The sequence below is a fragment of the Pieris rapae genome, chromosome 11 (assembly GCF_905147795.1).
Source record: "Pieris rapae chromosome 11, ilPieRapa1.1, whole genome shotgun sequence".
NCBI lineage: Eukaryota > Metazoa > Arthropoda > Insecta > Lepidoptera > Pieridae > Pieris > Pieris rapae.
This window is the reverse complement of record NC_059519.1, coordinates 4,932,150-5,046,054: the sequence shown is the minus strand read 5'-3', so window position 1 is coordinate 5,046,054 and position 113,905 is coordinate 4,932,150. Positions and strand designations below refer to the sequence as shown.

Genomic DNA, 113,905 nt, shown 5'->3' with positions numbered 1-113,905 from the left:
TTACGCTTCTGTTTAATATTAGGTGTAAATAATGTCGTATCATAATTTACGGGAACGAACTGTAAGGTTCGTAAAAGCAAAGATAATTGTACTGCCTAATTTGTTAGAGTAGATATTTGCAATATGTAAACATGTACAAAACACCGCAGCCATTTCACTAATTAACCAACACTGTTATTTGTAATACACTAAACTAGACTAAACACAAACTAGTACAAACTCATCAACAGGATAGCGTATGAATGAACTACGCGAACTAGGGATATGAATAATAGACAAATGCAAATTTACTTTCTAATAGAAACGGTTCGAATGAATCACCAGTTATTTTTATAAAGTTAACGGCTTTATAAAATTATTAAATAAACATCGAAAAGATTTTTATATCTTTCTGCAAGAATCGCCATCTGTCATCAGTCATTAAAGAAAACCGTATATTTCCAAATACAATACTAAGATATTATACCACAAGTCTGTTCCATAGGTTTTAAGTTTATCGAGTTTATCGCACTGTCTTACAGACAAGTGGATATGATATACATTTCTAGGCCTTCACAAAATAGTGAAACAATTTCTTTACGGCATAGAAGTTATTGATTTGGAAAGTTTAATCAAATCACTGTCGAAACTTTATTTGAGGCCTATTAAATTGTCTAAACAATTGCGCAAAGGGAATTTTAAACGTACGACGCGCTTTACTCGCGTTCTAGTTTTCTATCTAAAGGAGTTTTGTTTGTCGTTATATCATAGTCCGTCTGTCTCAATATTCCACCAAATTTTATATAGGCCCCAGATTAAACAATTTGTTTTGGTTTTTGTGTATGTATAGTAAGAGCTAAAATACGCACAATACATCAGCCGTATATGATTGTGATTATATGTAGAAGATGATATATGTAGAAGTACCAGTATGTTATTAAATAAATTTGTTTATGGATAAATTTATTAGGCATATTAACCAAGCAAGTCTAAGCTAGCCCCATCACAGTAATGGTCAGCTATCAGATGATTCTAGAAGTAAATAAAATAGAAGAATAGGAATAATACTGCAAGTAGGCAATTGTGCGTTAACAGAACCTTTTCCTTTTCCAGTGTTTTCACAGAGCTTTACATGAATGTCGTCTGTAAGGGCCCTAAGTAGTAAAGATTTTTTTAAACAATAGTTCTTTAGGATTTCGAGGGAATTAATACATATTTTTTTGGATATAGTCTGCCGGTTATTTAAAACAATTTATTTACCTACCAACCGTCGCAAAATTTTAAAATCGAATATTTTGTTGTTTTTTAACGTTGTTCAAATTTGGAATCACTCCGCCACAAATACTGGTGGTTGAACTATTTAAAAATAGTAATTGGAATTGCGAACGTTCTAATCTATCCTTTCTACGAAGAGCTAGAATATTTCCGATGCAGGAAATTATGCGGAAGACGTTTGATTAAAAGCTCGACTTGAAATTATGACAGCTTTGACTACTCTAGGCAACTTGGAATATACTTGTAAGAAAAAAAAATGTTCTAGAAAGGATGGAATGGCTAGTTTAATTTACTTATACATATATTAAGAAACTATTTATACATATATTATTTGAGTGTACATAGTTACGTAAAAGCCGTATTTTTTGACGGATTCAAGATTTGTCAGACCAAATTTCGTACGTCGGAACTAATTTACTACGATACTAACATATTTGGAAAACTCTGTTTATTAAAATACAACTGCTATGAATTAAACCTCGATTCCGGAATTGACTGCAAAAAAGTCATATAAATACAAAACTCAAATGTCATATAGATAAATATAATATGTTGGTATAGTACGTTTTTATTTATTTATTAAAAACCAAAATATTTTTTTTAATTTAAAATATATATTAACTATTTTATGAACCCAGAAGCGTCGACCTTCATTACAATAATACTATTATACAGAAGAATAAAATTAACAACTAAAGATTAATAATTCGAGGAATAATAATATTGGATGAGGTGTGGGTATAAACTGGTGATATTATTATACAATCATTTATTATGAGTCTTGTATAGTTAAAATCACAAGCATTTTATGTAAATGGAATAGCTTTAATCCCACAGTAATCCTTATTAAAATCAAACAGACGTGCAAATGGGTAAATATTTTTGCAGCACTGCGCTGCATAAATAGTACGCGCTTCTGAGAGCGCTCGCCTTTGTATGATAAACATTATTTGCATATAAACTATAAGAACTCTACCCGGTTTCGTGCACGTAAAAAATAAAAAAAATGTTATGTACCTTTGTATCGATAGAAGGTGATACTACATGTAGATACACCTTTTCCGTATGAATTGTGAATTTTATCTGTCTGTTTTTGTATTTTACACGTGCTCATTATATTAAATACTGATACCTAGTTAACACTGAAAATGTTTAGAAAATGAAAAATAGCTTAATGTACAAAATTGCCAATACCTTTATTATTTTTCGGAATATCCTCCGTTCCTCTCTACACGTCGTCGCATTCGATGAACCACTGAAAAAAGCAGTGGGCCCATTCTTCCTTACAGGTCTTAAGACATCCTCGAATTTTATCCTTAGTTCTTGGGAATAAATTATAGTCGCAGGGTCAGGACTGTATGGCGAATGACTCATTATGTCGACACCTGCCATAGTCAAATATTCAACAGTCCGTTTTGCGGAGTGCACTGAAGCATTGTCGTGGTGAAGGAGGATCCTGCTTCGAGGGCGCTGCTGTCGAGTTTTACCCAAGACAACAGGCAAACATCGATTGACATACCAGTCTGCAGGAAATGTCCTACTCACAGAGTCACACGAGTCATTTGAATAGCCCAACAGACTTTAGCGCATTTTCAATGAGTATAATAATTTAAAAATATATCTCGGTGTTTCAGCCTGACTTTAGAGAAAACACAGAAAGCATTTGACTCAACTGCGTAAATAATTTCGGATAGTATAATTTAATTGTAGAATATAATTTTAATTAAATGAGTAATAAACATAACTGCACAATTTGGATTAATTAACGCAACACGTTCTTGTTATTTGTTAAATATTCTATAGCTTTCGTCATTTGATATTATATGATGATTCAATTTATTATGAAAATTTAATTAAATGTTTAATTATAAAGATAATATTATATGTTGAAGGTCTGATTGTGAGTTTCTTGTGTTCTGTGTTGTCTTCTTCATTGTGAGGTTCGAGGGCCAAAATCGGTTCGGAAAAAGCAGACATAAGAAATACAAATTAAACTAGATTTTTAAAACTCCTGAAACCTTAGCGTGCCCCAAAGTTCTGTAAGGGGAACACTTAGCCGGAAATGGCGGTGCCTTAGAAGTTTTAACTTACAAAAGAAAATACTCCAGTCATGTACTGCGGAAAATTAGGGGTTTTCGCTCACGTTACGATAACGTAAAATGTTTTCTAATGTTGTCTAATATAGAGAATATTCGATAATAAGAGAATCAAATATATTGATTGGTTTGAGTATATGTTTTATTTATAGTTATAGTTCTAAACCAATTTTGATTAATCTTTTTGTGCGTACAAGTGGATTCAAGATTTGTTTAGATTTACATCTCATCATTATGAATATATTAAGATTAATCGTTGTAAAAGACGTTATATATTTCAACAAAGTGACTCGTAAGCTAACTTTTTTATTATCTACTGCATAACTTCATTAAATTTGACTGAAAACCGCTACACACCATACAGAATTTCCTGAACACTAAAAACGAATCCAAACATCTAACAATCCAGTTCATCCCAAGAATGGAGACCACAGCATCACCAATCTTGATATTATGCTCGAACTCGTAAAGTCGGCGCTAAGGGTTGAAACTTCACCCACAGCTTTGTGCTTAGACATCAAACTCTGCAAACTATTCATTGGCACGTACGTGAAACAATAATAATGACTTTTGATATATGTTCCGTACTAGGTAATTGCGAATATTCTTATAATATAACTACTTAATACGTTGAATTTGGTGGCATATGTTTGCTGAACTGAAGCGGGAAGAAGAGTTGCAAGCCCCGCGTGCGGCTCTTCTTCTCTTCTGTTTGGACCTCTATAAATAGTGTCTAAAAGCCCCGTGGTCAGTCAGGAGTAATATTACATTTTTGCTTTATTTCGTTGAATACTAAATCTAATATTTCTGGTTGAAACCGCGGGTGAAAATAATTTATGAGTATGACCATTACCCTTATTTAAATATACGAACTGGATAAGATAACGATAAATAATGAACAGTGCTCTGTTATTATTGCAGGCTTATAGTGTTTAAATCAGCGCTGCTAGTGCTTTGCACCCTATGCAAATGCCGGATAGAATTAATTAGCTTCCTCGCTAATTCAGCCCGCTAAATGGGTTAATGTTTTGTGGTAGGCCCTTACCTATATTACTTGCAACAATATTAATATCCAATGATGAATTAAGAAATGATGTGAAAATTAGGGAGTAGAATAATTTCCTACAATTTGGTCAAGATGTTACACAATATGACATCTGTGCTTGTTTGTCAATGTGTTATTCGAATTCAAAGAACGAGTTTGATAAATACAGTTTTGTTATTAAGTTTATTTATAGATTTCCTTCAATGCCACAATAGTTTCGGTTCAGTTCGGTTGGTATTGAACGATTTAATAAAAACAGACATCTTTTCTAAATGTAAGTAGTAAAGAAAGCTTCTTTAGTACTAACATTTAATTCATTAACCACATGATTTGATGTTATGCACAGCTATATATATTATAGAAAATAGATTATCTTCTATATATATATAATGAAAATGGTCTTCGTTTGAGGCTCTTTCACGCCTAAACCACTGATCGTATCGACATGAAACTACCACTTTTCGATGCGAAATTTTTCCTAGATGGTTTATGGCTATTTATTTTTCGAATTCTAACGTTCCTTCATTTTTTTATTGCTGTTTTACTTATATGAACATTTATCCCGTTAATTGCAAGCGTTTTCTCTTGATTCTTCTGTTTCCATGGCAACGGAGTTTACTAAACGGATAATGTTCTTTTACATTCAGCTAAGATTCCAATTTCTATAGTTACTCATCACGAAATCTCGGGAACTATAGGACTTAGAAATGTGAAACTTGGTAAGAATATTAATTTCGTTATGTAGAGGTCAACTAAAAATGGATTTTAAGAAATTCATCCCCCCAAGGGGATTGCGGGGGCGTTAACAATGAACAATTCCCGTTTTTAAACTATACATTCCAAATTTGGTAGGAAGAATTTTAGTGATTAATGAAAATTTGCCTATCACCGATTGTACGTGAGTTTTCTCTGTGGTTTCTCATGTCACTGTGTTCCGCCTGGAACTTAATATAATAATATTTTTTTTTACTTTTTGAAGGTGCTGATGGTTCGCGCGGTCTGCCAGTATGGTCAGAGCTTTGATGTCGGTCAAAATTACTCGCCGTTTGAATTTCGAGTTTTCAGTTTCAACTCCGTTATGTTAACGTGTTAACGAGTATGTTTTACGTCCCGGCAAACTCAACTTACGAGCGACGAGTCGTCGAATGTGAGATGGAGGAAGATTTATACTCATTTCTCCATGAATCGTACCATTTCTATTGGACAATTTTTCCATTTATTCTTTGTTTTGTTGTTCATCAACATTTATTTTTATAATAATAATAATTTATTATATCAATAAATTTTATTTTAAGTGAATTTGACTCTTTGAAAAATATTGTAAATTTCAGAAAAAAAAATAAAAATTAACAAAAAAAGCAAAAAAAAAAGAATGAATAGTATGTTGTATAAAAAAATGGATAAAATATATTTTACATGAATACGGAACATGCAAATTTAAGTACGGTTGGTGAGTTTTCTCGGAAATTCGTACAGTATTAGTCATTTTATTCGATCACGTTTACTTTGAACGACTCAAGTTAAATAAGACATGTTTAAAATTGCTTTTCATATGTGTAATGTGGAATTTTCAAATAATTTTTGTGTATATAGGGACAAATAATGGCTGTTATAGAGTTTTGCTCGAAACTTAATATATTTTCAAATTTAGCTTGATTTTATTTATTGTTTATACATTTAATTTTCAATTACAGTTTAGCAATATTTATATAAAAAATTTGCTAATAACTACTATTTAATTATAATTTATTTTATTCACGAGCTATGCATTCTAAACCGTAGCTAAAATCAAAGTTAATCATTTTTTACCTAGGTGACATGAAAATAATCAGAAAATGAAAAACGGCTTAATGTAGAAAGTTGCTTACTTTTATTGCTTTTCGTAGTAATTTCCGTTCCTCTCCACACATGGTCGCATTTGACATTCGACAGCAGAATAATGAATTTTTAAAAAAAGAACAGAGACTGTAATTATTTACTTTTTAAATAAGGTTAGACCCTTATTACGTTAATCTTAAGTTAGGCTAGACCGTAATGTTGTACGATGTCTCAGTGAAGAGATAATATAGTAAAAAAACACAAAAAAATCCTCTGTTTGCTAAAAGTTTATATAACCTAGAGAGTTAACTAACATTAAAAGTAAAAAGTAATGTGTATTTACTGTCTTGATATGGTAATGATTATATTTTTTTTTGTAGGAAGGAATTTCCAAACTCAGTAGTTTAGATTAAATTAGTTTTTGATATAAAAATTTTCGCCTATTGCTACCTTATTTCTAAGTAACCTAACAATATACGTTAATGATTATTGTAAAAAACCTTTAAGAAGTGTATAGGAATGATACTTGTATGCTTAAATTATTATATACCCCTGCAAGAACTTTTATGAGTAAATATGTGCGGAGAGCAAGTCCTTCAACGTAAGACAAGGTAATTCAGCGGACGTTGTGACTTGGGCGGGCGGGATTGTGACGCGTAGTAGAGATTATTCCTTTTGAGAGCTTAATTAAATTACTCGTAGAGGCGCTACGAAACTGCTACATGTTGTTGCTTATTCGTATTTACATTGCTTTATTTAAAATTTTACTTAAAAAAAAAAATTAACTATAATACTAGAAAGCAAGATTCGTAAAAAGTAATATTCGGGAAATCGTAAACTTTTAGTTGATTACAATACAATAAAAGTTGGTTTAAAATGGTTGAAGCAATGAAAACCTTTTAATAATTTATTTTAGTTATTATATTTGAATTATTTAAGTATTACAAACATTAAATTTACTTACATTGAATATAAAACACTTTAACATAATTACCGAGACGGCGGGGCGCCGGCAATTCGTATGTTTCTTTATGCTTCCAATACTTAATCTTTTTATATTTTTACGTCTAAGACTAGATAGCTCCTCCCAGGGAAGAAAAACATCCCTTGTAGGGTGTTCCTAAATTAATTTATTGAAATTTAAAACTTAAATAATAAGTGAAGCGTAACTTAAGCATATTCATGTGTAAAAAGGAGGAATTTCAGTAGAAGGTATTTGTTTTTGTAAAATACATATGCAGAAATTGTCGTTTAATACATCTACATTACTTTAAAGGAAATGAATATATGATACAGACAAATATTTTTTCTTACTTTCTACAATTAGTGTTATTTATATAAGAAAGAAAAGATAAGAAAAGGAAAATTGCTCCACGTTTTAAGAGAAATGTAGTTATAATGAGACTTAAGGTACGGATAAACGTTTCAGAAATTAACACAGGAACTTGATTCTCTTTTATATCTTAGTGATTATGTTCTGTGAAATAATATTATCAAGTGTAAATTGAATTTCTACAGTCAACGGTAAGCGTAAAATTATATTAAATAACTATTAAGTACTCAGTAACGTATATAAAACTGTATCAGAAACAGTTATAATTAAAGTTTTTAAATAGATTCTAATGTTTAAATTAAAAATTCTACATGTAATATTTACGCTTTTTGGTATAAGAATCGAATAACAACATTGAAGATAAAGTTAAAAGAAGAAATCATGGCGCGAAGGAGGCCTTATAGGAAATAGTAAAAAAGAAGATTGTGAGGAAACTTAATTTATAATATTTTATAATCAATAATAACAAATAAAATCAGTAAATACTATTAAAATTAACGGTTTTGTATAGAGCTTCTTTCGAAACTCCCAGCTGAAAACCCTGCGCGTTGATTCACCAACTAGGGTCGACTAAATCTAGTCCAATTTAACTCTAAGAAGATCGGGAGCTCCCCAGTATCAACTCCTTCCACGTGACCGTATTCAACGAAGATCAATTCGAATCATTGATGACCACTCTCCAAGTTTATTTGAAGGTCATTGGTATTCTGGCTCACCATCCTTAATCTTCTTCTTCTTTAGGGAAGCCGGATGATAGCCATGCCGCTACAAGAGTGGGCATTCAGATGACTGCATAACAGTGTTCCCTACAGTAAATAAAGGTTATCTTTTAACTCATTGTGTATCTTAAAATCATTATTATAAATTATATTTATTTATCTTAGACCCTGTTTCACAATGTATGGATAAAGTACCAAATAGCTATGCAACACATAAATTATTCGAAAGATAAAAGTTCCGAATAAGATACTTCGCGTTTCATGACGAATAGCGCTATCTGACAGTCGTGAAACGCAAATATACTGTTTATCCTACAAATAAGCTTTATTTATATTAAATAGCTTATTTGGAACTTATCCGGATATTGTGAAACAGGCCTTTAATCTCATAGTTTAAAAGTATGGGACAAAGCCATTTCTTAACCCACACTTTCGTTTCGAATTAGAATAGAACTAGATGGTTAAAGAAAAAATAATTCTGGATTCAATAACTTATAATATTGTTACTTACGTTTCGTAAAATTGTTAAAAATATGAAACGAAAGATACAATTTTAATAAGATGTCAATATTATTCGTAATAAAGCGTTGTTTATGTATTATCAGCACGTACAATATAATTTTCTTGGCTCTCAATTCCATCGCAAACTAATATTGCTATATAAAAATTACTCATTCAAATATTTGCTCAATTAAGATTCCATTACATTTCGCTCAAAGTAATTTCAGGGCATTGCAGAGTAAATAATAATATTTTCCTTGTTGTTTTTTAATTTTTTTTCTGTCACAGTCCCGTGGAGAAATCTACTGAGTCCACTTTAAATGGGATGTTGATTAATGTCTGGCGTTAGAGGAAACTTTTCTGCGTTTAATATGTAAATTTAATGTGTTTTATACAACAATATTTGTTCGTTTGAATATGAGGGTAAATGACACTTGTAAATGATATAAACAGATAAAGTCTTTTGTAAAGGAAAACTTTTGTAATATAAATAAATTCGTTTCTAATTTTGCGAAGCATTTTTGGTTTTTCTATTAAGATATGTAGTATGACGAATACTCGATTTGTACTCAGATTAGTAGTTACAAAGTACTTTTTATTAATAAGACAAGAGGCAAAAGTGCTTACCTACGATCAAGGACATGCAACACCAGATGGCTTGCAAGTGTTATGCCAGCGTTAAAAGAAGTTTTGATGGATAATTCGTAAACTATTCGGAAATATCTGGACTGGCAGCTTATTTGGCGATAAGAAGAGTTTTAAAAAGTGCTCTGTCGTGGAACACCACATGTTGCAGGTGTATTTATTTAATTAAAGCTGGGCTAGTTTATACAAAATAAGTATAATTGTTTGTTCGCTGTCAAAGTTCAAATGTGGATTTATAAACGAATGTAATGAAATGACATGTAATTAACTTAAATTAGACGCGCTTGGCGTTTTTATTAATCCTTTTTGTAAGTCATGTAATGCATCACCTACCTTGGTAATGCATCGGAGTGTCGCAAGATGTAAAGGCGGATGACCATCAGATTATTTTGTGCATTTTATTGTTACAAAAAAACTTGAAGAGAGATAATTTAAAGGATATTGAGGAGGTGATATTAGTAAATGTCGTATTTTCAAATGTCGTTTCTTTGTTTCAGGTGAGATTTAAGAATAATTGTCAAACAATAATTATTGTAATGGTAAAGGCGTGAGAAAGAAAACTTTGTATTTTAACAGGAAAAATTGTGGCTCAGTTTAAAATCCTCAATAATATAATATCTTATATGAATACGTAATTTATGACGAATACATCATGTATAAGTAATAGTAGGGTAATTGTGGGACCTTGGCAAGCTGACATCAAGGACTTATATATTTCATTTTTAAATTTACGTCCCACGTGATCGTAAGAGACGTCTCAAGTATCCATATATCGTGTTGAAATCTTCAAATAACTACATTTTTATACTACTCACTGAATATTATTTTTACACTTTTTTACCCTTTTCTGTCGGTACAGGCATAAATTATATCAAATCTCATTTGTGCAGCAAAATGGTAACATGCACAAAGTGAAAAATAATATTTAACTTAACAAAATAATATGAACATTTAATAAAATAGTATTAAAGCATAACCCGAGTTATTTCAGTGTGCATAATGACACTACAGCATCTCCGAGCACTGAATCCAGTTAATGAAAACATACGTATTGAAAATAGCATAGACAATTGGCGTTTATTTTAAGCCAATATACCATAAACAACTTACCACCAAAGTCCTCTAGTCGTCAGTAGTGTCAAGAAATTGAAACATCATGAGACACGAATTTTAAGGTTTTGTAGCTTGTTACTTTTTTATTTCTGACTTTTAATAAATTTAAGAAATGTATTAAAGAAAAGCTGTGTAAAAAGGCCTACTATAAAGTTAGCGCTTATCTAGTCGATAAAAGGACCTGGGACTCGTGCTTGGCAGGCGTGCTTACTTTTAATTAATTTGCTATACATATTTATTTTAAATATTGTAGTATTATTTGATGATTTGATTTTTTTAAAGAGTAGAGTTGTTTACGCCAGCTTTTTCTCTCGGCCTACACCCTCTGTCATCTTTGCCGATGAGTACGGATGCCTACAGGTTCAAATTTAATGACGTGGAATAAGTGATAACTTTATGATGTTATGTTCCAAAATAAACGTATTTTTTATATATTTTTTTATTTTACTAAATATTTTTATAAAAATAAAAAGAAATCAAATATTAGTAAACCCTAGGCGGGTTTGAATTAGTAAGATTTTTTTTATTTTTATAGATTTTTTTAAACTTCATTAATTACTTCATAGAAGAGGGGGCAAACGGGCAGGAGGCTCACCTTTATCTCCTGCACTATACGAGTAATAATATTCTATGTTTAAAAACTTCTAACTTTTAATATTTTGATTATTAGTTTACAATGTAGAATATTGGATTTAGTTTTGTATTTTATAACGAATCAGACGGTTGTTTGACTTATGTTTATTTTCTAGTTAAGTTTGTAAACAATATCTTTTTTTAATGAAACGCTTCGTATTTAAATAAACTATATTCTCGTATATGCTCCACATTATTGCAAAGCACTGAATACCTAACGACCTGTGAAATTCTTTTTTCCACTCTAACAAGTCACCTGTGACTACAAAGAATTTAATTAGCGACGCAATTTCTATTATAATTCTCGTAATCCTCTTAGCAATACGGAATGAAGCTTTCCTTGTAATTAGTGAGATTTCTTTTTTAATTTGGTTTCTTGAGTTGACGTAATATATTTTATTCAAATACTAGCGGCGTCGACAGTCTTTGTCTTCTACATAATTTCATTATGTTAAATTAAGCTGTAACAATCAGGACCACTGATGATTTTTTTGTAAAAATATAGTATAAATCTAAAGTATTCTCAGATTCACTTGAATACACATAAAAAATATCATCAAATTCCAGCCGTTTATGAGAAGTTTAACTACAAATACACGCAAAGAAGATTTGTTTATATACGATTTGATTATATAAGACATTTTTAAATTATTATAGCATCTTTATTTCTATAATGCATATTAAACTAGTAAATCATATGATGAATTATTACATAATATGTGCAGACATTAAAAATAAAATATAACTATTAATAATCTTTAAATTGAATAATTTCAATGTATATAAATTTTAAATGATAAATAAACTTCTACGGGTAAAAGCCTTCTCCATTTTGCTCCACATCTGTCTGTCTTTTGCTTTGGTGATCAATTTTTCACCAGCATTTCTTTTAATTTCGTCAATCTGTTTTTCCTTTTGGTCTACCTCTTAATCTTTTATTTGTTGGTCCTTGTCATGTACATTTTTCCTTGTCCATGCGTACAATATGACCCATTTTAGTTTTTGAGAATATTCTAAAGCGGCTATTATTTTTGTTGTTTTCCTTATTTCTGTATTTCTTATCCGATGTTGTCTTTATATTTAGAGTCTTTCCATAATATTCTGCCAAACTTGTTTCTTATTTTTTGTGTAGTTATTGTAAATCCATAACTGACAGCCGTATGTAAGACAACGAAGTAAAGTAACACGAACGGGATATAATATGAAAGAGGAAGACGATCATATACCTATAGTATGGCATAGGGGGGACAATGGTAATAAACGACATTCAGCTTGTTAAAAATATCTCTAAGACCAGAATTAAACTATTCGACCTGGTACTGGGCCCTAGTAGAATGTAAAGGGGTTCCAAGGGCTCAAACAAATGACGGTAGTTTCGCTGATATCCAAAGTATCCATCCTTCCTCACGCGTAATGCGTGTGTGCGCGTAAAAAAACTTAGTTGCATGGAATTGGGTTAAAAAAACTTTGAATGAATTAAAAAATGATTAAGGCACATGTCGAAATTACTTAGAACTTTTGGGTACGTTAATAGGTGATTCGCTGTGCTTTAGGTATGGCTAGTTATCTTCTTAACTAAATATGTTGACGAAGAAATGCCTCTGCAATTGATGGGTTTTAATGATACAAACAACTACATACAGTATATGTAGCAACTATATACATAGTAACTAAATATTTGGACTCAAATCTTATAGCTTTTACATTTTAGTAACCGTATGCAATATCGCATCAAATAACATGCATTCAACAACTTTATATGGATAGGAATTTCTTAACGAAATCATGGCAAATTTATCTCTATGTTCATGCTACTAGGACGTAGATTGCCTTGCCATAGATATTGTAATATGTTTGAGTTTTAGATAGGTTTGTACATTGCCTAATAAAAATAGACAACGTTTCATAAGCTTCAAGCCACAACTTCATCGCTTCGGTCGACATATTTCTTTATTAAATATTATCGATTTTAATTAAGCTGTAAAATTATACATTGTTATTCGAACAACCTCCATGGCACTGGCTTACGCATATGATGTTATGATAACTTTGAGTCTATTTACTCCCCAGAACCTGATATACGTCTGGATCTTCTCACGCACTTAATGGGTTAACGTTTGTTTTAAGTTTTTTTGTTTTTTTTTTGTTAATTGTTTTTCATTTTTTGTACGCTACCCTCTATTGGTGTTTCTTTATCGTTGTCTCTCATTAGGGTTGCCTGGAAGAAATCGCTTGTAAGCGATAAGGCCGCCCTTTGCCTTATAACTTTTGTAACTGATTTTTTAATTTTTGTTATGTGTTTTTCTATAAGGCGATAAAGGATAAATAAATATAAATATAAATAGATGTATTGTATATATATTTGAGTTTTAATTATTTTAGATATAATTATTACTTTGGGTAGGTAGATGCAGAAGAATCATGTTCTTGCCCTAAGACGCATAAATGTACATATGCCTCTTTGGGAGGTTAAGTATAAACTTATCAACAGTTAATAACTTCGTTAACACCGTTTTGTTTAATTAACTTAAAGGTTGATTTAGTAAACTATTAAATCTAACTTGATTTACAATATTGCCGACATCAGACATCATATAGAACCCTTGAAATTTAATTTTAATCACATATAAACAGCATTAATTGTAAAAGTTTTCATAAAATTTGTCTTTAAAAACCTTCTTGATACGGCCATAATCTCTTATAACGGTGACCAATTAAAATTTTTGCCGGAATCTCAACGGGTCAATCAGTGTTGTTTAACTTTGTAGAATAATTGCTGTCATACAATGATACCCAACATTAATTAATATTTTTGACACGGCAAATGAAACTTTATTGCTAGACATTAAGGTATATATTAGCATAAAGTACACGACTGCTTGACGCTGCTTGTTTTAATTTCCTATGGGTTAAATTAATCTATAGGAAATTAAAACAAACTAAGGGAATGTTCAAATATTAGAAGGCCTTATTACATTTTTATGTCTTGTTAGACATTATTATTATTAGCCAACTATGTTCTTACATATCATCTCAAACATGTTAAAAATTAAGTTTTTATAACATTTCAGCAGTCTTAAGAGTTACAAGCATAATACTCGAGGTCAAAAGAAGAGAGAACTGCTTCGGATAGCATTAAACTTAGATCCGTGTTCCGTCATCAATGCAATCTATGACAATGTAAGTAAGAATACGATGCTCTCAGCTGAGCTATGTTAATTACATTTCTAAGCACTTTTCCCAAGATAATATGACGATTGTCAGCATACATACTATAAAAATGAGAAATAGGCAACGCGACAGACATGTTCAAGGTTACACATGATGACTGAGCTTCTACGATGCCTACAGCGTAGAAGCTCCGTAGCGAACGTATTTCTTTTTAACCTGTTCCTTTTTTAGTTTCAAACTTAATTGAAGTATTTATATACCCTATAAACTCATTAAAGACATTCACCATTCCTACCTGTTGATCATAGGAACTTATAATTCGTTCCTTCTCTAGTACGTCCTGGATTTGGTCCAGGTATGTAGAACAAGGCCTACCCAACCCGACTTTAACTTCCACGGTTGCCTTGTATGTTTAGGTTTTCTATATTTCTTATAAAAAATTACTTTAATTGATGATATGACCCTCCAAGACTTAATCAAAATAAGACAAATCTGAGAAGTCGTCGGTACTAATTTTCATAGTCAGTCCATGATTTAGTAGTAGTAGTTATTATAATAGTGGTGTAAATTAGCAAACAATTTGACGTATGGAAAACATATAATAAATGTCTAAAGTATTTGTCGGTGTGCATGTGTACAGCTTAATTGAATATCTTTTATTCCCTTATATATAAAACTTAAATAAATTTAACAACCATTTACAATCTACAAATCCGCAAAGCATAAAAATTGTCGGTTAACGGAAATTGACTTGGAAGAAAATTCTTTATAATACCTAAGTTTATTGCCTCCGTGAACGTACCTGAAAATAATTGAAGTACCTATCCGAGCTCTAGGCATTTTCTTGCTAAGGACTTTTCATAGTGGGATTTACGTGGCTCTTAAAATATTAACTCTTGGTTATACGTTACACATACAAGTTTATTGTCTCTAATACTCTTTCGCATGCATGTTAAAATTAAAATAATTGAATATCCTAAAAGATTTTATTTAAATTTGTAGAACGCACTTAAACTAAATATTTTTATTGTACTAACAGTTTTATCAATTTTGAAAGAAGTGGTACATTCAGATTTAATAATTATAAAAAAATAACATAGTTGCAGACAATCAGGATGAAAGAATCGTGATCTAGAACAGCAAGCACGCAACACTAGATGATCTACAGAATATTATTATAAACACATTATATAATAAAGGATTTGCTTATAAGCCATATGCCAGAAAATATAATTAATTTTCATATAACTATGTAGATAGCATGTAGCTATCACAATCAATGAACTGTTAATTCAGAATCAATGAAATTAATTATTGTATGGCCGTTATTTTATGCGTGTAAAACATATTTAAAATAATGATAGCATCTAGGAAACGAATTATCAAACAGTTTTTTAAATAAGAATACTTATCAAAATACTAATAATAAGTTAAATAAAATTCATAGAAACTTGAGATATAATCAATTCAATCAAATTACTGTCAAAACAACACTGCTAGCGTAGCTAAGATAGCGTTAAAATATAAAGACTCAAGAGCAAGTCATCTGAAAGAGAGAGGAAATTAAAACGACTCGAACAACTTTTCTCGTGTAAATGACAATTTAGTCCAATTCCCTATCGACCGAGTTTTATGAGGTTTTATTTTATAAGGATACTCAGCTAAGTAACTCTTCGGATCATTTATTTAAAGGGCATTTTCCGAAGTTAGTATATTATTTTTTATAGCAAATTATAGTGCTTCTGACATCTTCAATTTTACTGAATACTAACATTAAATCAATCAATACATTAACATTTGGACCCAGAAAGATTTTAACAATACATATTATCAAAATATTATTTTCAATATTTAATACAAAAGGCTTTATATCAGTTATAACGAAAACCTTATAATATACGAAACCGTTTTTAGAATTAAGTTATTAATTATATTAAAATATCTTGAAAACAAAACTTCTTAATTACGCAAAGTTTGTAATATTTAAAATTATATATAAAGTTCTTTCAGTGCTTTATCGGCAACTCTTGCCGTTATCTTTATCATTTCGTTACAAACAAAATTATCCTACACTTTGTTGAATAAAAATAAATCGATTTTTCTATACAAGAATAGTAATAGTATATTAGTTCATTTTTTTCTATGCACATGAAGTCACCTATATAATTAAATAAATAAAACACTTTGCCGGCTCATCCGTCATCAAAAGATTTGTAGTTAATTATATGAAAAGCAAATAGAAAACATTCCTTTCACCAATGCTCACAGAGTATACACAAATGGGCTGGCTGTTACAGGATTTCAAAGCGTGCCAGCATTCAAGCGAAAGGGTCAAAGGAGGTGATATTGAAAGTATGATATTAAAAGATTTATTCATGTGTTTTCTATGGGAAAACTGGGGTGTATTTTTCAACATCGTATTTTATATCGATCGTCAATAAGGAGAGTTTGTAGATTTTACGTATTTTTTTTGTTCATAAATTCGTTTATTTTATTACCGTTACCCAAAGTGAAAATTAGCTGTGACTTGCGAAAAAATTTTAGCGATTGCTATGGTAGTTAGCGTCAGTGACACTGAGCAATGAACCTAGGATTATTTGGTTCATCGTTCACCGATCCCGAACTAGTGAGCCGCAAATGTAAACGGTGCACTCCCCTCAACCTTGTTAGGCAACCCATGTGTATTTCAATAAACCGTTAACCCCTAAATTGATTTGAATCAAATTCATTTAACAGAAATTTGTCCTTGTATAAATTTAATAATTTTTCAAAAATGTGAATTACTTTTCCCGTGATGTGTCACTTATGAGATGTTTGTGACTTCATCGTCTTTGATGGAGTAATGTGAAGTTAGCTGCATTTCGATGGCGAATAATACGAATTTATGAATTATTTATATGCGTATAATAATGCATAGAGATTGTAATAATATTTTTCTATAAAACAATAATTATGAAAGCCACAGATGAATTAACTTTATGCATATACATATATTTTTTTCAATTTTAATGGGTCTTTGTAAACTTAATATTTACTTTAATTGTACCATAGCAGAAAAAATATCGTTACACTGAAAATCTAATTAAGAAATTTTGTATGTGTTAACCACTAAGCAATAAACGTGGTACAAATAACTATGGCTATGTAATGAAGGTGATTTTCTTCCAGATAAAATAACTCCACGGCATTATTTAACCAAGTTAACTAAATCGACCAGTTTCGCTTCGGTTTATTTGAAAACTTCACATTTAATCGCATCAATTCACTTTGAGTTTGATATTACAATCGAAACTATAACAGTTCAAGTTTATTCATTCGTTCATTTGATTATTTATGCTTAATTAATTTAAGTTATTTGTATTTAAATGAATTTAATAAATAATTAATGGTAATGAACACTTACCTAATATTGGAATATTTTCTTAACTTACCCCATGATGGCCTTAGCCTCTTCAAGTATATTTTGCCAACGCAATCTATTAAGTGCTTCTTGCGTCCAACTTCAAACCCCTATTGTTTACATAACTCGATCTCACCAACGCAACCTCAGTATACATGATTTCCTCTTATTTTACTTATTTCATTGATAGATACTTTATTTTATCTATTCAATATATAGTATACACACATATAGTTACTTCATTAGTGATCTCTTTACATAAATACTACATTATTTGGCTACACCTATTTAGATCTCAATTCGAAAACTAGATAAATTAACAACAATCGAGAATTTACACAAAATAAAAGCAGACTTGAGCAAATCTTACGTGACTCGACTTTAATTTCATATTATCGTTTAATATACCTAGGTAACACTGAAAATGTTTAGAAAATGAAAATTAGCTTCATGTAGAATTGCCATGCCAATTAATGCCAATAGTCAATTCTTTTGGATTTTATTCAATTAATTCAATTCAATTGAATTTCTAAGTAACCTGACTCTCTACACATCGTCGCATTCGATGAAACCTCTCTTCTATGGCATTTTCATACGCTTTCACTGCATCTTCAGGGCTCGTAACGCGAATTTTAATAAGCAACTAGTACATATATGTACACATATATATAATACACACGCTAAAACACAGGAGTGCTTGGCGTACTTTTTTTCTATGTACGCAATTAACACTGCCTCATACGGCAAAGGCAAACTTCGCAAGGAATCCGGTTTAAAATAATTTTGTCCAAAATTCTAACAAACAATATATCTTATTTGTATTGATTGGCCTTGCAGTAAGATAATTAAATACATAAGTTGGTAATTAATTTTTCATATACAAACGCTCGCGTCCTATAGGACTGTCTATAATAGTTATATTAGGCACAATTTGTATCGTTTGACATCTTCATAACATAGATGCTGCAGACGGACCATAGGCAGAAAACGTCAACTAAACAAAAAAAAATCAAATACGCTAAACCTGTGGGTAGTACATATAGGGTTTTAGCGCTAATGATATCCCATTATTATTTATACTTCACTAAACCACTGCGCTACGTATAGCTTATTGTTGTCAATGTACAATGGTCATGGCTTTGACGTTTCCTAATCAACGTTACAACGTCGCCCCTCGTTATATTGTGTTCGTTAATTGAGATAAGATCTTGATTTATCTTGCGCTAAAAATAAAAATGGGTCGATACCTATTATTCAAACTGTTTAAGGGCCCATTCTATTTTAAACCTACTCGTGATTTGTAACAAAGAAAACTTATACACACACACACAGATACACGTAAATGTATTGTCTAATGCTGTGATGGAAACTAGATATTAAGAACTGCATTTAAGTATTATTTTTGCTAAATCAGTAATTTGTAAAGCATGTGAGTATTCGTTTACCATACTACGTTTATGTAAAATAAAATATAGGTCTACCTATATTCGACATTCTTTTAAAATTGCAATAATCTGTGAGCAAAATAGAAAAAGTTTTTATATAAATTAAATTTGTTAAGGTAGCCTATTCAAAAAAATCAAAGATCAAAAGAGCAAAACATCCCAAATTCCATAGAATTAGAGGTAAGATATATCTGCTCCTTAATTTTTAATTACGGAATACTAAAATATTCCTGGTGAAATTATTTGCGAAGTAGGTAAATATGAAAAAAATAAACCAAACCAATAAAATAGTACCTAATTTTTAAATTCTAAAGGATGAGAAAATTTAGCTCTTAAAGATTATGTTCTCATCTCAAATAATTTTCTTCGTACTTATGGTCAGGGTTGCCAATTCTTTTAACGTGCTTATTAAACTATAAGAAAATCATCATAAAAGACTTTAGCAATATTCAACCTTCTTAGTAATGCTTTATATGTAAAAGCATTATGTTTACATTCAATGGTTTTTTTAATGTTTGTTAATTATTAATACAAAATAAGAGGTCAAATAAGCCTATGATATTCTTTTTTTTACTAAGTTCAGTATTAAGACTCATATATTTTCACTGAATTTAGTTTGAATGAAAATAGTGAGAGTGAGTGAGTTCACAACCCTACCTGTAGAAGAAAATGGCGCCAATTCACGGCACGGCAGTAGACTGTGCGGCGCCGATGCCAGAGGCCACTAGTTGAGTGCGGCAAGTTCAAGATCGGAACGTTTCAGGACATTTGAAATTCGAACTATTCTCTATATTTATTCTGTTTAATTTGGCGCGATTTTTTTGTCTGTGTTATTTGATTGATGACACTTTTTTGTGTTTTCTGAGTGAGTGTTCGGTGCATTGGCTATTTTTTCGAGCCTTATTTTGCACGTATGAATATTGGGAATAAGGTAAAATATGTTTAGATATAATTAATATGACAATACAACTTAGCGAATTATCATATTTTTCTTAAAACATTTTATTATATTTTAAACGTGCGTAGTTAATACTATTTTTTTTTGTTAGTTGCTGTAGAATAAGTTTAAAAGTCTTTAACAACCAAAGCTACTGAAGCATTCGGTGATTAATGTTCGATAGTCTGCTTTGATAATATATAAATTTGCCTCACACAATTGTAAGTTTTCTATGAAGTTTTATTATAACCAAGTTCGACCTAAATATTAATCGCTTCAATGCAAGTAATCTGTTAAAATACTCATAACTATATATAACACGGTTTAATAAAAAAAATTATTATGACAATATTTCGTTGTTAAATTTGCGTTACGCTGACTTAAAAAAAGCATAAACAATTTTCTTCTAGTAAAATTTCGTAATATCAGATACTTTCAAAAGTGTATACATATATAACCTTTTTTTGACACTACAAAGTGCTAAGTAGGACAGTATTAGCTATTCACACAAATCTCACGTTTTAAATTCAGAATTTCAGCTTAAAAATCCGAGAATCCGAACTTTATTTGCACATTTTAAATGAAAATTTGAAACTAGGTATTATACGGAACGTACCATACATTTTCTATTTTTAAGTTTAAATCTTATATGTTCTTTATTATGTAATATTTTTAGACAGTTTATTCCTTATTTACATATAATTAATTTTGTCAATTCCTTTTTCGAATTCTAATCAAGATATCTTAGATATTGTAAAATTTTATGTGTTATAAAAAATGAGAAAATATTATCGAAAATTGTATGACCGCTATTATCGATGTATCGCTCCCGAAGGATGTAATAAAAAATCAAATCATCTCGTAAAAAAAAGATTACATATCTCCTGCAAGTGTTTTAATTAATTCTAATACATGAGAATTTAAAAGGTAGCTTTTTGTTCTCATTATTTGAGATAGTAAAGTAGTTGTGAATGTTTTAGGTGTACTTATCGTTTTAAATGATTTACAAGAAAAATCTGTACTACTTACAAGGCCACACATAAAAAAAACAAACAAGGAGAGAGACCATATACCAACTATAAGGAATGTGGTCATGATAAAAAATGCTTATAATATAAAAAGTATACAAAAGTTTTCTATAAATAGTTTTGTTTATATTTAGAACTGGTTATTATTTTTTTCGTCTTAATCATAATATATATGGGCGGGTGATTATTTCTACATTTTAAATATAAGAAATTTAATTTATTTAAAATATCTCTTATAAATTGTTATTGGTAGCTTTTCAAAAATGCACACACACAAAATATATCTCTATTCAAAATTTTCTACAACTAAGCGTTTTTCAAAGCATTTTTTACCGCCTATGCGTTTCCGAACCAATTCAACTAAGGGTCTAGGCAAGAAAAGAGCGTACCACTTCTTAAAAAGCCGGGAACGTACTTGCAAACAACAAGAGTATCCAAGGGGGCGATATCACTTAACATCAGGTGTGCCTCCTTTCCTGCAAAAAAGGTACGCATAAATATATATAACTTCGTTATCACAGTACAACAATCTAGGCGAAGTAATTAAATCCTATTTTGATGTGAAACATCTATAGCCGCACGTAAAACCGATTTCTGGCGTGGCGACGCGTCGCCACACTATATGATATACAGTCTAAATGCAGTAGGAAATTTCACATTAAAAATATTTAATGAATATAATGTTTATTCAACAAATAGTCATCGTTATCTGGAAAAAAATCGTAATATTTTATTTTATCATTATGACATATTTATTTCCTATCACAGTCTGTTCTTTTCTGCATATTACTTTTACAAAATAATATCGATGTTTCACATCTGCCAGGTGTCCCGTGACGGCTCACATTTTTTTTATTACATATATTGCATCAATATTTAAAACTCTATTGCATATATTCCGAAATGTATAACTGTAACAAGAAAAAAATAATAGACGTCGAATCAAATACAATACATCAGAGCAGGTGAAGATTATGTGAATGGCTGGCAAATTGAAATTCACAGCTTTGTCGCCACAATCCATATAGAAAACTTCGCCTTTGTGCCACAAAATAGGTTATTGTGGGTCATCTTGTGAAGATTTATTTATTGGAAAGACATTTTTAATCAAAATTACAAATGTTATATCAAAACTGGTCATTTTGCTTGAGGTTTTTACATTGACTTTCAAAGCACTGGTAATATTTATTCTATACAGTTGTTTCAAGAAACAATATTAATTATAATTTTATTAAATCCACGGCACCTTTAAATTACTAACGGTAGCAAATCTATCTAGCAGCTAGAGGTAAACGTTTCTTGTTTACATAAATTTTCCATGACTTAGTTATTGATTTCAGTCGCTTTACAAATTAACTTTGAATTCAAATTTCTGTATTTGCAAATTTAATAGAAGAGTCTATGGAGTCTGAAAACTTTCTGACGCAAAGGAACCTCGCACAATATACTACTATATATACTTTTCTTTTCATAGTAATGGGAATAAATACTTTACCTAACAAAGTAATACTGATTGAAGAGCACAAAAATTTTAAATATGCCAGCTTTTAAAGCATTTTATACCTCTCTAGGTAGTAAAAACTAGAACAATGCACTTAAGTCTTTTTAATGTCGCACTTTTACAATGGAAAATTATTAGAGATGAATTTAAATTCATTGCGACGATTTAAAATACATTTTTACATAATAATTACGAGGAGAAAGAATACATTTTGAAAATGGCAATATTTACATTAACACACTCATTTCGCTGGCTCTGCGACGCAAAAAGTGTTTTGGCCTCCTAAACTTCCTACTTCCATTCCTGTCCTACCTTCCGAAAATGCTGGCTTTCCGCTGCCCTTTAAGCACTGATCATTGATCTGATGATCATCATCATATTAAACCTTTATACGATTTGGTGTGCCAGTCTCGAACTGACCGCGATTACTGTAAAGTTCAACGCGATATGAGTTATTTAGATACCCATTAGATAAAAATAAATAAATCAGTGGCACTACAACCTCTTTAGCTCTTGGCCTCAGATTTCTGAATCTGTTTCATGACCAATTTTTAAACCTAATAGGCACGTCGTCGACTTTTTGGGTCTAAGACATGTCGGTTTCCTCACCTTCACCGTTCGAGCAAATGTTAAATGAGCATATAGAAAGAAAGTCCATTGGTGCTCGGCCGGGGATCGAAGCTACGGCCTCAGGTATGCGAGTCGCACGCTGAAGCCACTAGGCCAACACTGCTCAGTACCATTAGATAAGTATAATAAGAATTACTCAAAAATTATATCGAGAAAAATAATGAGGAAACACTCAATGTAAAAGACTACTGTGAACAAATGTAATTAATAGAAAAGTGTTTTTTTTTAAGGATATTTACAGAGAGAATTCTACCAAAATGATTTGAGTGTATTTGTATTTAAATCTTTGTTATTTCATTACGAAAAACAATAAGACAATTTTAATAATATTTACGGCCTATTCGTTTAGTACAATAGAAGAGAAAATAAATGTGATTTTCCTTAACGTCTCGTTACTCATCATTTGTGTGATTTCAAAGGAAAATAATTGATGCTTAAATTGCTAAATAATATTTGATTTAAGAATTTGTTACTTTCAATAAACACAATTAAAATTAAATTATGCATTAATTATTCAGTGAGACGGAGAAGTTGATCGTGGAACAGATATAAACCTAGTTTTGTTTCATTAGTATTCTTATAATATAAAAAAAAAACAGATATTATAATATTACTAGTGTAGATATAGGTAATATTATAAGTGTAGATTTCCTGAAAGTCTAAAATTTAATGAGACATGCTTTCTTAGAATAAATGGTATTCCTACGTTATTTTTTAATCGCGAAATAACAAATTATGAATTTAATTAGTATACTTACTTTTAATCATTAGTAGGCTGTTTAAATATTACAACGGTAATTTGTTCCGTCTAGTCTAGTCATTTAAAAATGTTGATTTTTATACGGATATATGTCACAGAAAATGGCCAATAGTCGAATCGATGATGATTTATCGTGCTAGTAAATAATATCTTTTCGCTTATCTTATCATCTTAATGTAGTAATGTTTCTGTGGATGACTGAATATTAGAAATGTTTTGACATTTGACAAAACACAAAGTACGTTCGATGAAACATTTTATTCACATTGTATTAGTACAGTTGTCGAAATAATCCTGTTGCTGTTCGTTGTGGTGAAGCCACTAATTAATTAGTGAATTTGTTACTGTTGCATAATTCGTAATATGTTAATGGTCGAAGGTATTTCCGATTGAGTATAATTTATCATAAATTCTGTATTACAATTGGATACTTTGTTGTAGGTATAAATACATTAAGGTGTATTTACAAATATAATTATATGTTTAGTTTATAATGTTTTTATTATTACAGACTATTAGATAAAGATAAGATGTAAGATGCCATTGTTTCATTTATTTTTATGAATGCAAGTTGAATAATAGTAATGTTATACTAGTTTCAATGTAGTTTAGCTTTTGGAGATAAGGCCTACCAAGCAGACCTGTAGGACTAATGTAGTGGCAACACTTTAGCAATATGAAATGTGCTTGAAAACTGATTTAAGACTCCCGAGTCTTACATGTTTTTTTCTATGAGCGTTAATGTTCATATTGAACTAGACGCTAAAGGTTTAGAGAAATTTAAAACCCAATACAAATAGTTTTTCTAATATACGTCGTGAACAGTTGTGGCGGACCGCATATCGCGAGCACGTGCGACCGCAAACCGCGTACGTGCCTACTAGTGCCAATTCATAAAGCCCCTAAAATGGCCTGGGTTCCCTAAAATGAAAGACATAACTAAATTTTTACATTATTAATAGAGCATCTGGGCTAGATGAGGGCCAGCTCTTATTGGCGATTAAAGAGTGGCGGAGAGTTTATTGCCAGTTCTTCTATTCCGTTCTACGCCCTTGATTTGAGAACTGGCACTTCAATGTAAAATTAGAAGCATTTAATGTATATTTCTTTTTTTTGACGTTCATAAGTGTACATTATGTTACCTATATGAATAAATGATTTTTGAATTCTGAATTTTGAGAGGTTTGACAACATGACTTGATGACATCCAAGACTTTCATTCCTTTTCACAAAAATGTAGTTTTTGACTCTTTGGTAGACATGCCCCATCAAACCATCACAGATGCAAGATGATGACTACATTGTATCTTTCCGCCTCCTAGCAGGATTCTTCATTTATCACGATAAGATTTTATGCTAACCAATGAAAGAAAAGTTTTTATCTAACAGAATTTATGGCCAGACTATTTGTAATCTAAATTAGTCTGATTTTAAATCAGTGACTGATATGGACGTTCTGTTTACGATTTTATTCCAAAATCGAAAGGGTGCCTTAATAGGTATTTTAGGCTAACTTGGGATGTGATTCTTTGGGTCCATAAGTTTAAGATATATGTAATATTATGTATATTACATAATTAATATAATATAGATATACATATTTAATCCAACTACATCACCTAATACATAAAAATATATCTAATAACTAACCTTAAAATTTAATTATTAAAAAATATTATTAAAAGGAGTCCCTTTAGGCAAGGTTCCGAAGATACTAGCAGCGTTCCCCCCTTGAATAGCTAGACTAATTCTGTGTGCGAGGTAGCTGCCAGCTCTTCGATCTCCTGTGATGTCGACAAAAGTATATATATATATAAGTATGTATATTATATATATACTAGCGGATCCGACAGACGTTGTCCTGTCTACACGTCTTTAATTTCAAAATTTCAATTTTTAATAAGCCATTTTGATGAAAATTATTATTCAAATGTTATGACAATATCTAACGATCCAGCACATGGTCACACACGATATAACACAATGATAACAAAAGTTTTTTTAAATTTCGGGACAGACTAAAATTAAAATTCGAATATTAATTAAAATTTGACACTGCGATGGTAGCGCCGCTGTCGGATCCAATGTAAAACATTCCAAAATCAACAACAACTAATAAATTGAAAATTAATTAAAAAAACATTGTCCAGCGGACAAAATTGTGAATCTAAACCATTCCCAGATCCCCTTGAACACACACAAAAAATTTCGTCTAAATCGGTCCAGTCGTTTAGGAGGAGTTCAGTCACATACACACGCACACAAGAAATATATATATTAAGATTAAGATACTTCTACATACATTATAAACATACTATATATGATATAGACGAATTATCGTAACTGTGGTAACTCGATCAATGATTTTCCTCGCTATATCTTAGAAGGTGGTGGATACATGAAAATAATATTTATGTAGGGCAGTTGAACTCTGTACTACTGCTGACTGGTATATAATGGGCAATTATATATATTTAACAAAATCTTTCTATGGCTAATTATTGCATTAGTTATAAAGTGATGTCAAAATAGAAATGGTTAAGACAACATAAAATGAAATGTAAAATGAGATAGATGACAATAAACCATCAATGCACTCTGAATATGAAGCGATGATTGCAATAACTTACAATCGTTTGATCGATTGGATTAATGTACTGCCGATAGGAAATAATTGCCAATCGGGTCCTATTCATACAATTCAGTACTATCGAAACATTCTTTGACAATTTATATATGAATTTAAAAGTATAAAAACTACGATGGACTACTTTTTACTTTTAGATGGATGGATTACTTTTAGCAAACGCTTATTGATTGGGATGGGTAATATAATACATGGGTATACATTAAATTGTTGTACTCTTCTTTGTAACTATTACCGTCGTATCGTATAAAAATAAAATAAATAAAATAGAGAGCGCCTATAAACAGCATAGTCACCTATAGTCGATTATAAGAGAACTAGACCGAGGCACAAGCCGTAACATAGTATAGAAATCGTATGTATGTAAACACTGGTTTATTAATATTGTCTAATCAACCCTAATCTAACCCTTATGTTGAAAGTTTTTAATAACACTTTTAATTTACACTATACTCACCCATTGTTTACTATACTTGTTCATGTGCTTGTTAATTTGGAGTTCGCAATAGCCTCATAATGTCGATTTATTCTCGTGGTAAAGAAGGTTTTAATGACAGTGGTTGGCAATTTTATTTGTTGACTTGTGTGGCCTAATTTCGTGTTTTTGTTTCAAAACAATATGTTATTAAGGCAATATTTATCTTTTGCATGGCTTTATATAATTGGAAAATTATTATGGAATCGCAATTTTTGAAGTTATACTTTTATTGCCGCAAAAAGATGATGAGAGAACAAAAATATGATGCGCGCGCACACCATCACAAAAAACCGACACCCTGAAGTTAGTATAGTGAACATTTTGAAATAAAAAATGTCAATTTCTTTAAATATGCAAAAATGTTTATTTGTGAAATTTAAATAAACTTTATTTAACTAGATAATGCTTTATAATAAAATTTCAATTAAATACCTTTTTTCTATTGATAGTGTAGTTTTTTTCTACAAACGTAAAATAAGGCGAAAGAAAAAAATTTACAAAAGGGTTTTATCTTGTTTCGCCTAAGTATTACTAAACGTACACTTACGAGTTTTTTATATATAGTACTCATTTTACAAGGGCTTCCACACAAGCCACCAAGATCGATCGTATCGACGATTTTCTGTACAATTCGTCCTACTCGTAAATCGTATAGTATAATACACGAATTATATCGGAGGATGAATGTTCATGCTTATAACAAGAGCGTACAATTCCCTAAAAAGTGGCAAAATGTCCACGGGCGGTGGTTAGTTATAAATTCAAAGTGACCCACCTGCTTCGTAATACAAATAATATAGAGAAATCCCTCTTTTTTATGTCGGTTACTAAAATGTCGTTCTAATTCCATGCATGGAAGTAATTTTGTGTAATTAGTTCCCCTATTATGTAAACACGTCAACCGGGTACCGTTTAATTTAGTATGTAACATCTCCGAGAGAAAAGCTCTGAAGCAAACGTCTTTAGTACATACGGTTACGATAAAACCATAAAGAAAATCGTAAACGTATCGTATACCAGAAAAAGAGGACGTAGTACTACTGCTAGCAGCAGGAAATTTATATATGAACATAATATCTATTAAACTTTTAAGTTGAATAATTTATTTTGTCGCACGCGTTAATCTCGTTCATTTGTTTTTAATTGACGAATAAAATTATTTTGTGTTGCGGATTAATGAAAGTGAGGCGCACAGTTTACTTAGACCTTCATAAGAAAAATCTTGGAACATTGAAAACAAATGTTGCATGCAATTCAATTAATTTATTAAGTTATTAACAAGTTAACATCAATTAAATCTTAAATTAAGTCACATGGTATCTCTTTTTCTTACTTATCATTCATTTAAATTGTATACGAAGCAGTCTCCCGCGTAATTCTAAATTAGAGCTTCAAATTTTTTTTATTATTACTAACTTTACAAGAATTTCTATCTCAGATAATTATTGATACCACTGTCCTGTTCCATGTTTGAGCATCGATTTATATTATTTTTATTATTACACGTAATCAATGTTAAGCAGAATCTGTTATGTACCTGCAGTCATAACTAATTTAGGTTGTTAAGCATCTCTTGCACGTATTAATAGTTTCAGAAGTTCATCTGCCTTAGACAAACTCTCGTAAAATGTATATTGTAACATTCTCTTTTGAATATTTTATTAAGTTTTGTATGTTCCTTATTATTTTGATTTCAGAGTAGATAAGATAAGTTAAATATTATTTTATAAATGTATTATTGTATCTCGAGCGTTTTTATACTATGTTTACCTTTTAAATATACTAGTGACCCGCCCCAGCTTCGCACGGGTGCAATGCTGATGAAAAGCAGGTTTTTATTATGTATTATTATTTCCGTCGCTGGAAAGCTCCGATAATATACGCTATATATACCATATAGACATATACTATCACGGACTTTTCTGTAGACCTTTTCAATGTAGTATTGTACTACTTAGTACATTATTTTGATAAAACTCGTAGGGTTCAGCCTGCGTTTGCAATGTAAGCGGAAAAAATGTAATTATTTACGACATCACCTTAAAAACCTCAAAAATAACAGTACTTTTCCACTATTTAATGGATGTTATTATACATATAAACCTTCCCCTTGAATCACTCTATCTATTAAAAAAAACGCAAAATCCGTTGCGTAGTTTCAAAGATTTAAGCATACAAAAGGACATAGGGACAGAGAAAGCGATTTTGTTTTATACTATGTAGTGATAATTAAGCTAACAAAAATGTTTAATTATCACCTAGTAGTTAATACAAACAATGTATAAAGGAAAAGTCGTATAATGTAATGGGTACTTTGATCTACTAAGCCATCTTGACCTAACTAGGATTAATGTAACATTAGATTTACACGATATAATCTCACTGTTGTATGTGGATTACATAAGAACTAGTTGGGATGACACATTTCTTTTCTTTGTGTATAAAAAATGTTGTAAAAATATGTATGTATAGTAATTCAAAAACTAAAAATTAATTACTTAATCAATTTCGTGTATTAGTAATAGAGCAAAGAACAAACGATTTAATTTATTTTAAATTTCTAAATGAAAGGTCCACATTTCATTTTATTAACATATCAAGGTTTTTGCATTTCTGCACAGCTTATGTCTTTGTATTTAGTTTATCATATCATGTGATGTATTTGGAAGTGAGTATCTGTCTTATGTATAAAAAAGGCTTTTTATCCAATTATATATATAAAAATGAATTTTTGTTCGGTTGGCAGGACCGCTTGGGGGATATTAATATAATTTAGAAATATTTGTGCAAGTTCAGGAATGGTTTAAACGGTTGGTAACAAATAATAAGTAAAAAAAATACTTAACACGACTTTAAATACTATCTGGATATATTTAATATGTTTTGTCTTTAAAAAAAGTCAATTGGTTATTTTATATTAAGATGTCTCCTGAAATAGAAAATTTTGTCTCATATCTATAGTAAGAGATGTCTTTGGTCTGTTTTAAATACTTTGTAATATTTTGTAACAATATTATATATATACATTATGTATATTTGTGTCAAAACTTGGTGACACGAAGTTCGCCGTCATCTATTACGATAATAAAAACATTAAAATTAATATTTATCATGTCTATGAATATTTCAACTGGATCCTTTGTCTTGTTGACAGTTATACGCGTAAGTAAAATGTATTCCCTTAACACGTTGTATACTCCTGAAGCAATGAGTTTTGAAATTGAATCTTAATATCAATTTTGAAATATCGTTACGAGACCTATTTTGTATCGGAATACAAAAATTCGATTTAGAGCCGAAAAACAATATAGTAGGAAAACAAGTAAGCTTAAGAAGTATTATTTTAAATATCTATCTATTCAAATATCTCTCTATAATTCCTATCTAAATAAATAAAATAAAAATTTAAATATCTAATAATTTTGTCGCTTACTTCCTATATCCTATATACTATATCCTATTTAACTTGTAATTTTAACTTTGAACATCACTACCATCCCTTATGTCAATATAAACGCAATCACGATTTTAACGACACTTTATCAAACAATACTATCATATTATACGATTACTTTAGGTTGAGACATCATCACATCACGGCATGATACGATATTCATGAAAATGTCGAAGTAAAACAGTGGTTTCTCATGGTGTCAAGTGTTTGGTTCATTCAATCTGTTTACCTTAAAATCCAGATTCACATCAAATGTCAAATGGTATTATCAGAATGTCAAATGCTAACACTTTTAAGCATAAGTGACGACAGTCTTAAATTTTAGTTTCAATCTCATTTGAGGGCCGCTTTTGTCGCGGTTAGTGTTTATCAGAATACCAAATTGTAACATGACACCTTCAAGAGTGATTTGACGGCGTAATCCGCTGAGAGAATTTGTATAGTGAGTAACAGAATCGCAGGGCAGGTCTTGTTTCATATTCAGGAGACACAGAAGGCGGTACACTTACTCATAAATGGATATATAGTTACATAACATTTAGCATATTACTAATGTTTGCGGTTTATCACGTGCGTAAGATCATGTTTTATGTTTATTGCTTTTCAAATCAAATCAAATCAAAATATCTGTATTCATATAACATTTACACTTATGAACGTCAAGAAAAACAAATTAAATTAATTGTAAATTTACATTTACAACCAGTTCGGAAGTCAAGGGCGTAGACCGGGTAAGAATAGTCAATATTTTAATATGTAGTCTGTTTTATTGTTTTAGAAGTAAAAATTCAAATATTTTTATGTGGGCGGATCATAAAATGCTAAATGCCAATTGAAGAATATTTCAGGATTAAATTCTTAGCATAGTCTTCGTTGATCAATAACTTTTAAACAAACTGTTGTATAAAATTGTATACTATAAGGATCTAATTTATTTTAAGGTAATAATAAATCAGCGGATTTAAATTATTTTAAATAAAAAAAATAATTTACATATACTGTTTAATAACATAAACCGTATAGACCTATAAGAATGGCATCTGGTCTAGTTGATAAGAAATGATCAACGAATTAGGCGTTATTAAACATGTAACATTGATTGAAAAATTGCGCAACAAGTACTGACTGTCCTAACTATTGCTTGGATATTATTTAAATAAGTGTGACTGAGACGTGTGATGAAACAAACTGATTTTGAACAATTTAAATGCAAGAGCAATATGCCTGGGTGTTTCACAATACATCAACTTTAGATCCACCTACGCACTTAGATTCCTCTTTGATTCTCTTTGAACTTAGTCGCGTGAAATAATGGCTATGTCTTTAAGTTTTATTACTAAATAGTATTCAATTAATAATGATTAAAAAACTTGGAATTGCAAAGGCAGAAGAGCAAAAAGGGCAACTTATACTGCGTACTAAATTACTAAATAATCAGACTGTCCGCATCACTCTATGCTTACTCCCATGATATTTTCATGAATCACTACATAGTATAAAACAAAGTCGCTTTCTCTGTCCCTATGTCCCTTTGTATGCTTAAATCTTTGAAACTACGCAACGGATTTTGATGCGGTTTTTTAATAGATAGAGTGATTCAAGAGGAAGGTTTATATGTATAATAACATCCATTAAATAGTGGAAAAGTACTGTTATTTTTGAGGTTACTAATGTGATGTTGTAAATAATTACATTTTTCCGCTTACATCGCAAACGCAGGCTGAACCCTACGAGTTTTATCAAAATAATATACTAAGTATTGTACACATTGAAAAGATCTACAGAAAAGTCCGTGATGGTATATGTTTATCTCTTATGGATAACCCACATTTTTATATACAACGTTCACAGATTTTCTGTAGTGTATTTAGTATCAGCATTGCACCCGTGCGAAGCCGGGGCGGGTCGCTGGTAATGTAATAAATGTGTACTTATTTTGTAACGTGTTGGAATTTAAGACGATAATTGAGGAAATTCGATTTAAGTTTAGTTTTCTTTTGTTTTATATATATTTGTTGTGTGTTTTCCTGTTGTAAAAATATGTGTTAACTTAAATTGCTGTTAGTAATTGTGTATTCATTTTAGTTTAAACTTAATACAACTTAAGTACTTGGTAGTCTGAACTTGAAAGTGCACTTGGAATACGCTTAGGTATTTCTTCATTCAATCAAAGAACTTAGTAAACTGCTCCAACTATTCAAATCACTATTATTGAAGTATTACTTGCTTGATACTTTTGCTACTAAGACGACGAAGAAGAATGTATAATAAATAATTGATACTAATTTTATACATAGATATGGCTACTGCGTACTTAGTTAGCATATTATTTAATAGAGCAATGGTTGAAAAACTTGTAAGTTTAGTTCATGCACATTTTCCTGTGAAATACAAAAATAAAATTGGTATTCTTAGATTAGTCGGGCAAAATAAAAACACACACACACACACACACACATTTGTTTTCATGAAAGCGAGTAAAACTAACACAAAGGAATCTATATAAATAAAAATGGATCGCAAAATAAACGGCTGGACGTTCGTATTTGTTTTTTGCGCTCCATAAAAAGGGTCCTTTTTTATAGAAAAAAAAATAAAATGAAATACTTTACTTTTAATAAGAAAAGAGATGAGTTTCTATGGGGTAGCATAGCAAAACGTTTCCTATGAGTTGTATGTAACTACTAAAAAGGTAGGTCAAGTAAAAAAAGGAATGTTGGCCTAGAGAAGGCCTGGAGGAAAGAGGCTTCAGCGAGCAACTCTCATCCCTGAAGATTAGATCCCCAGCTGTGCACCAATGTAATTTCTTTCTATATGCGTATTTAACTTTCACTAGACTGGTGAAGGAAAACATCGTGAGGAAACTGGCATGCGTTAGACTCAAAAAGTCAACGGCGTGCGTCAGGCACAGGAGGCTGATCACCAACTTGACAATTGATCATTTAAAAGATTGTAGCGCTATTTAATAGTGATTTTTTTTATTACAGTAAATAAAATAATAATAAATCAGTGGCGCTACAACCTTTTTAGGTCCTGGCCTCAGATTTCGGAATCTGTTTCATGAAGATTTTTAAAATAAATAGTAGGTGATCAGCCTCCACTGCCTGACACACATCGTCGACTTTTTTTTGGTTCTAAGACATGTCGGTTTCCTCACGATGTTTTCCTTCACCGTTCGAGCAAATGTTAAATGCGCACATAGAATGTCCATTGGTGCACAGCCCGGGATCGAACCTACGACCTCAGGTATGAGAGTCGCACGCTGAAGCCACTAGGCCAACAGTGCTCATTTACAGTACATTACAGTAATAAAATCATATAAAGACGAGAGTCCCTGCAGTGATGTCCCTGGACCGGCCTATACAGCACGTTGAAGTAAAATTACTATTGAAAATTTAATAACATTTTTATCAATTAAATTAAAGTATGTTTACACCATCTAGTTTATTTAATACTTGTTGTGATAATTCAAGTGAAACTCCAAAGTAGAAGCTTTAGACATTCCCGTTTATTAAACTTTTGATTAACTTGAATCGATGAATATTTATGTTTTGATGTTATTTTCAACAAAACAAAATTTCACAATTGTATGTATATAATTGTTTTGATAAATTTATTTGGTCACTTTTATAAATATTTGTGATATGATTACTTGTTCATAAATTTGCATTCTTTATGAGACTCGTAACAAAGTTTTATTAAAAGCTAGTATCGTTTCTTCACCACAGTCTCTCTACGTTACGCCCAAGCCCAATAACCTATCTGAAGCCATTTTTCACCACCTAGAAATCTTAATCCAAATATTGAAAAAAGTGTGTCAAAACAATCGAACGATTATAATAACCATCTGTTCATACAAGCTATCCATGGCCAAAAATGGATTGTCTTGGTAGGGACTGGTTATTGGGATGCAGATTGAAGATCGATCGACTGTCACGGTCTGATGAAATTGTGGATTAATTATTGGGTTCCGGTGTTAATGTAAATATCATAAAAAATAACCAAATAACTTGTTTATTTTAACTTCAATCTCACAATAATCAAAATATCCCTAATTAGCCAAAAATCAGAACCGAATGATGGCGTACAGATCTTATTTCGGAGCGAGTACAACATCGTGCCCATAGTAGCAATGGACTCGTTCCAAATACACTGTCCACCAAAGGATTTTGGTGGATGTACTTTGATAAACTAATACTGGACAACGGTAGTATGGTACTTTTTTATTTTCCCATAAGTCTTTGATAGAAATTCTTAATAAAACTGTATCAACCTAAATCAAACATATACAGTATAACACTGGTTCTCTCGTACTCTTCGTACACACTTTACCAGAAGTCTTCAAGCCAAGTAGCACAAAACTATTCCTTAAATAAAAGGCATTTTTCTTCTTAAGATACAACAAGTTACAAATGCTAATTACTAAGTAGTTAAGATCTCGACTTGGATTCTTGCCAACATGGCTGGCTTTATGAATAATACATAAATAGGATTCAAGATAGACATCTGTGAGGTCGCGAATAAGAGATAATATCCAAATTAATATAAATAATTAATGTTTAAGTTTTTTCTATATTTTATGAATAATTAGCGTTTTTGTTACTTATGTTATTACCAGAACTTGTATAAATTCAGGCAGTTATTACACACATAATTAGGATTAATAATTATTGAAAATACACATAATTTTATAAGAATTGCCGTCTCCTAAAAATAATAGCTTACAACCCCTGACTTAACTACGATAGTTGTTAATATCTAGTTGGCTACACAAATTATATTCTAATGATGTAATGTGTTTTCGTATTTTTCCTAAGTTTGAGCTAAATTGTGCCAAAAAATCTAGCATAGCTATTATAATATAAGCCTTTATTCAGAAAGAAATTTTAACCTTAAACTATTGTCTCTAGTGAATCGGAGATATCGACAACCCATCTGTTTGCCAAGCTTTGGTAAAGGCCTCTTCCATTCCCTTTCTTTCCTAGTCCATATTTTCCTAGTTAGGGTTTTTATTTCATATTCCCACCTGCGAAACTGTCTTCCCCATTTTCTTCTATTATTTCTTGGTAACCAATATATGATCTTTTTGTTTCACTTTTCTATACCTCTTATTATATGACCAGCCCATTTCCATTTCAATCTTCGTATCCTTGCATATATAAAATTTATAATAGCTGTTCAACTTACGTATAGTTCGTCCACCAGAAAACAGTATTCCTTTAAATACGATGAAAGAAAATAATAATAAAAGGTGGTCGATTACTTATCAAATTAAATCTCTTAGAACTGACCCATTCGTATAAAAGTAAAAACAAAATTAAATTTAACAATTCAGCAAAATGTTGGATAATATGAAACCTAACATTGCAGTTAAGCCTTAATTAATAGCTTAAACTTAGCTCCAAGTTATAATTAATACTGCACATGAAGCTATTTATATTAGCAAGTTTCACAGCGGTTGAACGTATCGGAAAATCGGAAACAAATGTATGCAATTAAGAAAAGTTTTCCTTCAAATCACTACTCATTTGATGTTTAATCACAACTACTTAATATAGATTTTTGGTTTTAGATTCGGTTGTTTAAAAAGCGCTTTATTAATCTCTATTAAAAAAAATCGCAACTAAGTTTTTCAGCGCAAAACATGAAGACGGCTGGTTTTCAGTATTTTTAAATATTTATTCTGTGAACCCTGAGGTTTCTATGGAGAGAAAATTTGAGCGAAATAAAGTTCACAGGGACTGGTAGCAAATATATACACATGCATAAAATAAACAATATTTCGAAAGAGATACACTCTTTCATAATATCTTTATTACTAAGCAGGTAAATAATATTCTAAATACAAAATTGTTCGTTTTATTTTATAGTTTGGCTTAATACTTGTCACCAGTAGAATTAACTATTATTAACTATACATACTACTAATTTTAAAAAGTAGATAGATATCTTTTTGACTTAAAAATTATTCCGCCGACCGCTTCGAAACTTATTTTACAATTATTCCTGAACATAGGCTATATTTATAATCAGAAGATTAAACTATGTATGGAAATACGTAAATAAAAAAATTGTTTCATAGTGAACCCCTTAAATCTAATTCGTAGTAGCTAGGTAGTTAGAATCAGACGTAGACGTAGACTAGGTAGTTAGATTAAACATAAATATGGTTCATAACGAGCTTCTGTAATTGTTGCGAATGGAATAATTATTCCGAACGATTCCATTAAAAATTGCAAATACAGATTTTAGTTGCTTTTCAAAGCTTTTCATAATTAAAATAAAATTGCATACGTTATTCTATTTTTATTTTTTTAAATAAAATAACACTGCTTATGGCATTTTAACGATCGCTTAGGCGTTTTGGAAATTGTTAACATTCAATGTTTTAGAGACACTATTTAATAACATGTCAAAGGAATTTGAAAAAATGACGATATTTATACAACGAGTGCAAATGTGTACGTATAAAATAGTCGTTACATAGATAAATGGACGCGTTTTTTTGAAATCATTTTAATGATCTGTTGTGTTGGATCTAGACTTACTAGCACTAAGTGAAGACTTCCAGTATGTTAAATACGGAAGTAATATATAACTCTAAGGCTGGATCTTAGCTTTATTGAAATTATTTGCAAGGCAGCTCAAGGAACTAGCCACTAGATACTAATGCCAATGCCTGTGCCGTGTAAGACACGAAACCTAAATATGAACAAAAGTTAGGATCAAAGTGGCCTGCACAGAGAATTGTATGCCACAGTCTACTTGACAGGTCATAAACTAACGTAAGGATCTATACTGAAACTGCTAGGCATCAACGACGAGCTGCTACATGACAACCAGTTTCGCAGATAACAGCAGAAAACTAAAAGTGAACTTGGCGGAGAAACACAGATTAGCCAGCAGATCAGGCGACGCAAGTGGAAATGGATAGATTCCCAAGCAGGCGCTTGAGTGGAACACGAAGCGGACAAGCAGACCTGGCGTTGTATCAGATGATTCGAAGGGAGCCGGAAAGACTTGGAGCAAGGTGAAATTCGATCACGACCGATCAGCCCCCAGCACATTAAGACGAAGAACGAAAGCATATTTATTATGAGGGATATTAATGTTTTTACAATTATAATTTATTTATTAGTGTGCACAGTTATATGCATTCATTAAAATATATTACTACACACCACCACAGCCTACTGACGGTAGTAGGTCAATATATACGTAGTTTACTATACTGTTAGTAGTACGCACCTCGACGTAGAAACGGTCCACTCATGAACAAGCCGACATTGTTTTTGCTAAGCTAATTTAGATGTCCTAATGTGTTTTTGTCGGTTGAACTTTTTATACAGTTAAGCGTAGCATATGAACAGTTTTAAAAATTATGTCTTGTATAGATTTAATATCTATATCAATATTAGAACTATAAATACATACGCATTATGAACAATAAATTTAATGGATAATATCGTAATAGCCAAACCACAATTCAAACTAAAGCCGAGCTGTCTACGTTTCTGACCATAATTGGCGTTTCAACCCTAAATTCTTGTTTGCTTAAACCGTGTAAATTATAGTTTGTAAGCTTAATTCGATGTAATAAGTCAATAAAATTTCTCTGTTTTAGAATATTTATAAAATACTTAGGTGAAATATCTTTATGTTTACCTCTTAACCTACATAGTAAACTAAGCCTGATATTGTGGTAGCAGACTAAAGCATCGTGTAAGATATTATATTTCTCCTCGTATCACAATGAGAATTACTAAAGTGAATCATTAAGATGCAACGCAGATTTTATTATGAAAAACATATCGTTTAAAAAAATACCAGAGACAAAAATTATTCAATACAATTCTGGCATGATTCGCAAGAAATATAAAACATACTTTTTGTAGGTAATATATTACTGATTTTATTACCATGTTTTCCAAATTAGTATTTCGGAGAAATTCAATTACGAATGAAATTCTGTCATATTACCTATAGTCCAAATATCGGTTTGTAGGCACGTAGCGGTATTAAACAGGTTAACCTGTTAACAGGTATTTGTGCCCATGAATATTGTAAATGATAATATTACCGATGAAGCCTAGTTTATCTCGCGAGACGCGCAACACGAATGAGTACAATTTTTGTATCTAGTCAAAAAAACAGGTATTTGTTGCGTTGCGTAGCAGGGAATACGTATTAAGGTGGTATGTAAGTATTTATAAACAATGTTTGTATTTCATATAGTATGTTTAAGAAAACAACTTTCATGATTTATTCAAGTAAGTATTCCCAACAATCTAAATGTAGTATATTTTTCAATTGACTGGCGTTATAATGTGGTTTCTCACAATGCGTCGTGCAAAAAAGTGCGTCTAAGTTACTTAATTTAAACCGTTGATTATTTTTAATCTGTTACTTATTTCTTTTAATTCTTTATTTATTTCAAGTGTTTTAATAAATGCAGGTACTTTAAAACCTTCAAATCGCAATAACAGCCATAAACAGGAATGAACGATTCAATTTTTCTTTTTGTCACCAAATTCAGAACGTGTTGCTGAGTACAATACATTTTTTCGACAGTTACAATTTTTTACTTTTATCCCTACATTTTTGCGTACATAATGGATTTTACGGTATACCACGGTATTTGCATCCATCACGCGTTTATAGTATATTATATATATATATTTTCATTTATCTACATCCGAAGGTTTATAATTGGTAATCAGAATCAGAAAATTTATGTATTTTTTTGTATATTCTTCTTATTCGGTACACTATGGACAGAGCGGTTGTTCTCGTTGCGTATTAGTATTGCGGTCATCCTGCTGCACTGATATTATTATATATCACTTTAAAATTAAAAAAAAAAACCTTTTCATATCCTTAAAAATCAATTACAAATGTTGATGGTATTTACTTATGGGTAAATGTAAGTATAATAATATCTAGTTTTCGATACGAATTTTGAAGCTTTTCGCAAAATTAGGAAATGAAGGAAATAGCATACATTAAGAGCTGATAAAACATCCAATCATCCCACGTAATCCACAAGGCACCCTCAACTTTTCAATCTTCGTAAGCAAATTTGTTTCCACTGGAGCACACTTGATTAGTTTACTGAAGGCCAAGTATTCAGATGTCTAGATGTGTTTTTAAAAATATATTTTCAGCCTATGATTTCCTGTATGAGAATATAGAACTTTTCTATAGTTTTGAGAAGTATTATTTTAAAAGTAGATTTTTAAAGTAGTGTTAGTAGTAGTTATTTTAAAGAGAGTCACTCCTTTTTGTCCACTGTTAGATGAAAAAACGTCTTAAGTTGTTTCAAAACAAATTATTAAATTAGATTTGATATTGCGGTAAGTAGTTGATTCTAAGTTTGAGATACTGCTAAGGATTATATTACAGAGCTTTCATTTTACGCAAGGTAAGCCTGCAAGTCTTGATGAACAATGATGGAACGTTAACAATTGAATGAGAGAAAGAAGAAGATTTTTTTTTGATGAACCTGATGTTATGTGATAACGCCGCTCATGGATGTTTCGATGCCAGAGGGCTCGCGAGTGTGTTGCCGGTCTTTTAAGAATTGGTACTCTTTCTTCTTGAAGGACCCTAAGTTCTTAGTCCTAAGATAGATTCGAATATTAATCCAATACTCAAGCAAACCTAAACAAAAAATATCTTCATTTAGTATGAACACAATTAAATACTAAAAAAAATTTGGATATTTGACCTATGTAAACTCGAGTTTTCAACTACAGTACTAACGTCTATTAATACTAGCACCACAGTCTTATTTTCGCATTTATCCCTACGTTTGGAATTCGTGAGTGAGCTAAAATATGCATTTGTTTTTACAAGACTGGAGGCTAAACTTCGTTTCTCAGACAAAAGGGGTCGTTGAATAAACAAAAATGAAAGGAAATCTTTCTTAACCCTTTGTCCTGATCCCTTTTCCGCCGAAGACGTGGCAATGTAAACATTTGCCCTTCAATATTTCAAACGTAGAAAATGGTTATCTATTCTACAAGTTGGAATAAGAATATATTTCCTTACAATATTTAAAAAGCGAAATTTCAAATAAATTTACAACATCAGAAGAAATTTTTACATGGAGTGTTGAGAGTCTGTCTTAATTGGAAAGCTATTGCTCTGTAGAAGTTTCAGTTGTGAGTCATCAGTACTAACCGGGGTTAGGTGTTTATTACGGAGCTACGTTTGTACCCAATTGTTTCAAATATTACTTGCAAATCCAGTACATGAAACAGCTGATTAAGTTTTCCTACTACGATATAGTTTCATATTTGCACGTAGCAGGTTGGACGGCGCTATACCAACACTCGGGCACACTTTCACACTAGCTGTGATAGTATTCTAATATATATAAATATATATATATATATTTTTTAGATTTTTATTTAAAAAAAATATTTTATTTTATTAAAAAAAATTAAAAACTTAGGTTTAGGTACCCTTTACAGCGAACGAAAACCTGACATTGTTTATCCGACGCTGTGAGTGCTCACTTAATTGTTATACATAAACTATTAAATAGATACAATAGATACACTTAACAGAAAAAGTGACTAAAGCTAGGAAGTATATTTGTAGTGTGTTTTTTTATCTTACTGCTAAACTTATCAGGAGTCAGTAATATGTTCTGCATTTGCAGTGGCAGTTCATTTAAAATGCTAGGCAAGTAGTACGTATGTTCTTTGACCATACACATTATTGGAATTAGACAGGTGAAATGTTTTTTGATACAGTATTTTACGCGATATATTTGGTAGTTTTTTCTTATTAAGTTTACTTTTATTTTGGTTTTCTTCAATTAGTGTATGTAATTTAATTTTATCAAATATACGCGTGACTATAATAACTACATTAACTACGCGGGCTTACTTTACGTATACGCAGAATATTAGTAACAGTTGCAACAATTTTATTATACATCAAACAGATTACCTCCATGATATAAATCAAAGGCAATTCTGAGCACTTCATTACATGGACCACTTGGTTCAATTCAGCGCTTGATTCAGTATAGCGTTAATTTTAGTCTGATTTTGGAATTTAAGGCGTGGATACACTTATCTTCATAATATTTTCTTTCTCACACTAAGAACAATATTGTATAATTTATTTAAATTTTGAGTAATTTGTTATTATTCTTAACCGACTTCAGATACCCGCCGGCGAGGTTTATAATTGATTTTAATTGTATACAATTAAAATAAATTGTATCACATTAGTTATAAACGAGTGTGATCGTGTAATATATGTGAGAATTTAATTAATTATATTGTATTTTATGTAACATGCGTTGCGTCTATAAATATGTATGAAATGGTCAGGTAGCTTTAGTAATTTCCATACAAATTTATTTTGAGATTTTGACACGTCCTCGGAAATAGGTTTTTGTCTTAAGCCTCAGGCATTGTAATTAAAAATGGAGCTGACACCAGCGCTTTGAAAGTCAGATAAAGTAATAACTTTTTATCTTTACATCGGCCATAAATAGATAATTAAGTAGAAACAAAAGGTTTAAGTTTGTTAATTGAAAAAATATGTGTTAGCCTTCATGCAAACGTGTAATGGAAGTGTTTGTTACGTGATAGTTTATATACATATTTTAAGAATCGATTGAAATATCAGCGGTTTATTTATTTATATTGTTATAATGGATATAAATTTAATCAATTGAATATTTCAAATAACTATAGGACTCTTCTTCTCTCTATCTTCTTTCTTTAGTATATATAGCTTTCTCCGTTCCCCCTGTCTTCAAACATTCACACCTGTGTAAAACTAAGACCTTTAAGGATGTGTACTTGGTCAGTCCAATAGGCGGGGTCTCCTAAATCTACCTACCTACAAGCTGCTACTAGATATTCGTGTCTCTGCGTGCTGTGTGTATAAGAAGCCTTGCCTACGTGCTGTATGACAAGAACCTTCTCAATAAAGAGAGATGGAATTCGCAAGTCGTCACTGGTTGACACAAGTTATTCAGAGTTATCTTTATTTTTGTTTTATCCGAAATGTCAAAAATATGAAAAAGAACCTAAAGGTGTTTAGTTTATGATTGAGTTTAATGACCCTTTTAAATCTTTTTGTTAAATTATAACCGGTGTTACGACGTTTTTAGGTCAGGGCCTCAGTTTTCTGTATCTGCTTCGTGATTACTTGTTTTTTATCCGTGATACATTGGTTTTATAAACGAGTGTATTATTCAGCTGCCCACTGAGTATTTCCGAACCAATTCGGCTCAGGGAAGGACCCAAGAAAAGAGCATATGAATTCTTAAAAGGCCGGCATCGCGCTTGCGAGCCTTCTGGTAATGCGATTGTCCATGGGCCACACATATATATTACAACATCAGTATAACAACATCAGGTAAGCCTCCTGGCAAAATCTCCACTGGAGCCCTAATAAATTTGAAAAAATCCTAATACAAAACAAGGCATGACGGTAACTAGATTTAAGTGACGTTCTAGAATGGTGTGCCCTGGATTGTGTCAAGAACAGGGTCTAATTAAAACTCGTATTTAATTTCCGAAAAATATATTTTCAAATTAGTGTGTTGCCGTCCTTACTTCCTCGAGGGGTTGTTTATTTAACACAGCCTCGTGTGCTCAACTTTGGAGACTTCTGTTTTCACACCTGCCTTATCTTTGAATACAATTAACATACCCTTATTTTTATTCTATTACGATTTTATTTAAAACGTAAACAAAGCAAAATACTCGGGTGTTTATGGAGTGTTTTTTCCTTGTTAACGATATTTTATAGATAGTACAAGCCTTTAATGAGAGTGAGCTGTTGTCATTGCGAGTAAGATTTAGAGAAACAAATAACAAATCATGGTAGAACTTTTATCCTATCTTATTTATTCTCATTTGTGACGGCATGTTTAGTTGATAGTGCTAATAAAACAAACCCCATAGTGGAAAATTTTCCGATGAAAAGTCAATGTGGTAAATTAAAAAAAATACTAGAGTTTAATATATGTATAGGAAAATTCTATAAAAGCAATTCAAGGGTTCACGGTACAATAAAAGTAGGGTAGAACAGGGCATCGCAAACTAATACTGTAAACTGCAATAGGTACCATTACACGTACTATCTGCACAATAGGAGATTCTGATATTATAATAATAATTTAAATTTAAAAAATAAAAATACTAATAATATATATAAGCTATAGTGTATAAGTTGGCGTAGCACTTTATGTTTACAAGGCACAATTTCGGTAATTATATATTAAGAAGAGCAGTGTTGGCCTAGTGGCTTCAGCTTGCGACTCTCATACCTGAGATTCGATCCCCGGCTGTGCACCAATGGAGTTTCTTTCTATGTGCGTATTTACTCATTTATGTGTGCATTTGCTCGAACGGTGAAGGAAAACATCGTGAGGAAACCAACATGTCTTAGACCCAAAAGGTCGTCGACGTGTGTCAGGCACTGGAGACTGATCACCTACTTGCCTACAGACAGATTCAGAAATCTGAGGCCAAGACCTAAAGAGGTTGTAGCGCCACTGATTTATTTAATTTATTTATTTTATATATTATTAAGGTACACAAAAACGTACCTTTAAGGTTAGAAGTAGAATCTGCTCCGTAATGGTATATAAAATATAACATTCATATATAGTAATTATATTTGCTGATTGTACATAAACCGTGATTTAAAGGTTGTATACAATAATCACCGGTAGTAAAAATTTATTTGTCGTGAAGCCGTATAGACCGGAAGGCCATTTTATTTTAACTAACGCTGTATTTACGGCTTTTTATGGTCTTACGGCTTACTTTATGACCTCATTTTTCACTTCAATTCACTATCGAGGCATGCATCACTGCGTTTATTGAGAGCTTGAATTGTAGGTTAGTAAACTACTTAAAAGTAATCATGCTTATTCATAGATGCGTCCATAACATGTTTATTTATTTAGAAAGTGTGATAAGGAAACATTCCACAAGTTCAGAGGTCATATGAATGTGTTTTTAAGGCAAATAATGTAAATATAAATTGTCAAGCTAAAGTACAGCGTACACTTGCCATTTCGAGAGCAAGGGAAATCTAAAGCCAACCATCTATTCACGGGAAACACGTTCCTACATCAACTTAATGCCACTAGAAGTTTTATCTTTATACAGATTTTTAGTTTACCCAACTGTAGCAATTTTAAACAAACCTATGATCCACCAACATGTTGTTGCTCACATATACAACGTAATGCGGTGCTTTCTTATTCTTGCAAATTTATGTTCAATTTTCCGCACCTAATGCACACATTGTACGTAGATCTTGCTGGATGCCTATACGCTGTAACGGTATCGCTTTTAACAGCAGCAAAATTTACCCGATTGAGTCGATTGCAGTACTGTTATCATTTTTAATGCAAATATGTTATTCAATGTCACGCCCATAGTAGGCGTTCTCAATCATAACAGTTTTACTGAGTGTGCACCGATATCAGTGAACACAATTCTATTTTTGTACAATGATGTCTGCAGTAGATATTAAACGCGGTTATAAAGTAGGTTTCGTTTTTGCCATAGCTTTGACCAACGCTTTATTTTTTCTAATTAAGTATCAAAATTCTTTTATATAATGTATATAAATATAAATAATTGTGCAAATTTAAAACGTTATTGTAAATGTATTATTCAAACTTTAAATGAGTAACTTTAAATATTTTTAAAGTCTGGGAGATTGCATTGTAGTGGATAAGTTTCGTTTACTTTCCCTGTTAGCGAATGTTTATAATAATTTTTATTTACTTGAAATTTCATTATCTTATTATGTAATGATATATGGACACCTAAAATCTGTAAATGGCGTCATAGCCATACTTTGAATTGCTTGAAGTGTTTCCAACCGATTACCGTGATACCAGATTTTAACATATTGGCGTTCAGTGGTCAGCAAAAGAGAATCCATAAAATAAACCTTTATACCATCAAATCTTTTTTCAGTCCGCAAAAAACTGTAGATACATTTTTAAATATCCGGCCTATCAATGTATACTTATACAGTGACTAACTGTTTATATCTAACAGATATTTTTATTCTAAGCGCATGCTTAGTCCTGTAATTGTATAATAGTATTATGAATAGTATTTGTATAATACTAAAAGCGTTTTAACAGTTTAGAGTTTGTAATACAAAGTTACAACGCCGACAAAGCTTTTTATTAATTATCTTCTGACCTACCCTAGTTTTATATACCCAGTAATTCATTGGAATACTGTACCATGAGCGTTATATGTAAATGTGAATTTCTGTTATCAATTCAGGGATGGAGTCTTCTTAGCAGCGATCACTGCCCTAAACAGTTTGAATAGTGCGTGAAATCGTTTATAACTCAAATCTAGTCGCTTTAAAATACAATAACACCTTAGTAGGGAAACTGAAATTATTACAAAATACTCAAGAAAAAAAGAATGAACCGAATAAAAGTTTTGAGTTTATCATTAACACTCGTAACTTTTATTCATTTCTTTAACTTTTATATATCCCTTTGGTTAATGAAGTAAGACAAATTATTTTTCTTGTGTTAAAATCAACTTTTGTACTGATAAGCGAATATCGCATTTTACATATTTCAATTAAAATAATCATAATAATGAATAAATTCATGATGAAGTATCAAACCACCTTATTAATTTTTATATATTTTTAATAATGTGGTTTGATACTTCATATATTTTAGTAGATTTTTCATATTGTAATTTTTAAATGCTGTAAGCGCTGGCACTTTTTGTGCTGACATTGTTAAGTTTTAGTATTATCAGTTGAAATAATATCAGATACGGTGCTAGAGGTGGTGTTTTGGAGTTTTTGCTTTAAACAGAGGGTTTTGATAATTGAAACTTGCACATTCGAGTTATTTAGTCACGTAGGTGTCAGTATATATAGTTCATAAATAAATAGCGATCCGCTATGTCTACGTAAATATTTTTTATAGCCTGACAAGCGAACTTTATTGCTGAACTACGGCTGACGTCATACTAATGGTTGCGGCGTATATGCTGTTTACAAAATGAGGTATCAGTTTTTGTCGTGCCTCCGGAAAAACTATCCAAATGATGTGGTTCACGCAATTTTGCGACACAATAATATTGTTTAGACGTTATCTTCTGTCTGTGATTTAATTCTATAATCGTTCTAGCCATGCTTTGATCACGATCTTTTTTTTTATAGAACAGGGGGCAAACGGGCAGGAGGCTCACCTGATGTTAAGTGTTACTGCCGCCCATGGACACTCTCGATGCTAGATGGCTCGCGAGCGCTCTTTTCTTGAAGGACCCTAAGTGGAATTGGTTCGGAAATACTTCAGTCATCAAATTAAATATATTCCTGAGGTCATGGGTTCAGTTCGTGCAGCAATGGATTTCCGTTGAGTTCCCATCTTTATGTACCATCTGATAATATTATTAAAAGTAAAAGCTAGTCGGAATGTTAACAAATCCATATTATTTCGGGTCCGTCAAAAGTGTTATTAGCACAATATGAGAGGAAAACCAATATTGGAACGAGTTGTAATATTTGAAGGACTTAAATAAACCCATTTACTTCTACGTTACGATTTATTTCAATCGTTTTGGTTGGCAACTTAATTGGTTTCAAAACAATATGAAAATTTTGTCAGTTTTATTTATTGTAATTACTAAATCCGTGCCATTCTTTTTGTCATAGTGCTGTGTACTCACAGGCAATACTCGAGTGTTTATGTTATAATCTATTAAATGTTTTCTGAATGTAAAGATAAACGGCCTTTTCTTTTTTCCGGTGAGCCTCCTGCCCGTTTGCCCCCTGTTCTATAAAAAAAAAAAATCTCGTGTTATACTCTATTATCTATTTAGTGCAAACCTTCCTTCTAAATAGAAGAATTGGTTTGACAACGATTGAACTTGATCTTCTGAAGAAAAACTGTGAGTCTTGAATTGACAATTGACTTTCCATATTTTGTATTTATTAGGATGCATTTACATACGTCGAGGAGCAATAAAGTAAATGATATTGTTTATGATTTAAAGAAAATAGACGATATTCCAACATAAGTGTCAATAAATGTTCTCGTACTCCCCGGAGCAGTGAACATGTTGTTACATAAACAAATATGGGAGATATTTTATTATCTGAAAGGGATTTATGTTAGCAGTTAGATTCATTTTATTTGTTTGTATTGAACATTGTTATAAACTGCAAGCTTGACGTAAAATAAATAACTCCCATGACTTAGTTGATACTATAAACAGTATAACTGAATAAATTTTTTTTCTGAATACATTTGACGGGTTGTTTTTACGTTTTAATAGACAACATGACCTAATATTACTTAAAACTTTGCAGCGTTTTGGAACGCATTATAATATTCCTGATTATATAGATTATAGAGACTTATGTAGATTTATTATCATTGAAACATACCCAATACCCATACATGTCTGTTTTATTTACTGCTTGTGAAGTTCACGTCTGAGAGATGTGTTGGCCTAGTGGGTTCAGCATTCATCCCGTAGATCGTAGGTTTGACCCCGGCTGCGCACAAGCTAAGGCCCAGTCCTAAAAAGAATATGTAGAGCCACTAGTTTTTAAGTTCATGTTTCATGGTTTAATATAATAATAATAATAAAAAGTCTTTATTCATTTTAAGTACATTTTCTTTTCAAAGTATAAGATTTGGAAACCCTTTTAAGTAAAAAATACCTCCAAGCTCTTCCATAAACAAACTTAATTACTTAAAATAATGTTTCTTATTTTATTAATAAAAATTATTATATAACCTATTTTTTTAACCGTTTCCTTTTTATTTTTATTTTTTGAACCGTTATCATCACACCTGAGTGTGAGTGTGAGTGAATGAGTAAGTGTGTGGGTGTAAATGTGTGAGTGAGTCATATTCACTCAAATATGAACTTGGATATTTAGAAAGCTATAGAAATTATTTTCGTAGACGACGAGGTTTAGAATCTATTTAATTAGTCTCCGTTTAAAACGATTAAAACTGAAAGCTATTAGCCTAGATTAATAACGCTTTAATTAAATCTCTTGGAAGATCGGAAGATAAGGGGTATAGCTATTACAGTAGAATTTAGTTTCTGTATTCATTAGAATATAGACCAGATAATAACAATAATAATAAAAAACATGTGTGTAATTCACACGTGGTAGAAGTGAAAGCTTCAAAAACAAAGTTATTATAATTAATCATATGTAAATTAGACTTTTTTGAATATCTAAATGTATTAAACTTTACCTTTTTAAAACCGTATATTTTAATGATAAATTGTAATAAAATGTTATAAATTAATTATCAATCTTTAATTTGGCAAAATCTAAAATAACGAAAGTTTGACATTCGATCAAATTAAAAAGCGGCAGTAAAAAGAGTCTGTAAATTGCCTCCTATCTCATTTTCTCCCACGTTACATTAAATCTATCTAAAAATATATACAATTTAAGACATAACATCTTCTGTTCATATTTTGGCTTACAGATTACGAGGTTCATTATATAGATTTTTGCTATTTATTATGTCGTTGGTGTTCAAATTTGTATTGTATTTACATGCGTATGTGTCTTTTATTACATTACATAGTCCAGACACACCTCAAAAAAAGGCTCCAACATAATATAATTAGCTATGCAATTTGCAAGACTATTTTTGCACGTAATCAATTCAACAATCGCCTCACTATCAGCCTATCTCTACAGTATAGTTTTAAGAAAACCCTTGCAAAATCTTACATACCACAAATGTAAAATAACTGTAAACCGGTTCGGTACCCTCAATTACCACAAAACAGAACCATTGTTAAATCCTTTAAGATAAATTTTTCCTTTATCCATCTTTTCATGCACACTTTCGCTTAGATTTATTTTCTTTTTTTCGTCTTCCACACACATACACAAGTTCACATTTATCATAATTTTTACAGTACCCTCATTTTTTTAAATACCAATATAAAGAATAATAATAATAATACTGTAAATTTTAAGAACAACGAAGCTTCCCTGTCACAGGCCTCTGACTTACTAGGGAGGCCTCAATCTTAATCCTATTGTACATATTGCTAAACAAATAAAGAATTTAGTTTTTTTATACTCCTGATTAGCCCTTTTTGTTCGTTCCTATTTCGGAACTGAGATATACTTGGTTGCCCACAATGTTTTCTTCATCGAACCAGAAATTCGTTCAGCTGGTTTCAATTTAGGCTGGGTGCAATTCACCATATCATGAACTCGGAAGATGCGAGTATAGGCATGTACTAGGGTAAGTATTTAAGAAAACAATTACATGTTAGTTAGTTAGTAGATACTTATAATTGATATAGTAATCCTGTATGTAAAACTAACTCGGAATTAACTTTGATTTGCGAAGTATATTTCCAAATTTCGAATATAGAATCAGATTTAAAAAAATATCCGGATAATTGAATTAGTTCAAAATATTCACTATTGAGTTTTTTTTTGTAATCAAGGACAACAACACTGCTTTTGTCAAGAGCTGTTTAATTTATTTTTAAGTCTTAGCCATAACATGTTTATCCATACAGGCCTGGATTTAGGGGAAGGTACCCAAGACTACAGCTCCAAGGGGAATAGATACAGCCGTACAATAGAGATTCTAATAAAAGGAACTATAAAAGGGTATTTAATTGACAAATCCGTGTATCGGAAAAATCGACTGAGAAAATGGACTATTTTATATGAAAAATATTAAGGCCTAGAGCCGGCTATCGCTTTTTTATTACCCCGAGGCCTCTAAATCCAGCATAATATTATAAAACTGTGTAAAGTTAAGAATAGATACTACAAAATACTTTTGTATTTGGTTTGAAAATTTTAGATTTTCATATGTTGTATTGTCTTTTATTAACATAGATTTTACACATTTAATAAATACAGATAATAAAACTTTTTCTACAGCTGTGATACTTTTGGACATTCAACACCTTAATCTTCATTCACCGTGACTACGCACGCTGTAAAGCACGCGAAATGTCGGATTTGCTAAGAAGCTATGCTAAATTTACAATAATACATAGCTTGCGAAGCTATGTATTATTGTAAATTTAAAATTATGTTAAATAATTATAAGTTTACAATAATACATAGCTTCAATCCGGTAAAAAAGTGTTTTCTTTAAATTTACCTATGTTTCTGTCTTGACTACGAATATATAATATACATACATATATATAATATACATTCGGCTTATTTGAAAGTAGCAAATTGCCAAAAACTGCCGCTTCAATTCTTTTATGTTGCAATTCTATTCTCTTTTCATAGCAATTTACCCTTAACAGTTGTTCAGAAATAAAACTCCTATTTTTGAAATGGCTTTTTTATGTTAACGTTGAAACTGTTTTCTAAACTAATAGTTTTTATTTGTACATTCAAACAATGCAATAATACTCGTATTTTTATAAATTTTTTAAGAGGCAAACAGACAGGATACTTACCTTATTTTAAGTGATATACGGACACACTCAATGCCAGAGGGCTCGCGAGTACGTAGCCAGCTTTTTAAGAATTAACACGCTCTTTTCTCGAAAGTCCCTGAGTTTAAAACCTAATTGGTATGGAAAAACTTCAATGGGCAGCTTGTTCCACATAGTGGTGGTTCGCGGTGAAAACTGCCTTAAAAACGCTTGATTGTGAAACAACGGACGTCGAGGCTTTGTGTGGTTCGGTTGGTACTTCATATTCTGCCTCGACGTCCGATAATGAAACTAAACATTACAAACATGAAATTCAACAGCTGAATATGATTTTATTATCTATTTTAATGTGTATCTGGAGATGAGGGAAATTTTACAAGTAAATCTTAAGATTGTAATTAATATAACATTTTTGAATGACAATAAATGTTAAAGCTTACTATAATGAATAGAAGATATCACTATATGTTTTATTATATTAAGTGTAGTTTTAAGTTTAGTATAGTATTTCTATCGTATTAATTCTTAAAATTATTTATGCTTGAGTTGTCTGGATAGCACTGCTTTATCGGTAAAACCTCGCATTAACATCCTCAGCCTTCTTTTTAACTTGTTTCATATGTTCGTGGTTTAAATATAAACAATAAATAAACATTATTATAAAGTCACTTTTTTACAAAACATAAAGGACATTAAAGGACAAAAAGTCATATTAGAACAACATATGGTGTACTATTTATTTTTTTCGTTAATGGAATTATTGTATTATAAATTATCTAAGTAAATAGATACTGTTAATAATACTAAATACGTGTCTGTTACTGCGCTTGGCACACTTTCAATCTTTAAGTAGGTCAGGCACAAGTGTCACGCAAATAAGCTCAGCCTCACGTCAGGGATGTATTTGAATTTAAGGTGAAGATAAAAATACCATTTGGACTGCCCCAAATTACAATGTTAATTGAAAGTGCTCTACATCAGTGCAGCATATCGATCTATTGATACTAGATTTAAGTAACTAATTTCCATCGATCGTCTTAGCATCTATTGCTTTTTGTATGTAAAAATTTAGCAGACTTCGTACTTTTTCGTAAACGTGTTATTAATTCGATCATATGCTTTATTTATAGTGATTCAACGATTGGATTTATATCAATGAAAAAATAAAATAATGTTTAAATGATACATTTATTATTCTTATTATTATTTATTACAAATATTTTGTATATAAGTACTATTTATATTATATAGTTGGCAAGTGCAGCCCTGTCTTGTTCAATATTCGGAGTATGTTTGATATCTCGTAAGAAATTAAAATATTTCGTGTTCGAAATGAGATATCTGTTGCTTTGATGAAGATGCTTATTATTTACTTTAATATATGTAATTATTTACATCGTATTCATTCGTTTTAAAGGAGCTTCCATATTTGTATTAAATTACAGAGCGTATTTATTACGTTCGTTTTCCCTATTTACTACATAAGGGTTATATATGTTTTATTTATATATCGTACCAGTAACGCTAAGATAAAATTTATAATAATTACAAATATGGCTGAAATTTTTTATTTATCTGCATAGAGTAACGAATAACACGCATAAATGAAATGCTTTAACCATGCAAGAGCTCGCTCAACGAATAAGACGTATCTTAATAGTGTGAGGCAACGCTGGCAGCGCTAAAACAAACTTTGCCAGAGGGACCAAACTTTATAAGTTTGTTTTTTTTTTATCTTTAATTATTTTTAATATTACTACTCGTATGCAGGTAAAAAAATTGTTAATACTACTTTGCAATAGAAACCTACCTATCTATGAAATATTTACTCTTTTTTATTATAAGAAAATTTTACTGGTTGCCATATATTAGATGCTTTAAGAAATGTGTGTTTTATAACTATAGTATGAGTTTCAATCTCTTTGGTCTCTTAAAAAAATGACTAATTACTATCGACTATCAAGCATCGTCATCGTTAGTTGCTAGAACAGTAACATTTGCAAATCGAATAAACAATAAGTATTAGTATTAGTATATATATAACGGTTAAACCGATTTGAATTTGACGTTAATTTACGAGCTCTGTGACATAATGGCAGCTGACAGTAATGCCATTACTCCGACGTACCTATACAATTTTTCGTTGTATCGACGATGCGTTGCGTTCAATAAAACAAGATCCATTACACCTCACACACCACACTTATACCATGGCAAGAAAACTTACCCAATTAATACTCAACCCTTGCAATTACTACCCTTGAAGCTCTCTCGGTTGAACGTAATGTGATTGGCAGTGCAAAATGAGTTCAAAGATGTAGGTGAGAAAATGCAGCGAGCCGTTAACACACCGAGGATCGATTTTCTGTCATTCATCCCTCAGGTGAATAAGTTTCCATTAATAACTCTTCTCTACTTTTTAACAACAGTATTATTTTATACAATAGGAGTACAATATATAGTATTTCCGACCCAATTCGACTTAGGGTCCTTCAAGAAAAGAGCGTACAAATTCTTAAAAGGCCGGCAACGCACTCGTTAGCACTCTGGCATCGAGAGTGTCCATGGGCGGCGGTATCACTTAACATCAGATGAGCCTCCTGCCCGTTTGCCTCCTGTTCTATAAAAAAAACTATATGAATTGCGATATATCGGATGTTTGTATCTAATGGCGGAGTAGTTCTCTCAATATCTGAAGAGGAGTAGACCAGCGGGATCATACGATGTTATGTGCGGTGGACAGATCCACTCTGCCAGTTAGGTCGCGGGTTCGTTGCCTTGACGATTAGATTAAATTAGATATATGTGAGTCTTGAGAAGCCCCCGTTAAAAGTAAATTAATTAATGAAGCCTTTTATAAATGTGACGAATACTTAAATGACCCTTATCCTTGGGATTGATTTGCTCCAGTTCAAACAATTTGTATTAAAAAGTTGGCGATTGATAAGAGTGGCGGAAAGTTTCTTGCCAGTTCTTCTTAGCCGCTCTACGCCCTTGACTTGCGAAGTGGTTGTAAATGTAAATTTACAATTAATTAAATTTGTTTTTTTTTTACGTTCATAAGTGTACATGTTTACATGTATATAAATAAAGATATTTTTGAGTTTGAGTTTGAAACGCTTAGTTATATATTTGTAATGAAGTCTACCAATACTGCATAAGTGTAATTTGAATCTTTAAACATTAAAAAATATAGTCCATATAAGTCACAAATTAAATAATACTACGTTATATTTTTTGATACTATATAAACATAAATAAATATGAGAATGATGTCAACATAACATTTATGTTGTTAAAAAAGTTATAACGTTTAGCAGTTGTGACATTTTTTTTTATGGAAGGGGGGATAAACGGTCAACATATATGTTACCTTAGTACATATAATATCGTACCTTGATTCAAGATGTCTAAAGTCCAAATCTGAGTTTAAATGTCACCAAGTGAGCTAGCAGCTTATTGATAATGTACTAGAAATAATATATTACAGCATTTCACATATGTAACTGTGGTACGAAAGTTATTTTAAATGAAAATTAATATGCCTCTTTTAATAAAATGAAACCGCCCCTTAATTATAAAATCCTAAACAGATTCAAAAAGCTGATTTCGCTAACCAACCATTAAACGAAACGAAATTTTAGGTAATTGCTTAATTAAGTGGGGATGCAAGCAAGATTTACGATAGGCTTGCCACTTGCTGTGTCAGCGGGAATGTTTTTCGTTCATTACATTTTTAATTGGTTAATTAGGGCATATTCTCTTAATTAGATTACAAAATTATGCTACAAGTTTTCCTACATTCACCAAATTGATGTCTTCATGACCGGCATGCCTTAGACCCAAGGATCGATGCCAAGTCAGGCACAGATGACTGATCTCGCATATATATTATATATATCCATGTTTTTTTTTCTTTACTCACAGTGGTTGTCTGGAAGAAATCGCTCGAAAGCGATAAGGCCGCCAGTTGCTTTTCATTAAATTATGATTGATATTTTTTTGCTTTTATGTAATGCAACGAAGTGTTAATAAATAAATAAATAAAATAAGAAAATGGAAAGAAGAATCAGAGATTATCTGTAACATATTTTTTAAATAGTTTGTGTTAAATCTAATTAAACAAAAAATCGTGTATAAGTTAGTGTTATCGGTGTATGTGTGCATAAAATAAACTTAGTATTTAAGTGTGTGACTTTTTTTTATTTACAGAACATGGGGCAAACGGGCAGGAGGCTCACCTGACAGTTGTTAATTTAAAGTTAATTTTTGTAACCTCAGAGTCATGCTAAGTAGGGGGCTACTGTAGAATCGAAATCCAAATCAAAAAACAAAACCACTTCCATAATTATTATATTTTTTGTAATATTGTATCCGGATGTTTAGTATCCGGAGAACACTTGGTTGCTTTGAAAAGCAACATGATGTTCTAATAATCTCGGTTCTATAGTAATTAACGTATGAAGCTTAAAGCTTGAGTAATAGGGCAAGGTATTAGCGTCAAATTGAGGCTTAAGAAGGGTTCGCAGATTAAAATAATGTCTCGAATAACCGCGATCGATAAGGTTTTTGCCTAATTGGTACAATTCTAAAGGGATAGGGACCCTTAAGACCCAAGGTTGCAGTCCTACTCTCTAAGATTCCTTACATCGTCTCAAGGATTTTGATGAGAGTTTAATTAGGTATATACAAATATAAAGAATACTAAAACTTGGGACGGTATACACACAGTTTGTTTGTTAAATTAAATTGTGTTTATAATTATATATTTAAGAAAATGTGTGTGGTTTTATGACACCACGGTCAAAGTGAAACTTTTTTTCACATTATAGACATTCATATTATAGCTTTATCAATCTTAATTTTATACTTGGAAAATTGGAATGATACTGGGACTAATAAAAGTAGACTTAGTCTGCAATTAATATTTTTATTAAATCCTGTGTCTACATACGACATACATTACGAGTACGACATACATAATACTAAACAATCATTTAGATTATACACACATATTAAAATAGCGTGGAGTACTGGCACAAATGAATAATAGTATATACACTACACGGTCAGCTGCTGCGAACATTAATGTTCTACATCTTTTAAAAAAATGAAAAACCGTGTTCAAAGCTAGTACACATTCTATATTATAGTAAAACAATTTAATTAATTAAGCCAAGGTGAACTATAAAACAATGTATTCTACAAACAAGAAAAATCCCAACTAACTCTGATACATTCAGTAATAGTTATAAAATTAAACTCGCAAGGAAAAAGTAAAGCATGAGTGTGTGAACTGAAACTGAAACTCACTGGCGTGGCTTCGTATTAGATTTAACTTTTAAATTGTGCTATTAACAAACCCCTTAAACTAGCGAAGTTCTTTGAATAAATATTCGTTCTTGGCATTTTAAAATTTGAAAAATATTTCAAACTTAGTTTTTTAAAAAAGCAAATAACTTAATTTATTACAAATAAGCCATTTTAAAACATTTAACAGTCTTAGCAATGGCCAATAACACACTAGTGAATACTGTTTACTACGTACACTGAAAATGCATCGGATTTAGAATACGTGAATTGACTTATAGATCTTGTTCACTATCGCTGAACGATAGTAACATAACGAACTAATGGTTTTTTTTAACATAATACGATATGTTATAGTATAGGGTATAGAGTGGATTGTGTTTATGCAAACTCTTGTGTCTATTTTAGTAAACAGACACAACGATATCTGCATTTGCATTTTCACTTTTATGAGAATTAAAAAAAAAACAACTATTTTATTAATATCTCGTCGATATAACAGGGCGTATTATGTTTCACATCGCTTTTAAAATAACGTTAATTCAAACAATGTCGATGCGAACAAGATTCTTATCACAAACCCCAAGGGTCTTGTAAGAAGTCTCATTTTTTGCGAGTTGGGGATCCTGACTAACTGTTATTACTTTTTGACTTTGAGGGGTTTCGTACTGAACAAGTTAGAGATAAAACGTTTATCTCATTAGTACCCTTATGAACGCTAGACTGCGGTAAATTAATCATTAGTATTTAGTCGTTTTAAATAGCATAGAATGAATAACAATTATTTAGTTATGTATAATTGCGATAACAGTGTCTTTAGAGAAAAAAGACATGTACGTCACCGGGAGTAAGACAGAATTTAGTCTCAGATTTGTACTTTATGTTTTTCTTTATTGGTGATTAGGCTTCTGTGCACAGATCTAGGGATCGCTGAACGCTGAAGTCCCTAGACTGCTCACTTGTCCTTGACAGAGCCAATAGACAAACACGTGGTTTTTATTATACCACAGAATTATATTTTGTTATTTTTTTCGGATATATATATTTAGCCTGTGAGTCACTGGCCCATATGGTATAAAACACTTTGTCGATACACGAATTTAAAAAAGAAGTAGAATTTACCATATTTAAATAATGCATACATGACTTTTAAAAGACAGTGAATTATATGAATTTATACAATGCGTTACATAGTACAATTAATGACTTTTTTCTAAAATAGTGTAATTTCTAAAATTAAGTTTTTCATTATTAGAATATTTTTATTTTACGTTCATTTAATTTTGCTGTCTTTTCACTCGTAGATTTAATTAGCTTAGAGAATCGTGAATTCAAGATTATAAAGTATTGGAGACGGTCCAACTAATTGACATTGTATCGACACTGCCAAGGCTCTGTCGAGGTTATTTACCGCCCTACTATTTAGTTTGTACTTATTAAAAATATAACTTTATGCAACTGTTAAATAATGAGATTATTTAAACGAATTTAAAGCCGATTTTTTTATTACATTCAAGAAAATTCTAAATGAACCTTCGAAGGTTACGTTTGAAGGTTTTTATTTAATTTATTCCAATGGTCATTACTATCTATGTCCCCAACACTGGATCATATAATGATCTAATTGCTAAGAGCCTGTTGTGTGTGAGAGAGAGAAGGCTGTTTACCTACTTGCCTATGAAGAACAAAAAAAATATCACGAAACGTATACAGGAATCAGACGCCAAGATCTATGTAGCGCCATTTGTTATTGCTTCCGACAGTAACATGTGTGGAGACATCCTCACCTGAATCTCTATTAATTAGAGAATCAGGTAAATACCAAATAAACCTCTGCTATATCCAACGAGGTCGTATTATAAGGCCTCAGGTTTGGTCTTGATGAAGTGGAGTATGTACTTACAGTTTTGTGTGTAATTATTATGGACATTATTATATAAACATTTCGGTTTTTAAAAGCCCTTTGTAAAACAGCTGATTGTTGTGTATTTATTTATGTATTTAATTATAAGTAATCTAACAGCTACTTAATACATATTATTATACAAAATACAAATACGATACACAAAGCCAAAACAGATTACACAGATTAAAATTATTTGATTATGCAATAGGTAATGGCACCTCCCACTTCAAGGGTCAGCTTTACTGTATATTTACTTTTTTTTTACTTTACCTATCTTAGTATATATATTTCTTGTGTGCGTGTGTATGTGACTGAACTCCTCCTAAACGACTGGACCGATTTAGACGAAATTTTTTGTGTGTGTTCAAGGGGATCTGGGAATGGTTTAGATTCACAATTTTGTCCGCTGGACAATGTTTTTTTAATTAATTTTCAATTTATTAGTTGTTGTTGATTTTGGAATGTTTTACATTGGATCCGACAGACGGCGCTACCATCGCAGTGTCAAATTTTAAATAATATTCGAATTTTAATTTTAGTCTGTCCCGAAATTTAAAAAAAGTTTTGTTATCATTGTGTTATATCGTGTGTGACCATGTGCTGGATCGTTAGATATTGTCATAACATTTGTATAATAATTTTCATCAAAATGGCTTATTAAAAATTGAAATTTTGAAATTAAAGACGTGTAGACAGGACGTCTGTCGGATCCGCTAGTAATTTATATAAAAGTAGTCTATGTTTGTATAAAGGAAAAACAATAACTTAACTTTGACTTATATAGATCCAAACTGTTCGGAGAACTTGTCAACAATTCCAGTATTCAATTTGCAAAAGATATTTCCGCGAGTGAAGCAAAAAGAAAAGTGATATCACAACTTTCATCTACAGAGATCTCACCTTATCTCATAACATGTAGTTGGAAATGACACTTTACTGTGAATTCTTAATATTTTCTTAGTGAGTACAAAAATATGTTTATTGGATAACGTAAGATAATTTACGACATCACAGGAGAACGAAGAGCTGGCAGCTACCTCGGACAAAGAATTAGTCTAGCAATTCAAAGGGGGAACGCTGCCAGTATCTTCGCCACCTTGCCTAGAGGGACTCCTTTTAATAATATATTTTAATTATTAAATTTTAAGGTTAGTTATTAAGTATATTAGAATTAATTACAATTATATTTTTAACTTATTTAATTAAATAGATAATTTATGTAAATAAGATGTATTTATACTGGATAACCGAATTTTGACATATCAATTAAAAAGGTTTACAAGATTTCTGCTCTTCCCTTTACCGACCTTTTAAGTAGATTGAAGATCTGAGATAAAAATGTTATTTCCATATAAAAATAATTGTAACTACGGTACTAACTTAGGAGTACGTTTTGTAGACCGCATGTATATGGTGTGATGGGTGTCAGAAAAAAGGTTTTTCCCATCAGCAAAGTGAAATTACCGATCGCAATTTATATAATTTAAAGATATAAATCAGTGGCGCTACAACCATTTCAGGGTCTGGGCCATAGATTTCTGTAGTTGTTTCATGATAAGTCAGTGTAATAGGCATGCCACATGCCAGACACATTTCGTAGACTTTTTTGGGTCTAAGGCAAAGGTTTCCTCACGATGTATTCCTTCACGGTTCGACCAAATGTTAAATGCATATGCGCATTGAGACACACAGACAGAGAATCCATTGGTGCACATGCCGGTGATCGAACCTACGACTTTAGGGCTGAAGCTACTAATCCAACACTGATTATTTAAATTTAGAAATTTAGTCTATTTTATACATTAATTTTATTTATTTTCAGTCATTTTCAATTTTATTTATCTTCATTATCAGTAGATTTAAACTTATCAGTAGATTTCGTAATGTGTATGATGTTGTAGACTTAATAAATAAATATACAGACTCAGTTTACGATGATTATATTCTGAATGATCTCTCAGTAGTGAAAATAACAACCTAATTATAGTATCTTGATCTAAACACGACTAGTCTTAATACGCGTAACAAATCCACTTAATTAACTTTTACAAACTTTTCTTTAGCTACAATTCTCAAAGTTAATCTAAAAGAAGAACAAAGAAACACGTATTATTATTAATTAGAATAAAGATAGGATATCATGAACTGTCTGATGGATCTTCTTTGATTAGTTACGAGTAAAGGAACAAATTAGATTATTTCTACTTTTGTATTTTTTATATTATTCAGCGAAGATTATTTGATAATTGCTTTATACACAATAAAAAAATTATTAGGATCGAACATTGTAGTGACAATACAAATATAACGAATATTTGTATTGTTGTTGTTGTATAGAAAGAAAGTCCATTGGTGCACAATCGGGGATCGAACCTACGACTTCAGGGATGAGAGTCGCACGCTGAAGCCACTAGGCTAACACTGCTCAGCAGTATAAACTAGCTAGTAAATATATAGCCACAGCTTCGCTCCTAAATTCATGCTAGGAATTTTAATTCTTAAAATTCCTAGCATGAATTTAGGAGCGAAGCTGTGGCTATATATTTACTAGCTAGTTTATACTGCTTATTTATAATAATAACAAAACTTCTATTTTCTTTATTCTTAAAATTTGTATGATTTCAAAAATATTATAGGTTATCGTATAATACTTATAATAGTGCCATAAAAACTATAATTTAATTTGATAGAACATGAGATATATCTGTACAAAATGTCCATTATATTCGGGAGAGAGACAATTGTCACGCTAAAGCTCTCTTAAGTCTCAAGGGAGCTTTTCGTCGGTTCCATATAACACGATATCATTTTACACTTTTATTAGCTTAACACTCGTAAATCTTACCTAATATTGATATTAAGACAAAAACGAAAAATGAAATTTCGCACATATTTTGCATTATTTGTTTAATGTCTTATTCATATTCGATAATTTTATCAACATTTATAAAGCTATAGTGGCTAACTTTAGACTGTACTATGATGACATAATACATTAATTGTCAAAATATAGGTATATTTAACCTCAGAATAATAAATAAAAATCAGTAGCGCTACAACCTGTTTAGGTCTTGGCCTCATAGTTTCTTACAAAGACGGAAAGATAAGAATATTTCAATAGTTTTCAAACTTTACGCTTGCAACACTAACTTCGTTACAGTTAGAAGAACTTACTAAAAGATGGAGGGGTCGATCCGTTAACGAGAATGAATCATCTTGTATTCGGCCTCTCTTGGGTACAAATGGACTAAAATTGGATATATTGTCCCATACATTGTTTATTTTAGCTTTTACAAGCTTTTGAACGGTGTTTATACAGGTACGGTTGCGCTACAATTCGACTTTCGAATTTCGACTTTAGATTTTCGCTTTTGGATCGTAATTTTTTTATAGAAAATTATCTATGAACAAAGCCTAAAAGAGGTTCTCTCCTGATTTGCTTTTTCTTGCTTTGCCTTGAGATTTATTTTGTCTTGACCTGAATACAGCATTATCAAAGAAAGAAACGATTAGGTTTATATGCCAACATTCCAAATTTAAAAATTATTTCCTAATAGCAATAATTGCTTATTCCTTAAAAATTCTGAATCAGATTCTTTGCTGCTGGAATTACGACACTAACGCGTGTGATGAGAAATTGTATCGATGCCCTTGTAATATCTAATATCGGCTTCGGTTGTTGGTGGAATGTTAAAACACTTTAACAACTAAGTGTCAACTGTGTTTAATGGATCCAAACAAGAGCTTATAACTAGCATAAAACTAGAACTTGAGACGTTTATCGATTCTTACAACTTAGTGATCACATCTGTTACCTCATATAATTTATTTTATTTATTTATGTTGACATATTTTTTTTTATAGAACAGGGGGCGACAGTTAATATTTAGTTTTATTACAACGAAAACAAATGGCCAGAGCCAAAAGGCTTAAATGGAGATGGACAGGACAACTGCTCAGAGGCCAGAGAGCAAAATGGTCGAAAAAAGTAACTCAATGGACACCTCTCTACAATACCAAGTGAAGGAGAGGAATACCATGTGCGCGGTGGGCTGATGACTTTATAAAAGCTAAGCTAAGCTGTGGCAAAGACTTGCCAGGGATAGGAAGCACTGGAAACAGCTGGAGGAGACCTTTGTGCCACAAAGGCTAGGTGCACAAGAGGACAGTCGTGCTACAAATCCTTAAAGAACTTTCTTATATACATATATATTTTTGTAAACTTTCTTGTATTAGTTGTAATAAAGGCTTTGGAATTTGAAATTGAAACAACGAAAACATAAGTTAACCGGATATAGGCTAGATAAATTGTCGGTTAACATTTCCGAATAATTGATCTATATTCTTAACTTAAACATAAAAAGTACTTAGCAAGGTGTCTGCTATGAAGTACGAAACAAAATGCGAAATGGCGTAGAATCGAAAGTTTTTAAGATAAAAAACGTGTTCCAAAATTAAAAATTTGAAAAAAAAAGAAAATATTTTTGTAATAGTATATATTTACGGTCAAACTAGTCATAGGACTTTAAACATATATTTTATACAAACAAGATTTGTTACATATTATTATAGCTTAGAGAGGTTCTAATACATACACATTCCACTTCGAAGTGATTTGCATGGCTTGTTAGCTCATACCAGAGGCTTATTGATCCCAAGTGGCTAAATTATCCTAGTGAAAGCCGAGATAATTCCATATAACGGAAAGGATAATTTGTTGGTTTTCGTTTGTCAAGCCCCAATTGCGCATCAATAAATTTGTCTTTCTATAACCGAATTTATATTTTCATGATAAAGGGAAGCAAGTAAATATAATAAGCCAGCATGCTTTAGACGCAAAGGCTAGCAAATATTTGACGCTTTATTGTAGGTCCGAAATCAATACAAAGGCGCCACTGAAGAGTTATTTATAAGAATCTGTAAGCCTTAACTAGCTAGAAAGTGTTTTAGTTTGTGACGGTAAATAAATGTAATTTCCGAAATGAAGTCTCACATAAGTTTATTTACATTCAAACAGTCACGTGATACAAGTGAGTTGTTGACGTTAAATTGTATAAGATAATCGTTAGAAAACTTTTTTTTAAATTATAATTACCAGTGTAACCGAACTATATTACTAATTTTACAAATTCGTATATCATTAAAGTACCAACCTCGGTAACAAGATGATGATTTGTTGATTGTAGTATTGTTTGATGATTTGCTTATTTAAAAGAGTACCGAGAGGTTTTACGCCGGCTTTTTCTCTCGGCCTACACCCTCTGTCTTCTTTGCCGATGAGTAGGGATGCCAACAGGTTCGAATTTAATGACGTGGAATAAGGGATACCTTGATCATCTTATGTTCCAAAATAAACGTATTTTATTATTAGTTTTTCTTCAAGTAAAACCGTGAACAAAGCTAGTCATTAATATTGCCGGGATTTAAATGTAGCTAATTTCAGTCATAAATATTAACAACCAATAAAACTCGCACTTGGGACATTATGTTTTCAATTAAATTAACTGCTCGTTTTAATTGTTTTAAATGTGAATTTGATCGTTTATTTACTGCGAAGTCTTTTAATTAATTCCAAGCGAATAATGTAAAAGTAATAAAAACTGAAATTATTGAATGTGCTTCAATTCGAGCCAATATATATATTTTTAATAGAACAGGGGGCAAACGGGCAGGCTTATCTGATGTTAAGTGATACCGCCGCCTATGGACACTCTCAATGCCAGAGGGCTCGCGAGTGCGTTGCCGGCTTTTTATATCTGACTTGACTACGAAACAGATCTCTAAATGATCACGAAACACGACGTGCCTATGATTACGTTTGAAATCATAAAATTACTACGTTAAATAATTTAAACATTATTCAGTGATAGAGGCACCGATCTAGTCTCGGTGACGCTTGTTGATGGCACAGATTAGCAAAAGCCAGTTAGTGGGAATTCGAGAAGAAATAACACATAACATGTCTTTATGTTTAAGACTTTCCTCGAATGTCTATTTCTAGAAAAACTGGGCCTTACATCTCTGTATGTATCGTGATCATTTGATTGTTTGCTGAGAGGCTGATAGATAGATGATCATAGGCCCGTTAGATCTTTTTTGGATTGACACGCTGGTTTTCTCACGATGTTTTCTTTCACCGTACGAGCGAATGTTAGATGCATAAATTGCCATAAGTCTTAGTGCACGAGTGGGATTCGAACCTATGACCTCCATACTGTTAATCACACTCTGACGGCATTAAAATTATACATTCACTTAAATATTAATTTTAGCATTATCATAATAAAGATTTAGTGGTAAAAATATTTTCGCATGTCTATTGAAGATGACACTTACAATTATTATTACCTCACATATCCCGAATAACGTATAGAACGCTTTTCCGAATATTTTCCCAAACGTATTCATACCATGACATAGAGCAGAAAAATCCGCATTTATTTTTAAGTTTTTAAGTCGTTCATATGAATTAAAAAAAAATATTGCCTAAAATTATTTATACGTATTATGCGAATAAGGAATGGTTGTATAAATGTTTCTTAAACAATTTTTTTTATAAAACCACATAATGGTCATCTCAATGCCAGAGGGCTCACGAGTGCGTTACCGGGCTTTTAAAACCTAATAGCTATAAGATCTTTATTGTTTGTATATATTTTGATACGGCTGTTTTTTTGCTCTGTATAGATACCATATTATTTTGTTGGGTAGTGGAAGATTGCTTCATCACTTGAACGTTCTCGAAATCCATTCAGATTCTATGTGTAAGCTACCCTTTGTCATAGGTAAGAGCTATTTGACAGCCGATACTATAGCCTGTGTTGCCTGCATTATTACTCTGATACTCTATACCTCTATGGTTAACGTTATTTGTATAAGAGTACAAAAGAACTAAAAAATCTTAATTGGACTGGAAGAATAATTATTTAATATATTTTTTTACATTATTCATATATTCATATCTTAAATATGTCTTTCCCGTCTATAAATAATAATATACGTAATTTTCTATATTTATTGTATAAGTTAAACAGCTATTTTTATTTTAGAACGAAATTATAATTCTTGTGTTTTCACTCATGTTAATTTTAGACACACTACAATTTTACGTTTTTTTGGTGAAACATCCTGGTATTAAAGCAGTATTCAATCTCGGTCATGAAGATGATACCTATAAATTAATCATAAGGTTCAGAAATAGTTCTTCTAAACAAATCTGTCTTGGCGAAAATATACTACCCTATACATACCCATTTCCTTTTTCAAATGCTAACTTTGCTGCAGAACTATAACATATTTATTTAAATATATGTATATAAAAAAACTACTTGTTGTCTTTTCGTTGAATGCAAGCTTGCGAGACTAAATTCCCCGAAATACCCATTTGTCTACATGTAAAACGTTCAGTTCAACAAACGCTCACGAAGCAAATGTATAGAGATTTACTTTATTTGCAACTACTCCAATCTTGTTCCAAATCGATTTGAATTTTATATTTTATTCGTTGGGTGTCGACTAGTAGAAATGCAGTGTAGTGAAGGAAAATTTGCATCTATAGCACAAACTTTAATTAAATATAAATTCAAACGTCAATATGATAATGTTTGTTTTTGACAGCTCCGAATTGTTTACTAAAATTAGACAGTAATAAACAAACGCTGTTTGAAAGATATACTAGATTGTTTGTGTTAAGTTTCAAATATTACCAGGTTTTGGTAATTAATATACTTGATGTTATAAGAAATACACAAAACCATACTTACGGGTAAAGTTTTGTTTATTTCTTAACTAGTTTGTATAATTAAATTAACTACTCGTTCTAATTGTTTTAAATGTGTATTTGAAACTCGTTTAATTATTATAGGTTATAAAAGCTCAGTTAAAAGTGCTTCTAAACTAAAGAATTAACATAAGTCTTCAAACTGGAAAAAAACATCAAGAAGGACTAAAATTTTTTACATTTCACCAGTGTTGGAAAAATGGCCAGCGAATTTATTTAAATATATATTGCTATAATTATGTCGTTTTTTACTCAGTATATATAATTGATGTTTTACTTTAGTTTATTATATTAGTATAATATTTTTTATATACCATCTGCGTGCCCCAACGTAAAGTAAAGCAAACGAAATAGAAAATGAAATTCAAATCGAGCAAAAATAGGCTTCCACCTGAATCGTTTAAATTAATTAATTAACGTGCCTTTCTGAATATTAACATAAATACGTTTTTCCAGAATAAGTAGCGCTTTAAAAACAACACTAATTTCTTTCAAAACACAATTTAAGACAATTGTGTATTTAAGAGGGAAACCATACAATTTAATCATAGCCTATTTATCTACGTCTAAGAAATACAGCTGCGTAATGTATTACACGCGAAAAACTATATATGGTTTTGTAAGTACCCATTGGTTGAATAAGATCTCCTCTTTAATTATCTACCGAAATAGATGATACATGTCTTTGGATTTTCAATTTTACCGTACAAATTATATAATTATCTACGAGCGGGCTTCAATGATTTAGTGAGCATGACATGTTTAAGATTAACAATACCGGCAAATTAATAAAAGCATTACTGGCTATTTTTAGATATTAATTTTCTTTAAGAACACAGAAAAGCCCAGCATGAGAGCCATTAATTTCTATGATAAAAGCTGAGAAATTATATAAAAATTATATGTGATGTATATAATAGAATCGTCTTTATAAAATAAATTGTAAAAATCTGAACCGAACATGTCGTCGTAATATAAAATAAAATAAAATGTGTTTATCAATTATGAAAAATGCATTATAATGTGTAAGATTTGGGAACTCTTTAAGTTCATTGTGTCAATGTGTGTGTTATATATTTCGGGAACACGAGGTCATTAATTTGATTAAAACAGCAACACCGAACAATATCATATACATCTCACAGGTTATGCAATGTCGAAGTGTTAGTCTATTGGTAGACTGTTGAATCGGTTGTCGATGCTTGTTGTTGATGCCTGCGAATGGTGTGCGCACTGATTTATTTTAAAATCAAGACGACGGACGACAGTGACAACCAGGTGGTTAATAACAATCTCTTCGAATCTGCGATATGTACTTTCAAACGCTGTAACAAAATAACATAGTAAGTAACATAACAAAGTACATTACACAGTATACTTGTGTAGAAATATACTACATAACCGAAAGATATAGCAAATAGCTATATTCAAATAAATAGCTTAAACCTTTTCAAAAGAAAAATCTAGTATACGTTAGCCCATAAATATTTTTATAATATTAGGATTACGAAGGTTCATGAATTATTAATGTCTATATAAGGCTTATCGTTATCCATAATTATGTTGAGCCGGTAGGAAATATAGATTAGTCCGTATCGTGAACATAATATAAATTGAGGGGATTTTTAAAAAACACATATTTATATAGTATTGTCTTTTATTAACATAACTTTTACACATTAAAAATTATTTCTAAATAATTATAAGTTTAAATACAATAATACATAACTATAATCCGTAAAAAAGTGTTTTCTTTACATGTTTATATACTTTACGTATGACGTTTTACTTAAAGATTCAAAAAGGTTGGTCTTTTGTTTTCTAGTATTTAGTGCAATAATAATTAACTTGAAGGTTTCACTTGTACTAACGGCATACATGAAACTATTTAGAACTGATTACATAAAATGAATCCTGAAAATTAATGCCTATATTAATACATTATTAAAATGTTAACAAAAATAAAACCTGTATGATAAAGAAATTGTAATGCTCTGTATATACAGTTAAAATAATATTTTTACGTTTAAGTGATTAATAAAAAATCTATTGTTGAAGTTCAGGCTAAACGTTGTCTGCGCAATAAAGTATTCATATCATAAAATGTTTTTTTCAAATTGTTTCAGAATTCCACGAATTATTAGACAGTTAATTATGCCATGAATGTTTTTATTAAAAATAATTTAATGTGATATTTGACTAAGTGGAAAATATCTTTCTGTTTTAGAAATGTGACCAAAGAAAATGGACTCACGGTGGCAGATATGGCGTGTCGAGGGTTTCCTGTTGAAAGTGGATACAAAGATTTGAGACATGCCTAAACATAAAATAGAATAAAATGGAGTTCAATTATGTAACTCCGACTAATGTAAGTATTTTTTTTATAGAACAGGCGGCAAACGGGCAGGAGGCTTACCTGATGTCAAGTGATACGGCCGCCCATGGACACTCTCAATGCCAGAGGGCTCGCGATTGCGTTGCCGGCCTTTTAAGAATTGGTTCGCTCTTTGTATTTGCATGCTTTTGATTTTCAAATATTAGACTATTCATAAAATCAACCAACCTCAACTAAGTTATAAATCTCATCCTGTGTCTGATTGAATTAGTTATTGTTTCGAGAATCAAATCCAAGACGCCACCTACGTTAACATGTCTAGGCCACATAAATCAGAACATCTGCTATGATAACAGCAAGTAATTAGCAATTAATAATTATAATAATAGTTGAAGGATTAAAACGATTTTTTATATATGTACAGTTTCCCGAAAATTCTAGAATTTTGATCTTAATTTTTTCCGGACACGTCCAATACACAAACAGTTTCGCTCTGTGACCTCAAATTGTGGTTAAAACAGAGTAGCTGTTTTAACCACACCAATCGGAGTCTCAAATCTCAATATATAATTTGACATGTCGGCGTGTTTCAAAGGGATTAATTATTTATTTATAAGTCCTAAAACAACATCTATGCTTAAAATATGTCTTCACAAATTTTAGACACACTAACATACACAATAATTATATTGGAACATACAAATTTCAAAATTAACTAAAACTTAACAGAAACTTAAACCTCATTAAGAGAGCGATACACGAAATTACGGTAAGTAGGAAAATTCTTGTAAAATATATCAATATTGTTATTAAAATATATCAACATTGATGTTAGTAATTAGTTTGTGAGAGTGTCATGATCTAAAAACTCTACCATCAAAAGTAGGAGATATGCGAGCCGCAGGTACGTATAGAAAGTTCTAGTAACTCTAGGATTACAAAGAGAAAATTAGCAAGAAGGGTTAAGTATTAAAGTTAATATATATATTTTCTACAAATAAAAGTCAATAAAAACACGTCGAAGTTTTAAGGTATCGGAGCCTCGTACGAAGGCAAAAGACAACGCAAGTGTAGACTCATTATATATAGTAATAATATTTTAATTTAGTCAGCTAAATCTTAAAAAAAACAATCTTTAATTTCTCATATTCAACGTTAGCCATTTTTCATGTATATTTCTGGATGAAGGCCTCCTCCATCGTACACTCCACGACATTCCATGGAGATGCGAATTTTTTATTCAAACCAAATAGATATCTGGTCCATCACAGTTTATCCATGTGCACAATATTATGAAGTATTAAATTTATTTTATTAATTATTTATTACATAAAAAAGTCAATATTAAAGATTTAAAGTTAGAATTTAGTAGTTTATTATATAGTTTGTATAACTTTTCTATAGATACAAGCAATGTATCATAAAGATTTCTATTATACAATGAGAACATAAGTAGTATTATAGTATTTAATTTAATTGTATATGAATACGATTAGAATATTCGTACGCACCTTTGTATGTCACAAAAGATTAAGTTCAGTAAGTCAGACAAGTTGTTTCGAATTTCATTAGGGAGCTTCCGCAGTTGCTCTTCCGGTTTCTGGAATACAACTTCCAATATGTTGATCTCTTAGCAAAAGCTACTTGCTTTTGTATGTTTGCATGTTACAAACATTTACTTTAATTTAAAACATTGTAACACCGCTAATAAAATTTTAATTGCCAGAAATCGAACCCAGCTAAATTCAATCCAGAAAGGTTACGTACCCAGAGATGGAAGGCATTATATTTTAATAGCTATGGATATTTAAGACTTAATTATTTTTGATTTGTTTTTAAATTGAGGGTAGGTATGTAAGTATAATTTTAATTGCCTCACATAATGCTGATTTCATTTCAGTTATATGATTGACTAAATATGAGTTTAATATGTTTTCATTTTCTGAATGCACCATTTAAAAAGCCGAGCCTGATCAATGCTCTGAATGAGACTACTCAATGAATATGTATGCTATCTGATTTACAAGTTAACATACTAGTTACATTAAGAGTGCACGCGATTTTCTCCACTACCATAAAGTAATAAGTGTGAATTCAGTGTAACAGAGAGTTAATTAACCAATGCCGATTGTTGTTAAGGTATTCAAGCGTGCAGCTTTTGTAAATGAACGGTAAAGCTTTGTTTACTTACTACTTGAATTATTTCAGCGTTGAAGAATTTCGCGCGATTTTTCATGAGAATTCTCTTTCGAACTCTATGAACGCTTAGTGGGACATAACTACCTCCAAACGAATTGTTTGGTATTAATAATTAAAAATAAAATAATAAAGCCATCTTATTCTTATAGCTTATAAAACTAGAAGTTTGATTAAGTTGTTTTTTTAACATACAATTGTTAGGCAAACGAATTTTCGGCAAACTCAAAAAAAAACTCTTTCTTGGTTTTTAATGTTATTGTTTGCAGCATATTACGCAAATTATAGAAAGGCACATAATTTTTGATACAAAGAAGAACAATTAATTGTTCTCGCTTCATTTCTCTAAATTTAAAAGACATATTAATGTAGGAACATAATAATGTTCTCTATACTTTCCAATATCTATATTATCTTGGATTGTTAGCAACAGCAACCTTTAATTTTTTATATGTTTTTTTTTCCTATAAAACTCTAAATAGTTAAGCAGTATATCAACGAATGTAATATATTATAGTATGATGTTGTCGTCTCTTATTACAAGGAGAAAATTCTTCAAGAAATTTTCATATAAATGAAATATTTACTCGAGAAAATCCTAATAAGTATTTGTTTAGCAAAGTCTCATTTTCAAGTATCCAAGAAGAAAACTTTTGACGCATTCGTGACTTCATAATGTTTGAGTTTAAACTTTAAGTCTGTCTTGATTCCGAGTATCGACACTTCGTAATTTCTTTAATTTATACAAGAAGAAAAGTTTTAAACAAGTCCGTAAAGTCAACAGTGTTTTCAGACAGAATTATTTAAAATAATGTTATGACGGTAACAAGGGTCTTTAGAGAGAAAACTTCGTTAGTGATGTATAAACATCTGCATTTAATTGTTTTATTTATTTGCTTTTATGGGCAAGATATAATTGTACATTCTGTGTCAAATACTGTTTTAAGTCTCATACATGCTGGTTTGCCATACTTAGTACGAGCAAACGTTGATACGGAAAACTCTAAGACTTCACACGAATACATCCTTAATCATTATGGCATAATCAGAAAGAATTTGGTATTTAAGATAAAAAGGATAACAGAATGTAAATCTTATTCCTTGGCTAAGATATATCGCACTAAGTTGAAGATACTTAACGTAATTACTTTACAGGCGGTGATAGAAACGAATGAAACGAACGTAGAATACGAAGACGCCGAAGATCCGGATGCAGTCACTCTCCTGTCGATACTAGTAGTTGGTAAGTCATTTCTCCTTTAACTTACTTCTTAACAATTAGGTAAGTCAGCTTGCCAAGGCTTTGCAGGCGCTAAGGCACGATGCATTGTCGTATTAACAAATAAACGTGTTTGATTTTTTACAGGATTGGCTAAGCGTATTTGGTTGCTGATGTAAAATAATATTCCTCAGGAGACACATAATCCGATTACAGCTTATAATATAATATTCGCATGTGAATTTATGTTCAAGTAAATTATGTATTAGTTGTTTACGCTCTTATAGATAACACTAAAGAGATTTAGTTTTTACAGCGATGTTTCAATGAATAATAAACATGACTCTTGAAGCGATGTAAGCAAATCTATATAAATAAATATATGAGAGGTAGGAGAGCGTAAAGTGTAGCAGTATACATTGTAGCAAATACTAGTTGTATTAGGAAACTGTTTAAAAACAAACGAATTAAAAAACATAGTGCAATGTAGACAATGGCAGCAGCGTTTTATAACTAAAAATAATAATAATTGAATATAATAAATATGTTAATAAATACAACCCTTGTGAATCCTTTGAAATATTTGTGTATTATTGACAAACAATATTGTTGATTATATTAACTTAACACAGCTTAATTTAAAATAGATCTGCTAATGTAGTTAATATTTGGACTAATATAAGCTTATAAGGGAATTAACACAGCAATATTATATTGTTACAAACTACAAAAGCTTAGTTTTCATAAATCGACCATAACAGCTACCTTTTACAGCACCCGTAATATTTGATTTCCTTTGAAATTATATTTTATTGTGGGTTAAAGGCTTATGAGTACAGAATAGTTTAACTTCAAAGGTTAGATTTTATATTCATGAGCACGACAATGATAAGTCTTAGTAAACAGTACTCGTCACTATTTTGTCTACTAATAGTGAACCGGACTGAAAAATATTTACCGAATAATTGATAGTAAGCGATTTAAAGCACGGTGCAAAGAAACATTCATATATAGTTTATAATAAAATGTAAGTTTGTCAAATAAGACCACCTCGGTGTTGTTGGGGTATAATCTGGGAGAACCGGGTCAAATTTCCAGAGAAGCAATTCAGGTTGGTCATAAAACATTCAACGAAATCAAACTAGAAATCATTAGTTCCTGCAGTAATTTAATGTTCACTTATGTACGTCATTAAAGCCGTTAGCTTCTAAATTTACATTTACTGCAGTTTCTCTATATGGGCATAGAACGGAAGAGAAGAACAGGCAATAAAATCTCCGTCAGTCTTTGAAATCGCCGGAGTTTTTGTAAGTTCTTGCAACTATTACATTATGGTCCTCGTCAGATTTCAAAGCAGTATTATTAATGAATTAATAAAAAACAAACGTTTTACCTCACAGCACGGTGAAATAGAAGACATAAATACAACATAATCTACTAAGTATATAGCTGATTATTGTAGTAATTATTAAATGATTAACACATGGCTTGCTTAGCATCCGAGATTAGACTAGTTGATGACCTTATTTCACTCTAACACAAAGTGCATCGATCGATGGGAAGTCTATCTAAGTGCCCTATACCATACCATACTAAGTGTCATACTATGTAATACAGTATTTCTTTCATCTTGACAATTTACATCAAAGATTTTAGGAATGAAGGGTTTCCTCCTTTTGGAGTCCTAACTAAACTACACTTTAAATACACCTTTTGATCAAAGCTGGAACTATTTTTCATTATTGGACACACTTAAACACACAAATTTAAAGTAATTTTTGCGTAAGCATATAATTAGTTCAGATTAATACTGTTTTCGTTTTATTTGTTCTAGGTATATTTCTATCTCTCCTCATATTTGTGAGTGCGGCGGGGAATATCCTTGTTTGCATCGCGATATACACCGATCGGGGATTGAGAAGAATTGGGAACTTATTTCTTGCCTCGTTGGCAATCGCTGATATGTTGGTGGCCGCTGCTGTAATGACATTCGCCGGTGTAAACGACTTGCTTGGGTATGTAAATATAATATAATAAACAAATAATTCATATTTTTAAAATTTATTGCGCTTCTTCCTAGACGCATCTTGACTTTGTTAGATTTATTTAACAAAAACCTGTAGGGGTACAAACCTTCGGTATGTTTTCTCTATCTCTTGCGTGATCATTTGGTATTTCTAATTTTTTTTTATATAGAACAGGGGGCAAACGGGCCGGAGGCTCACCTGATGTTAAGTGATACCGCCGCCCATGGACACTCTCGATGCTAGAGGGCTCATATGAAGTATATGATTAGCATTCTATGCCTGAATCACGCCGTCGACTATTTATGTCTAACGCATGCCGGTTTCCTCACGACCTTTACTATAAGGCTAATGTCTGTCTATGGGCGCAGCGACGGCTAATTGCGCCCATAGACAGAAAGTCCATTGAAACACAGTTCGAATCTATAATCTCTGGAATTAAAATTGCACACTGAAGCCAACTTTCTAATATTTTATGTAGATTAAGAAACAATTGATTTTCTGACTGACTTTGTTGTATATACAAATGTTTATGATGTTCTCATTACTTCTGAATATATTAAAACAAATTAAAAAAAAATAGATATTTACTACCGATACTACAAAGAACATTGGCAAAGATCAATGAATAATTAAATAAAGATCAAATGATAATTTATTGATTAAATATTATGTGATGATAGCGTAGGCAACATGAAGAGGCAATATAATATTTAGTCTCGATATAATGCAATTATTTTCGCCCTCCCGTTGCCGAAATATCATTACGAATTCCGTGGTCCCGGGAATTTATTCGCAAGACCTATTTCATTCTTGTCCACGTTAATATTATTATAATCAATATTTTTAGTATAAATTAATATTTTGGTCGTTTCGGGAGAGCAAATTAGTCCATATTTTTTGTTTCAATAAGATACTTATTAAATATGACATAATGTAAATTAAATGAGACACGTCAAAAAAGCTTGAGGGTGAGCTTTGCCCGTTTGGGGCATTTGCCCTCTTCGGGGGTAGTTTTTGTGTTCGCACCCTGTTGATTTAGAGAACTACGGGGGCGAGCTCTACGGGCTTTGGTGGTGGACGCAGCGCGTGTGGTGACATGGATGAGGTTGGAAATCTCGACTTGGCCCTGGCGTCATAGGCTGTGGTAGCGAGCATACTCACGGCTTGCTGACCGCTTACTCCTGGGGAAGCCCAGCACTCATTCTATAGAATCTTACCTCTGTTTTGAATTAATTATTTCATATATTTTTTGTAGGTACTGGGTATTTGGCGAACAATTCTGTGATACGTGGGTGGCGTGTGACGTCATGTGCTCCACCGCGTCGATTCTAAACCTCTGCGCCATATCACTTGATAGATATATTCATATTAAAGACCCTTTGAGGTAAGTAATAGATAAGATATCAAACGTTCACCTAGTTTTAACTTGAACATTTATCTAATAAAAATCTAAGAAATATTATGAATGCTTAAATCCATGAGTTGCAGTTGTATTATTTGTCACAGTCGTAGGTACTTATAGTCATTAACAGTAACATTAGTTAGTAAAGACTTACATTGTAACGAACTGGTAAATTGCTATGCTTATTCACGCTTCAATGCCCTTCATTCGTTGTTCGGACATTAAATAATAAATATTTATTTTCTATTAATCGTCATGCAATTACTACTCTGAATGTCTTTTGTTATGGATACATTTCTTTCCAAACTATCTAATCTGTTCAGTAGGTATTTTGTTTTATTGAACAAAAAAACATAAAGTTTTTATAGAGCAAACGGGCTGGAGGCTCACCTGATGTTAAGTGATACCGCCCCGCCGCCCATGGACACTCTCAATGCCAGAAGGCTCGCGAGTGCGTTGCCGGCCAACAATTGATACGCTTTTTACTTACCCCAAATCTTAACAAACACAGTAACAACTCCTATTGACAAAAATTATCAATTTTTTTAATATAAAATAAATGATTCTCTTCTCAACTACAATTTTCAAATATCGAGCAGATGTCGATTCTTAATGAAAGTTGCCTTCGCAGGTGTAGACGATTTATAGTTTCTGAACGACATACGAAAACTTCTCTTATTTATTGGTGTAGAACTGCAATCAATTTCAATGTTAAATCATTATTAAATAAAACTATGTAATATACATGAAACTTTATATTAAAGTTATTTAATTAAAATAACAGTTATCATAAAGTGGTCCCCAGCATATTATATAAATAAAAGTAATCATTATAAGTAGTTTAGTATTATATCTAATAATTCTGCAATCATCTACACATAAGAAGTTTACAGCTGTATAAAATTATTTCATCAACATTAATATTAAAGATGAAATCATGGTCCATAAAGGCTCAGTGACGTATCGTATATAAAATATAATAAAAAGGATTTTGATATATTTTGACATAAAAACGTGTAAACCGTGTTTTAGATATGGCCGTTGGGTAACCCGTAAAGTGGCAATCATCACCATCGTTCTAATATGGTTGCTAGCGGTGATGGTCAGCTTCCTTCCCATCTCCTTGGGATTGCATAGACCGCCTGATGAGACTGTGACAACAACTGAGAGCCCCCCACAATACCCCACGTGTGCCCTGGTTCTAACACCCACCTACGCTGTGGTGTCAAGCTGTATATCTTTTATCCTGCCGTGCATCGTGATGATTAGTATATACTGCAGGTGAGATTAATTTATTCGCAATTTGTAAATTTAACTGACTGACTGGCTGACAGATCAAATCAATAACCTACTGTGGTGGCGACAACTCAACTATGATTAAAACAACACTAGTATATACTAGTATAATTGGCATGATTGATAATTAGATTTCATAGATTGCTTTTATTATCTTTCGGATAAATATTATCACATTATAAATTACTTTTATTGACAGGCTTTTAATGGTTTTCAAAATTTATTTTATTTTATTTTATTAAATTATATTAATAAATGAGATATCATTTGTCAGCCGACAGAGAACGACAATGACAAAATTCAACATGTCTAAAGATTGTTGCCTTTTCTAATTGATTGATATTGTTTTCACGGCGTGGAATATTTTTATTTTCTTTGTCAGGCTTCAGTTGCTTAAACATGATACCTGCCCCAATATATTTAATAGTTTCGACTTAAAATGATATGACATTTTACTAACATTAGTGTCAGTTGAAAACAACACGAAACTGGGCGTCAGCCATAAATTCTGTCATTTCTGAATTAATCGAATGCCGTAATGTTAGAATGTTTTACATATTTTAAAGATTTTTGTTACCAATTAAACATTTGTATATTGCAAAGCTCTATTTATAATTATTAAAGTTGTACAAATTGATCTTAAGCATATTGCGTTCATTACTAATTAATAATTTATAGATATTAATTTGAAAGGTAAAATGTACGGATCTAAACATGCCAACTGTTTCAGATTATACTGCTACGCCCAAAAGCACGTGAAATCAATCCGGGCGGTTACTCGTACGGTTCAGCTACCGGATAACCGGACGAAGTCCGTCCGTACCCGGGTACATACACACGTACATTCTTCCCCATACCACGTGTCTGATCATAAGGCAGCCATCACCGTTGGTATCATTATGGGAGTGTTTCTACTCTGCTGGGTTCCCTTCTTCTGTGTTAATATCGTTGCTGCGTTCTGCAAGACTTGCATACCAGGTAATTCTCTTTTTATTTACTAATATAAAGTGTGAAGATTTGTTACCTTGTATATTTGTAACGAATAAACTCAAAACATTTTGAGCACTCTAGACTTGAAACAGACCAAAATAAAACTGTCTGATTGCGACGTTAAATTCTTTTCATATTATATGAAAACAATATTAAGATCCATAAGGATACAGTTCTTAATAAAATTTAAATTTGTTTTACAAAATCGAAATATTACTGAAATCGAGAGTAAAATTGTTTACAAAATTACCTAATGTACTGAAACATACTTTGATTTCAATATACAAACACATTTATATGTATAAGAAGGCTACCGATATAAAAAACATGATTGACTAATAAATTATTAGGCTTATTATGTTTGTGGAATTCTGTTCACAAAATTGTATTGTTGCTTGTAAGTGACATTATATTTTCCTGCGCCAGGTGATTAATGACGAGGCAGACAGGCGGAAGTTTTATCGTTAATGACACGGAATATTATTCATTTTTAAGTTTTACGACACGTTTTCTATTTAACATAACATTATGGAAATTTATTCCTAAACTTATTTATGATACATTGAAATACTTATTTTATATAAAAATCTTTCAATGGTCAGTAGCAGTACATATTGGGTATAAAATATGAATTTAGTTTACACAGCGATATCAATAGTTTTGGCACAAAATCGTGTCTTTGACTATAAAAAAGCACTTTAACGCCTAGTCGTTCAGAATGATGAAAAACTATCGCTTACGCATACAAACTTTACCAGAATGAGAAAACTAAGGGATGAAGGCGTATTACGTTCTAATTACGTGATCGGTATTTAGGTCAATCACACAAAAATCCCATTAGCATTAGTACCTGAGTTTCCTCAATTCTAAAATATTTGATCAATCTACCCAAACTTTTCGATTGTACAATTGGACCTTTGAGGTTTGTTGGGCCTCCTAATGCCTTTTGAAAGGGTTGTTTGGGTAAATTTTCTTATTTCAAAATGGAGAAAGTTGGGATCTAAAAACGGCATTTGTTGGATTTGCCCTTAGACTTCATTTATATTTTACAGTATTGATAGATTACAAATGTAGTACCAATTTTAAAATATAAAATGAGTTGGATGTACCTCTTACAGTTAGAGATCACGAAGAAACATCGATATTTTTAGGGGTGACGCAAAAAAAATTAACCTAAGTTATTTCTCTGAACTAAATATTCAGACTAAAAATATCACTCCGGGTTTATGATTCAATGTGCAACCATGATCCCGTTATTATTAGTTTAAGTTATTATAATCTGTTATTTATAAAATTACATACAAACGTAAAATAAAATATGAAAAAATAAATCTAAATCAAGTACTTCAGTTCCATTAGCTGCAATACTTATTGATATATATTGCTTACTATATTTGTTACAGATCTCGCTTTTAAAATTCTAACGTGGCTCGGGTACTCCAATTCAGCATTCAACCCAATCATCTACTCAATATTCAATACAGAATTCCGGGAGGCCTTTAAAAAGATCCTAACCTCAAGATATCCGCCATGTTGTGGCTATCAAACGGTTCGCGCCAACACACCAACGAGAAATGACAACTTCGTCACAGACTATGGAACTAAGACACTCGTCGTCAGACGCAGTGGTTCTCTGGGACTTTCTGGGGTCGACCCAACACCTAGATCTTCTGCGGAGTCAGTCAAGCCCCTACGAGAATACCACATTTGACAAGAAGATGGGAGTAGTAATAATGGGCTACTCGATAAAAGTGATGTAGTATAATTTCACAGATAACGAAAAACCGGTAAAAGTTACCGGGTAATTTTTAATCTAATCTAACTTATATAATGAAATATCATAGTATGGATAAAGCTAGGAAAAGTACTCTAAAGTAACTGTATATAGTTGAATACTAGCTTCTATCAAATAAATCATGTTTATATTGTGTGTGCAGATGTGTTGTTACTATATTAAATTTTTATCTACTACTACCAAAGACTATTTAAGTATACTTAAAATATCCCTATTCATTATCATTAGTATTTAAAATTTCCTGTGATACTTTTGTAAATAACTTATATATTTGTAAATTGTATTAATAATTTATTTAATTAACTTCATTGCGCATAACTATGAATACAAAATAATTACCTGAAACATTCCGTATTTATGAAATATTATATTAAGATACGTTTAGTAAATCTCCGTTGTAATTTTGTTGTAGCCGACTTCACGCTAAACTCTGAGTTTATATAATTTTAATATAATTGTTAGTAACCATTTCCACAGTTCAATTGAAATAAAATCCATATCTATGTTTGAAGTGGATTTTTTTTAAATAATTTTATGGCCTGATAACGAGACCTTTAAGCCAAGTCTTATTTTTGGTCACTAATTCACATGTTATTATAATGTTCCACTTGTTTTCTTAAATCTTTCCCACGGTATTTTTAACATACTTATATAATGCACTATAACACGTATTATTCTTTAGCAAATCACACAACTGGTGGCGGGAGAGACCACTAACTTCCATTATTTATTTCACTTGCCAATAGTAGTCTATTAAAAATGAATATTTGGTTTTGGCATTTAAAAAAGATATGGTTCATATCTGCGATCTCGTTATTACAGAAAGAGCAAACATTGTTATCTATATGTTTGTAGTAAAATAATATATTATTAACCATCATTAACCATCAGTAACCAACCAGTAAATGGTGTTTTGAATATTGAATGTTGTGATAACAGTACTAATTGATCGAATTTAATCTAAATTTGACTTCAGTACGTATTAATGACGATTATTTATTGGGCCTTCGGACTCCAGGGATTTACCGTGAGCAATCACGTTATCCTGTCAACATTCAAAATACATTTTAATGATATGAATAGTAGAATAATGTCAAAACAACATTGTGTACGAACCCTTGTAATGGAGGTGGTTAAAAAATATAGTTTTGACTATTTCACACCTCATACGATTTTGATTTATTTTGTGCGAGAATTTGATATTTGATATTGAAACTATTCTTATAATAAATATCCTCAGCTACTGCCTAGTGAATCGAGTTTCTTTAAAAATAATAATATTACTTAAGCTATCTATTTAAGGTTAAGTAAGAAGAAACTAAGCAATATAGGATATTTTATCAATGACGAGATTTAATTGACTTACTAATCGTTTATTATGTAGTAGATAATATGAATAAATTAAGCTGCGTCTTGAAAAAAGGATGCAGTTTAAAATAACCATTAAATGACAAATCATTATAATTTGCGAATATAAAATTATTTTAAAAGGACAAATAAATCACCCAAAAACATCAGATCGACTAAACACTTAAACAGACAGATATTCTCAGTATAATTATATAAACCATTTATTCCGAACCTTGCTCGCCATATAGAACGTTTTTGCCATAAAAGTGTTCTTCTAGCTTGCTTGTTTCAGGTTTTAAAATGTGCCGTAATCTTTCTTAGTATCGTCGAAAGTGTATCTAAGTAAATATCCTTTGTTTTACACAAGCGTAAACTCGTAGGCCATAAGAACTAAAAGTGTATTAGGTTATAGATTAGCATAATAAGTGCATTATTAATCATACAATTAATTATTTATAGATATAATAAAGGGGGAAAAGCGCTAAGAATATTATAATTTGTGTATAAAATGTACTATACTTATGTTAAGAAGAAATCAATGTATTATTTTTTCTGTTATTAATTCTATCGTCTATATATAAATAGTTTAAGTGTAAATGACGATGAATTAACTAACCAAAGACGAATTATATTGGTTCATCTATTATTCAAATCGTTTATATATTCGAGAAAATTGTTACTATATCGCGAGCATACATAACTTACTGCATATATGCCTCAGAAAAAAAAACTATGGGTGAAACGTTTGCTCACTTGACTATTCCCATACAAGTTCGGTGTTAGTGTGTGACCCACCGCAAAGTACTTTCTTATCAGGTCCTGGCGTCGAAGTTGGAGCTTGTACAGGTAATGTCAAATTCCAATGCACAACATTGTTTGATGATTTGCTTTTTTAAAAGAGTACCGAGAGTTTTTTTATGCCGGCTTTTTGGCTCAGCCCTCTGTCTTCTTTGCCGATGATTAGGGATGGTTAAAATTTAATGACGTGGAATTAGTGATACCTGTCTATCTTATGTTTCATAATAAAAGTATTTTATTTATTTAACAATTGTTAAGAGACGCAGAAAAGTATATTTTCTAAATTACGAGGGTTTCATATTTAAACTAAATATTCGTTTAATATTTAAAACATTTTTAAAACAAAGAATAGGTCGGCGGAAATGATAAAGCTTTCAAAATGTTAAAACGTTGCAGTTGTGCGATGAAAAGTATGAATGGCAGGTAACGTGAGGAGCATAAATTCTTGCATAGAATTTCGGTCTATTGAAACTTCAGTTACACTAAATCATTGTTCTATATTATGTCTTAAATAAATCGTTTGTTTGCATAAAAATTGGAAGATTGTAATATATTTTTAAAAATTCGCACAATCCATGCCATATTAAAAAGTTCAGATAATAGCAACACTGTATTTTAAAAAGTATTTCAATTTTCTGTACGATACATAAAAATACGTCTTGTAATAAAAATATAGATTTCACATTATTTTTGATGAAACTCATCATTAACTATTAAATATACTACAATAAAGTTCAAAAGAGAGAGTGCGACTTTACATAAATTACTATCTAGCCTCTACACTAATATTATAGCATTTATTTTCTACAATACTAGTGAATAGCTTAAAGTAAGTCATTAACAGTTTTAGTGTTTTATAATGTTTTGGCATTATGTTCGTGTGTTCGAGATACCGCACTTGCACTTTTATTTACTATAGTAAGTTTATTAACTTAAAACATTTAGTTCTCTTTAGGTGTCTTTTTTTCTATTGTATTAAGAAGTTAGATTGTCTCAGCATTCACATGGTTATGTAGCCTGTTTAAGTGAGCAAAAGCAAACCGTTTCGCCATATTTAAGGCTGTATCCACATTAAGATCCTTGTGAATATGTACTTTCATTTTTAAATTTATCATGGTGCACTGACAATATCACGAAGCACGCTCAGAAACGTAAAAAATATATTTTTAATGATAGCCACACGTGTAGTTACTTTTATCGGCATGAAACCGAAATTTTGTCGGTTTCATGTCGGTTACTAAAAAAACTCCTCCCCTTGAATAATATATTTCAATTTTCCCTGTGTTATATTCTGCCAGATTATTATAAAAATCTATTTATTAATATTTTAATATAAATTGCAACACAAAATTAAATTTAGTCTTTATTTTCCTTTCGTTCTGATTGAAGTAATTCAAGAGTCACTGCAATGCATTCAAAACTATTAAAGTTACCAACCAACTTTATAAAACGATTAAAACTTTTACAACAATAATATTAAATTTATTTCGCGAGTAAAAATAAATTCTGAAGTGCTTTAATGTGACGTTAACTTGATACAAAAAGTTAGTTTATTGAGTTACGGCAAAGCTCTGCACTTTGTAGCAAGAAACTATTAAACTCAATTGTAATTTCATTAATGTAGCTGTTTTGTTTTTGCGAAATTTCTACGAATCAGATATGAATTTCGAAGACCCTAATTTAAGAGAGATAAGGCAGTTGTGGCCTAGGACTTTATCGTCTTACTATCACCTTAGGTTCCAATCACCCTATTTACCCGCTTGTACGGGGAAGGAAATATCGTAATGAAACGGGAATGCCTTATATCTAAAAAGTCGACGGTGTGTGCTGAGGCACAAACAAATGATCATGAAATGTTTTTTTTTAATTAGAAGAAAATAATGAAATCAATTCAGTTTTAACGATTTTTTTGAAACAGCTAAAAACGATATGAGTTTGCGTCTTTAGATAATTTCTTTACTCCAAGTTTCTAGAATGCTTATAGCTCGCAAAGTAAACAATAACTACACAATATATTTTGAGAGGCACATAACATAAAATGTACTTATAAATGTTAACTTGTTACATTAAATATTAATTGTTTAAATCGGGAGTGCTCCAATTTTTTGTAGTAGGACCTAAATCTGTCGAGAAATTATATAACAATTATTTAATAGAATGTTATTAAATGTATAGAACCATGCAGAAGGAATGAATGAGAATTGCCTTACAAGGATATAACAGCCAAACGTGGACCAAATTCATGAGGTAATAGAAAAGTGAAAAGAAACCGCAACAGAGCATCATCATCTACTTTTCACATGTCATGAAAGTCGATTAAGTAAGAGAGGTATGTCGGGACCGTTGCAAGTGGAGATCCGTATCCATGGTCTCTATCTACCTCTTTGGAGAAAAGGAGTAATGATATTAAAGAAATACATATATAAAGATATACTCAAGAAAATTGCGTACCATTCACTTAATCTACCCACGTGTTATAGAATACCTGCCTGCCTAAGTGCTGATAGTTAAAAATATACACAATCTAATCAAGATATATAATTAAATAAGTAAATATCTTTAAATAGCATCTCCTTCATCTCTCGTGAGCAGTGTTGTCCTGGTGGCTTCAGCGTGCGACTCTCATACCTGAGGTCGTAGGTTCGATCCCCGGCTGCGCACCAATGGAGTTTCTTTCTACGTACGTATTTAACATTTGCTCGAACGGTGAAGGAAAACATCGTGAGGAAACCGACATCTCTTAGACCCAAAAAGTCGACGACATGTCAGGTACTGTAGGCTGTGCACCTACTGGCCTATTAGAGTTAAAAATGATCATGAAACAGATTCAGAAATCTGAGGCCAGGACCTAAAGAGGTTGTAGCGCCACTGATTCAGTTTATTTTTTAAATATGCGTCTCCAAGGATTATATTAATATTAGAAAACGCTGCATCGTCAATTCAATATTTGCCGCTTAGTGACAGAGTAAATTAAATTTTATACTCTTTTTGATTAATCACTCGCTTCTTAATCTCGTTTTAACGACTTCTTGTCAACGTTGCTGAATTTAACCACAAGATTAATATAAGCCGGTTTTTAATCAAAGTAATCTGCCCGAAATTACTCCCATATAATTTTTGCCTCCGTAATTTATAATCCCAGTGATTGGTAAAGAGATATTTAATCAGCCATCAAAATATTGAGAAAAAGTGACAAGAACGTGAATTGAAGATATTTTAGACAAATATACCGCCGATTTTCTAACTAAACTTCAACCTATAACGATGTTATTGATTACAGGAATGGTAGGTTATAAATAAAGGGCCATGAAAGTATTATAAACGCTCTATATTATATAACAGAAATTCATAAAAAAATTGAATCTAATTGTACCGTTTTCGCTAAAGTACCTACTATATAATATATGTATATTTCTCTTTTTTGACGTTCATAAGTGTACATTATGTTACTTATATGAATAAATTATTTTTGACTTTGACTTTGATTATCTCTTCTTATAACAGTGTAAAAATAATTTGACGGAAAGATACGAAAGAGTACTTTAGTAAGGTGCAATATTTTTTTTATAAATTATCTTCAAGCTTTAAACCTCATTTATCTATAGTAATATATACTGTACGTATATTAAGATATGAAGGATCCTTATATTTTTAAGACGAAGTAAAATGTACACATTCATCGTCATTTGTCACGTAAAGTTCCATTTATTTAGTCGTAATATTATATTTAGTATGAGCTGTATGAGAAAACTTTGTTAGATGTCTTATGAATTATGATTCTAGTGTAAATACTATAAGATAGTACTAGATTAACGGCCGTTAGAGTAATGTATCAAAAAGCAATTTGTGGTATTCGAACTTCCCTATATACCTACTAAGATGTATGCACATAGTAATAAAGCTAATTAAATCACTATTTCATATTCGATCTCACTATGTTCGAAAGTTTAAGAACATTTTTCGGTTCTGTACATATGTAATTAAATTCAATTATTCTTTTTTTGAAAATTGTAAATAATTTTCTATAATCTTTGGATTGCGAGCTTTCTATGTTGCGGCAATTCTTGTACTTGAGAATTCTAGTCAATATAAATTATATGAAAATAATTTGGTGTTTTATTTCAATATACAATATGATCTGTAGATATTATAAATGTAGTCTACTTATTAGACATTATCGGAAACGAGAATGTTATATTACAATATATGTCTGTATGGACAACTAGGGGACTCACAAGGGCACATTTAATACGAAACTGTTAGATTGCGTGCCTGATAGGTTAGGATGTAGGGGTCCAACGCGTCTAGGGAGGTGGAATATCCGCGTAGTATACCTGTTACAGGCCATCGCGAGCGTTAGCAACGAATAGCGTCCAATATTCCGACCCAAGAGAGAGGCTGGATGAAAGATAGACAAAGATAGAAAAAAGGTAGAAAAAAAGGTAGAAAGTCTTACAAAGATGCGATCAATTCTGAATTATGTATAAGCAATGTTAATAAAGTTTGTCTTAAAGAAACAATATGGTTTTACTAAAAATCAGTTTCTACCCCTTCCTATGTTCATTTCCACATTACGAAGTTTCACTTCTTCATCGCGGTAGGACTCCATGCACTACTTTTTTCAATTTATTAGTTCCAAGTGCTTTTTGCATTTCGCACGTCCGTTTCCGTTTTGCGTGCAAGGCATGCTGGTTTCGTGTCGATATGTTAGATGAAAGTCTAATAATATTGGTGAACAGCAGCGTTTTAAACCGACGACCTCAGAGAATAATCGCACTCTGATACCATTTTGCCAACATATTATGTTATAATAAAAAATACAATCTAAATAGTTATAAAAAAAGGCTTGATTAAAACAAATAATCTTTAACACATAAAACTGTAAACTACTTGAGAATTTGTAAGTCTTAAGTACCGTATAAAAGCTTCCTCTGCAGTATCAAGTAACAAATTGCATATAGGACCTAGAGAGGTACAATTCCCGAAAGGCCCCAAACCCGAACGTTAGAAATCTAGAAACGATAAATAAAGAAGCGCAATATAAATATTATTCTAAGTCTTTTAATAAACAACGAGCTACTGCCCATATGATTTAGACTTAAAAATACAACTTTTATTCTAATACAAAGTTATATTTACGAATAATTATGCTCGACGTTTATATTTCTTCAACCTCTTACTATCGTAGACTTGATGATTCGTCATCAGCTTTTTAATGTGTTCCATTTCTGGACGTAAGGTTACTCTATTTTCCTCCAGTACGCCCTGATCTGGCCTTCCTGTGTCCACTGGGAGCCAACCACCTTGACGAAGTCGTCAGTCCACCTAGTCTGGTGGCGGGTGGCGGCCGCCAGGGTCTTTAGTTCTGCTGAGTTCTCCACTCTAGGAGCCTGTGGGTCCATCGGCTCTTCTCTTCTCTGCTCGGCCTACCTATCGCCACTGAGATGTTACGACAACCCTTACTACACCGGTATTTTCACGAATGGCCTCATTTTTTTCACGATCGCGAAGGGTCGACTTCAGATTACGATTTTAAATATTTTATTTGGATATTATTGATTAATTTATTTTTAAAAGATGATCCGTGGCCTCAAATTAGCATGATACGACCCTGGCAAGAGCTTTGTTCCGGCGGAAGTTCGTAAATCCGAGGCTTCGCTCTACAATGTGGAACAATAGATTTTTAATATATCTCAACTTTGTGCTTTCCAGAGCTTTTTAGGTTATAAGCGTAAGTTTAAACACCTGGATACAGTGTTGTTAAATGCAGTTTATGAGGTTGTATTACACATATGTTGGACCCCGTTTCTCATTATTCATCAATAAATATTCTATTTGATAATATCTCACGCATATGCTCCCACGTAATAAAAACTGCTCCAAGTTTTCAGCTTCAAATTAACTAATTTGAGTTATTAACTACATACGTAGCTACGTAGCTAAGCATTCCAAACAGGCGTGGAATGGGTGGCGTGGAACGCACTTCCAGCCGAGTACTGTGTCTCTATGGATTATTCATCTATACATTCATTGGGTAATTATTATTGCTTATACTGATTTTCTTTTCACCAACAGTGACAGACGCCAAGGAAGACGCCGAAGAAGGCTTTACGCCATTAACAGTGGATTATATTTGTTCTTAAAATTGAATCTAATAACAGTCCCTGTAGCCTATAAAATTTGTGAAGATAAAAATTCACAATATTTGAAATCAAGTCCTTATAAAGTTAAGGAAAAATGTCAAAACAGCCGAATTACTTGGCGTGGAAATAACGAAGATGATTGTCTGAATTGTTAAATTGGGTCGGAAGTTATGGGTATATTTATTTCTTTTAGATTTTGCTTTATAATGCCAGAGCGTCGAACACGGAAATAATCATTTCATAACGATTCCGATTTAAATCATGGGAAGTATGTAAAGAATTCGTTTATACGCAATAAAAAATATTGGTTTGTAGACTCAGTTTTCGAACTTAGGCTCTCAATAGTTTCGTCGTTTATAAAAATGATATAACATAGATCTAAAAAGGTACAGATTTAATAATGAAAGGGCAGGTTGTTAAAATCTAATAACAATTATACTAAAGTCATTGTGGGTTCGCTTTGGCCGTTAAAGTATCAAAAAGTTCTATTAAAGTATCAAGTATAACAGTACTTGGTGGTCTGATAATCATAATTTACTTAACATACCGAAGATTAATATTTTAAATACTTTAGTGATCATTTAAAGTTAAGATTATATGTCAATCTTTTACAAATATATTATATCATCAGAGGTCTCAATTGATTGTAGCATGGATCACATATGATATGGGTATAGGGCAATGTAATTAAAAACTAGCAAATGATTAAAAAATAATGGCGGAGTTCTTCTCTTCCGTTCTACGCCCTTGATTTAAGAACTGGCAGTAAATGTAAACTTAGAAGCATTTAATGTATATTTCTTTTTTTGACGTTCATAAGTGTACATTGTTACCTATATGAATTAACTCTATGTAATTCATCACAAAGTTTATTAATTACACTTTTCGTTCTTCGAGTGTCCACCTGTAAAGAAAAAGAAATACGTGTATTTATGTTTCGCAGAAAATTTTGAAAAGTGAAATTATTTTATGCGTGAAATCCCTTCTTCATGAAAATAATTTCATGTCATACGTTAGGTATAATTTTATATGTTAATAAATTTAATTGAACGCCAAATGAGATGTTCTTTAATATCCTATAGTCTATCATATTCTAGACGTTGATAACGTTATATCCTCAGCCCAATATCCAGTTTAATTTGGATCAACATTAATGGTTTCTCAATCTAATACGAGTAGATTAATCATGAAATTGTTCAATCTATTCTATCACATCACGTCATTGCCTTTGAAATTACGTGTATTGAGGTCTATTAAAAAATTGCTTTATTCTATTGTTATAAAATTCCCTTTGTCAATTACCTGACATCTGACTTTGTCTGTGCAGAATACTGGCTGAAATGTAAAGAGTTTATGTTACGTATAAAAAAATACTTTGAATTAAATTAAATTGCAACCATTATCTGGTTTTATCTTCGGTTTCCTCACAATGTTTTCCTTCAACGTAGCAGCGAGTGTTCCATGCGCACATAGAAAAAGTCTGGTGCACAGACGGGATTTGAACCTACGACTCACTAGGCCAACACTGCTCAATATGTATATTAGCATTAGTAGTTGTTACACTTGTACTCTAAGTTGTTTAAAATTACAACCAAAATGCTATCCTTAAAGATCAGCAATAATAAATGAGGTAGATTTTTTGATCTTTCACTTGAAATATTTTACCTGCAAAATCATATATTATCAGGAATAGCTATTAAGTAACAGTGCCAATAACGAATTTTACTCAGTCAACGGAAAGTTTTAGTTATAACAAAACCTTTCATGTGTAAAAGATTAACCTAACAGCCTCGACTGTGCGGAATCTGCATTTCGCACTCCGTTGAACAACATATGACGAATCAGTTGCTTAATAAAACGTTTATCTTTTATTTACAGACGGTTTATTATGAAATTAAATTCACTTTAGTAGTATTCTTGTTGGAATAACTGATGCCAGTAGAAAACTTAGAAAGTTGGTGGTATTGAACATTACGATTACAGGATGGACACTTAGGCTTGCGAGATACTCTAAATACACACAAGCGAAAACCTGGATAAACTTTTGCCTGTATTATAGCAAATTTACAATAAAAACTAAACTAATATATAATTTAAATAGTCGTACGCTTTTTGTTTTCACACAATACAGTACAAACTATGTAATTTGCTAAATAGCTTTCTTTCGGTTGCTAATGACAACATAAACCCTTTCCAAATTACAAGGCCTGTTTTTCTCCGAAGTAGTTTTGTAAGAAAATTTTTCCTTTAGTATAGGAATATATTATGTTAAATACTGGGTTATTTATAACTTGTAAGTATGTATACTAGTAGGATTTTTAATCGCCTACAAGATCTGAACCGTTTAGTATTTAAAGGGGTGTTTTGTATATGTTCCAACTTCCACTATAAATTCCCAGTTTCTGAGTATTTAAATCAACAATTAAGTTTTATTAATCTAGAATGAGAATTATAGTACTAGTATTTTGTAGAAGTCCAGCGTTGGGAAATGTACCTAGGTAGCACTGAAAAGGTTTAGAATATGGAAAACGGCATAATGTAATAAGTTGCCAATACTTTGATTGTTTTTCGAAGTAATCTCAGTTCCTCTCTACACATCATCGCGTTCGATGGAAACACTGAGAAAAGCAGTGGGCCCGTTCTTCCTTAGGAGTCTCTCCTATGGCATTTACACTTTCGCCGCATCTTCAGGGCTCTTGGGAATAAATGAAAGTAGCAGGGTGCCAGTTCAGAACTGTATGGCGGAACTCATTATCTCGACAACTGCCATAGTCAAATATTTAACAGTCTGTTTTGCGGAGTGTGCTGAAGCATTGTCGTGGAAGGAAAGGGATCCTGCTTCGAGGGCGCTGCTGTCGAATTCTTTCCAAGACAACAGGCAAACAGCGATTGACATTCCAGACACGGTTACAAAATCTCAGAATTTTTTCACTTGCAATAAATAGAATATTTTTGCGTATGCAAATAATTCACAAAGTAATGGCAATTAGTTATTATAGGGATTTAAATAAAAATTCGAATATCAATTCTACGAATAAATAGAACTTGAATATATTGGCCAAATATTACTTTTTCATATTGTGAATCTGTCAATGACGTCACATCCATTTTATTTCCGTGGCGTGTCACATTTTGTCAGAAACTCGTTTAGCAGCGGACGTTTTAGGCAAAATTATATTAATATTGATCGAGCCAACGTGACATGATGTCATTTTGCCTTTAAGACCCTCAAAATTAATTTAGCAAGAGTTCGTAACGTTTAAATTAAATGTGCCAATGTTATTTGTTGCTGATGATACAAGGGTTATGTAATTCAAATCACGGTATACGCTAATACATTAGAATTAAGCTTGGATTTATCAACTAAACATCAAATTTTACGAGACTGTAAACTTGACAATAATCTAAAGCAAAGATACACTTAAAATGCGCCCTTTTGTCGTCGTTTTTGGCGCCAATGCTACAGATGACACAGAACTACAAATACGTACCTATAGAAACCTTGACGATTACAGTTCCATATAAAGAATAAAAGTAATTTATTTTTACCATAATTCAGAAACAAAATACTGAATAACAACATTTTAATAATAAAACCTTTCTTACAAAATAACGTTCAATGTTTTTAAGAAAAAAAGACAGTTCTATATTTTATTACCACTGCCATTAACTTATCATTTAGTTATGGTAGCGCTCGGATGCGCAGGTATGTTCGTTTTGGCGCAAATCATGCGTTGGTGTTCTTTATTTCGTATCTCTCTTTTAATCTTTAAATAAATTGTGTATAGACGATTATTGTTTTAACTGATAAAATATAATGAAACTGCAAACTCTGCTTGACGGCCTTGTGGCAGTTTTGCATCTAAGAAATAAGATTCGACACTTTTTGTTAGCGTAAATTGTAATTTCTTTAACTATTGTGCTGTCGACGGAACGACAATGTAACCATACTCAATTTTTTCTTTCATTTTTTTAGGTAATATGGTGATATTTCATTTGCTAGCACCTTTGATAGTATTAAAAACGCATCAATGGTAGTTTAAATGCAAACATTTTATTTCACGATTCATTAAGAAACCTTTTAAAGTTAATCAGTTCTGATTTCGCTTTAACAATTTGCAAAATATTTATATGAATATTGCATTCACTTTCCAAACATATAAATTTATTAAACATTCAACGTTATTAATCCTCAGTTAATAACCAATTGAACATTTTCGTTATTTATTCTCAGAAAAAGAGGTAATTTGAAAATTATATATATATATATATAAAATTAACCGAGCAGTGTTGGCCTAGTGGCTTCAGCGTGCGACGTCGTGAGGTCGTAGGTTCGAGCCCCGGCTGTGCACCGATGGAGTTTCTTTCTATGTGCGCATTTAACATTTGCTCGAACGGTGAAGGAAAACATCGTGAGGAAACCGACATGTCTTAGACCCAAAAGTCGAAGACGTGTGTCAGGCACTGGAGTCTGGGCACCTACTTGCTTATTAGATTTAAAAATGATCATGAAACAGATTCAGAAATCTGAGGCCAAGACCTAAAGAGGTTGTAGTGCCACTGATTTATTTATTTATTTTTTTATATAAAATTAACCAGTGTCATTATCACATTGCAATCTGAATGAAATCAGCTAAGTTTTAGCATTTAATAGTAATTATGACATGTAATATATTCATATTTTCGCTTTGGAACCGGCGAAGTTTGAACCCTGTGCGATCACTATTTTACGACAAATATTGACGAAAAACTTAATGTAGTAAACGGTTTCACACGCACTAACAAAAGAATATCAACACTTAGGTTATACCTAGAGTCTACATTACAATAATATATTCCTGTCACGCAAGCTTTCGATACCAGCTCAATTCTGGATTAATTCGTGATATATAGAGGTATTTAGCTAAAGACGTGCCTTGCATAATGCATGTGCGAAATTAATACATCAATTATTTTATTAGAAATTGTTGGATCTACCTAAGTTTTATTGTTTTAGCGTGATATTTTCATGTTTATTTTCCTAATAATCTTTTGATTAGGAACAATGTTGGCGTAGTGGCTTCATTATCAGATGCTCATCCACAAGTAACTTTATATGTACCCATTTAATACTCACTCATACGGCGAATAATCGTGAGGACACTGACATACTGAAGCGCCAAAAAAAATTGGCCGTATCAGACGCAGAGGGCTGATTAAAAAAACAAATGATCGCCAAACAGGTGCTGAAATCTGAAGTGCGTACTTAGAAGTTTTTCCTGACCTGACAACGTCTTATAATTCGAAGGAGCCGGCTGCACGCACGAAAAAAACTTGATTTGATGTGGATTACCTCGTTGCCTCGCGTCACCTCGCTCTGAGAGCAGAGAGCGAGAGCGCACAACGAGCGACAAAGAGGCACAATTGGCAACCGCGTTCGACAGCGTTCGTGCGTAAAAAAATTGACATAATTATATTAATGAGCACAAATAAATGTAACTTGATCAATTCAATTGTGATTTCCATTTACCTCCTTCTCTATATCCATACCAAATATCTATGAAACAAATAAAATTATAATTTTCTTTTGAAAAATGCAACCATTCCATCGGCATTTTCTTATGACTTTGTTACATTCAACAATCGTTAGTAAACCGACTTTACAGACAACCGATTTTTTATAGAACATGGGGCAAACGAGCAGGAGTTTAGAAAATTTATTTCTTATATATGTAATTAAAGGATATTGGTTGAAAGTCGTACAAACTGTCAAAAGTCTCCATTGTATTAAGTCGATTGATATGGATCTTAAAGGTGACCTTTTAGAGTTAATTGCTTTTCGTTAAAATTGGCATGTTACAGAAACCAATCTTAACTTTTGGGCTTCAAAGCTTACAACTTCAAAGTCATATGTCACTCAAATAGGGGCAGAAACGGTGACATAACAAATATTGATACCTTAAAGCAGTCGCTGATTTCATTATAATTGTATCTGTTCTAATATGTTAGATCGTTATATATATATTTCGGAGCAATGTCGCTGGTATTAGTTGCTATTTTCATTATAATTTAATAACATCAAAGGCAAATTTGTTCTAAACCATTAAGAGGTTTATTTGATTCGTCAAAGATTACTTTAATATTTGTCATTAAATTTCAAATTTAATGTTATGATAAATTACTATTTATAGTCCTTATAATTATAATAATAATTAATATAGAGCTATTATTATGATCGACTACTGACTAGTCTATACGTAGTATATTAATTAAGTAATCAATAGATCTAGCAATATTACAAGCTAAATAACGATGCCTGTTAACGGTTTTAATTTACAACATATATACTGTTCAATATATATATATCAGGAACAAATTTGGGTGGAAACTAACTTTCCTATCTGTCAAAATTTACGGCCACTTCATAGGGACTCAGAGGGTTCTTAAAGTTATATTTGTAGTAGTGTATTTGAAGTTCAAGTGTTGTATGTTATTACCATAGATATTTCCCATCGCAAAGGAAGAGGAAGTGACCACAGGCTCTTTTTAAGCGATCCAGATATGTAAGGCGAAAATATGTGCAAACATTTTGTACAAGATTTGTGGTAGAAAAATAATAATTATGATTTTTATATAGTCGTTTATATTTGCTATGTATAATGGTAAATTAGACATGTATTTGAAATTTCATACTCTGAACTCTTTTCAGTTATATTAAAATAATATTCTCGCTATATTACTTGTTCGCTTGATAATTTAATAAACCATCAGATTCACCTGAACTTTTCTCGGATGTGTCGACGCACAAAATCGTTATAATATATTGATTTTGATATTTTTTTAAGTAATTTAATGATACGTATTTGATGATACGCATTAAAGGCATTTGTATTAAATTTTTTTAGCTATGTAAGTGTAATATATATCATATCGTATATCATATCGTGTTTGCTTTTGAAGAATCATAGTAAGATCAAAGGCGAAAATTGTCTTTATCAAAATAGAATTCACGTTCCAATTTTAAAGTTCACTTGACTGTAAAATAGGACAGCAACAATCTTGAGTCAAATATTTTTATAATTTTTTTTAGCACCAGATAGGGTAGATAGTATTCTGTTACGCAAAAAACTAATAAATGTTAAAATTAATAAATATTAAATAAATAAACATTTTCTTAATTTCTTAATTAAAATATTTTTGTTCAAGTATTTTAGTTATGTAAGTGTAATATTTTATATATTTTATTTATTTATTTATTGCGAAAGATTATTATAGAAAGCTTATTAACTAACTTAGTAAATGTAATATTCTATTTACGCCATTAACAAATCTTTACATATAATATACAGTGTCATGTTCGCTTTTCAAGAATCAAATTAGGATCAAACTAAGATCAAAGGGGAAAATTGTCTTTATCAAAATATAACTCAAATTTCAAGTTTAAAGTTGACTTGACTGTAAAATTGGAATGCTACAAACCTTAAATCCATACGAATTTAAACGATTTTTTATCTTTAAGTTTAATTTTTTTTACTACCATACATCGTGAAAAACTCCTTTCAAAATTACTAATTTATAAATATGATAATAAATATTGTATTACTAATGAATACATTTAAAATAAAATATATATAAGCATTATTAGTGATTTAATTCGTGTATATTTAATCAAATAACGTAAAGTTCGAGAAATCCGACTAGACTAGAATTTATCTTCCAAAATATTGTATTTATAGTTTAACGAAAGTCAGTTCTTTAGAAGATTCCATTATCACTTCAACGCTCCAACTTTTCAATCTAACTTTCCAAGTTCATCTCGTTTTCTTTGCGGATATCAACAAATTGGATAAATATTTTCTCAATCTCGTACACTAATAATTTATCAAACTCTATTTAACTGTGGTCCTTTTATAATTTTCTTATTGTGATTCAGAATCAATATATGTAGACAGTCTACATATTATTTTGATGCTTTAAACACTGAAAATGTTTTAAAATAAAAACGGCTTAATGTAAAAATTTCCATTGTTTTTCAGAAAAACAAAAGACAAACAGAGTTCTAAATTACCAGAGTTCTGAAATTGAAATTCAAAAAAGTTTTTATTAGTAATAACTGGCCAGTTATAAACATTTTCAGTGTTATTGTGAACGGATTAATTTTTTTTTTACAAAATTTCATGAATAGAACACTAACATTTAATTTAATTTCAGTATTTATATTAAAATTAAGTGTCAAACATGGTGCTCTAATTGCTTTTGTCAACAGCGAATGCTGTTTTACTATAACTATTCACTGTAATAATTAGTCCTTATAATGAGAATGCGAGAGAGTCTAACTATACAGGTAACGAATCCTAGCATAATGTTATTAATAATCAAACTCTGTTTTGCATTTGTAATTCTAACAAATTAATTAATGCAAGGAGCGTTATTATGTATTATGATGTTATTCCGAATCATAATGAGGTTAATAACTTATTAAATTCCTAATCTTACCTTAATTCGAAATTCGTCACATAACTTGAATAACATCATTAACCTCAGATTTTCTTTAGCCCCCAGCGATATACAACTTCATAGGAAAATCATCCTAAATGACGAGAATTTAAGCCCATTTTTCCGAACACAATTTTGCGTGTGAATGGATACAATACTCTTTTGTTCGTCTATCTAAGGCCTTCAGGCGCTTATTTACGCTGCCAGATATTTGTGAAGTCCCTGACACCTCTTTGATGTAGGTATACTAAAATATTACTTAAAAATGCGTGAGTGTAAAAATGGTGTGTTGATTCTATATGCGCAACAAATATCTTGTTTATTGGTAAAGGCAGCTAACGTAAATCCATTGTGAACTAAACAAGTGAAGCTTAAAATCTCTATTTGAGATTTATATTAGGTTGTACCTATGTAACAAAATTTATTTTATACTCACCAACTAATATTTAACTTTTTTATTCCAGCAATTGCGAGGCCACCTAGTTTAAGTGCTTGGTCTGGAAATAATAGTTTCATTTTTTTTATTGATAAGGGAGCAAACTGGCAGGAGGCTCACCTGATGTTAAGTGATACCGCCGCCCATTGTCACTCTCAATGTCAAAGGGCTCGCGAGTGCGTTGCCGGCCTATTTCAGTAATGCTACTCTCTTTTCTCGAAGTTTTCTCTTTACCCTAATTAGAATTTGTTCGGAAAAACTTCAGTGGGCAGATGGTTCCACAAAGTGGTGGTGCGCGGCAAAAACTGTTTGCATTCGTTAAATTATTAATTATTTAATTGTTATTCGAGAACATATCCGATATTTTATTACATTTTATGCTATTCGGTGCAGAGAACGATCCGAAAAAAAGAGATAACTAACGTCGGTTCAGTTTATAAGTGGTGTAACTAACACGATTTTGTTTTATATATTTACAATTTTTTAATATACATATTTGTATATATATAAAGTGATTACTTGCAACTTCGTCTTATCAAAAATATCAATTTTCTTCTCGGATAATGGATAATCCCTTCTCGATAAATTGAGATTGATTTGACATTTATTCGACAAATAATCCAATGGCTGTGTTTCATTTCAACTTTTAATTATAGCCTCGGTCTGGCAAACATACACTCCAATTAAAAACCTCGTCAGTAAACTTCTGTTTTAAATTCACAGTACGTTAAGTGAAAAACTTTTTTTAATATTTGTGCATGGCAATCTTTAAGCTGTTAAAGATAATAATTATTCATTCTATGTGCGGAATGAACTCTTGTGGTGAAAGAAAACGTTTTAAACCCTAAATTTGACGTTTATCTGGCAAAGAAAATATATTAAACAATGGTTTCTAACATTACTAGATTTTAACTGCTTTTAAAAATATACTTAAACTGTATAAAAAAGATCTGTGATTGAATGAATGAATGGTTACTCTAAAAACAATTTCAATTAACTAAAGTCACAAATAGTACCAACGGAAAACTAATTTACAACTTGAGACAAAGAGTTCTTATCTGCTACTTAGTGTTGTTCGATTAATTGTAAGTCGGTGTAATTTATGTACATTTGTTTTCTAGGGACGGTAATCTGATACGACACTTTATACAGTATTATTTTAGAATAATTAGAAATGGTCTAGCGATGTTAGCTAGAGACTGTTGTAAAAATCTTTGTGTCAATAATGACAATAACTTTCAATAAATACCAGACGTATAAAATACAGAGTTGATGAGTATTATTATCGCACTGGTACCGCTTTTGCTCTCGCAATTTCTAAATAAAAACAGAATCAAAAACCTGTCATCGTTATCTGCATATTTTAGATGATAACCAATTAGATGGCTGTAGTTTTCTAACCAATTTAAAAAATAATGTGAATTTAAGTCTATATACTTGAAAAAACTATTTTGCAATTGAAACCGCTGAACCTAATTTTTTTAAACCAAATTATAAAAAAAGGTCATATAGTGCTACTTATATATTAATAGTTTACAAAAACAATCATGAATTTTAGAAACAATATTTTATTTTCACATTGTCTGAATGACTTTCCGTTATTATCCGTTTTCACTTAAGTTGGAATCTCGTATTTATCTACAACTGTAACTACTACATTTGTAATACATACAAATGTTCCGTTTAGTAATTTTAGGCATCGCTTGCAACTGTTATTACAATGTGCAAAAATAAAACTCAAAACAAAACCGCACCAAAGCTACTTTATTAAACTTTGGAGGCGGTTAGAAGCTTAATACTAGCTTTGTAAGTTGTTCAACATTGCTGTCACGTTCTCATTTCAGTTTTTAAAATTGAAGTTCCCAAAACACTCTACACAAACCCGTAACCGTTTTAAGTGAAATTACACATAGAAAACAAGTATAAGGATATTTTAAATTCAATTTTTAAAATATCCTCAAACTTGTTTGTGTAATATATCTAAGAATAAGATACATTTAAAACACGGTTTCACATCTTTTCTATAAATATGTAAAGCAAGAGACAAGTCTTTGTACATAAAGTAAATAATGCCACTCATGTGTTACAAATAAGTTAATTAATGTTCTCGCTGACATTCGTTAAGATTCGCTGTGTCATTAAAATTTGAATATTAACATGGTTATACAAAGGGTAAGAATGCTCATGTTTGTGTAAAGTACTTTCTAGAAAAATATTGGGAAAAGAAGAGAATGTTAAGCGAAATAGAAAACTCTTAGGAATATATCTCTATCAAAGAAAACAAAAAATCGTTTTACCTTCGCGTTGCTGTATTATGTTTGTCAATGATGCTTACCTAAACATTTTTACTTAAAACAACAAATGAAAACGGCGCAAAATTTTTTTTTTATACAACTTGCCGTTTTTAACATATTCTTAAAATGCCGGCAACGCACTCGCGAGCCTTCTAGCTTCGAGAGTGTCCATGGGCGGCGGTATCACTTAACATCAGGTGAGCCTCATGCCCGTTTGACCCCTGTCCAAAAAAAAAACTGCTGTCGTATTATAGGGACTGTAAAGTCGTCTTTGATTTCGTGTAAATAATAAACTCAGTCGGATCACTGACAAGATTGAAGAAGATTTCAAAAATACCTTTAATATCTGTCGATGTTACTAAGTTACAATGGAATTTGTTTATATAGCTGAGTTATGAACTCTAGGCTTGCGTGATCAGTTTGTGAATTCGTCTCGAGTCTTCGAAGTATTTATTTACATATAAATTAATTCACTTCTGAAAAATCCTTCTAAATATATCGAAGTAATATTATATGCTTAAACTGTAATTCTTATTCATATTAATTAATAATTACATATTTTTAATTTTACAAGACTAGTATTCTCCATTAAGCCACACAAACTTTTTACATATTTATATATTGTCTAAGAAGCATTTAAATAACCTTTTAGTAACCAGTCAATGTTTGCATTATATGGCCTGATCCGTTCACAAAAACACAGGCAGTCACAAATAAAATATATTCTAAACAAATCCTACCAATTTTGTTTAGCCACAATATATAACTGCGTGGCGCTGCAGGTGACCTGGATAATCACTCACCTCGTCATCCCTCCGATATAATTAGCAACCCACAGGAGTTATTTTAACATTACGTCAATAATAACGGTGTCTGTCTATGTACAGCTTCCGATGGTTTTATTTACTTAGGATAAATTCTTTATCCCCTTAAGGGTTGTAGTTATAAAAAATCATTCAATCGTTGGCGTTTATCACCTTTTTTTGCTTTAGATATAATATGTGCAGTACCGTGTCATTTATTAATATTTGTGTCTAAGTTTGACATCGGACAGTGTATATAGGGTTATGATTTGAGATACGAAGATTACGGTTTAAATTCTTCATGGATTAATTTCAAATGAATGCTTAATGTACACTGGAAATTTAATCACATTTATTCGCTGTACAAATGATTCGTCTAGATAGGAGTATGTTTGTGAATGTTAAATATAAATGAATACAGTATTAACAATATTAACCTATTGTACAATACCTAAATATTAATAATAATAATTACTTCTATTACTTATTTCTCATTGTTTAAATATTGTTATTATTATGTAGGATAAGAATATTGTAAATACTTTATGTGTTGGGACATAAAATAAATAAAAACATACATATTTTAGAATCCACAGATTGTATTTGTAATTTTTAATTATATATATATAGTATTTTAAATTTATAAATACATCTTGCATTCTCGAGTACACATATTAAATGCGGGTAGCCATTCTATGGCTTTCTTCTAAACAATGTCCAATCAAGTTTAGGAGGGTATTGTCAGGTGATTGAATTGCAAACACAGTACAAGGCGGCCTGATTGAACAAGGCAGTATAGAGATATTGTTTGAACCTTATAGATGACAAACTGACAACCTCTTCGTTTGCTTATAATTAACAGAAAAAAATTACGAATAATCTTAGATTAACGCAGATTTTAGATCTGTTACGAAAAACAGTCACACATCAAAATATGACTTATTTAGACTTCACTTGTTTTTACTATTTTTGGATTTGTTGTATCTATACGGTATCTTTGTATCTTATACATCGTTATGGTTCTGAGTTTCACTCATTTTTGACACTAACGTTTAATAATCAACATCACAGGATTTTCGTGTATGTAAGAACATCGAATGTTGCCACAACCCATATGAGGTCTTGGCTTCAGATCACAGCCGTTTCTTTAAAGGCCCTCTGTGACTGACACATAAACTCAGTCTTCGTTTGACATCCAATTTAAATCTGTAATAAGCGCATGTGCACTTTAATCCCAGCCTAAGAATCTCTCCTCCGAAGAGAAGAAGACTCGTTTATTATTTCCTGTTCTGCGACAGCGCCAGCATTTGTACTTATCCGAGGAGCTAATGGTCCAAGCCCCAACGATCTCTAGTGGTCTGGTCTGGTCAACATTGCCGACTAACAATAATATCACTGCACTTTCAATAATGCTTGCCTGCACTGTTATATTAATAAACCTTTTAAACTAAGCAACAATAAGCCATATCATTGTGATTATTATATATATATTAAATAACAGGAGACCGAATCAGTTAACAATTTCAGATTCACGCATAAGATTAGCATAAAAGCCACGTAAATTTACGTTGTGGTTCACAATCGTGTATAAGAAAATTAATTATTAATACTATGTCAACTGAAACCCGCTCATCAATTATACAAATATTCGACACCACAACAATATCGCTATAGTTCATCAAACAAGACGAAGAAAGCAAGTTTACTGAATTTTTAGTGGTTCAATTTGAAGATTCACTGTGGGAAAATTTGGCTAATGACGGTGTACAAAAATTCACATTGGAACGTGCAGTTACAGCTCATTTTGATGAGCTGTTTGTAACATTTATTTATTTAAATCATCGTTCGCGAAGAGGTAAAACCAACGCTTTCTCTTCATCCACCTTCATGATATTCACAATACAATTTTCGTCAGTTATGGGTCTTGTCTTGACTTGTTCCTTTTCTGCATTTGCTCTACCTAATTCGATTTTGACTACCAGTTTGAGCAAACAGTTGCCTTGTATATCGTACTTGTTAATCGCCTTTCATTCATCCGTTGTACATGGCCAAACCACCTAAGCAATCCCTAATTTAAGTCTAACATATTACTATACTAAAAAGATCTTTAACATAACAGAAATTGTCCAATTACATTACACTTCATTCTCTATTAAGGGAAAGACAAGAAAGTCTTTATATAGAGTAGAGATTCTTGTCTACTATTTTTCCATCTACCACTGTTTAGCATTAAGGACTAACGTGTACTCACACTATTTTACTGAATCGAAATGTCTGTCATTCTCTTCTTCTCTTTTTTCATCTTCTTACTAAGCCCGTGGCCCTCTACATTAGGTTCTACATTGCGAATATACCGTGCAGAATATCTAGTGTTATCTATCTGTTAGGTTAATGTCACGTGTAACAAGATTTTTACTATTTATATTTTTTATTTGCCGCCAATTCACAAAAACAAATGGCAAATGAATGCTATACTACATTAGGTTACCAAAGAGTTCTAAAATTAACATTCAAAAAAGTTTTCATTAGCAATCTTTCTAACTGGCCAGTTCTAAACATTTTCAGTGTTACCCACGTATAACTCTAAATGTTCTATAGACTACAGTTTTGCATCAGCTTTTAGCTGATCGACTGCTTTGTTACTCAAAATACAAACGAACCAAGGAGACCAGAACACTTGAGTCAATCGTTTGATTTGATAAATTAATTAATTACCTAAATACATGTATATACGAATTCCTGAAAACTGATTTATTCTATCTATAAGGCTATAGATAGAATAAATCAGTTTTTAGTAAGAAGATATTCTATCTTTTATTGATTCATTTATAAAGTACATCACATAGAAAATTCGGAAAAATATTTAATGAAAATGAAAAACGTTCGAGAAAAGAAAAACACTTCTGGATTGCTGTCCAAAAATAGTTAAAAAAAATAATACATATGAATATTATTAATGCGAAAGTAAGTCTATGTGACACAGTAACGCCCATATTTCATTTATAGCTACAGGGCAGATATAAATGAAATATGGTACAGAGAAAGTCTAAAACCTGATAAAGGGCTGTGTATTTGAATATAAAATTTCCCCTGCAAATTGATAATATTTAGCGTTGTCAACACAATTTTTTTTACCAATCAATGGTCTTGCGAAATGCATTAAAAAATTGTATGTCATTAAATTTTTTCTTTTACTTTCGTTTTGAATTAGATAAGATTAGAATTAATATTAGAACAGTATTCTATGGCCAACTTTGTTTTGGCAAAAAATGGAAAAATTTAAAACGTCGTGCATAAAAATAATAATAATTTATTTTTCTCCCATATAACATTTACAACAATAAATCAGATTACAGTTGAGAAGGTATTGGGAGACTGGTTTCCAAACTAGGTAAGAACCTGTGATATGGATTCACAGTTTTTTTAAGTTTGGTATAAAAGTAACAGAAAAAAAACGATCGCTGAGAAAAAACAAGCGGTATATTTGCGACGAAGTCGCAGGGGCAAGTAAATAATATAATCACTTTGCCTCTGCAACTTTAATAACGTATCTTTGCCTCTGAATGAGAATCATGCAATTTAAAAATAAATATCAAAATAATGTGGTGTAAGATTTATCTGTTTAATTTTACTTTGGAAATAAGTAAATCCTACCTTAAGTAAGGTAAGGTAAGCTGTATACAAACTACGTCTTATGTGTAAGTAATTAACTAATAACTAATTCGCCTTATAAAATACTACAGAGTCCCTTGAGTGAATTTCTCAAATTGAATAGGATCCGAATAATATATTGAAAATCTTGTAAAGGTAAGGTCTGACCACAGAGGTTCCAGGGGAAATGTATTCTTATTAATTAAAATGAAATTCGTATTTATTTTGTAATGATTATTTTCATAAAATAAATAGTTAATAATTATATCAATTGTAGCTTTTCTCACAATTGTTTTATTTAATAGACATCTATAAGTTAAATTATCTTAAATGTATCTTTATTGGTAATCATAACAATCAAATATACAGTATTTACATTTTATTAATCTACACGGTAATAATTAAAATTTAATAAAAAGAAAATTTAAAAAGTTTGGTTCCTGTGACCTTTAACGCTTGCAGCATAAATGTTTATATTTCTCTCTCCTTGAATTAAATATTGATTTACGTAGTAATGTTACATAACAACGACTTACCGAGTTAGTTTTGTTCTGAAAGTAAGAAGTCAGCTGACATTTAAGAATTGCGCTATCGCAAGGTGGATAAGAGTTTCCAACTGGCACTTTTATTATGCGACTATTTTTAGTTCTACATAAGTTTTTTATATGGATTCGATAAAAAAGAAAAGAAAATATTGATTTTGATATTACAGATTTTTCTGAAGAAAGTTTTTGAATAATTAAGTGGCACTACATTCATATGACTTTTGATGAATCTCTTTACTTTTACTACGAAAAAAATCATCAATTAAATGCTGGAATAGAGATGACACATTAGAATTACATTATTTTTTATTTACGTTTTTCTAGAATGCGTGTTTATTCATTCATGTGGAAATTGAATCATGGAGAACATAAGGCTCGATGTGACGTAATCAATTACATGTTTTAAAGTAAGTAGTAATTTGTTTATACAGTATTACATATAGTATAGTATATATCAAGTAAAAAATAGGAACCATTGTAGTCTATGGTTCTTATTTTTTTACTTGAGAGTAATCTATATCACAGCAAGTCAAACAAAAAAGTGTAAGTTCTAATAGAAAAAGTTAATTTAAAAAGGTAGGATGACATTTGAACTTTGTGGTGCGCGCTTCAGATTACATTATTAGTTACCGCGCTTTAACTTTTATTCAATAGTCTATGGTCCGAGTTCCTAATGGATTTCAGCCACTATTTTATATTAGACGATTTTAAGCGTTGTAGTGTTTGCTAATATAAGGGTAGAGATTGTTGAAGATTGACACATAAATTCATAGATAATTTAATTCATGTCAGGGATTTTACAAACAGTGTATTAAGATTTCCTATAAATTCTCAATCTGATAGTTATAAAACTAGAACTACACAATATTCCATCACTTCAGAGCTAACCAATGTCAGTATAATTTTAATATAAAAAAATAACTAAGGCAAATTTTTATTATATGATAACCTTTGACATCCATTTCACAATCATTCAATATCAATCACAGTTTGTGCCCAAACAAGAATTTAAATGTGAAATATTTACGGTTACAAAGAATGTATCTAATGCAGGTATTAAATAAAAAGAAATGGTATTTAAAGGTTTACTTGATATAGGTTCTGAATTTTTCAAACTGATGTTAATTTGCTATACAACAACGTTTTCATTGCATAGATTGTTAGAATAATAATCTGTAAAAAATATGTATAAAAGTTTTTGTTATAGTTTTTTGTTCCTTAGTTATCAAAGTTTCAACAGGTGTATACTCCAATATAATTATAAAGATAATTTTCTGAGACGTCGCTCCTGTAGGTAAACCTTCAATATCAATGTTACAGTATTGTTTCAGGACATATATTGGTTTTATACTTTTAAATCATTATTGCACTGCAGTTTTATATATAATTTGTAATAAATTTCAACTATTACTTTTTATAAAATTCAAGTTAACATCTGCATCTACTAATAATTTTACGTCAGATCTGTGTAAGGCATCTTAGAAGGGACTTCAAGCACAGAGCCTGCTCAGCCATTGTTCGTTGACAACCGATAACTACCCTCCTTTGTTTGAGCTTCGTTTTAGTGCACTTAAGGGAAATCTTCGTTTATTATCAACATAATAAAACAAGTAGAGGCATGATTGTGTGACTAGGTTGCCTTTGTTGTGTTCGACTGTCGATCATGAGTCTTATTCAGATTCAGATCAAAGGCCAACTAATAAAAAATATTATTAGTAGGCCAGTAAAAACAATCCGTACAATGAACACAGGGGTCCTGCTTTCATCTTGTGATATTTCTGTCGTGTCAAATCCCTCACACATCTCATCATTGGGAAATAGAGATATATTTAAGATTCGTGGCTCATCATTCATAAAAAATTAAGATCATTAATAAAAAAATAATTGAAAGACGTATGACTTGTAACTGATAATAGATATTTAGTACTAACAATGTTATCTTAAAATTTCACTGAAATAGAAATCTATTCCACGTAACATATAAAGCGCAACCAATCAAAGAGATTCAGATTTAAAATAAAGTTGTTGAAGTGGACTGAATTTTTACAAAAATATTTTTTCGTTAAACTCCTTTTATATATCCAGTTTTTATCCTGTCAGGGATAAAAATATTTGCTAAAAATCGTACATATTTGTTGTACAGTATTGTCTAGGTTTGTAAAGGCATGCATTTTTATCTTGTTTTACATAGAAATATCGGGTCGGCTCCTATTTACATAAAGAGGTTATACATACAAAAGTCGCGGTGAGCATTGTACAATTTAACAAAACAAAGTTTTTTCAATTTTACAGTTACAGGCGATGCATATGTATATATATATATATATATATATATATTGCAACACTGCAAACGTGAACGAAAAGTATGCATAATTCTTTACAGATCACCACAATCATTTGAATAATATTATTTCTTGAAAATATGTTTAATCGAGTCGAATTAAACACACAATACAAAAAAGATTTATCTATGTCGAGCTAAACCTTTTTTGTAACCAATTCTTGTATGTTTAAATTATTAATAGATTATATAATTAGTACCTGGATGGCCGAGCTTTGCTCGGTATTTTTATTTTTTTATAAATTGTGTTTTTGGAAATTATATATAAGTACGAATTACATACTAATAAAATATGAACAATATAGATTATATATCGCCGATAGATGTCAGGAAGATTCATTTTTCAGTTTAAATTGGGATTACTAAAACACCACCTTTTTGTTATTTTCTATCATTTATTCCTAGCTAGATCGATTTATCGCGAAACCCCCCGTATACTAAATTTCATGAAAATCGTTGGAGCCGATCCAGAGATTCCAATTATATTTATATATATATATATATACAAGAATTGCTCGTTTAAAGATATAAGATAAGATGTCTGTGCTTATGATTAATATTATTTACTTGTGGTTATTAAATAAGTTGATATTGTTACAATAAAAATAAAATCCTAATGGAACCAGATACCAAAAAATCAAACGGAACATAATTATCTTCCGATCTTTCATGTTTCAGTTTCCTTAAACACATCACAGTTATAGACGTTTTTATTTCCAAATACCCTGGTATAAATAGCTCCATTTGGATCGATTTAACTTTGTTCAATGGGTGCAGAATTGGTGTTCAGGGATGCGTGTAAACATTGCGTTTCCCAAAATTGAGACTGAGTTTGGTTCAATAGATTTCGGTGCATATATATATGCGTATACCTGTATAAAAGGCTGCCTAAGGCTTTTGGGTATGAAAATGGGTAATATGCATGACTTATGCAGCGATAGTTGCCCAGTGTCGCTCCAAACCTTTACGTGTATTCAATTCTGATTATTGTTTTATTGAACTTTATATAGAAAGGTCATCTTATTATCATATTGTCATCGTTTATTGCCAATTCTTCTCTTCCGTTCTACGCCTTTGATTTGAGAACTGGCAGTAAATGTAAAATTAGTTTCATTTATTATTTCTTTTTTTTTGACGTTCATAAGTGTACACTATGTTACCTATATGAATAAATGAATTTTGACTTTGACTTCGATTTTATAAGGGTTAAAGACTAAGTTAAGGTAATAAAAAATTAAAATCAAAATTCAAAAATAATTTATTCATGTAGGTAACATAATGTACACTTATGAACGTCAAAAAAGAAACATACATTGATTGCTTCTAATTTTACATAATATATTGGCATTACTCAAATCAAGGGTGTAAAACGAAAGAGAAGAACTGGAAATAAACTCTCCGCCACTCTTTTTAATCGCCAAGATTTTTCTTTTACACTATGTTTCAAAGGCGCTGCAACTATTACACCATGTTCCATATGACATATTGAGTAGTAAAGAGTAATAAAATAAATTAAAAACAAAGATTTGACCTCTTTCAGCAGGAGGCATGGTGAAATAGGAGCATGCACTTACTTTAACGTAGAAACGACTAATATCCATTTACTAACACTAACCGTATACACGAATTCAAGTACGACCACTACCAGTATACCACTTTTATATCGGTGTTTTTTTTTATTGTATGCACGCAGAAACAAAAACTGATTGTATGGGATGGTAGACTTTAATATTATTTACCTAAACTTGTTCTAAAACAAGGAACGCAGTACCTCAAAGAAGTGTAAGATTGAGAATTGCACACTTACAACGCTAACACTCCTGATATTTATAATATTTATGGTAATATGAACCTGCATTATTTATCCATGGAGTTTAACCTGGCGGGCCAGGGTAAGTGCGCAATTCGCTTAAAAGTTTCAAACTTTCGAACTTCTTGAATATTAAGCAGCAATTAACGCTGAATTACGGACAAACAGACAGAATTTGTAATTTATGTTGAACCTACAAATGAAATTAAAAATTTTGTAATACGTGCCTCGACATTTACTTACTCACAAATGTTATGTTGAGTGTGTGTAAGCTATTTTTCTGAAAAGAACAACTTAAAAATTGAGGTTTTAACTACCTTTATAAATATGAATGATGACTGATATTGCACATGTACATTGTACAGTTTAATTTATATTACATAGTGTTATGAAGAACGAAGACTACTAGCTAGATTTAAGTAGTAATTTTATTATTCCGTAAATCGTGAATGTTTTCTATTTATTAGACAAAAACGAAATTATGTAGGGACCTAACTTTAAATCCCTTGACAATAGAAGAAAATATACGGTAAACTTTTGGGCTATAATTCTAAGGCTTAGTAATCATTAAATTAAATTTATCCTTCTCTTGATTGTTATTTTTTATGGTTACACTTAGTTTTAGTTCTGAGGAAAGGTTTTACAAAAATAAATATAATCACATACATTTATTTCCAACATACAGGATTCACTTAACCAATGTAATAATTAAAAATGGATAAATAGATATTAAAAAGTTTTCCCCCGTGGCAATGGATAAATAGATTTTTTTTCCTCGTAACTGTGTACCTTTAAACCTGGCAGCGATTCCTCGCTACTTATTAGTTGTGCGAGAATAGCACCAGTTCTGCGATCACCGGTCTTATCTACAAGGCGTCTACTTAAATATTTCATGAGGCTCAAAAGTCTCTACTCTAATGAGAACAAAATCAAAGTTTGCGGGATAACTCTACTATTTGAGCGGCTTTTTATTTTCCACCTGCTCTGCCGCCACGCCAGCTTCTATGCTAGTCCGAGGAAGGTTAAATTTCAGTACCTATCCTCGAAGTCCTTTTCGTCAGCATCTTCTTAATGATAGTGGAGTGATCTATCTATGGCCTGGAACTAGTTTGATACAGATAAAATCAGAACTATGGCAACAACATCTTCTACTTCGTCTTTATTATTGATATGGTCGTAACTGTCTAACCGAAACGTCGACTAGCTGGCTCCACACCACTGTATCCTCAGCTTGGCTCATTCAATATTAAAATTGGCTTTAGGGATGTTGACACCCTGACCCTTCTTCCTTCATTGATCCTGGTTTCTTCCACTATCACTCCACCTTATCTCTTGGCTACGGTAATCATATACGAACCATTAGTTTATCGCTATACCATACTTCTATAGGAATTGAGGTTTTCCCATCCACATTGAATGTATGTACGAGTCTACATCAGGCAATAAACACTACAAGCTTCCGTTTAGAATTGGCATTAAGTACTGGGAATCGCTCGAATAATCGTGAACTGCATTTAATACGTTCTGACATATTTTCCCTGAATTCGGGATATTCAGCGGTATGAATGTATTTTTGAAAACCCAAGTCTTTCGACAAAACAAAATATTTCTTGTTTACGCAGAAGCGAATACCAATTTACCATTTTTTTTAGCAAACGAGCAGAAGGCTCGCTCTTTTCTTGAAGAACCGAATTGGTTAGGTTCGATGGTTCCACATATAAAGATAAAATTGTTTTGATTGTGTTGAAAAACATAAATTCCGGCCAAACTACGATCGCCAAGACAGTCCGAGCTGAGCTGTAAATGCCCTTAAGGCCAACAGCGAGATTTCATATCTTAAAAAAAGATTAGATTGCTCGAGGATTTAAATTATATTGAAGGCTCTCTTCACCAATTACCTCTCCATGCCCATGCCTCAAGCTACGATTCGATGGTAGTACATTCAAATCGAAGCGATGATCTTAACAGATTTTCTGTCCATATGTGCTAATGGTGCTATTAATGCTATTCCTCACTAAAGCTAATGCTTTAGTGAGGAAAGTGGAGTCTTAGATACTTAAAATTTCATGATAGACTGAGCCCATGATTACACTTAATAGCAATTCAAATGATGATACCAACATGTGTTGCGTAAGCTCGCGTAGCATATTTGCATAAGAAATAAAGAATTTATAGATTGATAAATTAAATATTGACGATACAAATAATATCTTTATGTTTTACAAACTGATTAGAGAATAAAGAACATATTTAAAAAAATCCTTTTACAGTTTTTTAGAAAGTTTTATGTGCACTGAAATGGGCGTCAGGTTCCAAGTGTTGTTTCTTATGTGAACCCGGATTTATAATAATAAATTGATGAGGTATGTATTACCTCCTTAAAAGTTATAATTCTTTCACTTTTTAGTTTTTTATACTCTGCTTCACATATTCATGTGAATTATTTGGTTCGAGGGTTAATCCAAAGGGACGTTTCAATTTACACAAAATTATTACGAATAAATTTAAGGACAGACATCCCAAGAGTGACATCGGGAAAAATTGAATTCCACAAATATATGTATAATATACCTATTTATATCATAAAAAAGACGTTAGAATAGCTACATATATTTTTGGAGTTCTATATATTAATGTTATTTTGTTCTATATTCCTCTCTCCATAGCTCGACAACAAATATCAAAAACTTAAGTCTTAAAACTCATAAAATTATACTATCCCTTAATGTAGCCAACATTATTTGTCTCAGGGTTGGTGTGGTACAATAAATAGGAAACCAGACGGGACTTACAGTTGTAGTGTGCAACCCGAGTCTACTCCAAGAACTAAGTATCTTAGTACCTATGGGATATGTGCAACGGCGAAGGCCTAGGTTCTTTGAGATACCAAGGGCAAGAACCAGTCTGTTGCACAGATCCCCGTTATCCAGGACGTTGCGCCTACTGAATGTCTCCGACACTATCGACATATTTGTATGTTCGCAGAGCGAATTCACAGTAGCGATATTGTGTATATCATGTGTTTAATTTTATATAATATGTACTTTATTATATTATATTAAATGTCGAGAACATTATCGTATTAGCATAGGCTGTAAGGATAATGTATGTATTCTGAAATAAATAAAATAAAAAAACAATTAAATAATTGCCCATCCTAAATTAAAACAGGTGTGATCAGTTTTATCAAAGAAATCTTAAATTCTTAAATTCTAAAGCAATATTCTTTATCTTAATATAAAATGATTTAGATTTAAGCTTAACAACGTCTAGCAAGTTTTATCGAAACGCGATTTTCATGTTTGAAACTTGATATCTCTGAAGCTAAAATGGAATCACATTCTTAGGATTTGGTTTTGTTATAATTAAATCATCAATCAAATGAGTGAATGATACATCGGGGACACTTGAAACGATTTTTGGAATTAGAATCATTTTTATATTTTATTTAACATTCAAAAGTGCCAATTCAGGTTGTCTAACTGGAATAAATGTTTTGACTTTTTAAATTTATATAACCCTGAAATATATGCTTTTTATAATGAAAAAATAACATACAAAATAATCACTATGAACTATTTCAAGGCGTGTTATTTAGGGAATATTTCATAAATGCAAGAGCAGTGTTAGCTTTGTGTATTAAGCAGAACCATCATTCCCGAGGTCGTATGTTCAAACCGCGACTGTCCACCAACTGATTTTTACGCTCGTACGATAATAAAAGACAGCATGATGAAACCGGTATTCCTCTCAGTTTAAATATCGATGATATTTGTCAAAGAGAGGAGACAGGCTCATAAATCTTCCTATTTAAAACAAATTATAACTACAGAACTTGCCAAGAAAGACCAAAATTGCTTTATATTTAGTAGATGCACAAATAGCTTAATTAGTTGCAGGGCTAAGGTATTACTGGGTTGTGCGTCACTATATTCGATCGTATAAGAGAAAATGTGGATTAGTTCGGAATCCTTTTCAGAAAAACCTGAATAGGTATGAGCCCAAGGACTACATGTAAAAGGTTATATCGCCATGAAAGCATTCACGACCCATATTTATTAGTAAAAGCGTTGCTGCTACTCTATAACTATTAAGTTTAAAAATGGAATATTGTTAAGTTCCGGTTATATTACCTGTCCGGTTTAGAAGAAGTTTGTAGTAATTTAATTTGTTGTCTATGATTATTTAGAATAGAATTAAATTTGAATAAAGAAGTAAGCGGTAATCATTAAATTGGAATTTGCCAATAACGTACGTTTCAGTTTTTCACTTCGTTGTCACATTTAAGGGTATGTGGCACTTCAAATAGCTTATAAAGGAGTATATACACTTATTGGTTACAGATACTTTGTTTTGTTATTGTAAAACATTAAATGTAAGCTATATTTATAATCTATCATTTTTTAAATGATATATGTGTAAGGTTATATATAGGTGTATAAGATTATAAATACAATTACATATTATTAAAAGTATGAAAGAAGCTATTAAATTGAAATATATAATATCTAAAAAAATAAAAATTTTAGTATAATTCTAAAAATTTACAATCTATACGTATTTCAACTTTATATCTAGGATTGGCAGTACAAACATTTCACAAAATTTAGCAAGTCACAAACATTTTTAAGTTAACGATTATTTTAAGATTAACTAAATGGTGTTAATTTTGTAATTACTAAACTTGACTAAAATATAAAAGAAGTTTATTTAACATTTGAATATTACTAAAATTTATAATTTAAACTAGAGGACCTGGCAGATGTTGTCCTGTCTTAACTATGAATATTGATATCTTCCACTGTGGATTAAATGTTATAAACAAATCTGGTGTGCCATAATGACGTACACATCGCATCCTGAGGGTATTCGTGCATATGTCGCCCTGAAGTATGTTGCTGGGAGAATAGTTGTTCTACCTACATTCTGTGGATTTCCGTCAGCATTAATAGCATCCGGAAGATGAATGTATTCTTCAGAACACAGTTCTGGTTTAACCTGATAAATGTCAATCACTACGTTTCAACTTTCTGGTACATATCCACACCATATTGGTGGATGAGACGCCGACATTTTAAGATACGATTGTCCTGATTTTCCCATCAGTCATCATGAATATTCATTGAACTAGCTATTTTGTTAGTTTCGAGACCTGACTAGATTTATCATGTTTATTGAAAAATAATACCCATCTTCAACCAAAATAAGATAGGATGTTGCATCATAATCGATGTGTTTCAGATACACGCTGCAGTTTTTTGCTACACCGCGTCGTTTGAAAGCAGTTGTAATGCGTAAAAAAAATAGAATCTGGCCCATTTCCGGAAACTAATGAATGTATTGGTTCTGGTGGCGGTACCAATGGCGTCATATGACTTGACTGCATGCGCAACACAATACAGGAGCTTCATATTTAAACATAAACGCCTTGCAATATTGGCACCCAACGTTCATTGGTTCAATTTGCTGTGAACTGTAATCGATTTGGAAAACGTGGATGTTATAATTGAACGCAGCTCGATAGGGGTTAAACGCAACATTTCTATGTTGTTGTGTTCGATTCCGTTCCACTTCATTCCTCGCTTCCCGTTGCTCGTCGGTTTGACTTACTCTTGTATATCGTTGACTTGTATTGTGTGTTATACAAAAGTAGAGAGAGATATATATGGAAATCATAAATTAATTATTTTATATGTATTTTATCAATATAACTCTCTAATAATAACTCCAGATTTTTTTAGATATTAAATTTTCTTACATCCTCTTTGCCGATATTTGCAGCATGTATTTGTGTCAATTTTATGTCAAACCCCATAAGGTAATATGAAAAAAGTTGTAATGAAATGATAAAATACTAAATATTAAGTAGTGTTTAAGTATTCTTAAATTTTCTAATTGTTTGCGCAATTTTGTTTGTGCCTTCTCCTGATAATCAAAACAAACAC

General features: G+C 31.3%; 1 protein-coding gene across 1 annotated transcript; it reads left to right on the top strand.

The window, feature by feature from the left end:
• The first annotated feature begins 19,888 nt into the window (after positions 1-19,888).
• Positions 19,889-79,267, top strand: LOC110998948 (dopamine receptor 1). The gene is made up of 8 exons (XM_045630114.1): positions 19,889-20,104; positions 68,282-68,422; positions 71,741-71,828; positions 73,639-73,819; positions 75,087-75,215; positions 76,266-76,514; positions 77,260-77,507; positions 78,923-79,267. The coding sequence occupies exons 2-8, from the start codon at positions 68,393-68,395 to the stop codon at positions 79,228-79,230; spliced, it is 1,233 nt and encodes a 410-aa protein (XP_045486070.1). The 5' UTR covers positions 19,889-20,104; positions 68,282-68,392; the 3' UTR covers positions 79,231-79,267.
• Positions 79,268-113,905: the final 34,638 nt, after the last annotated feature.

Coding starts and splice junctions, on each gene's coding strand:
- LOC110998948 (XM_045630114.1), top strand. CDS start 68,393: ATGGAGTTCAATTATGTAACTCCGACTAAT. Junction 71,829..73,638: donor CCTGTCGATACTAGTAGTTG/GTAAGTCATTTC, acceptor TATTTGTTCTAG/GTATATTTCTATCTCTCCTC. Junction 75,216..76,265: donor CATATTAAAGACCCTTTGAG/GTAAGTAATAGA, acceptor ACCGTGTTTTAG/ATATGGCCGTTGGGTAACCC.